Here is a 123,361-nt window from a genome sequence, read left to right as displayed (position 1 = left end):
TGAGGACCTTGATTTGAAGGAGCGTAATATCAAGCAGTGTCGTAGGAAGATTTGTGATGGTCATTACACTGCTGCAGTTCGAGTTCTTTCTTCTTCAGGCGTTGCTCCTTATAATGACGCCACTCTCGCGGATTTACAGTCTAAACACCCTACTTCTCCAGCTCCATCCTTGCCTGATATACCTGTTGATGGCCTTCATCTCGTGACTACTTCTGCTGTTGTTTTGGACCGGATTAAGAGTTTTCCACGTGGCACATCATGTGGTAGGGACGGTTTACGTGCTCAGCACCTAGTAGATTGCTTAAGTGGTGCTGCTGTGACTGTATCAGATGAGTTAGTTGACTTTATTTCAGGGGTGGTTAATCTCTTTCTAGCTGGAAAGTGTCCTATGGAACTAGGAGAGTATATTGCTAGTGCTCCTCTTACACCACTTGTAAAGCATGGTGGTGGTATTCGTCCTATAGTTGTGGGTACTATTTGGCGACGTCTAGTTTCGAAGGTGGGTGCTGTTATGGTTGGCCAGTCTTTAGGAAGTTACTTTGATGGTCTTCAATTTTGCGTTGGGGTTTCTTCAGGTGGTGAGACAATTCTTCATGCTGTGAATCGATTGATTGAGGACCGTGGTTCTGATGTTGGTCTTACTATGTTGTTGGTGGATTTTCAAAACGCCTTCAATCTTGTAGATCGTACGGTCATGTTGTGGGAAATTCATCGTCGTTGTCCGGGCATTTCAGGATGGGTTGAATTTTGCTATTCTAATCCAGCCAGATTGTATTATGGGGACCAATCCTTATGGTCGTGTCAGGGAGTGCAGCAGGGTGATCCCCTTGGTCCTCTACTTTTTTCTTTGGTTTTATAGCCCCTGATTTGTAAAATCAGAGGTGCTTTTGACTTATGTCTTCAGGAGTGGTATTTGGACGACAACACTATTATTGGTGACACTTTTATGGTGGGGAAGGTCCTGGAGTTGATTATGGAGGAAGGACCTCGTTTTGGGTTACATCTAAATGTCGAAAAAACTGAAGTTTTCTGGCCTTCAGAGGACCCTCGAAGCAGACTTGTGGGTGTATTTCCACCTAATATTGCTCGATCTTCACATGTTGTTAAGTTGCTTGGTGGTACCGTTAGTTCTGATCCCGGTTTTGGAGCTGACCTTGTGATGCAGACGGTGACCAAGACCGTTGCTCTAATGGATAGGGTTGCTAAACTCGATGATCCCCAGTGTGAGTTGTTGTTGTTGAGGGCATGTACCGGAGTTTCTAAACTCTACTTTGCTTTGCGTAATTGTCCTCCTAGTACTTTTGAGGTGGCTCAGCGCACTTTCGACGAGGCTCTTCGATCTTCCTTGGAGCGTATCATTACTGCTTCGAGGCCTGGGTTTGGCGATTGGCAGTGGCGCCTTGCCACCTTACCATTTTTGTTTGGCGGACTTGGTGTTTATTCTGCAAGCGATGTTCGTCATTATGCTTTTCTTGCCTCTCGGTTACAGTCTGCTGGGTTGCAGACAAAGCTTCTACGGCATGCTGGTGTTGTTGGCCTTGGTCGAGCTTTCGCGAATGTGTTGCTTTGTATAATGGAATGGTTGAGTTTGACATTTTGAGTAAACCTAGTGAGGTCGCTGCCCCTAAACTCATGAAGAAATTGGCAGATATATACTTCACAAAGGTTACCGCTTCTGCAGAATCTACTTTCTCTTTATCTCCTCGACAATCAGCATTGTGGAAATCGCAACAGGGAGATCACACCTCCGCTTGGCTTCGGGTGGTTCCTATTTCAGGATTGGGTCAGACGATGAACGCAAAAACTTACCGATGTGTGTTATGCTAGCGATTGGGTGTTCCATTGTTCTTTGTCTCGACGTCGTGCTCTGCTTGTTCAAGGGTTTTCACAGGGGATATTTTCGGTGATCATGCGGTATCGTGTGCTAGTATGGTGGGTATTAAACATCGACATAATGTTGTTCGGGATACCCTTGTTGATGTTTGTTATCGACAGGGATTTTCAGCGAGAAAAGGGGTTGACATTGGGTTGTTTGGAGGGAACGACGGACGGGGCTCTCAGACCTGCAGATGTGCCACTTTATTCATGGGATCGTGGTCGTGATGTTTACGTTGATTTGACAGGGTCTTCTCCATTGACACAGTCTGGGCTATCTGTCTTTGTACCTGGACGGGTTATGACTGATGCGGCTCAACGGAAGTGGGTCAAATATGAGTCTAGTTGTCGAGCAATTGGATATGGATTCCTTCCCTTCTCTTTTTCTTCAACTCGGGGAATTAGACAAGGACGATGTTGCGTTGCTAAAGCGGTTTCAGAAGTTCTCGACAACTCAGGGCATTGGGGCTCGTGCTGCAGGTCATATTTTTACTAGGATAGGCTTTTCTATAGCTAGAGGAGTGGGGCCCAGATCGACTTCCCACTAATTTTCTGTAGGTTATATAACTTTTTTAGTTATTGAGATATAATAATAATAATAATAATAATAATAATAATAATAATAATAATAATAATAATAATAATAATAATAATAATCCTAGTGAGGTCGCTGCCCCTAAACTCATGAAAAAATTGGCAAATATATATTTCACAAAGGTTACCGCATCTGCAGAATCCATCTTCTCTTTATCTCCTCATCAATCAGCATTGTGGAAATCGCAGTAGGGAGATCACACCTTTGCTTGGCTTCGGGCAGTTCTTATTTTAGGGTTAGTGACAGGGTAAAGTCGTATCCCCTAATCAAAAGTATTACCTAAGTCCTCTAACTACAGTAGATAGGGAAGTAGGGTCGAATCCATAGGGAAACTGGTCTTTCTATTCCTAATTAATTAATTATAATCTAAATTATTAAGGTAACCAATTTGTTGTTTTTAATATGAAACTATACTACGGAGATTGAGTTTAGGGAGAAAATCAATAATAAGAAGGCCTGGGGTCACAGGTTCACCAATAATTAATAATCCGGGATAAAACATAACAATCAATAATTAACATTGCACAAATAAAATGATTAACAGGCTCTCGCAATTTATTAACCAACATAGATCTAACAGGCTCTCGCAATTTACTAGATCTAAGTTCCTATTGAAAATAGCCTTTAATACTAAATTAACATCTGCTCGATTCATCAATTCAATATTGCTAAACATTCACAATCAAATTACATCTGCTCGATTCATAATCTAATTGCAAAGAATTAAAACAATTCAATAAGAAATTATCATGCAATATCAATAATCAATAATAACAAATTATCCCTTCATATTAATTATGGATCCCCATAAACCCTAGAATTAAACTACTCACACATAATTAAATCTAAAACATGCAAAGTAATAAAGTAAGCCGTAAGGAATTGAAAGGAAGAAATTACTATAGCTAGAGAAGTGGGGGCCCATATTGTATCTCGGCTTTCCACTAATTTTTTGTAGGTTGTATGACTTTATCTGTTTTTGAGATTTAATAATAATAATAATAATTAGATATCTAATAGATGGTCAAAGTTTTTTCCATTGGACCTCATACATGGAAATTAAGTGAGTAAAGCATAAAAGAATTAGACAATAAATAAATGAGTAACATGTTAGTGATTATATACATAACTTGATTTGCTATAAAACTGATACGGAGACACGGAGTAGTACATTATTTGATGTTTAACTTAGTGGAAATTATGGACCATGAGTAGCGGAATTTTTAGATAGCATTTACTTCGTATGTGATTTTTCATGGCATACATAAGAATTCATGATCTACCTCTATTTTTTTGTTATTTGTGATTTTTCATGGCATACATAAGAATTCATGATCTACCTCTATTTTTTTGTTATTTGCAATAAAGAGATATTATTTGTGAAACATATAAGATTTCTTTGTTACTATAATAAAATAATGGATGTAGTATCTATTTTTCTTATGTATTTGAAATATCGGATTTACATCTGTATAAGTGTTTGGGAGGAGATTCTTTACATATGCATAGTTAAAAAGAAATAGTAGTATGAAGTATTTCGTTCTTAATAGGAACTCATCAATTCATTTGATGTATCATGTAGTCATGTAAAAGTATGTGTTAACATATACTCCGTATATAATAACATGAACTGAACCCAAACCAAAACCACATGAACCGATCTACTAAAAATGACTCGACTAGAATTGACGTGACTTGAATGGCCGAACCTAATAACACGGATGAACTGATTGCCCCCTCTTAGAAGTACTAGTAGCAATTTCCGTAATTTAAAAGAGTTAAGGAAAAATCCTTTGCTCCATGCCATGCATGCACATATTTGTCAAATATTAGAAGATTTGGAACAGCTTTTTATTACGCGGGCTGCCTCTATTTGACTGAGGTGAAGGATGACACTTGCGGGTAGATTGCAATTGGATAACTAATTGAACGACTAGAAATTATTAGCAATGCCAAAGTCTAACAAAGATTCAATTACAAAGCTAGTATCACACGCAAGTAAGTTAAAAACTAAAGCATGTATCTTTTATCTCTATATATTACGTATATAATTAAATATTAATAAAAATTTATTAAACAGTTAATATTATTAAACTTTATATTAATATAATAATATTTATTTAAAAACATGTATATGAAACTAATTATTTTTGAAATATTACTCAAATTCTATAGTTAAATTGAGTGTATAAATAATGAAAAAAATCAAAGTGTATCAATTATTGTGAAATGAATGGATTAATACATCGCATTCATTCAAAGCTAGTATCACACAAGAGTAAGTTACAAACTAAAGTATGAAACTTTTTCCTCGGACAACTTGAGTAGCAAATGATGTCATGACTCCCAACTATGAGGAAAAAAAAATCTTTGAAGGAACTCCTCAATTTCACATGAAATTTTGTTGTATGATCGATAGTCAATATTTTGCATGTGTAGTCAACCCACTTGTTGTCACACTCATGGGAATCATCCTTTTCTCTTACGTAGTAGTAATCGTGCTTGTACAAAGGAAAGTAAGAAATTTCTCGTGCTCTATTCCTTTTCCAAACTCATTTAGGTTGACTAAGGGTGTATTCTGATTTACCGAATTAAACTGATTGGAGCCAAACTGAACTAAGCTAATTGGAGCTAAACTGAACTGAGTTGAAATGAATTATTTATGAGAGAAGGAAGTTAGGAACTGAATTAAACTAAACTAATTAAAGCTAAACTGAACTGAAATTAAGATGAAGAGAACAAGCCCTAATAAGCAAAAAAAATGTTACTAGTATTATTTTATTCAATGGATAACAACTTAGTCTTAAATTTATACTTGTAGATTACTACCTTGGTTCCTAAAAAATTTACTTTGTATTTTTCGTTTGTTTTCGTTCTGTATTCTACTATTATTTTGCTTTGTTTTCACTTTTAGTTTTGTTAGTTCTCTTTGTCAAAAAAAAGAAGTAATAATCTACTATTATTGGACGTATAGAATACATCTATACACGTTCTGTATTTCTTATAGTACTTTTTTTGTTTGGGCTTACTTCCCTATATGTGTGTACACACGTAATGTATTGGACAATGACGTAATTAACTTTGGGTTAGAATCTTGCCCCAGGTACCTTTAAAGTTCATTTAGCATCAAAACTGATGCTCAACTGCTCAAGCACAGAAGATAATGCTTGAAAGGGCAGAAGAATTTCTAAACCACCTGCAAGTCGTCATGTTTTGTGTGTCATATTCTTATTGTAAGATGCTGAAAGTCAAATGTATGGTGGTCATTGAATCACATAAGGAGAAGCTAACACAATTTCCGTGGTTTGGGATGCAGATGGGATGAGCTATATAATTCATTTGGCTGTGCCATATGCACCAAGGAAAGCTTAAGAAGCAGACCATCAGGCTGCTATGAGCTTATGCATTGCCTTCTGTTGTTGGTACTGTGTTTACGGGTTTATCTGTATGCTGCGTTCAAGGACTGGCGTGGGAAAAAACATGTAGATATGCTGTCCAAAAGTCAATCCGGATCTCCTCTTCGGGTCTTGAATACTCGGTCCAAACCTCGGTATTCCAAATACCGAGCCCTTAATCACCGGCTCGATGGCTCTAGCCGGCCTTGGGCTTCAACGACGGTCATGCTCCTCCAATGCTCGTAGTTGCTTCATAAAATCCCGGGAAAATGCTCCAAAGGTGTAATTCCAAAACGCATATTAGTAACAAAAGTGGCTCTAAAGAGCCAAAAACACTACTAATTATGATCAAGGGACAGGGGTAAAATACTATATAAAATGGACATATCAAACTCCCCCAAGCCAAACCTTTGCTTGTCCCTAAGCAAAGAGCTCCTCAATGAACAATAAAACATGCCTCACCCCAATATAAAAATCAAGCACAAACGATTCAAGGCAAATCAGGTGAACATGCTTCAAAATCAACCAATCTTATTCACCTAATCACCCTTCCTCCCCAACAATTGTCAAGTAGAGCAAACCACAAGAGCATATAGAATTCAAGACTAGTGCTCACACACTCAACTCTCATATATGTGGCGAGTAAAAGATGTACTCGATCGCTCTCCGTCCCAACCCCTTTATGTGAACAATGCCCTCCCAAACTCACTCACTCGTGTGTTTAAAAAGACATACACTCAACCTATTAGTCGACTCGGAATATATCAAGTCATAACTTGCATTGATAAACAACACTTTCACATTTACACAACTCTATGCACAAGGTCGGAAGGTCTTTAAAGCTTGTAATGTAAGGCTAGGGTAAAGGGTAGGATAAATTTAGGGAAATATGTGAGAGAAAAGCTATGTATTAAGGGAGCCAAATCCTAATAAACCCATGATCAAAAATAATGATCATACACATCTCCAACATAACCAACTCCAACAACAATCCACCAAATATACTCCAAACAATATAAACAATCCCAACTCTTACAATATCACTCATAAAAATATGATAAAATGGAACTAGAGGGAATAACAAACTTTGAACTCAAACTTGAAATATTTTCATTGAAACTCAACTTTTTTTTTCTTTTCTTTTGATCAACCTTCACTTAGAACATTTGAACATTAAACACTTTTTTTTCTTTTTGCACTTTTTTTTCTCTCTTTTTTTTTTTTTTTAGAAGTTCACTTTCTTTTTTTTTCAACATATTTCTCACTTTTTTTTTCTTGAACTTCTTTTTTTTTTCATCACACTTTTATTTTTCCAAGGATATTCAACTTTTAAACTCATCAAAACAAAAATATGATCAAGAACAAAATACTTCTCAAACCCACCCAAATTGTGCAAATAATGTGCACACGACAAACTCCCTCACCTCACTCACTAATAGCTCCCCCAAGCCAAGCTTGGGACTAGTAACCAATGGGGCAAACATGGCTTGTAATGTGGCTAAAAACAATAAAAAGTCAAGGCAACAACATGGGTAGCAAGAAGGGAACAAATGTATCTAAATAAATCTGAAGGCTACCTAAAAGAACAAATGCCTTCATCATCCACATGTGCATAATATTGAGTCATGAAACACTACTCATAGTTGCAAACCAATACTCAAATTCATTGACATACCAGGAACTAACACACATTCCTAACCAAATCAACTAGTCAAGCACTATATTCACAAGTAGTTGGACAAAATTGACGCAAGTTTAGGAATCCAAGGGATTAAACTTCAAATCATGATCAACAAATCCACAATGCTCAAAATCAAATACCAAGAATCAAAACAATTTTTCTCAAGTATGGGGCACAAGGAAGCATGATTTACAATTCATTGGTTCGTATTTTTTTTTGATTTTTTTGATTTTTCAATTTTTTTTTTGTGTTTTTCATATAAGGAAAGCAATAAAACTAAACTAGAAAGTGTAGACACCCATTTGTGTCTCCCCAAAACCAAACCCAGTGATGAATGCCTTTCACGTTGTGTTATTATCGAATTAGGTGAAAGAGGTTTGAAAGTCGAGTGATGCGGTTTAGTTTTAATAAAATTCTTTTCTCTCTGTTTTTGAAAATGATTTTATTTGAAAATAGTCGAACCAGTTTACGTTTGGTCCATGATTAGGGTCCAATAATAGTGTAGTTGAATGGGGCTTGAAAAGATCTTTCCAACGATATATTATAAGATCGATTCCGATGAATATTGAGGAAGTTATGGCCAAAATACTAAACTGGGCCTGGTTAATTATTTTTAAATGCGGCCCAATGATCTAGAGGAGGGCCCAATGTTAATTATTATTCCTAAAATTATTAGGATTAATTATAGTTTTCTAGAAGTTTCTAGAAGGTTCTTTTTAATTCTAATATTATTAGATTTAATAATTAATTATCTTTTAATAGATTTTTATTTGGAATAAAATATCGTTTTGTTATCTTAAAAAATATATTTTATCTTCTGTATGGATTCCGTAGATCAAGTTGATTAAAGATCGGATTCCGCGTGAAGAAAAACGCGCTAATACAGGTTGTCGCCAAACGACAAGTCTGTCGCCGCGCGACAGACCCTGTCGCCTCGCGACAGGTCGCCTCACGACAGAGTTAATTCTTGGCGACAGCGTGGAGTTTTATTCCTTATCAAATTCTATATTTTTCCGGATTATTTTCATTATAAATAGCGTCTGAATCCCTGTTTTCAAAGATCATTCACAATTATCAACATTCACAATCATCAACTCTTTCTTAATTCTCTCTATTTTCTCTCTAAGCAATATAGCTTAATTCTTTCTTTCTCTCTTTCTAAACTAGCTTTTTACAAACAATATTCCGCATTCACAAGACTTAGAGTCTCTTAGCCAAGTTCGAAGTTGCCTTCGCCCTAGACGTGAAAGGTTGATATTTTCTGAGGGTTTGGTCCAAAACTAGTCAAAACTTTATTTAATTTGATTTGATTTAGTTCTTTAATTATTCTTTATAAATTTTCATTGAAGTTTACTAACTTGTGTATTTTGTTATTAGAAAGAGGTACGAGGCTTCAAAGTATGTAATCTTATTACTCTCTTTCAATATAGAAAGCAAGTTTATTATTGTTTTATGATTCCTAGTATCATGTTAGGATGTTATTTTATGCTTTCTAGTATCTTGTTAGGATGTTATTTAATGCTTTCTAGTATCATGTTTAGGATGCCTTTACTCTTTCTAATATCATGTTAGTACCATGTTAGGTTTAAAGCTTTGATCTTTATTGTTTAGCGACATGCTAGGATTGGTTATTAATCTTGTTAGTATCATGCCTAGGATCTTGTTATTATTAAGCTTTATTATATCATGTTATTATCATCGTTGTTATTGTTTATTGTTTATTATGTTGCTTGATATTATTTATGTTTTATTGTTATTGCTTGATCACGCCTTTTATGCAGGTTTAAAGGGAATTTGTACTTGAAATCACGCTTAATAAGATAATTATTAATTTGGTTTAGGCTAATGTGATTTTAATTCAAGTGATCGCCAATAATAGTATTATTTGTGCATTAATATTCAACCAACATAGATAAGCAGGGTAGGTTTAATATAATGTTTGTATGTTATTCGAAAAGCGCACATGAATACGAGTAGAACAAAGTAGAGGCCTATTTTTATAGGGCGGGTCCTTTCTTTTGTAGATTGGATTCGTACCCTCATCCCCGGACCCTGTTTGGTTCAAGACCTTATGGAGTAGTTGATGGTCCTTTTGGATTGTCTTTTGGGTTTACAAGTTCCTAAAACTTGTTGGCGACTCTTTTTGCTCTTTGTCTTTCCCTTTGGAACGCCACCGTACTTTAGTGTATGATCACAGTGGGGTTCAAATTTGGGGTTATCGTAATGCTTGAAATATTCCCTACAGTTTTTGGCGACTCCGCTGGGGAGGATTTCTATTTATATTCCTGAAATTTATTTAATTTTGGCAATTATTTAGAATGAGCGGATGAGACTCGAAAAATTCTAAGTATTTCATGTGCGTGATTTGATTAACATTATTGTCATATGCATTAAAAGGTCCTCATGGGAGCACCCCATGAGTCAATCCATTGGAATTTTACACGTAGGAAATTTGAGAAATATCTTTCATGACTAGAATCGAAAAGATGATGCGAAATCTGGAAAATTCGAAGAACACAGAAACTTGCCAAGGCATGTAGGAACTAGCGTCTAGAAAACAGGGCTTGTCGCCCGTAAAAAGTTTCTGTCGCCTCGCTTTTTTGCGGCGACAGTCCCTGTAGTCTGGCGCCAAGTTCTTCCAATACCGAGCCAGGGGTCTTCCTTCTTGCTTTGACCATTTCTAGTGTTGTGGGCTCGATTTTGCTTATTGATTGAGTCATTTTCTCACTTTTCTGAACCCATATGTGTTCTACATATGGATATAACCCTCTGGGGGTTCCTGCTTCACCTGCCCAATGGAATATTCCACTATCATGTGCAAAGTTCAGATTTGGGTACGTGTAATGTTTGTGAATCCACCAAACCATGGAGTCGAGTCCGATTTCATCACGCACTCGCGGAATCCTGTCCATTCGCTCCAACCCTCCCGGTAGGCTTGTGTGCAATGCATATGGATTCTTAACCATGGACCTTTTTGACTTAACCCATATCCTCGACCTTCAGAGAACTAGAGCCATGGTTAGGTTGCAAACTCATCTTGTGACTATGTGAACTACTTGTGCACCCTTGCTTGTATTTATTATATATGTGCTAACCGTTTGTTTGACTTGTGATTAAGACTAAATAAATTGACTAATGACTAAAAGGACTTTGTCTAATTAATTAATTAATTTTGAATTAGTTAAAGGCTAATAAATTAATCAATTTGACTTAATATGACTTTAGGCATGTCCATTTAGAGTAAAATTACTGGAAACAGTCCAGATTAATGTTCCAGCAATGGCGCAGGAATTTGGACTGTGGCGCTGCAGTTTAGCGTCTGTCGCCTGGCGACAATTTTGTCGTTTGGCGACAGGCTCTAAACTGTGGCGACAGTCCTTTTGTTTTAGCGACAGTCCAGTTCTTTTGCTCGAGTCATCACGACGAGTCTAATTAACAGTCTACTAATCGGATTAATCAGTTTGTTAATGGTTCAAACCATGTTTAAGTCTTTAATTGAGTTAAGGCACTTAAAGTCCCATGGTCATACACTAGTAGTCAAAGCATGTCACTCACATACACATAAAGCACACACATAACATGTTTGTCACATTATGACCATGTCTAGAGAGTCTTGAATGCGTGTTTTCTGTCATTTTTTTTAGGGGGGTAAGTCGGATATTAATCCTCCAATATATTAATCCTCCAATTTTTAATTTCCCTTAAAATATATACCCCATTTTTTCACTTTTTCTTTTGAACATAAAGTCAAGTCAATTAGAGTCGAGTATTAAAACAAATATGGTTTAAATTACAGCGCGTGGTCAAGAAAGGAAGGGCGTTTAATCAAGGACAACACTTTTGTTCAAGTCTTACTTTTTGACAAACCAGTCGGTAGGAAAAGGAAAGCTAAGAAGGCAATGGCTAGTCAAGAAGAACTTAATGAAGTCAAAGGACAGGTAGCCAACTTGGCTGAAATGTTGCAAAACCTATCGCTGCAAATAAGTAATCCTGAAAAACAAAAACAAATGGACCTAATCCAGGAAAGCTTGGGCAAATTGTCCAGCGACTTTAGATTTCAAGAGATTAGCTCCCAAGGGGTCTCGGTGGATAAGGACCTTCTCCCACAAAAGTTCAATCCTAATGACATCCCTAAGTTCAAGGCTATGGACAATCCTTATTTTCATTTAAGAGCTTTTGAAACTGTAATGAGTATTAAGGGGATAGATAGAAAAGAATTTCATTCTGTATTTTCATTATCCTTAGAAGATGTATGTCAACAGTGGTACTTTTCACTTGATAAAGAAAAAACCTCTAGTTGGGAACCCATTGTGAGTGCTTTCATTGAAAGGTATAAATGCAATATACAAGTTGAAACCGATCATAGAGAATTAGAAATGCTAAAACAAAAAGAAAATGAAGGTTTCACCTCCTTCTTTAATAAATGGAGGGAAACTACTGCAAAAATGGTTGAAGTGCCTAGTGAAAAAGAATCCGTTAGGATGTTCATTAAGAATCTCCAAGAAAAATACTCTAAGCACCTTAAGTACCAAAGCAACTTAAACACTTTCAAAGCTGTATATGATATTAGAATTAATATTGAAGATGACCTTGCTAAACAAAAAGTTGCTAATAACAATTCAAGTAGTGGCTGGAAAAATAAGAAGAACGACAATCCTTCTTCATCCAAATCTACCCACTCAAATAATGTTAGCACTTTTCCTCTAAATGAAGTTTTGGCAATGAATAATAATCAAGCACAAAAGAAACCATTTAGGAAGAATTATACTCCTATTGGTATGAGTTATGACACCGCATTTGATCGCTTACATGCAAAAGGTCTTATAACTCCTATTGGACCATTTGGGGACCCACCTGTTGAAAGGAGAACGGCTAGCTGGAACCCAAATGCACATTGCAAATATCACCAAGGTAGGGGTCATCCTACAGAAAATTGTTGGAGACTAAAGGAAGCCATTCAAGACTTGATCGATAGTAACACACTCCCATTGCCTCCTGCAAGTAAAAAACCAAGTATCAATACCGCACCGCTGTCGGATTCCTTAGCTATTTCCGATGAAGAAAACCAAGAGGATCCATCTAGCCTCATAGAGCCTATCGAGACCATTGAAGAAGAAATCTTTGAAGATGCTCTCGAATTCCATGGCCAGGAACTTGCAACCAAGCAAGAAGTAGTGGCATTGACATTAATATTGACAGAATTGAAAAAGTTGATCTCACAAACCTTTGAGGCTATAAAAGAGAAAAATGAGTTACTTAAAAATAGACCCCCACCTAAACAAAAGAAACCTTTTTCTCTCCAAGTAATTGACACTCCCAAAAAGAATAATAGAAAGTATACTCCAATTGGGACGTCATACACAAACATGTTCAAAATGCTCTTCGAGAATGGAAAAGTTCAACTTCTCGAACCAAGACCATTTGAATCACTGAAAAGAATAGACAAATATTATTGTTCATATCATCAATCAGGGGGACATACAATAGAACAATGCTTCAAGTTTAAGGACTTGGTTCAACGTTTGATTGATGAGAAGAAATTAGTTCAACTTCCACAAGATGCCATGATTAATCGAGTATGGGACAGTGACGATGAAGATGTTTACCTTAAAGACATTGAAGAAACTCCTTTATCAACAATATACCCAGTAAGTGACATTTGGGACGAGGAAGATTCACCCATAGATGTCCTCACTAGGTCCGGGAGAATACAACCTCCCATTTCAACACAACCTATACCTTCTATTCAGCAAATTCCCGTGCCTATTATAGAAGACAACGATGTTGTAAAACAGTTAAAAAAGACTAAAGTGGAAATGAATGTATGGAAACTTTTAGCCACATCTCGGGAACATAGAGTTGCAGTCATGGATGCGTTGGCTAAAGTAGGCATACATTCGGACACTACTCCTGAGGGACTCGCTAACTTCCTCACGAGTGATCTTCCAAGTCCAATCAATTTAGTCACTTTTTCGGATAAAGATCTACCACCGGAAGGTGACAAACACAATAAAGCTCTAAACCTCACAGTCATATGCAAAAGAATGAATGTCCCTATGACTCTTGTGGATAACGGTTCAGCAATTAATGTGTGCCCACTCAGAACCGCAAGGATGTTGGGAATAAGAGATGAGGATTTATCCCCATCAACTCAAGGCATAAGAGCTTATGATAACTCACGTCGTCAAGCACTAGGGACAATTACCATGAATATAACAGCAGGTGCAATTGAGCATGCCACTACATTTCAAGTAGTAGATATCAAGGCATCTTTTAACTTGCTATTGGGACGCCCTTGGCTTCATGATTTAAAGGCCGTCCCTTCATCTCTTCATCAACAAGTAAAGGCCATAGTTGGAGGCATTCCAATTACCATTGATGCTTCATCTATAGAATCAAAACAGTAGAAAATCCACTAATTAATGTGGAACATGATGAAAATGATGAAGATTTGTGGGGCTTTAGCGAAGAGGTCTCCTTAATAGAGGAAGATGAAAGGACCCCTCTTCATTACGACCTCCACTCAAACATGACAACGAATGCTATCCTAAGAAAGCAAGGACACTTTCCTGGAATGACTCTAGGAAAGAAGAAAGGAATAGCCAAACACATGGGCTTACCTGGCCTCCCTAAATTGGATACTTTCGGACTTGGTTTTGAACCAACTCGCGAAGACCTTAAGTGGGCCCAGGAAAAATCAAGAGCACGAAGAAATGCCCGCACGCAAAAAAAGGAGATACCCATGGATCAATATCCTCTCACTTTAAATGGACAATTTATAAGAGAAGGAGAAGACTATCCTTGTCATGAATTCCCCGAACCCTTCGTTGTAAATGGTATAAGACAACCTGGGTTCGAAATCTTTGTGGATTGTTGCTTCCTAGACGAGATCCCAGCTCCAATTTATAAGGAGAAAACACCTCCTTGTTTCGACTTTAATGTCATGGGACTCCTCTTTGGAAGAGAAAAGAATGAATCAAGATACACGGAGGATGATTCTTCACTTATCCAAGCGGTTCTCCAAAGTGAAAGTTTTGACCCCTCCGAATTTATCACTCCAATAAAAGATCAAGAGCGTGGATGGCGCAAGACGGTGAAGGTAACCACTATAAATGGAAAGAAGATTTCAATGACTACAGGACAAGGACCAATGTTCGAAGAATCGTCTGAGTCAGAGTCTTCCCCTATCGAGTCTTCTAAGTCTTTAGTTGTAGCACCCTTATCTTCTATTTCTACTCCTAGGATAGTTAGCAATCAAGTCCCGACGGACATTTCTTTATTTGATGTAATGATTTCTGAATTTAATAATATGTCTTCTTCCTCGTATTCTTCTTGTTCTTCTTTATCTAAAGATGACGAGCATTGCTTAACTAATGATGAAAATGATAAAGAAATAATTAAAGAAATGGAAACACTTGAAAATAAGACACCGGTAATTGAGGATACAGAAACGATTGATATCTCAAAAGATCCAACCATTAAAAGAGAAGTTAAAATCGGGCTAACACTAAACAAAGAAGAAAGAACCGATTTAATTAATCTACTTAAAGAATTTATCGATGTATTCGCTTGGTCATACGAAGATATGCCAGGCATTAATAGAGAAATAGCTCAACACACAATACCATTAATTCCAGGAATGAAACCTGTAAAACAAAAGTTACGTTGAATGAAACCCGACGTGGCTCTTAAAATAAAAGAAGAAGTACAAAAACAAATGACTGCAGGTTTTATCAGGGTATCCAAATACCCCGAATGGGTCGCCAATGTTGTCCCGGTTCCGAAAAAAGATGGTAGAGTTCGAATGTGTGTCGACTATCGAGATTTAAATAAGGCAAGTCCAAAGGACGATTTCCCTTTACCACACATCGATATTTTGGTAGATAACACAGCAAATCATGCACTTCTCTCATTTATGGACGGGTACGCAGGATACAATCAAATCCTCATGGCCGAAGAAGATATGGAAAAGACAACATTCATAACACCTTGGGGTACTTATTGCTACACGGTAATGTCATTCGGGTTAAAAAACGCGGGTGCTACTTACCAACGAGCAGCAACTGCCCTACTCCATGATATGATGCATAAAGAAGTGGAGGTCTATGTGGATGACATGATTGTAAAATCAAAAGACCGCCAAGGACACCCAATAGCCTTAAAAAAGTTCTTTGAAAGACTAAGAAAATACAACATGAGATTAAACCCCTCCAAATGTGCTTTTGGAGTTACCTCAGGGAAACTCTTGGGATACGTCATAAGCTCTAGAGGAATAGAGATAGATCCCACCAAAATTAAAGCAATCATGTCCACGCCACCGCCCAAAACCGAAAAGCAAATTCGGGGATTTATTGGCCGGTTGCAATACATAAGTAGGTTCATATCCAAGTTAACCACGATACGCGAACCAATATTCAAGAAGCTTAAGAAAAATGTACCAATCATATGGGACGATGAGTGCCAAAAAGCCTTTGAAAAGATCAAAGCCTATCTCTCGAATCCTCCCGTTTTAGCTCCAGCACTCCCTGGAATACCCTTAAGACTATACTTAACCATCACAAAGGAAACAATGGGAGCTATGCTTGCACAAGAGGTAGAAAACAAAGAAAATGCTATTTATTACCTCAGTAAGAAGATGCTCGAGTATGAAACACGCTACACACCATTAGAAAAGCTGTGCCTCGCGCTGGTGTGGGCCACAACTAAATTAAGACATTACATGCTCGTGCATACCGTTTACGTAGTCTCACGAATGGACCCCCTTAAATACCTATTCGAAAGATCTACACTTAACGGGCGAATCTCAAGATGGATAGTAAATTTGGCCCAGTTCGATATAAGGTTTATGCCTCAAAAGGCGATTAAAGGATCAGTAGTCTCGGATTTCCTAGCAGATTTCCCAATAGAAAATTCAGCACCCTTAGAAGAGAATGAATTCCCAGATGAAAGTTTAATGATGACAGAGGATGATACATGGACTCTATATTTTGATGGAGCCTCAAACCAAAAGGGATGCGGCGTAGGAGTCTTGTTAGTATCACCTAAAGAAGAACATGTCCCTATATCCATTAAATTGGATTTCGACGTCCCAACAACGCAGCCGAATATGAAGCATGTATGGTAGGCCTCGAAACCGCTTTAGCCTTAGGCGTAAAGAAACTCCGGATATTTGGAGACTCCTCCCTAATTATTAATCAGATCTCCAAAAGATGGAAGGTTAGGAGTGAAAGCTTAGCTCCTTACCAAACATATTTGGAAACTCTCACCGATCAATTAGAAAAAGTGGAATACACTTACCTACCTAGAGAGGAAAACCAATTCGCCGATGCCTTGGCAAGACTAGCCTCAATGGTCAGAATACCTAAGGAAATTGAGCAAATGCCTTTAACCATAGAAAAAAGGCATAAACCAGCATATATTCAAGCTATAGAAGATGATGAAGTGATCCAAGAAGAAGAACCTGAAGAAGAACCATGGTTCATAGATATATTAAACTATGTCACCAAAGGAGAATATCCTCTACATGCTGACAAAAGAGCGAAAAGAGCATTAAGACTTTTAGCTTCCCAGTTTGTACTCATAGGAAATGAACTACACAAAAAGGTACCTAAGGGTCGAGCTCTATTATGTGTAGACAAAAAGGATGCCCAAAGAGCTATGAGAGTAGTCCATGAAGGTATATGTGGAACACATGTTAATGGCAAAATGCTAGTCCAAAAGATAATGCGAGAAGGATATTACTGGACTACCATGAATAGAGATTGTCATCAATATGTAAAAAGATGCCCAAAATGCCAAATTTACGCAAACTTGCAACATATCCCACCTTCTCTCCTCTACACCTACACTTCACCATGGCCTTTCTCTACATGGGGAATAGACATAATTGGAAATATTACACCTCCCGGAACAGGAGGTCATGAATACATCTTAGTTGCAATAGATTACTTCACAAAGTGGGTGGAAGCACAATCATATGCCAAGCTCACTGCCAAACATGTAGCACTCTTTATCGAAAGAAACATAATTTGTCGATATGGAGTCCCACATGAAATGATAAGTGTTAATGGAACTCACTTTCAAGCCGAATGTGAAGAATTGCTACAAAAATATGGAATTCAACATCACCATTCTTCACCTTATAGACCTCAAGCAAATGGAGCAGTTGAGGCCGCTAATAAAAATTTGAAAACGATCATCGAAAAAATGACTGAAAATTATAAAGATTGGCCTGACAAACTTCACTTCGCACTGTGGGGTTATCGCACGTCAATCCGAACATCGACAGGAAATACGCCATTCAACTTAATATATGGAATGGATGCCGTACAACCTGTAGAGTTAGAAATACCTTCTCTACGCATTGCGTTAGAAAGTAAACTCGATGAAGTCGAATGGACTAGAGCACGATATGAAGAGCTAATCCTACTCGATGAAAAGCGACTAGAAGCTCTACATCATACTCAATGTTATCAAACCCGCATGGCTAGACATTTCAATAAAAAGGTCAAGACTAGAAATATCAAGGTTGGGGACTTGGTATTAAAAGCATTAAGAAAAAATGTTTTAGATCCAAGAGGCAAATTCAGGCCTAATTGGTCCGGACCATATATTGTAAAAACAATCATGTCATGAGGCGCGGCTAAATTAACTAATATGGATGGAAATGAATTTTCAAACATGACAAACCTTGACCAACTTAAGAAATACTACCCATAAGTACTTGAGTAAAATACTCAAAAGAGCTACGTTTGGCCTGATTCCTTAAGCAAAGGATACGTAGGCAACCCAGACAGGGTGCAGCCGCTTTAATCTTTTCAGATTCTGTATCCCCGAAGTGAAAAACGCATGTCTGCAAAGTCTCAAAACAGGCGCCAGACGCTAGCCTCTGTCGCCAGACGACAACTTTGTCGCCAGGCGACAGAGCCCAATAGTCAGCGACAGTGAATCAGATAGCAGCGCCAGTTTTCTGCGAGTGTCTAGACCAGTTTCGCATGTTCTGGAAATTTATTCGACTTCCGTACTCGAATTAATTCTCCGAAAAATAAATGTTGTAATTGTAAAAGCTGGAATTTTATTAATTAATAAAGAAAGTACATTATTGATAAAATAAAAGCTGAAAAATTAACTACAACAAATTAACTTTGTCTAATAAATCAAAGGAAAAGCAATGCTCTAATCTTTTTTCTCTTTCTTGATTCTTTTCCAATTTGTGTCTTCATTCCCTTCCTCTTGATCCATAACCTTTGCTAGGAGACAACCATTAGAAGACCTACACTCTATCTTAGTATAGATGGTTTCTCCCTCCGCTAGAACTCCATGTTTCTTCTCTACCCAAGCTTCCCTCTTTGTAGAGTCAACTTTTCTTTTTCCTTGATTTTTCTTAGCACTTTTCTTTCCTGGCATAATAGGAGTTTTGAATTCAATCCTTCCCCCTAGAAGTTCTTTAGCAGGGACCTTTTTGTCGCCTAGACGATTCTTCACATTGGTCTTCTCAATTTTGACTTGAAATTTTTGGAATCTTCCATCAAGCCATTGTTTCACTTTATTTGACAAACAAGGTGGCTCCTTGTGGGTAATCACCTCCCATAAGGGCCTACCCCTCCAGTATCCGTCAAAACGCTCAATCTCTTGTGACACAGGAAATTCATAAGGACGGCGGAGATCTCCTATAGGGATAGTTTGTGCAAGACCATATTGTCTCATAACTCTACAAGGAAAATAAAAGGTTAATCTCGACAAGCTCGGGAGACGACAATATGTTTGGTTACTGCAACCAACCATTGCCTTAATCCTCCACCAAGGAACAATCCAGCTTATGGTAAAGTCACCGGCAGCAAACACCTTGCTCCACTCACGGCGACCTATTTTCAAAAATCGTTTCTTTCGCCGGACTATGCAATTTGGAACATATGTGTGTATATCGTCAGGAGGATTAATAAGCTTTAACCTCTCCATGAGCCATATCTGTAAAATATGTATTTGATTAGTATTACAGTGAAAAATAATATTCTTTAATTCTTGGAAAATTAAAAATAGCATTATTTTATACCTGTAATAAAATTGGAGAACCTCGAAAAGGTGCTCTCGGATTCTTTCTTAATGCATCTAACCATAACATAGTCTCTCCAACGATTAGCGGCATTGGATTTCTCCCAGATTCAACTTGTTCTATAACAGATATAATCATTGATTGGCCTTCATTATCATTACCACTAACTAAGAGCAATTGGTTAAACAAGCAATAAAGAAAAGCCCTTCTCTTATAGACACGGAAATCGGGATTAGGATTACCATAAAAATAATGTGCAAATTCCGTCAAATCAACTATATTCCCATGCACTATATGTTTTAAAGCCGTACCCCTCAAATCAAAGAAGCATTCAAAATCTTTATAATAATATTCATTGATTCTAGGCATTACCGCAGGACCTGTGGAATAATAACCTATAATGGCTCCAAATTCTTCTGGTAAAGGACATATTTCATCATGGAAAAATCTAAAACAACTTTTCTGCTTTTTGAATGGGTATCCCTGAAAGGAAGGCCTGAGTATCAATATCCCAATAGTCTATGGCAGAATAAATAAAATCAATGTCAAGACTCATCCCCTTGATTCCAAACATACCCCCCATATGACAAATATCTAATGCTTTTTTATCCTTAGCAGTTAGATGACGACACCATTCATCCATGTATCCACAAAAAGTTCTTTTAGCTAAAGGCATGATTTCTAGTTAATTAGCTAATTAATAAACTGGTTAAATTATGCAGTAAACGGATGATTCGGGGGCTATTTATAACTTTTTATTTTGGCAGACTTCAAATCCTGTAGGAATCAGGAAAGTGCGTTTGTCGCCAGGCGACAAATTCGTCGCGTGGCGACAACGTCTGTCGCGTGGCGACAGACCCTGTCGCGTGGCGACAGACCCTGTCGCGTGGCGACGAGATGAATTATGCGGCACCAGTCTATTTCTTTGCAGCGACACCTATTACGCGTAGGAAACCGTGTTTTTACGTACTTGATTTCGACTTTGACTTGACATACTGTTCTATTCCTATTCATACACCCCTATTATCATTATTATTATTATTATCACTATTATTATTATTATTATTATTATTATTATTATCATATATCATATTAAGCTTAATTTATTTTAGGCTTATCATTTTTCTTCCTTCATTTTTCTTTTTTATTTCTTTTTTTGGGGGAGAGAGTCGGTACCCTCCACTAATATTAAAAATGACGGAAATTTCGCGCAAAAATTACACTTTCTCACACACTCATATGCACAACACATTTGTTACATAATAATAAATCTGGCAAATAAAATGTTAATAAATAATAAAGTGCATATATATACAAGTGTCTAATACATGAGTCATATGAATAAGATAGACAAAGTCCTACAAAAGTCAAAAATAAATAAACACAGGTACAGCTATGGCGCCGGAGGTCGCAAGTCGCGAGGGATGCCGAATGTATCGAAAAATGTCCTACTCCGTGGAGTATGTCCATCATCGTCCCCTGAACCACCAGGCGGCGCGAACTGCAACTCAGGGCCAGGCCACCTAACCTCACCCTGAAACCCGACAGAAAGAGGCCGAGGCTGCAAAGGCTGCTGCGACGACGAGCCAAACTCAAACGTCCCACCATCCATCCCGCCTCGAACGGTCGGCCCGGTCGGAACCTCCTCAGGTGATGACGCCGAGTCCTCTACCGCTGCGGCCTCCGAACGACCACCCCGGCCACCTGAAGTAGTCCGGCGACGCCTCGAGTCGGACCTAGTAGCCTCTCTCCTAGGCTCGGGTCTCGACCGAGTGCGTGGAGAAGGAATAGGCTGCCCCTGCAAAGGTAAATCAAAGTTAGCAAGAGCAAGGAAAAAATAAAGTAAAAAATGATGAAAGTAAAAAACAATACCTCCTCAGCATCGTTGCTACGACAGGTAGCCCGGTTCCACAACCACACAAGCTGGCTGCGAAAGGCGCCTATGCATCTAGCCATAGCCGTCACCACCTCGCGAGAAAACTGTCAAAATAACTAAGTCAATAACAATCACGAAGCAAATATAAAGATGATATATGAGAAACCACTTACTCGAGTCTGGTGACGAGGAATAGACCGCTCCACGAACTGCTCTCCCTCCGGAGCTGGCGGAATAAGCTCCTCAATCAGCCCATATGTGCCCTGGTAACGTATGGACATCCTGGGAGGGATGAACTCCCTAGGGCCAGCCTGTTAAGAATGAAAAGATTAGAAAGATACTTGGGGGCTACCTAAAGGAAGATAAACTAAATAAATGAAAGCATACCGCTGCCTCCTCTGAAAGGACAGGAGCCGGCGCTAGCAACGGCAGCAGGTCCTCCTCGTAGCTCTGCTCAAGGAGAACGTAGGACCTCCAAGGAGTACCCCGAGTAGGTCCACCAGCACGATCCCGCTGCGAGGCATCGTGGAACATATGCCTAGGTGGAGGAGCGGGAACAACAAAAGTATCTGAGGAGTGCTGGATGGCTACCCTCTCCCCTAGGTAGACCACCGCGTCGTACGTCCCCAGAAAGTAACGACGCTCAGCTGTATACTGCGCCGCCAGCGCAGAGATAGGGAAAGCAGCCCAAGGTCGATAGACCGGGCTAGGCTCCTGAAAACATTACTAAGTAAGATACTGACACCAAAAGACGATAAAAGAAAAGTATGAATTGAAGAAACCAACCGTGAGAATCATCTCTCGAAGGCGTAGCACCTCAGGCGGACCTCTGCGGCCTCCCCAACTGGCAGCGATAGGGAGCACGCGAGGAGAAGGTCTCGCAGGTGCAAGAGAAGGAAAATACTCGTAGAACTAGATCTATACGGAACAAATGAAAATTAGCAAAGATTGTGCTTCTAAATTTAGAGTTAAAACCTCAAAAAGGAAAGGAGATGTACCTCTACGACCCTCCAGAAACTGGAAAGGGCTATCTCTCCAGACAAGGCCTTGTGACGACAGGTGTGCCGCAAGCCCAGTAGAAAATCCGCATAGGCCATGCTGGCCCAGTCATATGCCCCGACCAACTGGAGGTCGTGAACAGCAGACAGGTAGTGTTATTATTGAATTAGGTGAAAGAGGTTTGAAAGTCGAGTGATGCGGTTTAGTTTTAATAAAATTCTTTTCTCTCTGTTTTTGAAAATGATTTTATTTGAAAATAGTCGAACCAGTTTACGTTTGGTCCATGATTAGGGTCCAATAATAGTGTAGTTGGATGGGGCTTGAAAAGATCTTTCCAACGATATATTATAAGATCGATTCCGATGAATATTGAGGAAGTTATGGCCAAAATACTAAACTGGGCCTGGTTAATTATTTTTAAATGCGGCCCAATGATCTAGAGTAGGGCCCAATGTTAATTATTATTCCAAAAATTATTAGGATTAATTATAGTTTTCTAGAAGTTTCTAGAAGGTTCTTTTTAATTCTAATATTATTAGATTTAATAATTAATTATCTTTTAATAGATTTTTATTTGGAATAAAATATCGTTTTGTTATCTTAAAAAATATATTTTATCTTCTGTATGGATTCCGTAGATCAAGTTGATTAAAGATCGGATTTCGCGTGAAGAAAAACGCGCTAATACAGGTTGTCGCCAAACGACAAGTCTGTCGCCGCGCGATAGACCCTGTCGCCTCGCGACAGACATTGTCGTGTCGCGACAGAGTTAATTCCTGGCGACAGCGTGGAGTTTTATTCCTTATCAAATTCTATGTTTTTCCGGATTATTTTCATTATAAATAGCGTCCGAATCCCTGTTTTCAAAGATCATTCACAATTATCAACATTCACAATCATCAACTCTTTCTTAATTCTCTCTATTTTCTCTCTAAGCAATATAGCTTAATTCTTTCTTTCTCTCTTTCTAAACTAGCTTTTTTCAAACAATATTCCGCATTCACAAGACTTAGAGTCTCTTAGCCAAGTTCGAAGTTGCCTTCGCCCTAGACGTGAAAGGTTGATATTTTCTGAGGGTTTGGTCCAAAACTAGTCAAAACTTTATTTAATTTGATTTGATTTAGTTCTTTAATTATTCTTTATTGATTTTCATTGAAGTTTACCAAATTGTGTATTTTGTTATTAGAAAGAGGTACGAGGCTTCAAAGTATGTAATCTTATTACTCTCTTTCAATATAGAAAGCATGTTTATTATTGTTTTATGATTCCTAGTATCATGTTAGGATGTTATTTTATGCTTTCTAGTATCTTGTTAGGATGTTATTTAATGCTTTCTAGTATCATGTTTAGGATGCCTTTACTCTTTCTAATATCATGTTAGTACCATGTTAGGTTTAAAGCTTTGATCTTTATTGTTTAGCGACATGCTAGGATTGGTTATTAATCTTGTTAGTATCATGTCTAGGATCTTGTTATTATTAAGCTTTATTATATCATGTTATTATCATCGTTGTTATTGTTTATTGTTTATTATGTTGCTTGATATTATTTATGTTTTATTGTTATTTCTTGATCACGCCTTTTAAAAGGTTTAAAGGGAATTTGTATTTGAAATCACGCTTAATAAGATAATTATTAATTTGGTTTAGGCTAATGTGATTTTAATTCAAGTGATCGCCAATAATAGTATTATTTGTGCATTAATATTCAACCAACATAGATAAGCAGGGTAGGTTTAATATAATGTTTGTATGTTATTCGAAAAGCGCACATGAATACGAGTAGAACAAAGTAGAGGCCTATTTTTATAGGGCGGGTCCTTTCTTTTGTAGATTGGATTCGTACCCTCATCCCCGGACCCTGTTTGGTTCAAGACCTTATGGAGTAGTTGATGGTCCTTTTGGATTGTCTTTTGGGTTTACAAGTTCCTAAAACTTGTTGGCGACTCTTTTTGCTCTTTGTCTTTCCCTTTGGAACGCCACCGTACTTTAGTGTATGATCACAGTGGGGTTCAAGTTTGGGGTTATCGTAATGCTTGAAATATTCCCTACAGAAAGCAAATAAAAACTACACTAGAAAGCAAATAAATAGAGAGAAAGGAAAGAGAGTTACCAAGCGAAAGATTACCCCCCCAAGCCAAATCAAGCAATGCCCTCATTGACTTGGGAGTGTAACCTACTCCTCATCCTCATCCATCGTCGAATAGCCGCTACCACCATGGCTAGGACCGGCCCCTCCATGGCTCGAACCACCACCACCATAACCCGAACCACTTGCAAAATAGTTAGGGTCCACATTCCCCCCAAGCCCACCAAAAGGAGCATCGGTCCCATATTCATGGACCGATGAATAGTCCACATAGGTACCGTAGGCACTTGGGTTCGTGTATCCCCCTTGGGGATATTGAAACCAATCGGGAACAAGTGATTCGGGGGGAATAGCCCCCCGACGGGCATAATCATCATACATAGGGTATAAACCCCGCCCTAAGTTCCTCTCCACCACCCCAACCCTAGCATCTAGGGCTCCTACCCTAGTGTCCAAGTTCCTAACCATACCCTCCATCCTCCCTTGCCCATCTCTATCCGGTCCAATTGGCTTCTAAAAGCCGAAAAGTCATATGGGGCGTTAGGGTCGATGTTGTAGTTGGTTGAGGAAGTGGGAATGTTATGTGTGTAGTGTTGGGCTGATGGTTGGTGGAAATGTTGTGGTGGTGAGGGAGGTGCTTGGTGGTGTGGTTGGGCCTCTCCTTGGTCTCCTAATTCAAAGGTATAGGAGGGAAGACCCTTCTCAAATTTGGTTATGGCTGGGTTAGGTAAGGTGAAAGCATTGTCCCTTCTACCCGACTCCCTATGAATCACCCACCAAGTCTCACCCCCTATCACATTTATCTAATTAAGCCCTCCTAAGTAGGGTGCTTCCATTAAGGTTGGGCCGGCTACCTTACCATCACCGCTAGGGGTCCAACCTAGGTGTTTGACCGCTACCCTCCACAAAAGTGACGAAATTTTTTTTGCTTTTTTGCATTTTCGAGTTGCACGAGCACAATCACAATACAAAGCACACACAAATCATGTACATTGAGTCATGAGTCAACACTCTGCACACACGAGTCATACACAGCGAGTCATCAATGTATTAATTAATATTAAAGCTTAATCTTGACTGAACCATTTGGGTCACACCCAATCAAGTAACCGATCCAGTACGACGAATTAATCTGAAGTAATTAATGAGTCATAAGAGTACTATCAACATAGACGTCGGATATCTTATTAGGTGTGATTTCAAGTACAAATTCCCTTAAAACCTGGATAAAAGGCATAATCAAGCAATAACAATAATATACAATCAAGCAATAACAATAATATACAATCAAGCAACATAATATCAATTATAATCTCAATCAGCATAATAAGGAAGGCACAAGCGTACCTTGGACCCATAAGGTCACACACGGTTCCCATGACAAGCCTAGAGAAGACACTCCCTGAGACGGATGCAACCGAAGCATTACCAATATCCCTCTTAGTAAGGTCAAGGTTGTCCCTAATGATAGGAACCAAGGGTGCTAAATATCCCTTGAACTCTACTTGGGAGAAAGGCATGAACGAGGTTTATGAGTTTGCCTAAAACTCATTGGCGACTCCTTACTAGTAACTTACCTAAGAGACTATGAGTAATGAACCATTGATTTCAACTCACCAAGAACTCAGCGGTCTTCGACAATGTCCCGAAGTAGAGTGGAGATTGTCTATAGCGGCGAGGCACAGCAGTGGCGAGGTATTGCCACAACCCTGAAGATGGCGAGAACTGCCACAACCCTGAAGATGGCGAGGACTTGGTCGAGCTACATCTACTTGTTCCGGTTCTACGACGACACCATTTACCAATTTAGTTTGTTCTACTTTGGTTTCTTTGGAGATGTTTCTTTGGAATTGTTTCATTGTCAATAAGATGTATAACTCGTATTCCCTCCACTGGCAAGATTATGCATCCAAGTATTTCCAAAGGTTCCCAAAGGACTTTGGGAGTCATAAATAGAGCCCGAAACCATTTAATTCATCATGTCTTAAGGGCCTTGAGAGTCGTAAATACAATAAGCATGTCATCAACATAAAGTAGCAAAATGATAAAATCATTGTCAGAAAATTTCTTCAAGAAGACACAATGATCACAAGAAGTCTTCTTGTAGCCTTGCTCCACCATAAAACAATATTTTCAACCATTATTTCATAAACTCCAAGTCCGGAGAAATAGAGCAAGTATTAAAATACCGAGGAAATAAGTGAGGAGGCCCCAGAGAACCCTCTAGAGAATTCTAGAAGACTATAATTAATTCTAATAACTTTAGGAATAATAATTAACATTGGGTCCTCCCCTAGATCATTGGGCCGCATGTAAAATAATCAGGTAAAGAGCATGATCTTATTTTTATTTTTTGATTTTCCAATTAAGGATTTGTTTATTTAGTTGATTTTTACTTATCTAAACGCTTGTTATCTTAATTTGAGTTTATTATAATAAGCCCTTTTAGTAACTCAAAATGCAAATTCCCTCCTAACAACCAAACAAATTTATAGAATTCCTAAAAAATTGAATGTAAGAATTTAATTATGATGAAATACAAATTTTTTATGAGAAATAAATTCCTCGTATTAAAGATAATTTTCAACATAAAATGTGAGTTGGAGCGAAATCTCATCCATTTCTACACAATCTTCTTTCAACAATGATGACGAGGGTCTATCAAAGGGAAAAATTTAAGGCTTATCTCGACCCGGCTGCTACCTCCATCTTTTGCAAGGCTAGGAATGTTTGGATGGTCCCTAGGGACAATGGTAGGATAGAAGAGGATGAGATGGAGGAGGATGTAAATTTTGTTGAGAAAGCCGGGTTTGAGGGAGTCAATGAGGAGGAGGAGACTTTAAATGGACAATTCATAAGAGAGGGAGAAGACTACCGATGTTACGAATTCCCAGAACCACTAGTCAAGAATGGGATACGACAACCTGGGTTCAAAATCTTCTTAGATTGCAACTTTCTAGACAGGAGCATTTGACTTTTAATCGTTAAAACATATCCACATCATATGGGTGTAATTATCGACAAATAATAGAAAATATCTCTTATTTTGTATAGAAGGATTTCTAGTAGGGCCAAATATATCTTAATGTACTAATTCATGAGATGTGAGTTACTAACCCACCAAAATAAATTGGGACCCTAGACCTACCCGATTCGGCCGCATTGGCCACCCTTTGGAAGTGTTGGGCCATCCTATGAACTATGTTTAACTTGTCACTCCTAGGGATCATGTAAGACCCTAATAGTTCTAGTTCATCCCTCCTCACATTTGCGGGTTCATGCCTCCCAAAGATGGTGAGGCCAACAAATCGTTGCCAAAGTTTTGGCACGGGATGTTGAATCCAAGTGCCCTTGGCATGTTGGAGGTTCAAGTTAGGATTCCCCGTTAAAGCATGGTAGACAAAGGTGATGTTGTCTTGGGGTAGTTCAATCGGTCTATCCGATTTCAAGTCAAACAATTTTCCAAAATCTTTCAAAGACAATCTAATATCATTATTAAACAAACGAAATTGAACATGAGAGATTAAGGAATTTGATTTTATGACATTAAAACTAGAAATAAATTCTAAAGTCAAATAATCATAAGTATCATAGTGTAATTTGAACAAACCACTCATGCCAATTCCTTTAAATAGTTTTTCAACATGCTTATCAATTCCTAGTCTAGAGAGTGTGGGGTGATGAATAAAACGGGTAGGAATTACCTGTCGTGAGATGAGGTTGAGCATCCGTTGCTTTTGCTCTTGGGTGGTGATGACCACCCTCTCCCACCCCGGAATTTGCAGCTCCGGGTCAACACTAGGTCTTTCTTTTTTCTTCAAATTTTTCTAAGTCTTTTTACCTGTCAAATTCATACCTGTACAACAACACTTATAAATGGTAAAATATCACTCTCCTCACCTCTCTAAAATAAAAATAAAAATAAGAGAAAAGGAAACTAGTCTAGAAAGCAAGAGATACGGGTTGCCTCCCGCAAAGCGCTGGTTTATCTAGGTCCCGCACGACCCTCTTACCACCCTTGAGCTCATTTTGGAAGTAGAGTTAGGAGAGTCTCCTCCACATCTCTAATGGTAGCACCTTCATGATACACTTTAAACCTTTGGCCATTTACCATGAACTCTTCACCCTTGTCATTCACCAACTCCACCGAACCAAACTTGTTCACCTTTGTGACAGTGAAGGGACCGGACCACCTAGATTTCAACTTTCCTGGAAAAATCTTTAATCTAGAGTTAAAGAGGAGAACCTTATCACCCGGTGCAAACTCTTTTGGTAGGATCCTCTTGTCATGCCACTTCTTGGTCTTCTCCTTGTAGATCCGTGCACTATCATATGCCGACAATCTAAACTCATCCAACTCATTGAGTTGGAGAAGTCTCTTCTTACCCGCGGCCTTAGAATCCATATTAAGCTCTTTGATCGCCCAAAAATCTTTGTACTCCAACTCTACGGGAAGATGACATGCCTTGCCATAAACTAGTCTATAAGGTGAAGTACCAATCGGTGTCTTAAATGTTGTTCGGTATGCCCAGAGTGTGTCATCAAGCTTCATACTCCAATCCTTCCTAGACTTGGCTACAACCTTCTCTAAGATCGCCTTGATTTCCCTATTAGAGACCTCAACTTGACCACTAGTTTGGGGATGGTAACTAAGCCCGGTTCTATGATACACACCATACTTCCTAAGTAGGTTATCCAATTGTCTCTCATGGAAGTGGGTACCCCCATCACTAATAATAGCTTGTGGAACACCAAACCTGGGAAATATGATCTTCTTAAATAACTTGATGACTACCTTAGAATCATTTGTTGGTGAGGCTATGGCTTCTACCCACTTGGACACATAATCTACGGCTACAAGTATGTAACAATTCCCATTGGAAGATGGGAACGGCCCCATATAATCGATACCCCAAACATCAAATATTTCAATTTCAAGAATCCCAGTTTGGGGCATCTCATGCCTCCGCTAAATGTTTCCAGTCCTCTGGCAAGAGTCACAAGCCTGCACAAAAGTGTTAGCATCTTTAAACATGGTAGGCCAAAAGAAGCCTGACTCATTAATCTTAGCCACCGTTTTAGTGGGGCCATGATGTCCACCATAGGGTGAAGTGTGACAGCTTGTAAGAACGCCGTGAACCTCCCATTTGGGAACACACCTGCGAAATAATCCATCTGCACACTCACGAAACAAAAAAGGATCATCCCAAAAATAATGTTTAACATCAGAAAGGAATTTCTTTTTCTGTTGGTAAGACAAGTCACGAGGTAGAGTACCACATACTAAATAATTAGCAAAATCCGCATACCAAGGGTGATGCTCTACTACTGCATACAGGTTGTCATCAGGGAACGAATCATCTATAGGAAGAGAATCCTTACCCTCATCATACCTGATACGTGACAAGTGGTCTGCCACTACGTTCTCTGCTCCCTTTTTATCTTTTATCTCGATATTGAAATCTTGGATCAAAAGAACCCACCGGAGTAGCCTTGGCTTGGATTTCGCCTTAGCTATTAGATATTTCAAAGATGCATGGTCAGTAAAAACAATGACTTTAGAACCAACAAGATATGATCTAAATTTTTCTAAAGCATATATAACAGCAAGAAACTCCTTTTCCGTGGTGGCATAGTTGACTTGGGCCTCATCTAAAGTTTTGCTTGCATAATAAATAGCATGCAAAACTTTATCCTTCCTTTGTCCAAGCACGGCTCCTAGAGCAAAGTCACTTGCATCACACATGATTTCGAATGGAAGGTTCCAATCTGGTGCACATATGATGGGTGCCAATATCAAAGCCTGCTTAATCCTGTCAAAAGCCTCAAGACACTCGTCAGTAAAAACAAAAGGGGCATCCTTAAGCAAAAGCTGAGTTAGTGGTTTAGCAATTTTAGAAAAATCTTTGATAAAACGGCGATAAAACCTCGCATGACCCAAGAAACTCCTAACTCCCTTAACATTAACTGGGGGAGGTAATTGCTCAATCACTGAAATCTTAGCTTTGTCTACCTGTATGCCCTTATTAGATACAATGTGACCAAGGACTACTCCCTCTGTCACCATAAAGTGACATTTCTCCCAATTTAAAACCAAGTTGCATTCTTCACATATTTTCAGGATTTTAGCAAGGTTAATTAAGCATGCATCAAATGAAGAACCATAAACACTAAAATCATCCATAAAGACTTCCATGATAGACTCTATGAACTCAGTTTAAATACTCATCATGCAACGTTGAAAAGTAGCAGGTGCATTACATAAACCAAAAGGCATTCTACGGTATGCAAAAGTGCCATAAGGGCATGTAAATGTAGTCTTTTCCTGATCGTCAGGGTGGATCGGGATTTGGAAAAATCCCGAATACCCATCCAAATAGCAAAAGAACTTATGATTTGCTAACCTCTCAAGCATTTGATCAATAAAGGGAAGAGGGAAGTGGTCCTTTTTAGTGGCGATATTTAATTTACGATACTCTATGCACATACGCCACCCTGTAACAGTTCTAGTGGGAATTAATTCGTTTTTATCATTTTTAACAACATTCATCCCACCCTTCTTAGGAACCACCTGTACAGGACTTACCCATTTGGAGTCAGAAATAGGATATATAATACCTGCATCAAGTAATTTCATAACCTCTTTCTTAACTACCTCTTGCATATTAGGATTCAACCTCCTCTGGGGTTGAATACAGGGTTTGTAGTTGTCCTCTAAGTGTATCCTGTGCATACAAAAATCAGGGCTTATACCCTTGAGATCATCAATACTGTACCCTATTGCCCTTTTATGGGTTCTTAGAACCTCTAGAAGTTGGGAAGTTTGTGGGTCATCCAGTGCAGTACTAATGATCACAGGGTACAATTCCTGCTCATCAAGAAAAACATATTTTAAATGAGAAGGGAGAGGTTTTAGTTCAGGTTTCTTCACCTCTACAGGTTTTGATTCCTGAACCAAATTTACTACCTTCACACAATCATTAGCATCAAATTCCTTGGTGGCAAGAGCTCTTTCTATGTCATCCACCTCCTTGCTCCATATGCTCATGTCACCTGCAGACAAATTTCCACAAAGAATTTCCTCCAAGGGGTCCCTTGCAAGAACCTGTGGTAAGCTTTCCTCACGAATATCATCCATTACATCAAGCACATCAATTAAATAACAATTTTCTTCAAGCATGGGACCTTTTAAAACCTTCCCTAAGTTAAAAGTGATATTATCATCGCCAACAGAAAGGGTTAGTTTACCATTTTTGACATCAATAATGGCTCCTGCAGTATGGAGAAAAGGTCTACCTAATATAATGGGAATTTGCGTATCCTCAGCCATGTCTAAAACAACAAAATGAACAGGGATACAAAATTTACCAACTCTAACAGGTACATCCTCTAAAATACCTAAGGGGTATTTAACAGAACGATCTGCCATTTGCAAAGTTATATTAGTAACTTTTAAATCAACCATATTTAATTTAGAACATACAGACGATGGCATCACACTAACAGAAGCACCTAGATCACATAATGCTTTATCAATGAAGACATTTCCAATATGACAAGGGATAGAAAAACTACCGGGATCCTTTAATTTAGGAGGGGATTTATTTTGTAAAAGTGCACTACATTCCTCAGTGAATGCTACAGTTTCTACTTCATTAAAGGCCCTTTTCCTAGTCAAAATATCTTTCATGAATTTAGCATATGCAGGAACCTGAGTAATAAGTTCTGTGAAGGAACTGTTACCTGCAAATTTTTTACTACCTCCAAAAACTTACCAAACTGCTTATCCAACTTAGTCTTCAAGTGACGGTTGGGGAATGGTAGCTTGATAACTGGTGGTGCTTCCCTACTCTTCTCATGGGGTGCATCCTTCCCTGAGGTTATACCCTGCAATGAATCATCAGAAATATTAGTATTAACAATTTTACCCTGGAGCCCTACAGGGGCATTTGGTACAACGGAATCAGGATTAGCAATATCAATTAAATCAGGTTCATCCTCTTTGGGCATTTGGGGCCATCGTAGTGTAAACCACTCCTTAGGGTAATTGCATTCTCATGTTCCGTAGGTTGAATTCCCTGCGCTGGTAGGGCTCCCTGCTGACGAGATTGAAGGGTAGAGGACAATTGGGCAATTTGGGTGTCCATGACTTTATTATGGGCTATAATAGAGTCAATTTGTTGGTCTCTACTCTCCATATGCTTTTGCATACTGGTCAGCATTGCTCTAATTTCTGACAAAGCAGGGTCAGAAGATGTAGTAGGGGTTTGTGCTGGGGCTTTCTGGTTAGCATGAGGGTGGTAATATTTCTGCTGTGGAGGGGGTGCTTGTTGTGGTTGTTGTGGAGGTGGAGGATTTTGAACATTGGTGCTACGATAAGATAGGTAGGGATGGTTCCGGTAGCCAGGATTGTAGGTGTTGGAGTATGGGTTATTTTGCTTGTAAGTTTGGAAAGCATTAATTTGCTCCATTGAACTCCTGCAATCTCGTTCATAATGACCTACACTTCCACAATTTTCACAGAAAGCATCGTTAGCATTGTTAGTAACAGCAGAAACATTAGCAACAGAATTAGGAATATTAGTACTAAGATTATCTAATTTCTGACAAATAGATGTAAGCTGGGCTTGCATAAGGGTTACTGAATCAACATGGTGCTTGCCCTTATTTGCATAACCTCTAGTATTCCCATATTGGGAATTGTGTATTGCCATATCTTCGATAACCTGACCTGCATCATCAACATTAAGATTCATAAATCTACCGCTAGCTGCGGAGTCTAAAATTGTCCTTGATGCATTCCCTAATCCATTGTAGAAAGCTTGAATTAACTACCACTTTGCCAAGTTATGGTGGGGACACTCCCTCTGCAGATCCTTGAATCTTTCCCAAGCCTCATATAATGCTTCATCTGGCTCCTGGGCAAAGTTTTGAATGGCGCTTCTCTGTAAAGCTGTTTTCTCTGCAGGGTAATATTTATTATAAAAATTCAAAGCAAGTGTCTCCCAGTTAGTAATACCAAGTGTAGCTCTATTCAAACCATTAAACCACAATTTAGCTTTTCCACATAAAGAAAAAGGAAAAAGAATCTCCCTGATTTGGTCCTGCGTTACCCCATTCTGCCTAATAGTGTTGCAGTATTGACAGAAATCCGCAATGTGAAGATTAGGATCTTCACCCTTAGCTCCACTGAACTGCTTCCTTTCTATCATCGTTATAAACTGGGGCTTGATCTCAAACTGGACTCCCTAGAGATCAGGTGTAGGAGAAAGATGTGGAAAATCCGTCAGGGACAGCTGCGAATAATCACTGAGCTTGCGCGGTGGAGGTGGTGGTGGTGTACCCATCTCTAGTTCTAAATCAGAAGAATGCTCCGAATCACTAGAATTAGGTAATGGATTTCTAGGAATATCGTTACTCCCAGAACCTGCCAGGATCTGCCTATAAAGGTTCTTCTGTCTATGAAACGAGCGCTCGATCTCAGGATCGAATGGAATGTAACCTGATCTGGAACACCTGGGCATAAACAAAGAACTAAAAAGACAGATATTAGAACTACCTCAAAGAACTAATGTCCTTTGAGGCAAAAAGAAAATAATCTAGACTACAAAAACAATTAGAAATAAAAATAAAACCGTTTCCCCGGCAACGGCGCCAAATTTTGACAGGGTAAAGTCGTATCCCCTAATCAAAAGTATTACCTAAGTCCTCTAACTACAGTAGATAGGGAAGTAGGGTCGAATCCACAGGGAAACTGGTCTTTCTATTCCTAATTAATTAATTATAATCTAAATTATTAAGGTAACCAATTTGTTGTTTTTAATATGAAACTATACTACGGAGATTGAGTTTAGGGAGAAAATCAATAATAAGAAGGCCTGGGGTCACAGGTTCACCAATAATTAATAATCCGGGATAAAACATAACAATCAATAATTAACATTGCACAAATAACATGATTAACAGGCTCTCGCAATTTATTAACCAACATAGATCTAACAGGCTCTCGCAATTTACTAGATTTAAGTTCCTATTGAAAATAGCCTTTAATACTAAATTAACATCTGCTCGATTCATCAATTCAATATTGCTAAACATTCACAATCAAATTACATCTGCTCGATTCATAATCTAATTGCAAAGAATTAAAACAATTCAATAAGAAATTATCATGCAATATCAATAATCAATAATAACAAATTATCCCGTCATATTAATTATGGATCCCCATAAACCCTAGAATTAAACTACTCACACATAATTAAATCTAAAACATGCAAAGTAATAAAGTAAGCCGTAAGGAATTGAAAGGAAGAAATTACTGAAATTAATTGAAATAGAAATCGTACCAAGACGGCGGAATTACAAAGTAGTCGAGAACAAGAGTAAGGTAGAGAGAAAAGTCTAGAGAGAGAAAGTCTTAAGTAGAGAGAGAAAGTAAAAGGAAAGATTAAGTCATAAAATTACAATCCTAAACGTACTTAAACGAAAATAATTAACGATCCTAATTAGAAACTAAGTGCCTCAACATCTCAGCTCCTCAGAAACACGCGCCCGATCGGGCTAAGGGCCGCCCGATCGGGTGCGCCTTTATGCTCGTGCTCCTTGCTGCGCACCTCGCCCGATCGTGCTAGACCTCGCACGATCGGGCGCGCCTAGCACACGAGGCTTGGTGCCTTGCCTTGCCTTGCCCGATCGGGGCTATGCTTGCCCGATCGGGCCCTTGTGGCTCCTCGAGATTTTGGACTTGCGATTGGGCTCGACTCCTCGGCCCAATCCGGATCTCCTATTCGGGTCTTGAATACTCGGTCCAAACCTCGGTATTCCAAATACCGAGCCCTTAATCACCGGCTCGATGGCTCTAGCCGGCCTTAGGCTTCAACGACGGTCATGCTCCTCCAATGCTCGTAGTTGCTTCATAAAATCCCAAGAAAATGCTCCAAAGGTGCAATTCCCTACAAAACTCAACCAAAACTACGAAAACACTAGAAAACGCATATTAGTAACAAAAGTGGCTCTAAAGAGCCAAAAACACTACTAATTATGACCAAGGGACAGGGGTAAAATACTATATAAAATGGACATATCAGTTAGGTCAGACGATGAACGCAAAGACTTACCGATGTGTGTTGTGCTACCGCTTGGGTGTTCCTTTATTCTCTGTTTCGATGCCATGCACTGCTTGTTCAAGGGTTTTCATTGGGGATATTTTCGTTGATTACGCGGTGTCGTGTGCTAGTATGGTTGGTATTATAAATCGGCATAATGTTGTTCGGGATACTCTTGTTGATGTTTGTTATCGATCTGGGATTTTAGCTAGAAAGGAGATTGACATTGGGTTGTCTGGAGGGAACGACGGGGCCCTTAGACCTGCAGATGTGTTACTGTATTCCTTGGATCATGGTCGTGATGTCTGTGTTGATTTAACAGGGTCTTCTCCTTTGACACAATCGGGGCTATCTGACTTTCTTCCTGGGTGGGCTGTGATTGATGCAGCTCATCGGAAATGGGTCAAGTATGAATCTAGTTGTCGAGCAATTGAATATGGATTCCTTCCCTTCTCCTTTTCTTCACTTGGGGAATTAGACAGGGAGGCTGTTGCGTTGCTGAAGCGGGTTCAAACGTTCACGACGACTCAGGACATTGGGGCTCGTGTTGCTGCTCATATTTTTACTAGGATAGGCTTTTCTATAGCTAGAGGAGTGGGGGCCCAGATTGTATCTCGGCTTTCCACTAATTTTTTGTAGGTTGTATGACTTTATCTGTTTTTGAGATTTAATAATAATAATAATAATTAGATATCTAATAGATGGTCAAAGTTTTTTCCATTGGACCTCATACATGGAAATTAAGTGAGTAAAGCATAAAAGAATTAGACAATAAATAAATGAGTAACATGTTAGTGATCATATACATAACTTGATTTGCTATAAAACTGATACGGAGACACGGAGTAGTACATTATTTGATGTTTAACTTAGTGGAAATTATGGACCATGAGTAGCGGAATTTTTAGATAGCATTTACTTCGTATGTGATTTTTCATGGCATACATAAGAATTCATGATCTACCTCTATTTTTTTGTTATTTGTGATTTTTCATGGCATACATAAGAATTCATGATCTACCTCTATTTTTTTGTTATTTGCAATAAAGAGATATTATTTGTGAAACATATAAAATTTGTTTGTTACTATAATTAAATAATGGATGTAGTATCTATTTTTCTTATGTATTTGAAATATCGGATTTACATCTGTATAAGTGTTTGGGAGGAGATTCTTTACATATGCATAGTTAAAAAGAAATAGTAGTATGAAGTATTTCATTCTTAATAGGAACTCATCAATTCATTTGATGTATCATGTAGTCATGTACAAGTATGTGTTAACATATACTCCGTATATAATAACATGAACTGAACCCAAACCAAATCCACATGAACCGATCTACTAAAAATGACTCGACTAGAATTGACGTGACTTGAATGGCCGAACCTAATAACACGGATGAACTGATTGCCCCCTCTTAGAAGTACTAGTAGCAATTTCCGTAATTTAAAAGAGTTAAGGAAAAATCCTTTGCTCCATGCCATGCATGCACATATTTGTCAAATATTAGAAGATTTGGAACAGCTTTTTATTACGCGGGCTGCCTCTATTTGACTGAGGTGAAGGATGACACTTGCGGGTAGATTGCAATTGGATAACTAATTGAACGACTAGAAATTATTAGCAATGCCAAAGTCTAACAAAGATTCAATTACAAAGCTAGTATCACACGCAAGTAAGTTAAAAACTAAAGCATGTATCTTTTATCTCTATATATTACGTATATAATTAAATATTAATAAAAATTTATTAAACAGTTAATATTATTAAACTTTATATTAATATAATAATATTTATTTAAAAACATGTATATGAAACTAATTATTTTTGAAATATTACTCAAATTCTATAGTTAAATTGAGTGTATAAATAATGAAAAAAATCAAAGTGTATCAATTATTGTGAAATGAATGGATTAATACATCGCATTCATTCAAAGCTAGTATCACACGAGAGTAAGTTACAAACTAAAGTATGAAACTTTTTCCTCGGACAACTTGAGTAGCAAATGATGTCATGGGAAAAAAAATCTTTGAAGGAACTCCTCAATTTCACATGAAATTTTGTTGTATGATCGATAGTCAATATTTTGCATGTGTAGTCAACCCACTTGTTGTCACACTCATGGGAATCATCCTTTTCTCTTACGTAGTAGTAATCGTGCTTGTACAAAGGAAAGTAAGAAATTTCTCGTGCTCTATTCCTTTTCCAAACTCATTTAGGTTGACTAAGGGTGTATTCTGATTTATCGAATTAAACTGATTGGAGCCAAACTGAACTAAGCTAATTGGAGCTAAACTGAACTGAGTTGAAATGAATTATTTATGAGAGAAGGAAGTTAGGAACTGAATTAAACTAAACTAACTAAAGCTAAACTGAACTGAAATTAAGATGAAGAGAACAAGCCCTAATAAGCAAAAAAAATGTTACTAGTATTATTTTATTCAATGGATAACAACTTAGTCTTAAATTTGTACTTGTAGATTACTACCTTGGTTCCTAAAAAATTTACTTTGTATTTTTCATTTGTTTTCGTTCTGTATTCTACTATTATTTTGCTTTGTTTTCACTTTTAGTTTTGTTAGTTCTCTTTGTCAAAAAAAAGAAGTAATAATCTACTATTATTGGACGTATAGAATACATCTATACACGTTCTGTATTTCTTATACACGTATAGAAGATAATGCTTGAAAGGGCAGAAGAATTTCTAAACCACCTGCAAGTCGTCATGTTTTGTGTGTCATATTCTTAATGTAAGATGCTGAAAGTCAAATGTATGGTGGTCATTGAATCACATAAGGAGAAGCTAACACAATTGCCGTGGTTTGGGATGCAGATGGGATGAGCTATATAATTCATTTGGCTGTGCAATATGCACCAAGGAAAGCTTAAGAAGCAGACCATCAGGCTGCTATGAGCTTATGCATTGCCTTCTGTTGTTGGTACTGTGTTTACGGGTTTATCTGTATGCTGCGTTCAAGGACTGGCGTGGGAAAAAACATGTAGATATGCTGTCCAAAAGTCAATCCGGATCTCCTCTTCGGGTCTTGAATACTCGGTCCAAACCTCGGTATTCCAAATACCGAGCCCTTAATCACCGGCTCGATGGCTCTAGCCGGCCTTGGGCTTCAACGACGGTCATGCTCCTCCAATGCTCGTAGTTGCTTCATAAAATCCCGGGAAAATGCTCCAAAGGTGTAATTCCAAAACGCATATTAGTAACAAAAGTGGCTCTAAAGAGCCAAAAACACTACTAATTATGATCAAGGGACAGGGGTAAAATACTATATAAAATGGACATATCAAACTCCCCCAAGCCAAACCTTTGCTTGTCCCTAAGCAAAGAGCTCCTCAATGAACAATAAAACATGCCTCACCCCAGTATAAAAATCAAGCACAAACGATTCAAGGCAAATCAGGTGAACATGCTTCAAAATCAACCAATCTTATTCATCTAATCACCCTTCCTCCCCAACAATTGTCAAGTAGAGCAAACCACAAGAGCATATAGAATTCAAGACTAGTGCTCACACACTCAACTCTCATATATGTGGCGAGTAAAAGATGTACTCGATCGCTCTCCGTCCCAACCCCTTTATGTGAACAATGCCCTCCCAAACTCACTCACTCGTGTGTTTAAAAAGACATACACTCAACCTATTAGTCGACTCGGAATATATCAAGTCATAACTTGCATTGATAAACAACACTTTCACATTTACACAACTCTATGCACAAGGTCGGAAGGTCTTTAAAGCTTGTAATGTAAGGCTAGGGTAAAGGGTAGGATAAATTTAGGGAAATATGTGAGAGAAAAGCTATGCATTAAGGGAGCCAAATCCTAATAAACCCATGATCAAAAATAATGATCATACACATCTCCAACATAACCAACTCCAACAACAATCCACCAAATATACTCCAAACAATATAAACAATCCCAACTCTTACAATATCACTCATAAAAATATGATAAAATGGAACTAGAGTGAATAACAAACTTTGAACTCAAACTTGAAATATTTTCATTGAAACTCAACTTTTTTTTTTCTTTTCTTTTGATCAACCTTCACTTAGAACATTTGAACATTAAACACTTTTTTTTCTTTTTGCACTTTTTTTCTCTTTTTTTTTTTTTTTTTAGAAGTTCACTTTCTTTTTTTTTCAACATATTTCTCACTTTTTTTTTCTTAAACTTCTTTTTTTTTCATCACACTTTTATTTTTCCAAGGATATTCAACTTTTAAACTCATCAAAACAAAAATATGATCAAGAACAAAATACTTCTCAAACCCACCCAAATTGTGCAAATAATATGCACACTACAAACTCCCTCACCTCACTCACTAATAGCTCCCCCAAGCCAAGCTTGGGACTAGTAACCAATGGGGAAAACATGGCTTGTAATGTGGCTAAAAACAATAAAAAGTCAAGGCAACAACATGGGTAGCAAGAAGGGAACAAATGTATCTAAATAAATCTGAAGGCTACCTAAAAGAACAAATGCCTTCATCCTCCACATGTGCATAATATTGAGTCATGAAACACTACTCATAGTTGCAAACCAATACTCAAATTCATTGACATACCAGGAACTAACACACATTCCTAACCAAATCAACTAGTCAAGCACTATATTCACAAGTAGTTGGACAAAATTGACGCAAGTTTAGGAATCCAAGTGATTAAACTTCAAATCATGATCAACAAATCCACAATGCTCAAAATCAAATACCAAGAATCAAAACAATTTTTCTCAAGTATGGGGCACAAGGAAGCATGATTTACAATTCATTGGTTCGTATTTTTTTTTGATTTTTTTGATTTTTCAATTTTTTTTTTGTGTTTTTCATATAAGGAAAGCAATAAAACTAAACTAGAAAGTGTAGACACCCATTTGTGTCTCCCCAAAACCAAACCCAGTGATGAATGCCTTTCACGTTGTGTTATTATCGAATTAGGTGAAAGAGGTTTGAAAGTCGAGTGATGCGGTTTAGTTTTAATAAAATTCTTTTCTCTCTGTTTTTGAAAATGATTTTATTTGAAAATAGTCGAACCAGTTTACGTTTGGTCCATGATTAGGGTCCAATAATAGTGTAGTTGGATGGGGTTTGAAAAGATCTTTCCAACGATATATTATAAGATCGATTCCGATGAATATTGAGGAAGTTATGGCCAAAATACTAAACTGGGCCTGGTTAATTATTTTTAAATGCGGCCCAATGATCTAGAGGAGGGCCCAATGTTAATTATTATTCCTAAAATTATTAGGATTAATTATAGTTTTCTAGAAAGTTTCTAGAAGGTTCTTTTTAATTCTAATATTATTAGATTTAATAATTAATTATCTTTTAATAGATTTTTATTTGGAATAAAATATCGTTATGTTATCTTAAAAAATATATTTTATCTTCTGTATGGATTCCGTAGATCAAGTTGATTAAAGATCGGATTCCGCGTGAAGAAAAACGCGCTAATACAGGTTGTCGCCAAACGACAAGTCTGTCGCCGCGCGACAGACCCTGTCGCCTCGCGACAGGTCGCCTCACGACAGAGTTAATTCTTGGCGACAGCGTGGAGTTTTATTCCTTATCAAATTCTATATTTTTCCGGATTATTTTCATTATAAATAGCGTCTGAATCCCTGTTTTCAAAGATCATTCACAATTATCAACATTCACAATCATCAACTCTTTCTTAATTATCTCTATTTTCTCTCTAAGCAATATAGCTTAATTCTTTCTTTCTCTCTTTCTAAACTAGCTTTTTTCAAACAATATTCCGCATTCACAAGACTTAGAGTCTCTTAGCCAAGTTCGAAGTTGCCTTCGCCCTAGACGTGAAAGGTTGATATTTTCTGAGGGTTTGGTCCAAAACTAGTCAAAACTTTATTTAATTTGATTTGATTTAGTTCTTTAATTATTCTTTATTGATTTTCATTGAGGTTTACTAACTTGTGTATTTTGTTATTAGAAAGAGGTACGAGGCTTCAAAGTATGTAATCTTATTACTCTCTTTCAATATAGAAAGCATGTTTATTATTGTTTTATGATTCCTAGTATCATGTTAGGATGTTATTTTATGCTTTCTAGTATCTTGTTAGGATGTTATTTAATGCTTTCTAGTATCATGTTTAGGATGCCTTTACTCTTTCTAATATCATGTTAATACCATGTTAGGTTTAAAGCTTTGATCTTTATTGTTTAGCGACATGCTAGGATTGGTTATTAATCTTGTTAGTATCATGCCTAGGATCTTGTTATTATTAAGCTTTATTATATCATGTTATTATCATTGTTGTTATTGTTTATTGTTTATTATGTTGCTTGATATTATTTATGTTTTATTGTTATTGCTTGATCAAGCCTTTTAAAAGGTTTAAAGGGAATTTGTATTTGAAATCACGCTTAATAAGATAATTATTAATTTGGTTTAGGCTAATGTGATTTTAATTCAAGTGATCGCCAATAATAGTATTATTTGTGCATTAATATTCAACCAACATAGATAAGCAGGGTAGGTTTAATATAATGTTTGTATGTTATTCGAAAAGCGCACATGAATACGAGTAGAACAAAGTAGAGGCCTATTTTTATAGGGCGGGTCCTTTCTTTTGTAGATTGGATTCGTACCCTCATCCCCGGACCCTGTTTGGTTCAAGACCTTATGGAGTAGTTGATGGTACTTTTGGATTGTCTTTTGGGTTTACAAGTTCCTAAAACTTGTTGGCGACTCTTTTTGCTCTTTGTCTTTCCCTTTGGAACCACTTACTCGAGTCTGGTGACGAGGAATAGACCGCTCCACGAACTGCTCTCCCTCCGGAGCTGGCGGAATAAGCTCCTCAATCGGCCCATATGTGCCCTGGTAACGTATGGACATCCTCGGAGGGATGAACTCCCTAGGGCCAGCCTGTTAAGAATGAAAAGATTAGAAAGATACTTGGGGGCTACCTAAAGGAAGATAAACTAAATAAATGAAAGCATACCGCTGCCTCCTCTGAAAGGACAGGAGCCGGCGCTAGCAACGGCAGCAGGTCCTCCTCGTAGCTCTGCTCAAGGAGAACGTAGGACCTCCAAGGAGTACCCCGAGTAGGTCCACCAGCACGATCCCGCTGTGAGGCATCGTGGAACATATGCCTAGGTGGAGGAGCGGGACAACAAAAGTATCTGAGGAGTGCTGGATGGCTACCCTCTCCCCTAGGTAGACCACCGCGTCGTACGTCCCCAGAAAGTAACGACGCTCAGCTGTATACTGCGCCGCCAGCGCAGAGATAGGGAAAGCAGCCCAAGGTCGATAGACCGGGCTAGGCTCCTGAAAACATTACTAAGTAAGATACTGACACCAAAAGACGATAAAAGAAAAGTATAAATTGAAGAAACCAACCGTGAGAATCATCTCTCGAAGGCGCAGCACCTCAGGCGGACCTCTGCGGCCTCCCCAACTGGCAGCGATAGGGAGCACGCGAGGAGAAGGTCTCGCAGGTGCAAGAGAAGGAAAATACTCGTAGAACCAGATCTATACGGAACAAATGAAAATTAGCAAAGATTGTGCTTCTAAATTTAGAGTTAAAACCTCAAAAAGGAAAGGAGATGTACCTCTACGACCCTCCAGAAACTGGAAAGGGCTATCTCTCCAGACAAGGCCTTGTGACGACAGGTGCGCCGCAAGCCCAGTAGAAAATCCGCATAGGCCATGCTGGCCCAGTCATATGCCCCGACCAACTGGAGGTCGTGAACAGCAGACAGGTAGTATAGTAGTACTCTACTACCTTGGTCAGGGGAAAACGTCCCTGATAACAAGATCAGTATGAAGATGTGCACCCGCTGCTCTCGAGTGGTAGCAGCATCCTCAAAAGCTGCAGCCAGCGTGCCGCGACGAATACATCGGGAACTCAGCTGTCCCGACTGAGCCTCAGCCTGGGCTCGAACAACGATCGGCCCCAATAGCTCCTGAACCTCCGGCGAATAGACAGTAACACCGGCATCGAAAGGCAGAGGAATAGACTGAAACTCTAGCCCCGTAATGAGGCTGAAGTCAGCTGGAGTGACTGTCATCTCACCCCAGGGAAAATGAAAGGTGTTGGTGGTGTCCCAAAAGAACTCCACCAAAGCTCGGACGACGAGGTTACCCCCATCGTATGAAAACATGGCCCGGGTGGCCTGCAGTAAAGGAGTCAACCCACATGACTCCCAAAGACGACGAAGACCCTCATCGCGATTGATGAAGTTGTCGTACAGAGAAATGATGGTGGAATTACCCGAGCCATGGCTACGGGTCCTCCCACTCGCAAGACCTCGTCGGATCCGCTCCGACAAATGATGAACCGGCGCATGAAACAGGGTGCGCTCGTCCCAATCCGGCATGAGACCCAGCCTGGAAGTAGAAGGCACGTCCTCGCCCTCGCTGGTGGGCTCGTCCTCTCGACGCGTGTCCCTCGATCGAGAACCGGACCGATGAACGGATCGTATTAACCAACCAAAGTTACCACGTCGTCTAGCCATGCTAAAGTATGTAAAAGTAATTAAGTTTAAGGCTTTACAGTATCTAAGGTTCGCCTAGGCCGCATGATACTATGTTCGCAAAACAAAAAAAAAAACAGAGTACGTAGTACTAAAGCAGAGCAAAATTTCAAATAAGCATGGAAATGTTCTTTCAGCCAATAAACAATTTCTTGCAAACATATGATGGATATTGTGACAAATTGTACAAGTAAAAGCAGTAAAAATGCAAAGAACGATCCACATTGTTATTCACGACCTCAAGAGGTCCAACAATGGTGAATCCTTCGTTTCTTCACCAAATTGAGTCAAACAAGTCTCAAAATACTCCCAAGGTAATGTACAAGCATAATTAAACAAATTCAAGGCATAAAATTCAACAAACAAAGCAAATTAAGCAAGAACATTTTCGAATTTTTCGAAAATTCGCGAACAACAATGCATAATTCGTCAAAAACCGAGTAGAGTTTGAGCAAAACTTACATGGATCGGGAAAATAGATGAGAAAAGCTTTGATTTGCAACAAGTTTGAGCGAATTTGGTTAAGAAATGAGCGAGAACGAGTGATTTGAAGTTTTTGCGAAAGTTTGAGAAGCAGAGCAGCGAAATAGAAATGAAGAAGAAGACGGGTTTAAAACCCCGATTCTGTCGCCAAATAACAGAATTGTCGCGAGGCGACAGACTCTGTTGCGCGGCGACAGATGCAAAGGCTCGCGACAGGCATCTCTGGCCAGCGCTGGAGCGGCGACAGAGTGCTGGGCCCCTCCTTATGGTTTTGTGGGTCTAATTTAGTAATTTGGGTTCCTTGGTACGCCAGTTAGCCCCTTTAAGCAAATTGACATGATTTAGTCAGCTTGATTGCAATGCACTGAGTGATCGACTTGATGAAAGATCGTCTCACTTAGCATAAAGCGCCTAAGTATTGGCTCATAATAAGGCACCGAAATATTGGTTCAACAAATAAGGCACCGAAATATTGGTTCAACAGGCACCGAAATATTGGTTCAATTGAGGCACCAAAGTAATGGTTCACAAAGGCAAAAGCACCAAAGTACTGGCACAAATATACAAAAGCGATGATAACAATATATTAAGGGTCAATAAGTAGAATGATTCTTTGGCGATGTCCCAACATAAAGAGGAGTTGTCTAGTGGCGAAGCACGGCCGTGGCGAGGTAGTGTCACAAAATTTGGAGATGGCAAAGCAAGGTCAACTTCGATGGTCCCTCAAGGTAAAGAAGAGATTGTCTATAGCGGCGACGTACTGTCGTGGCGACGTACGGCCACAGCTGAAGATGACGACATACAGTTATTTTCGACGATGTTCCCGAAATACTGTGGAGGATTGTGACCAAGAATATTGAAGACGACGACATATGGTTATCTTCAACGATGGCGTTCACGAGGCACTGTGGGTGTTGTCACAAACAACAAATGAAGCAACAGCAAACGGTTACGTTCAGAGACGTGTGCTCGACGGTGCAAGATACGCGTTTCTTAACTCTTATATCTGTTTTAACTAATGATTAGTTTGCAGGTATCGGCGTTATAAGAATGATTTGGAATCGAAGAACGTTTTGAATCATTCTCCGTCCCTATCAATACTTTGACTTTCGTTTTCGAAACTTAAGTTTCTTCAAACTCAGTCAATGTGGGGGCTTCTGTAGACACCCATTTGTGTCTCCCCAAAACCAAACCCAGTGATGAATGCCTTTCACGTTGTGTTATTATCGAATTAGGTGAAAGAGGTTTGAAAGTCGAGTGATGCGGTTTAGTTTTAATAAAATTCTTTTCTCTCTGTTTTTGAAAATGATTTTATTTGAAAATAGTCGAACCAGTTTACGTTTGGTCCATGATTAGGGTCCAATAATAGTGTAGTTGGATGGGGCTTGAAAAGATCTTTCCAACGATATATTATAAGATCGATTCCGATGAATATTGAGGAAGTTATGGCCAAAATACTAAACTAGGCCTGGTTAATTATTTTTAAATGCGGCCCAATGATCTAGAGGAGGGCCCAATGTTAATTATTATTCCTAAAATTATTAGGATTAATTATAGTTTTCTAGAAGTTTCTAGAAGGTTCTTTTTAATTCTAATATTATTAGATTTAATAATTAATTATCTTTTAATAGATTTTTATTTGGAATAAAATATCGTTTTGTTATCTTAAAAAATATATTTTATCTTCTGTACGGATTCCGTATATCAAGTTGATTAAAGATCGGATTCCGCGTGAAGAAAAACGCGCTAATACAGGTTGTCGCCAAACGACAAGTCTGTCGCCACGCGACAGACCCTGTCGCCTCGCGACAGACATTGTCGTGTCGCGACAGAGTTAATTCCTGGCGACAGCGTGGAGTTTTATTCCTTATCAAATTCTATGTTTTTCCGGATTATTTTCATTATAAATAGCGTCCGAATCCCTGTTTTCAAAGATCATTCACAATTATCAACATTCACAATCATCAACTCTTTCTTAATTCTCTCTATTTTCTCTCTAAGCAATATAGCTTAATTCTTTCTTTCTCTCTTTCTAAACTAGCTTTTTTCAAACAATATTCCGCATTCACAAGACTTAGAGTCTCTTAGCCAAGTTCGAAGTTGCCTTCGCCCTAGACGTGAAAGGTTGATATTTTCTGAGGGTTTGGTCCAAAACTAGTCAAAACTTTATTTAATTTGATTTGATTTAGTTCTTTAATTATTCTTTATTGATTTTCATTGAAGTTTACTAACTTGTGTATTTTGTTATTAGAAAGAGGTACGAGGCTTCAAAGTATGTAATCTTATTACTCTCTTTCAATATAGAAAGCATGTTTAATATTGTTTTATGATTCCTAGTATCATGTTAGGATGTTATTTTATGCTTTCTAGTATCTTGTTAGGATGTTATTTAATGCTTTCTAGTATCATGTTTAGGATGCCTTTACTCTTTCTAATATCATGTTAGTACCATGTTAGGTTTAAAGCTTTGATCTTTATTGTTTAGCGACATGCTAGGATTGGTTATTAATCTTGTTAGTATCATGCCTAGGATCTTGTTATTATTAAGCTTTATTATATCATGTTATTATCATCGTTGTTATTGTTTATTGTTTATTATGTTGCTTGATATTATTTATGTTTTATTGTTATTGCTTGATCACGCCTTTTAAAAGGTTTAAAGGGAATTTGTATTTGAAATCACGCTTAATAAGAAAATTATTAATTTGGTTTAGGCTAATGTGATTTTAATTCAAGTGATCGCCAATAATAGTATTATTTGTGCATTAATATTCAACCAACATAGATAAGCAGGGTAGGTTTAATATAATGTTTGTATGTTATTCGAAAAGCGCACATGAATACGAGTAGAACAAAGTAGAGGCCTATTTTTATAGGGCGGGTCCTTTCTTTTGTAGATTGGATTCGTACCCTCATCCCCGGACCTTGTTTGGTTCAAGACCTTATGGAGTAGTTGATGGTCCTTTTGGATTGTCTTTTGGGTTTACAAGTTCCTAAAACTTGTTGGCGACTCTTTTTGCTCTTTGTCTTTCCCTTTGGAACGCCACCGTACTTTAGTGTATGATCACAGTGGGGTTCAAGTTTGGGGTTATCGTAATGCTTGAAATATTCCCTACAGAAAGCAAATAAAAACTACACTAGAAAGCAAATAAATAGAGAGAAAGGAAAGAGAGTTACCAAGCGAAAGATTACCCCCCCAAGCCAAATCAAGCAATGCCCTCATTGACTTGGGAGTGTAACCTACTCCTCATCCTCATCCATCGTCGAATAGCCGCTACCACCATGGCTAGGACCGGCCCCTCCATGGCTCGAACCACCACCACCATAACCCGAACCACTTGCAAAATAGTTAGGGTCCACATTCCCCCCAAGCCCACCAAAAGGAGCATCAGTCCCATATTCATGGACCGATGAATAGTCCACATAGGTACCGTAGGCACTTGGGTTCGTGTATCCCCCTTGGGGATATTGAAACCAATCGGGAACAAGTGATTCGGGGGGAATAGCCCCCCGACGGGCATAATCATCATACATAGGGTAAGGTGAAAGCATTGTCCCTTCTACCCGACTCCCTATGAATCACCCACCAAGTCTCACCCCCTATCACATTTATCTAATTAAGCCCTCCTAAGTAGGGTGCTTCCATTAAGGTTGGGCCGGCTACCTTACCATCACCGCTAGGGGTCCAACCTAGGTGTTTGACCGCTATGTGAGTTACTAACCCACCAAAATAAATTGGGACCCTAGACCTACCTGATTCGGCTGCATTGGCCACCCTTTGGAAGTGTTGGGCCATCCTATGAACTATGTTTAACTTGTCACTCCTAGGGATCATGTAAGACCCTAATAGTTCTAGTTCATCCCTCCTCACATTTGCGGGTTCATGCCTCCCAAAGATGGTGAGGCCAACAAATCGTTGCCAAAGTTTTGGCACGGGATGTTGAATCCAAGTGCCCTTGGCATGTTGGAGGTTCAAGTTAGGATTCCCCGTTAAAGCATGGTAGACAAAGGTGATGTTGTCTTGGGGTAGTTCAATCGGTCTATCCGATTTCAAGTCAAACAATTTTCCAAAATCTTTCAAAGACAATCTAATATCATTATTAAACAAACGAAATTGAACATGAGAGATTAAGGCATTTGATTTTATGACATTAAAACTAGAAATAAATTCTAAAGTCAAATAATCATAAGTATCATAGTGTAATTTGAACAAACCACTCATGCCAATTCCTTTAAATAGTTTTTCAACATGCTTATCAATTCCTAGTCTAGAGAGTGTGGGGTGATGAATAAAACGGGTAGGAATTACCTGTCGTGAGATGAGGTTGAGCATCCGTTGCTTTTGCTTTTGGGTGGTGATGACCACCCTCTCCCACCCTGGAATTTGCAGCTCCGGGTCAACACAAGGTCTTTCTTTTTTCTTCAAATTTTTCTAAGTCTTTTTACCTGTCAAATTCATACCTGTACAACAACACTTATAAATGGTAAAATATCACTCTCCTCACCTCTCTAAAATAAAAATAAAAATAAGAGAAAAGGAAACTAGTCTAGAAAGCAAGAGATACGGGTTGCCTCCCGCAAAGCGCTGGTTTATCTAGGTCCCGCACGACCCTCTTACCACCCTTGAGCTCATTTTGGAAGTAGAGTTAGGAGAGTCTCCTCCACATCTCTAATGGTAGCACCTTCATGATACACTTTCAACCTTTGGCCATTTACCATGAACTCTTTACCCTTGTCATTCACCAACTCCACCGAACCAAACTTGTTCACCTTTGTGACAGTGAAGGGACCGGACCACCTAGATTTCAACTTTCCTGGAAAAATCTTTAATCTAGAGTTAAAGAGGAGAACCTTATCACCCGGTGCAAACTCTTTTGGTAGGATCCTCTTGTCATGCCACTTCTTGGTCTTCTCCTTGTAGATCCGTGCACTATCATATGCCGACAATCTAAACTCATCCAACTCATTGAGTTGGAGAAGTCTCTTCTTACCCGCGGCCTTAGAATCCATATTAAGCTCTTTGATCGCCCAAAATTCTTTGTACTCCAACTCTACGGGAAGATGACATGCCTTGCCATAAACTAGTCTATAAGGTGAAGTACCAATCGGTGTCTTAAATGTTGTTCGGTATGCCCAGAGTGTGTCATCAAGCTTCATACTCCAATCCTTCCTAGACTTGGCTACAACCTTCTCTAAGATCGCCTTGATTTCCCTATTAGAGACCTCAACTTGACCACTAGTTTGGGGATGGTAACTAAGCCCGGTTCTATGATACACACCATACTTCCTAAGTAGGTTATCCAATTGTCTCTCATGGAAGTGGGTACCCCCATCACTAATAATAGCTCGTGGAACACCAAACCTGGGAAATATGATCTTCTTAAATAACTTGATGACTACCTTAGAATCATTTGTTGGTGAGGCTATGGCTTCTACCCACTTGGACACATAATCTACGGCTACAAGTATGTAACAATTCCCATTGGAAGATGGGAACGGCCCCATATAATCGATACCCCAAACATCAAATATTTCAACTTCAAGAATCCCAGTTTGGGGCATCTCATGCCTCCGCGAAATGTTGTCAGTCCTCTGGCAAGAGTCACAAGCCTGCACAAAAGTGTTAGCATCTTTAAACATGGTAGGCCAAAAGAAGCCTGACTCATTAATCTTAGCCACCGTTTTAGTGGGGCCATGATGTCCACCATAGGGTGAAGTGTGACAGCTTGTAAGAACGCCGTGAACCTCCCATTCGGGAACACACCTGCGAAATAATCCATCTGCACACTCACGAAACAAAAAAGGATCATCCCAAAAATAATGTTTAACATCAGAAAGGAATTTCTTTTTCTGTTGGTAAGACAAGTCAGGAGGTAGAGTACCACACACTAAATAATTAGCAAAATCCGCATACCAAGGGTGATGCTCTACTACTGCATACAGGTTGTCATCAGGGAACGAATCATCTATAGGAAGAGAATCCTTACCCTCATCATACCTGATATGTGACAAGTGGTCTGCCACTACGTTCTCTGCTCCCTTTTTATCTTTTATCTCGATATTGAAATCTTGGATCAAAAGAACCCACCGGAGTAGCCTTGGCTTGGATTTCGCCTTAGCTATTAGATATTTCAAAGATGCATGGTCAGTAAAAACAATGACTTTAGAACCAACAAGATATGATCTAAATTTTTCTAAAGCATATATAACAGCAAGAAACTCCTTTTCCGTGGTGGCATAGTTGACTTGGGCCTCATCTAAAGTTTTGCTTGCATAATAAATAGCATGCAAAACTTTATCCTTCCTTTGTCCAAGCACGGCTCCTAGAGCAAAGTCACTTGCATCACACATGATTTCGAATGGAAGGTTCCAATCGGGTGCACATATGATGGGTGCCGATATCAAAGCCTGCTTAATCCTGTCAAAAGCCTCAAGACACTCGTCAGTAAAAACAAAAGGGGCATCCTTAAGCAAAAGCTGAGTTAGTGGTTTAGCAATTTTAGAAAAATCTTTGATAAAACGGCGATAAAACCTCGCATGACCCAAGAAACTCCTAATTCCCTTAACATTAACTGGGGGAGGTAATTGCTCAATCACTGAAATCTTAGCTTTGTCTACCTGTATGCCCTTATTAGATACAATGTGACCAAGGACTACTCCCTTTGTCACCATAAAGTGACACTTCTCCCAATTTAAAACCAAGTTGCATTCTTCACATATTTTCAGGATTTTAGCAAGGTTAATTAAGCATGCATCAAATGAAGAACCATAAACACTAAAATCATCCATAAAGACTTCCATGATAGACTCTATGAACTCAGTTTAAATACTCATCATGCAACGTTGAAAAGTAGCAGGTGCATTACATAAACCAAAAGGCATTCTACGGTATGCAAAAGTGCCATAAGGGCATGTAAATGTAGTCTTTTCCTGATCGTCAGGGTGGATCAGGATTTGGAAAAATCCCGAATACCCATCCAAATAGCAAAAGAACTTATGATTTGCTAACCTCTCAAGCATTTGATCAATAAAGGGAAGAGGGAAGTGGTCCTTTTTAGTGGCGATATTTAATCTACGATAATCAATGCACATACGCAACCCTGTATCAGTTCTAGTGGGAATTAATTCGTTTTTATCATTTTTAACAACATTCATCCCACCCTTCTTAGGAACCACCTGTACAGGACTTACCCATTTGGAGTCAGAAATAGGATATATAATACCTGCATCAAGTAATTTCATAACCTCTTTCTTAACTACCTCTTGCATATTAGGATTCAACCTCCTCCGGGGTTGAATACAGGGTTTGTAGTTGTCCTCTAAGTGTATCCTGTGCATACAAAAATCAGGGCTTATACCCTTGAGATCATCAATACTGTACCCTATTGCCCTTTTATGGGTTCTTAGAACCTCTAGAAGTTGGGAAGTTTGTGGGTCATCCAGTGCAGTACTAATGATCACAGGGTACAATTCCTGCTCATCAAGAAAAACATATTTTAAATGAGAAGGGAGAGGTTTTAGTTCAGGTTTCTTCACCTCTACAGGTTTTGATTCCTGAACCAAATTTACTACCTTCACACAATCATTAGCATCAAATTCCTTGGTGGCAAGAGCTCTTTCTATGTCATCCACCTCCTTGCTCCATATGCTCATGTCACCTGCAGACAAATTTCCACAAAGAATTTCCTCGAAAGGGTCCCTTGCAAGAACCTGTGGTAAGCTTTCCTCACGAATATCATCCATTACATCAAGCACATCAATTAAATAACAATTTTCTTCAAGCATGGGACCTTTTAAAACCTTCCCTAAGTTAAAAGTGATATTATCATCGCCAACAGAAAGGGTTAGTTTACCATTTTTGACATCAATAATGGCTCCTGCAGTATGGAGAAAAGGTCTACCTAATATAATGGAAGTTTGCGTATCCTCAGCCATGTCTAAAACAACAAATCAACAGGGATAAAAAATTTACCAACTCTAACAGGTACATCCTCTAAAATACCTAAGGGGTATTTAACAGAACGATCTGCCATTTGCAAAGTTATATTAGTAACTTTTAAATCACCCATATTTAATTTAGAACATACAGACGATGGCATCACACTAACAGAAGCACCTAGATCACATAATGCTTTATCAATGAAGACATTTCCAATATGACAAGGGATAGAAAAACTACCGGGATCCTTTAATTTAGGAGGGGATTTATTTTGTAAAAGTGCACTACATTCCTCAGTGAATGCTACAGTTTCTACTTCATTAAAGGCCCTTTTCCTAGTCAAAATATCTTTCATGAATTTAGCATATGCAGGAACCTGAGTAATAAGTTCTGTGAAAGGAACTGTTACCTGCAAATTTTTTACTACCTCCAAAAACTTACCAAACTGCTTATCCAACTTAGTCTTCAAGTGACGGTTAGGGAATGGTAGCTTGATAACTGGTGGTGCTTCCCTACTCTTCTCCTGGGGTGCATCCTTCCCTGAGGTTATACCCTGCAATGAATCATCAGAAATATTAGTATTAACAATTTTACCCTGGAGCCCTACAGGGGCATTTGGTACAACGGAATCAGGATTAGCAATATCAATTAAATCAGGTTCATCCTCTTTGGGCATTTGGGGCCAATCGTAGTGTGAACCACTCCTTAGGGTAATTGCATTCGCATGTTCCGTAGGTTGAATTCCCTGCGCTGGTAGGGCTCCCTGCTGACGAGATTGAAGGGTAGAGGACAATTGGGCAATTTGGGTGTCCATGACTTTATTATGGGTTATAATAGAGTCAATTTGTTGGTCTCTACTCTCCATATGCTTTTGCATACTGGTCAGCATTGCTCTAATTTCTGACAAAGCAGGGTCAAAAGATGTAGTAGGGGTTTGTGCTGGGGCTTTCTGGTTAGCATGAGGGTGGTAATATTTCTGCTGTGGAGGGGGTGCTTGTTGTGGTTGTTGTGGAGGTGGAGGATTTTGAACATTGGTGCTACGATAAGATAGGTAGGGATGGTTCCGGTAGCCAGGATTGTAGGTGTTGGAGTATGGGTTATTTTGCTTGTAAGTTTGGAAAGCATTAACTTGCTCCATTGAACTCCTGCAATCTTGTTCATAATGACCTACACTTCCACAATTTTCACAGAAAGCATCGTTAGCATTGTTAGTAACAGCAGAAACATTAGCAACAGAATTAGGAATATTAGTACTAAGATTATCTAATTTCTGACAAATAGATGTAAGCTGGGCTTGCATAAGGGTTACTGAATCAACATGGTGCTTGCCCTTATTTGCATAACCTCTAGTATTCCCATATTGAGAATTGTGTATTGCCATATCTTCGATAACCTGACCTGCATCATCAACATTAAGATTCATAAATCTACCGCTAGCTGCGGAGTCTAAAATTGTCCTTGATGCATTCCCTAATCCATTGTAGAAAGCTTGAATTAACTACCACTTTGCCAAGTTATGGTGGGGACACTCCCTCTGCAGATCCTTGAATCTTTCCCAAGCCTCATATAATGCTTCATCTGGCTCCTGGGCAAAGTTTTGAATGGCGCTTCTCAGTAAAGCTGTTTTCTCTGTAGGGTAATATTTATTATAAAAATTCAAAGCAAGTGTCTCCCAGTTAGTAATACCAAGTGTAGCTCTATTCAAACCATTAAACCACAATTTAGCTTTTCCACATAAAGAAAAAGGAAAAAGAATCTCCCTGATTTGGTCCTGCGTTACCCCATTCCGCCTAATAGTGTTGCAGTATTGACAGAAATCCGCAATGTGAAGATTAGGATCTTCACCCTTAGCTCCACTGAACTGCTTCCTTTCTATCATCGTTATAAACTGGGGCTTGATCTCAAACTGGACTCCCTAGAGATCAGGTGTAGGAGAAAGATGTGGAAAATCCGTCAGGGACAGCTGCGAATAATCACTGAGCTTGCGCGGTGGAGGTGGTGGTGGTGTACCCATCTCTAGTTCTAAATCAGAAGAATGCTCCGAATCACTAGAATTAGGTAATGGATTTCTAGGAATATCGTTACTCCCAGAACCTGCCAGGATCTGCCTATAAAGATTCTTCTGTGTATGAAACGAGTGCTCGATCTCAGGATCGAATGGAATGTAACCTGATCTGGAACACCTGGGCATAAACAAAGAACTAAAAAGACAGATATTAGAACTACCTCAAAGAACTAATGTCCTTTGAGGCAAAAAGAAAATAATCTAGACTACAAAAACAATTAGAAATAAAAATAAAACCGTTTCCCCGGCAACGGCGCCAAATTTTGACAGGGTAAAGTCGTATCCCCTAATCAAAAGTATTACCTAAGTCCTCTAACTACAGTAGATAGGGAAGTAGGGTTGAATCCACAGGAAAACTGGTCTTTCTACTCCTAATTAATTAATTATAATCTAAATTATTAAGGTAACCAATTTATTGTTTTTAATATGAAACTATACTACGGAGATTGAGTTTAGGGAGAAAATCAATAATAAGAAGGCCTGGGGTCACAGGTTCACCAATAATTAATAATCCGGGATAAAACATAACAATCAATAATTAACATTGCACAAATAACATGATTAACAGGCTCTCGCAATTTATTAACCAACATAGATCTAACAGGCTCTCGCAATTTACTAGATCTAAGTTCCTATTGAAAATAGCCTTTAATACTAAATTAACATCTGCTCGATTCATCAATTCAATATTGCTAAACATTCACAATCAAATTACATCTGCTCGATTCATAATCTAATTGCAAAGAATTAAAACAATTCAATAAGAAATTATCATGCAATATCAATAATCAATAATAACAAATTATCCCTTCATATTAATTATGGATCCCCATAAACCCTAGAATTAAACTACTCACATATAATTAAATCTAAAACATGCAAAGTAATAAAGTAAGCCGTAAGGAATTGAAAGGAAGAAATTACTGAAATTAATTGAAATATAAATCGTACCAAGACGGCGGAATTACAAAGTAGTCGAGAACAAGAGTAAGGTAGAGAGAAAAGTCTAGAGAGAGAAAGTCTTAAGTAGAGAGAGAAAGTAAAAGGAAAGATTAAGTCATAAAATTACAATCCTAAACGTACTTAAACGAAAATAATTAACGATCCTAATTAGAAACTAAGTGCCTCAACATCTCAGCTCCTCAGAAACACGCGCCCGATCGGGCTAAGGGCCGCCCGATCGGGTGCGCCTTTATGCTCGTGCTCCTTGCTGCGCACCTCGCCCGATCGTGCTAGGCCTCGCACGATCGGGCGCGCCTAGCACACGAGGCTTGGTGCCTTGCCTTGCCTTGCCCGATCGGGGCTATGCTTGCCCGATCGGGCCCTTGTGGCTCCTCGAGATTTTGGACTTGCGATTGGGCTCGACTCCTCGGCCCAATCCGGATCTCCTATTCGGGTCTTGAATACTCGGTCCAAACCTCGGTATTCCAAATACCGAGCCCTTAATCACCGGCTCGATGGCTCTAGCCGACCTTGGGCTTCAACGACGGTCATGCTCCTCCAATGCTCGTAGTTGCTTCATAAAATCCCAAGAAAATGCTCCAAAGGTGCAATTCCCTACAAAACTCAACCAAAACTACGAAAACACTAGAAAACGCATATTAGTAACAAAAGTGGCTCTAAAGAGCCAAAAACACTACTGATTATGACCAAGGGACAGGGGTAAAATACTATATAAAATGGACATATCAGTTAGGTCAGACGATGAACGCAAAGACTTACCGATGTGTGTTGTGCTACCGCTTGGGTGTTCCTTTATTCTCTGTTTCGACGCCGTGCACTGCTTGTTCAAGGGTTTTCATTGGGGATATTTTCGTTGATTACGCGGTGTCGTGTGCTAGTATGGTTGGTATTATAAATCGGCATAATGTTGTTCGGGATACTCTTGTTGATGTTTGTTATCGATCTGGGATTTTAGCTAGAAAGGAGATTGACATTGGGTTGTCTGGAGGGAACGACGGGGCCCTTAGACCTGCAGATGTGTTACTGTATTCCTAGGATCATGGTCGTGATGTCTGTGTTGATTTAATAGGGTCTTCTCCTTTGACACAATCGGGGCTATCTGACTTTCTTCCGGGGTGGGCTTTGATTGATGCAGCTCATCGGAAATGGGTCAAGTATGAATCTAGTTGTCGAGCAATTGAATATGGATTCCTTCCCTTCTCCTTTTCTTCACTTGGGGAATTAGACAGGGAGGCTGTTGCGTTGCTGAAACGGGTTCAAACGTTCTCGACGACTCAGGACATTGGGGCTCGTGTTGCTGCTCATATTTTTACTAGGATAGGTTTTTCTATAACTAGAGGAGTGGGGGCCCAGATTGTATCTCGGCTTTCCACTAATTTTTTGTAGGTTGTATGACTTTATCTGTTTTTGAGATTTAATAATAATAATAATAATTAGATATCTAATAGATGGTCAAAGTTTTTTCCATTGGACCTCATACATGGAAATTAAGTGAGTAAAGCATAAAAGAATTAGACAATAAATAAATGAGTAACATGTTAGTGATTATATACATAACTTGATTTGCTATAAAACTGATACGGAGACACGGAGTAGTACATTATTTGATGTTTAACTTAGTGGAAATTATGGACCATGAGTAGCGGAATTTTTAGATAGCATTTACTTCGTATGTGATTTTTCATGGCATACATAAGAATTCATGATCTACCTCTATTTTTTTGTTATTTGCAATAAAGAGATATTATTTGTAAAACATATAAAATTTCTTTGTTACTATAATAAAATAATGGATGTAGTATCTATTTTTCTTATGTATTTGAAATATCGGATTTACATCTGTATAAGTGTTTGGGAGGAGATTCTTTACATATGCATAGTTAAAAAGAAATAGTAGTATGAAGTATTTCGTTCTTAATAGGAACTCATCAATTCATTTGATGTATCATGTAGTCATGTACAAGTATGTGTTAACATATACTCCGTATATAATAACATGAACTGAACCCAAACCAAAACCACATGAACCGATCTACTAAAAATGACTCGACTAGAATTGACGTGACTTGAATGGCCGAACCTAATAACACGGATGAACTGATTGCCCCCTCTTAGAAGTACTAGTAGCAATTTCCGTAATTTAAAAGAGTTAAGGAAAAATCCTTTGCTCCATGCCATGCATGCACATATTTGTCAAATATTAGAAGATTTGGAACAGCTTTTTATTACGCGGGCTGCCTCTATTTGACTGAGGTGAAGGATGACACTTGCGGGTAGATTGCAATTGGATAACTAATTGAACGACTAGAAATTATTAGCAATGCCAAAGTCTAACAAAGATTCAATTACAAAGCTAGTATCACACGCAAGTAAGTTAAAAACTAAAGCATGTATCTTTTATCTCTATATATTACGTATATAATTAAATATTAATAAAAATTTATTAAACAGTTAATATTATTAAACTTTATATTAATATAATAATATTTATTTAAAAACATGTATATGAAACTAATTATTTTTGAAATATTACTCAAATTTTATAGTTAAATTGAGTGTATAAATAATGAAAAAAATCAAAGTGTATCAATTATTGTGAAATGAATGGATTAATACATCGCATTCATTCAAAGCTAGTATCACACGAGAGTAAGTTACAAACTAAAGTATGAAACTTTTTCCTCGGACAACTTGAGTAGCAAATGATGTCATGACTCCCAACTATGAGGAAAAAAAATCTTTGAAGGAACTCCTCAATTTCACATGAAATTTTGTTGTATGATCGATAGTCAATATTTTGCATGTGTAGTCAACCCACTTGTTGTCACACTCATGGGAATCATCCTTTTCTCTTACGTAGTAGTAATCGTGCTTGTACAAAGGAAAGTAAGAAATTTCTCGTGCTCTATTCCTTTTCCAAACTCATTTAGGTTGACTAAGGGTGTATTCTGATTTACCGAATTAAACTGATTGGAGCCAAACTGAACTAAGCTAATTGGAGCTAAACTGAACTGAGTTGAAATGAATTATTTATGAGAGAAGGAAGTTAGGAACTGAATTAAACTAAACTAACTAAAGCTAAACTGAACTGAAATTAAGATGAAGAGAACAAGCCCTAATAAGCAAAAAAAATGTTACTAGTATTATTTTATTCAATGGATAACAACTTAGTCTTAAATTTATACTTGTAGATTACTACCTTGGTTCCTAAAAAATTTACTTTGTATTTTTCATTTGTTTTCGTTCTGTATTCTACTATTATTTTGCTTTGTTTTCACTTTTAGTTTTGTTAGTTCTCTTTGTCAAAAAAAAGAAGTAATAATCTACTATTATTGGACGTATAGAATACATCTATACACGTTCTGTATTTCTTATAGTACTTTTTTTTGTTTGGGCTTACTTCCCTATATGTGTGTACACACGTAATGTATTGGACAATGACGTAATTAACTTTGGGTTAGAATCTTGCCCCAGGTACCTTTAAAGTTCATTTAGCATCAAAACTGATGCTCAACTGCTCAAGCACAGAAGATAATGCTTGAAAGGGCAGAAGAATTTCTAAACCACCTGCAAGTCGTCATGTTTTGTGTGTCATATTCTTAATGTAAGATGCTGAAAGTCAAATGTATGGTGGTCATTGAATCACATAAGGAGAAGCTAACACAATTGCCGTGGTTTGGGATGCAGATGGGATGAGCTATATAATTCATTTGGCTGTGCCATATGCACCAAGGAAAGCTGAAGAAGCAGACCATCAGGCTGCTATGAGCTTATGCATTGCCTTCTGTTGTTGGTACTGTGTTTACGGGTTTATCTGTATGCTGCGTTCAAGGACTGGCGTGGGAAAAAACATGTAGATATGCTGTCCAAAAGTCAATCCGGATCTCCTCTTCGGGTCTTGAATACTCGGTCCAAACCTCGGTATTCCAAATACCGAGCCCTTAATCACCGGCTCGATGGCTCTAGCCGGCCTTGGGCTTCAACGACGGTCATGCTCCTCCAATGCTCGTAGTTGCTTCATAAAATCCCGGGAAAATGCTCCAAAGGTGTAATTCCAAAACGCATATTAGTAACAAAAGTGGCTCTAAAGAGCCAAAAACACTACTAATTATGATCAAGGGACAGGGGTAAAATACTATATAAAATGGACATATCAAACTCCCCCAAGCCAAACCTTTGCTTGTCCCTAAGCAAAGAGCTCCTCAATGAACAATAAAACATGCCTCACCCCAATATAAAAATCAAGCACAAACGATTCAAGGCAAATCAGGTGAACATGCTTCAAAATCAACCAATCTTATTCACCTAATCACCCTTCCTCCCCAACAATTGTCAAGTAGAGCAAACCACAAGAGCATATAGAATTCAAGACTAGTGCTCACACACTCAACTCTCATATATGTGGCGAGTAAAAGATGTACTCGATCGCTCTCCGTCCCAACCCCTTTATGTGAACAATGCCCTCCCAAACTCACTCACTCGTGTGTTTAAAAAGACATACACTCAACCTATTAGTCAACTCGGAATATATCAAGTCATAACTTGCATTGATAAACAACACTTTCACATTTACACAACTCTATGCACAAGGTCGGAAGGTCTTTAAAGCTTGTAATGTAAGCCTAGGGTAAAGGGTAGGATAAATTTAGGGAAATATGTGAGAGAAAAGCTATGCATTAAGGGAGCCAAATCCTAACAAACCCATGATCAAAAATAATGATCATACACATCTCCAACATAACCAACTCCAACAACAATCCACCAAATATACTCCAAACAATATAAACAATCCCAACTCTTACAATATCACTCATAAAAATATGATAAAATGGAACTAGAGTGAATAACAAATTTTGAACTCAAACTTGAAATATTTTCATTGAAACTCAACTTTTTTTTTCTTTTCTTTTGATCAACCTTCACTTAGAACATTTGAACATTAAACACTTTTTTTTCTTTTTGCACTTTTTTTTCTCTCTTTTTTTTTTTTTTTAGAAGTTCACTTTCTTTTTTTTTTCAACATATTTCTCACTTTTTTTTTCTTGAACTTCTTTTTTTTTTCATCACACTTTTATTTTTCCAAGGATATTCAACTTTTAAACTCATCAAAACAAAAATATAATCAAGAACAAAATACTTCTCAAACCCACCCAAATTGTGCAAATAATGTGCACACTACAAACTCCCTCACCTCACTCACTAATAGCTCCCCCAAGCCAAGCTTGGGACTAGTAACCAATGGGGCAAACATGGCTTGTAATGTGGCTAAAAAAAATAAAAAGTCAAGGCAACAACATGGGTAGCAAGAAGGGAACAAATGTATCTAAATAAATCTGAAGGCTACCTAAAAGAACAAATGCCTTCATCCTCCACATGTGCATAATATTGAGTCATGAAACACTACTCATAGTTGCAAACCAATACTCAAATTCATTGACATACCAGGAACTAACACACATTCCTAACCAAATCAACTAGTCAAGCACTATATTCACAAGTAGTTGGACAAAATTGACGCAAGTTTAGGAATCCAAGTGATTAAACTTCAAATCATGATCAACAAATCCACAATGCTCAAAATCAAATACCAAGAATCAAAACAATTTTTCTCAAGTATGGGGCACAAGGAAGCATGATTTACAATTCATTGGTTCGTATTTTTTTTTTTTGATTTTTTTGATTTTTCAATTTTTTTTTGTGTTTTTCATATAAGGAAAGCAATAAAACTAAACTAGAAAGTGTAGACACCCATTTTTGTCTCCCCAAAACCAAACCCAGTGATGAATGCCTTTCACGTTGTGTTATTATCGAATTAGGTGAAAGAGGTTTGAAAGTCGAGTGATGCGGTTTAGTTTTAATAAAATTCTTTTCTCTCTGTTTTTGAAAATGATTTTATTTGAAAATAGTCGAACCAGTTTACGTTTGGTCCATGATTAGGGTCCAATAATAGTGTAGTTGGATGGGGTTTGAAAAGATCTTTCCAACGATATATTATAAGATCGATTCCGATGAATATTGAGGAAGTTATGGCCAAAATACTAAACTGGGCCTGGTTAATTATTTTTAAATGCGGCCCAATGATCTAGAGGAAGGCCCAATGTTAATTATTATTCCTAAAATTATTAGGATTAATTATAGTATTCTAGAAGTTTCTAGAAGGTTCTTTTTAATTCTAATATTATTAGATTTAATAATTAATTATCTTTTAATAGATTTTTATTTGGAATAAAATATCGTTTTGTTATCTTAAAAAATATATTTTATCTTCTGTACGGATTCCGTAGATCAAGTTGATTAAAGATCAGATTCCGCGTGAAGAAAAACGCGCTAATACAGGTTGTCGCCAAACGACAAGTCTGTCGCCGCGCGACAGACCCTGTCGCCTCGCGACAGACATTGTCGTGTCGCGACAGAGTTAATTCCTGGCGACAGCGTGGAGTTTTATTCCTTATCAAATTCTATGTTTTTCCGGATTATTTTCATTATAAATAGCGTCCGAATCCCTGTTTTCAAAGATCATTCACAATTATCAACATTCACAATCATCAACTCTTTCTTAATTCTCTCTATTTTCTCTCTAAGCAATATAGCTTAATTCTTTCTTTCTCTCTTTCTAAACTAGCTTTTTTCAAACAATATTCCGCATTCACAAGACTTAGAGTCTCTTAGCCAAGTTCGAAGTTGCCTTCGCCCTAGACGTGAAAGGTTGATATTTTCTGAGGGTTTGGTCCAAAACTAGTCAAAACTTTATTTAATTTGATTTGATTTAGTTCTTTAATTATTCTTTATTGATTTTCATTGAAGTTTACTAACTTGTGTATTTTGTTATTAGAAAGAGGTACGAGGCTTCAAAGTATGTAATCTTATTACTCTCTTTCAATATAGAAAGCATGTTTATTATTGTTTTATGATTCCTAGTATCATGTTAGGATGTTATTTTATGCTTTCTAGTATCTTGTTAGGATGTTATTTAATGCTTTCTAGTATCATGTTTAGGATGCCTTTACTCTTTCTAATATCATGTTAGTACCATGTTAGGTTTAAAGCTTTGATCTTTATTGTTTAGCGACATGCTAGGATTGGTTATTAATCTTGTTAGTATCATGCCTAGGATCTTGTTATTATTAAGCTTTATTATATCATGTTATTATCATCGTTGTTATTGTTTATTGTTTATTATGTTGCTTGATATTATTTATGTTTTATTGTTATTGCTTGATCACGCCTTTTATGCAGGTTTAAAGGGAATTTGTACTTGAAATCACGCTTAATAAGATAATTATTAATTTGGTTTAGGCTAATGTGATTTTAATTCAAGTGATCGCCAATAATAGTATTATTTGTGCATTAATATTCAACCAACATAGATAAGCAGGGTAGGTTTAATATAATGTTTTTATGTTATTCGAAAAGCGCACATGAATACGAGTAGAACAAAGTAGAGGCCTATTTTTATAGGGCGGGTCCTTTCTTTTGTAGATTGGATTCGTACCCTCATCCCCGGAACCTGTTTGGTTCAAGACCTTATGGAGTAGTTGATGGTCCTTTTGGATTGTCTTTTGGGTTTACAAGTCCCTAAAACTTGTTGGCGACTCTTTTTGCTCTTTGTCTTTCCCTTTGGAATGCCACCGTACTTTAGTGTATGATCACAGTGGGGTTCAAGTTTGGGGTTATCGTAATGCTTGAAATATTCCCTACAGTTTTTGGCGACTCCGCTGGGGAGGATTTCTATTTATATTCCTGAAATTTATTTAATTTTGGCAATTATTTAGAATGAGCGGATGAGACTCGAAAAATTCTAAGTATTTCATGTGCGTGATTTGAATAACATTATTGTCATATGCATTAAAAGGTCCTCATGGGAGCACCCCATGAGTCAATCCATTGGAGTTTTACACGTAGGAAATTTGAGAAATATCTTTCATGACTAGAATCGAAAAGATGATGCGAAATCTGGAAAATTCGAAGAACACAGAAACTTGCCAAGGCATGTAGGAACTAGCGTCTAGAAAACAGGGCTTGTCGCCCGTAAAAAGTTTCTGTCGCCTGGCGACAGTTCTGTCGCCTTGCTTTTTTGCGGCGACAGTCCCTGTAGTCTGGCGCCAAGTTCTTCCAATACCGAGCCAGGGGTCTGCCTTCTTGCTTTGACCATTTCTAGTGTTGTTGGCTCGATTTTGCTTATTGATTGAGTCATTTTCTCACTTTTCTGAACCCATATGTGTTCTACATATGGATATAACCCTCTGGGGGTTCCTGCTTCACCTGCCCAATGGAATATTCCACTATCATGTGCAAAGTTCAGATTTGGGTACGTGTAATGTTTGTGAATCCACCAAACCATGGAGTCGAGTCCGATTTCATCACGCACTCGCGGAATCCTGTCCATTCGCTCCAACCCTCCCGGTAGGCTTGTGTGCAATGCATATGGATTCTTAACCATGGACCTTTATGACTTAACCCATATCCTCGACCTTCAGAGAACTAGAGCCATGGTTAGGTTGCAAACTCATCTTGTGACTATGTGAACTACTTGTGCACCCTTGCTTGTATTTATTATATAAAGGTCGCCTTGTTGGATCTGGATCCACCATGAGCTGTCAAATTATGAGCAAATCATCATACATTGTTACAGATAATCACTTCATTTTCAATTAACACAAAATTGATAAAAGTGCCTAACGATCAAATCTATCTCCAATTGTCTCTTTCTAGGAATTTAGAATTGTTGGGTTTTATTCAAGTTTCCTGCAAGTGCAGGTTATCCACTAAAAGTAAAATGAGTTGAGCTCAAGGTGATCAGCACTATTAGCATGATACTTCGTATATATATTTTGTTTGATTGATGAGGGAGGAAAAATGGAGAAGGAAAGTTAAAAAGTGCACTTAAAGTTGAGAGATTATACCTTGATCAAGTTTTGTAACTGCAGTGAATTGCTAGGAAGCAGCGGTTGTTTCCCCTCTCTCAAAAGCTGATGCATTGCATCTGGCAATGATGAACCTCGCAAAAGCTCATAGATAGAAACCCCCAGTGAAAATATATCAACTTTATCAAGATGATCATACTTCTCGTTCAAAATCTCTTGAGGCATATAGCGTGCATCACCTTCTTCAATGGGAAGACTATTATCTAGTAGTGTGGCACAACCAAAGTCACCAAGCTTATAGCCACCATTTTTAACATAAATGTTTTCTGGCTTTACATCTAAATGAGCAATTCCTCCTGCATGTATGTATTGCAATGCTCTGGCAATCTGCAAACATAAGTTTTAGGAATGTGGAACTACAAGGAATAATCTTACTAGAACACCAACAAGCCACCAAAAGAACATACAAAGATCAGTTGAAAAAGAAAACAAAATAACGCCCAAAGCCAAAAATAGAAGAAAAACAAGGTATATGGTAAATAAAAACTAAATCAATGCAATGAGATAAAATTCATTTTATCCAGCTTAATAATGAAAATTGCACCGAAATTTCAGTTCAAAGAGGCAATCATGTCAGGTTGGATAGCTCATCAATTTAACCTTAGAACAACATGGCAACATTGTCGAGGCAAAAGTCAGAAGAAAAGGCTACCTGTAAAAAAACCTCCAAAACTTCTTCCTCAGTAAGCGAGCAAGATGTATTATAACTGGAAAGACTATTGTCACAAAGCTCCATTTGTATATACAGTTGCTCATTTTCAAACCAGGAAGTGTGATAAGCAACTATATTTTCGTGAAATCCTGCACCAAGTGAAATCATCTTTCAGACCATTTATCAAAGTCAACAATAAAAATATTGCTAGCATCTTTGAGACAGGTCTCATTTGACAAACCTAGAGCAGCCAGTGCTTGAACTTCCATCAAAGCTTTCCGCCTGCAGTAGACAATTCAAAAAAGCAGTTGCCAGTTAATAAGGATTGACAATCCGATGAGTGAAAATGAATTACTTCAGATTCTAATGAAAAGTGAATATACCTCTCTGTGTCTAGGCACAATTGCTTAGTGCTACGTTTTACAGCATAGAGGCAACCATCAATTCTCTTCAAGACTTTATATACATGACTGAAGTTTCCATTTCCAATTTGCTGAGAACAAGGAAAATATTTAGTATTATTTAAAGCTTACTTTTATTTGCAATTCCGTATTTGCATAATATCTGGCAACTGCTGACAATACCTCTATTTCTTGGAAGTCGGTACAGTAGCGTGACATGCTTTCAGCACCAGCAGACGCAGAGAGATAACCTAAGCAAAATTGTACAAAATTTATTCTCACTATCTCATAAAATAAGCACCATATAACCAAGAGAACTTCCACACATCAAAAGATTTTCAAAAAAAAACTAGTGAGTAAACCTTAAGAGACTAAAAAGGACCTATAAAGTGGAAAGTAGAAGTAGCTAGAGAGTCAACATAAGGAAAAACCTGAACACTTTGTTCTCCAACTTCCAAATGGATCCACATCCATTTCCACGGCATCCTTTATATAAGGGTTCTTTATACAGGGAGGTGGCATAACACGGCAGCGTAAAGCAATAGCTGACTTCGGGACATAATTAGGACCATTGTCCAATGCAGTAGCTGCGGTTTTTCCTGTCTTGTTTTCATTCACATAATTTGCATCATTTGCAAGTTCCACTGCCTGTTGATGATCCAACATAGAAGCTGGAGATTTTACAAAGCTGCCATCTGTTGAGATTATGAAAAATTCAGTGATGAAGGTATTAAAAAATTTATTGAGTTTGCAAGTAAAAAGTTAGTAAAGAACTAAAGATGCTATATAGAGTAAACAGATAAAATGAAATCAAACAAACTAAATAAATGGACCATTCAAAACTACAAAAAGGAAAACAAATGAACCATACATTTCTTTTGAAAACCATTAGAAACCCAAATTGACCAGGATAGTTTCACATTTTTATAAACCAAATCGACAGCCAAAGTTGTGAAATGAGAGAAGTACATATAATGACCACATTATATCACTAGTTTGAAACAAAAAGTATATGGAAGCAGGAAGCAGATCTTTTCAAAACACATGGGTAGAGAGTCAAGCAGCAGTCCCCATTCCTAGCAATCAAAACACGAATATCCAATAATAAATTGGTCGGGCAATTGTTACAAGTTTACAACTATATATTGGATTCCAACATTGATGGATAAATATCTAGGACATGCATTCTGCCCATTCAACAACCAAGACTTCAAAAGAAGCCCCATCAAGAACACTTCTAACAATAACATCGATAAGTACAGAGAAGGAATCCAACAACGCATTAAATACATCAATATCTTGCAAAGCCCTCAACTATATTGGCAAGTATGGTCTAGAGATGACTACGACACTAACATAACGAGCTAGAGAGCATGATTAGAAACTTTATCATGAACTACTATCAAGCTAAGAGAACGACCTTAATCAAATGACATAGACATAATTTATTACCAAATTTAGAAAGAAAAATAAAAAAAAGTCCAATGTAATGCTATAAGCTTGCAGAGAACGCAATCACCTTCCTTTAATCTTCTACTCTTGACAGTCTTCAACTTCTCCGGTGAAGCCGGACATGAAATATGTTCCTGCCAATAGAATTAAAATGCCCAATTCTCCATCACACCAAGACAAACCAAGACAAAGATAAAACTAAAAAAACCAACCTTGAAAGTATCAGTACTCACCTTATTGGCATCAAAATCAACAAATAAATTCTGACATTCCGGAGTAATGTAATCAGGTGTGCTGCAAACAATTTCCCCAAAAACAAAATTACTTGAAAACCCCAATTACCAATTTCAATCAACAAAGCAAAAATCACTCCTATCAAGTAAACCCTAACCTAATTAAACCAATACCCAAATCAAAATCAACAATCAAACAACCCAATATAACCTCAAAAACCCATTAAAAACACAATTATCATAGAACACAACCCAATTAATCAATTAATTAAAGATATTAACTTTAATTAAAAATCATCAATAAAATCAGAATACGAGCTGTACCAGAAAAAATCCTGACTAAGAATTTCGGTAGAACCAAAATCGGAGGCATCGGCAGCGGTGGAAGCGAGCTTAGAAGAATCAGATTGAAGATTGTTGTTAGAAGAAGCGTGAATTTGAGGGTGTTGTATAAGAGGAGGACGAGAGAGTAGAGATTCAAGAGGTCTAGTGAGAGAAAGTTTGGGTTGTTTTCTCTCTCTAACTGGGTTTCTCCTTTGACCTCTCTTCTTCATTTCTGGTAATGGAGAATGAGAGGAGTGAAAATGGAAGAGAAGGGTTTTTTGGTTTTGGTGAAAATACTCAAAATAAATGAAAATCAATTCGAATTTGCGCGGGGTGTGAGGGACTGTCAGTGACTCAGTGGTCACTTGATTGTTGAGAACTTGAGATGGAGTGAGCTTTTTCTGATTTTTGTCGTTTTAGTGGGAAATTTTTTATTTTTTTTTAAAAAGATTTTAGTGAGAACTAGGTTAAATCTCGTGTAATGGGTGTTGAATTTTTTTTTTTAAGAAATGTTGACTAATTATAATAACAATATAATAAATAAAAAATGGTTTAAAAAATAAAAAATTAATTTATCAGGTATTAAAAATTAAAACGGATGAAATATATTAAAAAAATAAAAGCATGTAAATGTCTCCTTAGATATTTTAGGAAGTGTACTTTAGATTTTATAAAAATAAAAGTCATAATCTAGTAGCAAATTTTATTTTTATATAACAATGGCTGTGTTTGGTAAACAGTTTATTTGAGCAAAATTAGCTTATTGGACCTATATTAGCTTATTGACTATTAAATAAGCTAATTCAAGATGTTTGGTGGGAAGCTTATTTGAAGAACTTATTCCACTAAATAAGCTCTTTTTGAAAAGGAGCTTTTTCAATTAGTTTATTCATTAATTATTGTGAAATGACACTTATACCCTCATTTAATTTAAAATCCTACCTAAAATACCTACCCCACAATTAGCTTATTGGTCATTTCACATACTCAATCACCTTTAAGCTATCAGCTATTTACCAAACACTTTTATACAATCAACTAATAAAATAAGTTAGTCAAATCAGTTAATACAATCAGCTAGTCAAAATCAGCTAACATAATCAGTTTCAACTTTCAGCTTTAAGCTATTCACCAAACACGGCCAATGATTTTTTTGAAAAAAGTAAATTTGGCGGAAAATTTTATAATAATACATTGCCAAGCGTTCTCTTAGATTCGCTTTTAGTAGTATATAATAGACTAGATCAGTATGAAGTACTATTTAGATGGTATAAATTGATTAATCAGGTATTAAAACACATGAAATATATTAAAATAACAAAAGCATGTAAGTGTCCCCTTAGATATTTTAGGAAGTGTACTTTAGATTTTATAAACAAAATAAAAGTCATAATCTAGGGCTCGTATGGCATTGTTGTGGTTTTTTGTTTTTTGGTTTTTTGTTTTTCAAAATCATATGATACATGTCATAAAATGAATCAAAAATTATTAAAACTTATTAAAAAACATGATTATTTTGAAAACTGACGATAGAAAAGTGGAAACACCTTTTTCTTGTTTCCTGTTTTTGGTTTTTTGTTTTCAAAAAAACAGAAAACCAAAAACAATGCCAAACAAGCCCCTAGATGCAAACTTTTTTTTTATATAACAATTAGGTTAGGTCTCGTGCCATGCACGGTAACTTTTAATAACTGTTTTTTAACTAATATTATATTCAACTATAAAAAATTAAATCTGACTAAGTTATTAATTTGTAAAATAAATTTATTATGAAAATCTATTATTAGCAAAATAGATATTTTAAAATGCGTATTATGTATATTTATATATATTTCACCAACAATTTACATTGTTTTCTTCTTGTTAACCAAATGAAAATATTAACAATATCTAACCAGTAAATAGATTTCTTTTTTGCACACTGTTATTCAATCGTTCTCTCTTATGTGTGTTGTATTTTTTTTTTCTCAATAATCAACAGATATTTTTTCATATATTTCTTAGCAAGCTTTTCATACATGATTAAATACAATTTTATTTTATTTTTATTTTTTTTGATAAAAATTTTTGTTTTATTAATGGTAAAGTTGTATGTAACTCTACATATGTCATAAATTTTGTTAAGAAGTTTATGGTATCAGTATATATTTGAAAAGATACATTAAATCTTTTCTAGTTTTTTTTTTTTTTTTTGTAATCTTTTATTTATGTACTCCATATAAGATATATTTCCTATATAGTTATTAAAAAAAAAAACACTAAGAGACATACCAAAAACTGACACGTGTCGTTGTTGGTGTGTCTTTTAGTATATAGTTATTGATTGATTGATTATTGATGATTTTTTTTTAAAAAAAAAGTTATTGATGATTTTTTTTAAAAAGTAATCTTGGGGGGAAATTTTATAATAATACATAGTCAAGCGTCTTCTTATATTCATTTTTAGTAGTACTAGGGTGGTCTACGCGCGCGATGCGCTGAAAGGGCTAGATCTTGCAGAGAAGTTGTATTGGCGTATATTTACACCTTTGGTTTGGCTTGTAGACCTAATGGTTTTAATACGTACTACAAGTATTTAATTTATGTGCCTATGTGGTAGCTTTGTAGAAATATAAGAAAACCACCAAAAAAAAAAATTATGACAATTATTTTTTAAAACCCTCAAAAGTTTGATAGTGTTATTTCAAAATTATTATTAAATAATATTTAATTTATTTACATCCGATCCCTTCATAATTTAAGCGGCAATTGTTAGTTTAGAACTCTTAATTGATTTGCATGTTTCAATAATATCTAGTGTGTTTTTCTTCAAATTAAATGAATTTTTTGTGAGTTTTGGTCATACGGAGTAATAATATGTGAAATGTTTGTTGCAGCTAAATAATGTAAGTTCATCACTTAGTTGTAATTTTCTTCTTAAATTCTCTCCATAATTAATTAATACCAGTTTTTTTTTTCCTATCATCAATTTCCCTTGATTTTAGAATTTTTAAGTTCTTTATACCTCTTGATAACATCTGCTCAAATATCACTATTTAATATGAATCTCATTCACATACATTGTTTATGTGCCATCAAACAATGTACATTTCAAAAAAAAAAAAAAAAAAAAAAAATCTTAACAATAGTTGCAATTAAAGGACGACAAAATTGTAAATAAGAAGAGCAACCACGAAGGAGTAAAAATAGACAGTCTCTTTGTAATAAACAATCTTTTCGTACATACAATTTTTTTTATTTTTAAATAATAATAATAACATATGAGGTATAAAGCAATAGAATTTTTTTAATGATGATAGATTTAATGAAAAAAAACATTAAATATATTAATGAGAGTAAATATATTAATGAGGGTAAAAAAGTAAATACACATTTTTGTATACATCTTTATACATATTTTTGAGGGTATAGTTGGTAGAATACTATTACTAAGACTCTAAGAGTTATCTTCTACTTTTTATAAGGTAGGGATGTAATAGACTAGATCAATACAAAGTACTATTTAGATGGGTTATTCCCTCAATCCCTCTTACTTGGAGGAAAGCCCATTTATAATAAGATGGGTTAGCATTTTAATCATATGAACAAATGCATGCTTGGACCCATGTAAAGTTGGTTTTCTTTAATGAGAGCAAAATAAAGTTAATGGGGGATTGTGTACAGTACTAGGGGTGAGCAAACCGGGTACCCGGTCAAAATTTTAGGATCTAGACCCGAAATTGGTTGGGATCGGGTCCTAAAATTTGAAACCGGTACAACCGGGTCTCAAAATTTAGGAATTGGAATTGGTTCCACAAGGTACCGGTTCCGGATTCGGATATCCACTTATATACATAAAGCATTAAAATATAATACAAATCATAACATTTTTTTTGGTTTATTTTCACTTTTAGCGTTTAATAATTATATTTTCATATACGCATTAAACTATTTTATTTATGTTAAATATTAATATTAATTTTTTTATTTTACAAATTAGTTACATTCAACATATTTTTGTTTTTTTCAAATATATTTAGTTTAATATATGTTGGGTAACCGGATGCCTAACCGATTCCGGTTCCAAAAAATTGAGAATTGGAATTGGAACCGCTTGCAACCAAAACCTTAAATTATTATCCGGAATCGGAACCATCGGGTCCAATTCCAATTTCGAACCCACCGATCCCGGTTCCAATTTCGGGTACCAGGAATTTTTGCTCACCTTTAGTATACACAGCAAGCCAAACACACTCACAAACACAAAGGGGAGGCATGGAAGGAGAAAGAGGGTTATCCATAGAAGATGTCCGAATTTTCCATCTAATCGACACTTTAACGGAAGTCGATCAATACCAAATTTAGACAAAACGTTCTTGCCATCTCATGCTACATATTTAATATTAGATTATCATTTTGTTCTCCAAATGTTGGTTATACGTTTTCAGTCATAATCGATCTGTTCCTAGTTGAATTTATCCACTTGTTAGTGATGTATATGGAGAACGGTTTGTTCCAGACATGTTTGATTCGGTAGAGTGTCTAACATTGTTTATTAGAGAAGGATTATTTGGTGTACCATTAATTATTTAGATTAGTGAAAGGGCTTGGTGTTTGCTTATGGAAACTGTAATTTTTCTGGATTGCGTTCCCACCTACATTTTGGTGTGCTTTATTTATTGCATTTGGGAGATTTAGAATAGCTTATTGGTGTGTATTTTGTGTTTGATCGAGGTTGTTAGTGACTTTTCCCATTCTACAAAACATTAGGAAATAAGACCATTATTCTTCGACTTACAATTGTGCGTGTGCTTCTTTCCCAATAAACTGATGTTAGAGTACGTCGAGGTTCTATTGTTATATTTTTGTGTTGTTGCATAATGGATGAAAAGGTTGTACATGAAGTGATTTAATTGGATCATACTTCCTTCGTTTTTTTATAGTTGCAATAGTTTGACTTTTACATTCATGAGCTCCACTTTGACTAGCGTTGATGATTTATAGCTATGCAAAGATATAGTCATTTAAGATCTTGTTAGATTTGTACCGATTTATACTATTTTAATATCAAATGTTTATAATTTTTACATATTGGTAATTAAAGATATTAACGATTGAAATTCTGCATCAACAAATGTGAAAAGAGAAGTGTTGCAACTATAAAGAAACAGAGGAAGTAATAATTACTCTATATGGAAAACAAGAAAAAAAGATCATTTAGTACATAAAGAATTTGCGCGAGCCACGCAAATTCTTTATGAGGCTAGATCAAGTGTCAAGGATGCTGCTGCTTGGAAGTTGCTTAATTGAAATGTTGTTTGTTTGATTAGGCAGTTCATTGATCAAAGTGTTTTTAGCATATAGCAAGTGACACTAGTGCTTTGGAAGAAGTTCAAGTCTAAAAATTTTATGAGTGCCAAAGATAATTTCATAAAACTTTGTTCACCACAGAGAATTTTATTAAACTAAAGAGTACCAAAGAGAATTTCCCAGAATGTAAAGCTAGAAGTCATGGAATGTGGAAAGTAAGACATTGTATAAGGGGGCGGGTCTGAGATGGTCTGGAATTAGGCATCCTTACATTAGTATGTTCGGGTTAATGCGGATTTAGAGAGTATGTGTTAGTTGAGATAACACTACAAGAGGGGGTGAATGTATGTGAGTTTCTATTGACTACTTTTGCGGAATTAATACTGAATATAAAGGAACTTAGCAATGCACACAAGATTTTACGAGGAAACCTTCCAGGACCCAACTGGAAGTAAAACCTCAACCCTCTAAGGGATTTCAATCACCAAATCTCTTCACTATAATAGGGCAAACTCTCCTAGTTACAACCTATTATAATCAGACCTTTACTCACAAGTTCTAGACTGAACTTGCTACACAATAGAACCCTATTCTACCCACCCTAAGTCCCTGACTTAGATTCACTCCGTACTCCCTGAGTACTTTCTCGCTCGACTTCAATCTTGAAGCCTACAATATGTATGCTAAAAGCTAATCACTCAACCAAACCAAAACAATACAAACACTTGACTTCTAATATGTGATAGGAAAGCTACACATGGAATTCGAAAGTAATATGACAAAGTTTAGAATTAGTAGACTTACACTTTTAGAGCTCTCTTCAGATTCTTCACGCATAAACTCACCAATTGTGTAAATCATGAATTGTACTTTATATACCAGATACATTTGTATGTAAAGTAGGGTTTTCAAAAGATAGAATTATAAACTGTCGTTTCCATAATCACACGTTTGCAAATAAATCATTTTGTAAAGAAAATCTTTTTAGAAAACTTAACAAAGATAAAATTATGAACAGGTAATGATTTGTAAAACTAGATTCTATAAAATATAATCACTTCATCTGCTCACTGAAGTTAGGATTACGGAAAGTAGGACATCACTTTTAGCCCTATCTCTTGCTATTCTTCCATTTAAGAGAGAAAATCTGGTTTGCTAGCTTGGCCGAGAAGATCTTTTCTGTTATCTTACCTTTCTTATTCATTTGTTTTGCTCTTTCCTTAAGCTTCTAATAAGTGACTACATACCTCCTGCTCCTGATCTCTTGATTTATCATGCCAGTTGTAAGGCTTGAAAAGAAATGGCTTGGTTGACTCCTTATCAAGCAACCTATCTATGTTCACCTATCGACCTACTAATGTAATGGAAGACAAAGGGACTGGAACGAAAGCCTTAATAAAAGAAAAGCAATCTTGAGAGGCAGAAACCCGTATAATAGGCTAGGAGTGCTAAAAAACTCTATTGAGAAATGTACACCACCACTTTTGTCTTGTCTCTCTTTAGGGATAAGAAAGCAAATAGAATAATCCAGGAAAATATTTTCATAAATTAAAACTTATCTTTTATAAACTTTCCATTTTTAAGACTTGCCAAGCTATGCCATGCTTCTAATAGATTTCATGCATAAACTAACCTAACATACTTACAACAATCCTTAAAAAGATAAACTTAACATAAACTCATATTCTAGCTAGATTGTTTTGTCAATTGTTGTAGGTTAAGAATACCTAGGCTTCACGTAGTCCAGGATTAAGATCCCGGTGTCCTTCAATCTCCAGCTCCTTGCTGGAACTTCGCAAGCCAAGTTCTCATAGAACTTGTTGTCTTCAATGCTAACCAAGTCAAGCTACTCGACTTGTTGTCAAGGTCTTGTTAGCTAGAAAGCTTCTTTTCATGTTCCTATTAAGGAACTTAGTTAGTTCCACTGAGGAACTCTTCTTCTATTCTCTTTAAATTTCCTCAGAGTCTCCTTGAGTCTTCATAGTCAGGTTACTCTTCCACTTCCAAAGTCTACTTCACGTGTTCTAATTACAATACTTAGAGAATTCGCATTAGTTGAAGTTTGCTTATTCTCATCATCATCAAAACTTAAAGCTTCAAAAGTATGACATTATGTAAAGGTCCTAAAGGGGATGCCATGGGTGAGCTTTGAGTATAAAATAGCCAAGTCCGGAACACGACACAAGTTATGCTGATCGACTACCATTGTAAGTTCCTCAATCGAAACCTTGTTATCGAGCTCATAATAGTAAGTCTTCCTATAAGCATAATTCCATGTGAACATGGTGATCATTAGTACCTAAGAAAATGCTATTGGAAGATATCCTCCATGAGCAAACTTGGAGAGCACCTTGCATTGCTCAAGTAAACCAACTCGACAAACGGACTTAGAGGTGCTTAGGTTAAAATCTGAGGTTGTCGCAGGAAAAACCGTGGGCAACTCAAGGAGTTGCGTTGGCCTGGCGCACGCAACCTACAAGGATGCGTGTGACCCCCAGCGCAAACTCTAGTGGTGCGCTCGCGAAAGATTCAGAATTTCATAAAAATACTAAATCCAATCTTACCATAAAGCCACACACAAGACAATTAGTTGCGCTAACATCAGCAGCGCAACTCAATCACTTGCGTGCAACAGCCGCGCGAGCGACCTTTCGAGATGTGTTCGCCACCTGCTGTGGAAAAATGTTCAAAACCCTATATGCATCCATTCCCTAGAAATAGTGGTTCAATACAAAGCTTTGAACACACATAAATTAACCTGAAAGCCAGTAGAAACTTTGTGAGCTTATGCACTAGTCATTCCCCTTGTCCTAAACACTCGCCCTTTTAATTGTTTGTTCTTACGGTGGAGGCTCCCGAATAAGGAGTCCATAAGTGTTCTAAACGAAGATCTAGCAAGGAAAAGTGGTAGATTCCCGAGCACTTAGATGAATCAGTTTTTCTTTTATTGTATAAACAACTTTTAATCAACTAATTAGTGTTGTTTGATCACCTTAAACGAATCTTAATTAATTAATTCACCTAGTGTTAATTGCGTTAATTAAAGACTAGAATTGATTAATTAATTGATTGTTTTATCACCTAAATCAACGCGAATCTTGTTTATTTTTGTTCTTTCACGAATTTGAATAAATAAGAATAACGACATTTGTAATGTAATTCCTACGTGATTAACGTGTGTAAATAAAATTAACTAACTTAGTTTTAGGTATCACGTTGCATATATTGTTTGGTAATGAAATTGTGGAAAAAGAAGAGCTTGCACTAGGGCTAGAATAGCGATTCCTCCCTAAAAGGAACATTATTTTAGTACCCTCGCTCCCAAACTCATTTCTGGTATAAGTAGACCAATTTGGGCAAGAGTAAACTTATAATTCATGCTAAATATTCCTTGAACTCTACTTGGGAGAAAGGCATGAACGAGGAAAACTCATTGGCGACTCCTTATTAGCTTCTTGCAAAAAAACGTTGTGATATAATCAATTTTAATTCAAGGTCCCCAAAACAGTCAGGAATTCAAATACTAACACACCTTAAAAAAGGGTAAAGTCCTAATCTTTTAAAGGGCCATGGGCATAGAGGAGAAGGATCCCCTACAATGGGCACACCCTTCTCACAGTATACAACTGCAGTTTCACTTGCCAGACTTCTTACTGTTTCACTTGTGATAAGAGATGATGTTTTTACACCTTGTCAGGTGATATTACTTTTTTTCTTTATTTTTTTTTGTGTTTTTTCGGTACCATTATTTTTTTTAAAAAAAAACTAATAAAGGTTTTTAATTGACATGAATGTAATAGTAGTTTTATCTGCTACGGGTTTGAACTAATAAAGGTCTTCAATTGACATGAATTTAATAGCAGTTTTATCTGCTACGTGAAATATATATATATATATATATATATATATATATATATATATATATATATATATATATATATATATAATTATTTATATATATAATTATTTATATATATAATTATACACACACGGATACTCCCTTTTGTTTTATGAATGTTAGTGCTACATTGTACGTATTTGTAGGGAAAATGTAAAATTGTTTCGTGAAATGATTCTATTTACTTCTCCATAATTATAATTATTTCTCTTGCTTTTTCAAAAAAAAAAAAATAATAATTTCTCTTGTAAAAATGGTGGTTTGGATGTCAGTTACCATCTTAATTTTCCTTTTCATGATGCAATAGGTGTGGGACTGATAAAGTCAGATATCTTTTCGCTTTTTTAGCATTTGGTTTATATTAAATGGTGCTATTGTCATCTACAATGTCATCAAATACAATCCATCAATCATTTGGGTTGTGAATCCATGGGAATTCATACAATACTTCATGAGGAATGACATAGATGGTTGGTCCTCTTTTGGTGGTATTATCCTCTGCATTACTTGTAATTTCCTCTATTTTCCTTTGACTTTTTTTCGAATCGTATATGTAATGTGTAAATGACTAATGCACTAATCTAGTCGTGGTTTTAAAAGAAATTTTTTGAAGTATTAGCTTTTTATTTATAATTAATAATTAGTAATTAATAATTAATTACTAATAACTAATAATTAGTAATTAATACTTATTAATTAATTATTACTCCGTATTTATCAATAATTAATAATTTTTAATCGTTAGTAATTTGTATTAGTAATTAATAATTAAAATTAGTAAATAAGTAATTAGTAATAATAATACTGATAATAAATGAATATATAAGAACACATAATAATATTATTTAACGTCATTTTGCATAATTACATCCATTAGCTATCAGCTGATTTTATCAAACAAATTTACGTACAACAAATAGTCAAACAGTCACACAAATAGCTAATATTAAAAACTACTCAAACAAGCCAAGTTAAACATTATACTTTGACCGGCACATAGTTTCAGACAATTTAATTAACTTAAATAAAATAAGAGGTTAGTGGGGTAGTTAGTGTATTAAATAATTATTAAAGAAAGATAATGGGGTTAATATTTTACCGTAAAGTAATGAATGAAAGAGGAAAGAAATAATAAATAATGTATTAGTGGGTTTGGGTGGGGAACCTGAGAGAAAAAGATATACAGTAATATTTAAATGAAACTTTTTGCCTAAAAAGAAGGTGTAACACTTATTAATTAAAACACGGCAGGAATTAGTAACTGTAACACTTATTAAAACACGAAGTGAGTACAATTACTAAAAACACAAAAACAAAGATAAAAAAAAGAAAAAAAAAGAGGAATTTGCCATATGGGGGATTTTTCATTGTGGCCGGGTGTAGACACCTAAAAATATCCCCAAAACCAAAACCGATGATGAAAAATTTTTTACCGCCATTATTGGTCGGGTTGAGTATTTAATCTTGGGAGTGCTTAAATCCATATTCAATCCCAATACATTTCATAAACCAACCCAAACCCTGGCCCATTTTGCTAAACTATAACTTAATTTTCACTTTTCGTGTCTACATCACAAAACTGAGAGAAACTGATTTTTTGGCCCTATAATATTGATCCAAACATTATTTGGTTATATAGGCCTTTAAATAAGATTTCTAACGATACATCATAAGCTCAATTCCGATTTAAAATGAAGAAGATATGAGCAAAACACTAAACTCGGCCCAAAACTGACACCCTTTCACTAAAACAGTCATATTTTAAAATCTACATAAGATTTTGACCTGATTCTAATTGTGTAGGAAAGTATACTTGATAAGCTTTCCAACGATATATTATATGCTTTATTTCGAGTTACCGGTCAAAAGTTATCATAGTTTTAAAAACGTGTAAAAATAGGAATTTACCGCGTCAAGGCAAAACGCCACGGCGCGGCATATGCTAATGTGTCATAGTGCTTTGTACCGTGTCACGGTACTTTGCACCGTGTTGCGGTACACATACCATGACACGGTGTTTTTCACATGTTTTCTCTATGCTTAATGAATCTGGACGTTTTTTAGGCAAAACTGTACACCGTGTCATGGTGCGCAATACTGTGTCACGGTACACACGCCGTGACGCAGTGCTTAATTAGGGTTTTTCCGCGGCGCTTATCACTTCTAGGGTTTCGTGGAACCCCCTGCTCATTTCCTCTATAAACACCCTACTGATTTCTTCAGTTCGGGGCTCAAAAATATTCTCTCTTCCTCTCTTACACACCAACAATCATTCTCTCTTCTCTCTTCTCTCTCTTAGCCTAATACTAGCCTTCCCTATTCTCTCTTCGTACATCCCTTAAGCACTCCAAGGATTCCATACTTGACCCGAGGTTCCATCCTTAAACCAAGGTGTGAAAGGTAAAATTGACTGAGGGTTTGGACCAAATCAACTCTACTTTTTGGTTTATATATTTATTGAAGTTACTAACAATTTATTCATGATGTAGCAATTCAAGGAAACGCGGAAAGTAAGTAATTTATTCACTTAATTACTCTTATTTTTATTCTTATTGCTAGTATCATGATTAGGGTTATTATAATTTGATTTGACTAACGATATTATTGTTAAATTGCTTCCAATATTAATGTTGATTTTATTATATTTTTTAATTGATCACCATATTGCATGTTAAAGGAAATATGTAATTGAATATCGCGACTAATAAGATAATTTGGACAACCGGTTTAGGTTCCTTTTTAATCTTGTTGTTTAATCAAGTGGTCACAATATTTTAGAATTATGTGTTGCATTAATATTCAACCAATTTAGCCTAATAATAGTTTGGAGCAAATCGAATATTTGTTTGCATGCCTTTGAGATCGCAAGATCACTTTTCAAAATAAGAATCGAGTAGAGGCCAATACGGGCGAATGTGACTCCATGACTCACTTCGTACCATCATCCCTGATCCTCCTTTCGTGGTTCCGAACCATATGGAGTTAGTACTTTCATGGATCATGAATGGAGTGTAATCATCACGGGTCGATCGTTGTTGCCTTTCGTTGTCCCTTATTCGTGGTTGCCTTAAATAATCTGTGACTTTAAAAACTTGTTGACGGCTCCCTACTTTATTTGTCCCTAATCGTACATGTCAATTCCCATTTCCTATGAGTGTTAAATATATTCACAACATGTTTTACGTAGGGGCGCTTCGAACGACGCCTACACTGGGGTTACTCAAGTTACTCGGTCAGGGATTACTCGAGTTATTCCTGATTAAGTAATCCCTGACCGAATAATCTCTCGAGTAATCCCTGATCGAGTAATCCCCTGACCGAATCCGTTAAATAACCCTTGATCGAAGCTCTCAAGTAAACCCCTAAAGTAATATGTTATGGGACCTTTCGGCAACTCCAGTTTGAATCTTTGAGTACTTGCGCAAACTGAAAACATGAAAATAATGTGTTGAAAAGAGCATAGACATTCGACCCAAATTCATCATTGCAACAAGCAACCGCAAAATTCCACCAAATCAGGGTTCTCAGATTTTCAATGTGGCGACACAATTCATTTTCGGTAATATTGTTCGTCTCATATCATTATTATTTTTTCTTTGAATTTGCACTGAATTACTTGTGAAAACCTTGAAATTTATTGTTTTTCAGTTTGATAATTCATTTTTATTTTTTAGGAGATTCCTGATTCTGATCAAAGTATTTCTGGTAAGTCAGCTTTAAAAATTATATTTGAATGAAAATATCAAACTAATATAGAGTACAATTTTCGAATTATTTCTACCATTTATTGAATTATTTACAGACGATGATGAAGAAGAAGAACAAGGTCGTAAATGGTCGGAAAACTACGTTCCCTTAGCCGGAACGTCGGATTGTAAGAAGGTAACATTATTTCTAAGTTGTTAATGTTGTTGATTGTGGTTTTTGAGTAGATTATTTGCTGTTGTATGAGATTACACTTGTTAAGATATAGTTCTTGAGTATTGACATGAATTTTACTATAACAATGTGCTAGTGAATGTCTTGCGAATATGAATTCGAGTAATTGAAAAATAATGTAAAGGTAGAAGTTGTGGAATGTGGAAAGTAAGACATTGTATAGAGGGGCGGGTCTAAGATGGTCTGGAATTTGGTAACCTTACTCTCGTGTGTTTGGGATATTGCGGATGTAGAAAGTAAGACATTGTGTTAAGGGCGACGAATTTCTTTTTACTCTTTAGTATCTTGTTGAAGAAAAAGAACTTTAGTCATTTTGGTGTTATGACTATGAAAACATTCCGTAGCTTGATGGACATGTATTTTTGGTCGCTAAAGTTTGTGAGAAAAGCATTTGAAATGGTGGTTAAATTTTAACACAATTTACCAAATGCTTTTTCTATATAGCAAGGAATGTCATTATGATTTTACTAGTGCTGTCACACACTCACACATGGGGAATATGTCTAATGAAAGACAAGATTCGCTGAGAATCAGTGATTAGTTTTGAGAACGAGACATCTGGTAATATAGCTGATTGTGCATTACAGAAAATGGAGTTAATAATTACTTACTTTTGTACACTAGGATGATGCCTTATGCACGTATATGGTATATCGATATATGTGAATCAGAACTGTGGAGTAAAAAAAAAAAAAGCTCCTTGTGCATGATGGAGAACATGCCAATTTAATGATTATTAAGAGATTTTAATTTTGTATAAGGGTTCTTTCCCAAAAAAAAAAAAAAAAAGCTATAAGGGTATGAGTCAAGTTTTGCAGTCAACATAATCAGTGGTTATATATTCTGAAAAACTGCATATACTTTTTCTGTTTCAGAAAAGCCTGGGAGTTGCATCACAACTTGAGTTACTCAAAGGTATTCTCAGACGTTGCCTTGACTTCTTTCTACTAGTATTTCTGATGTACCTTTGTTCTTAAGTGTGTTGATTTTTGTGTTTATAGCTGTGCCAGTCCATTTGCATGGCTGTAATTTTCTTCAACTTGTGATCGTGAAGCTCTTGTTTGTTCCTGGAAGTTGTATTGATAATTACCTCTTTAGACCTTTTGCAGAAAAAAGAAAACATTGAATTCTCTCTGTTATGGATTTTGACCAAATATTCATTACATATTGTTCGTACACTTGTTTAGCAGACTGGTGATGATTGTGAATTACCTAAATTATTCTGTTGATTAGTTCTCCTATTTTACGAACACTATACAACCTTCTTTTGGGAAGTAAGGGAAATTATATTCTCAATTCATCCATCCCATTACAACACCGACAAATTTCTGAAGTAGGCCTTGTTTTGAGCTTGGCTAGGACTAGGTTGCCTTCCAATCTATCTCATAAATATATGTGATTTCTTTTCCTTTTGTTTGTGTATGCGGTAATGATAGCGAAAAAACTTGGTAGAATTTCCTTTTTGCTGGTAGGTAGTGGTGGGGGGCGAGGGATAGAGGCATGAGTTGAACTTGCAACCAGTTATGATATTCTCTTTTGAGTTCTGTGTTCGTGGTGTTGCAAATGCAGATGGAATGTAATATTTTATATGCTGAATCCTTACCCTGTAATCATCTTACATTTATGCTAGGTATAGCTATTAATCCATTAATTCTGATGTTTATAGAACTAGTGTCTCTTGTACAGGTTTACGCCAGGTAAATTTGAAATTATGAACGACCAACGATAAAGCTACTCTGTTTTCTTAGTTTAAAGGCAATCCATCAAGTGTACAGGCTTCCTCCATGGACTCGATGACCTAATGAATGGGTTCCTGCCTTCCTGGTGTTTATTGCTTGAGATGATCGTCACTGTGTAACTTTACGCAGTTATGGAGACCTTAGAGCTAAAATATTCCATAGGGTCCACACCCTGCAAAACAAGGAGTTGCCAGAAGTTGAATATATTTGTGGAAGGCAGCTGAACATTTATCTGAATGAACTTGTTTCTCAGCTATTAAATTGTGTATACATGGATATTAAAAATGCTGTGCTGTACATAACAAAGTCTATTCTATCAGAGGGATTCAGGCTTCTTGTCTGAAGATGAGGTGGAAGCACCAGATTTTTATAAGAGGAACCTTGATTGCGAGAATAATGTTGAATGTGACTCAATCATCATTAAAGCTGGTGGTTCGACTTGTGATCCAATTGAGAGAATCTCTAGTGTTAAGGTATTTGGTACACTGTTGCTTAAAATTTTTGTTGTGATGCGTTTTGACAAGTGATAATATGCTAATATAATGTCTCTGCTGAGTTACCCTGGCACTATCTACTGTTGATCTTTCAATGGCACCTATCAACTTATTGAGACATACTTTTGACTTGCTTTTTCTGTCAGAAAGGAAGGAATATTTTTTCCAAATCCATCAATGAAGGGAATAATGTATCTGAGATGCTCGATCTTTATACCAAAGGAAATGTAAAACAATTTGAGCCCTGCACATCTTCTGAGGTTGACAAAGAGGCGAGAAGAATGGATCAACTAAGTGAAAGGGCCAGATGGTCTACATGCCATCCGTTCAATTCAAAAAACAAGAATCGTGGTAAGGGTAGTATCTTGTACATAATCATGCTCCTTTTTCTTTTCTGCAGATGCTTGGTGCGCTTTCATTTATGTGGTTAATGAGACACCTTTATTTTCGCATGGTTCAATGCATTGATTAGCCAGCACTCAGCAGGCAGTTACTTCAGTTCAGCGTTTTGCTCTAATTTTATGTTGCTAAGCAATGTTAATCTCAAAAACATCTGGAGAACTTTTTTTTTTGACTGGCTATCTAATTGAATTATGCAAAAATTAAGTATTTAGGAGGATCCTGATCAAGATAGTGTGAAGGAGGTTGATGACAGAAATAACAGTGTGATGCAAGGAGATGAAATCAGAGAAAATTAGCAGGGAAAGCAACTGATCATTCTCATTGTTCTTAGCTGAGTGCAGGAAGCAGAAATATATACAATAGGACAAAGCTTAGCTTTTTACATAAGGACAAAAACAGCAAGGAAAAATAACAGTAAAGATTCCCTAATGAGAATGATACAGACCCCCTAACAACCTAGCTCAGCTGGCAGAAAAATCAGTTATAACAAACTTGATTCTCTTGACAGAATTACTAAGATGACCCTGCCTGCCTTAATACCCCCCTTCAAGCTGAGTGCTTGGATGAACAAGCACCAAGCTTGTGCAGTAAGTGCTGGTGTTGCTGAACTGAGAGACCCTTTGTGAGGATGTCTGCTATCTGATCTTGAGAAGACACATAAGAAGTGACAAGATCACCAGATTTCACCATGTCTCTAACATAGTGACAATCAATTTCCACATGTTTTGTTCTTTCATGAAGAACAGGATTAGTAGCAATAGAGATTGCAGCCTGATTATCACATTTAAGGAGAGTAGGACCTAGATGAGTGAGACCCAAGTCCTTGAGAAGAGCCTTCAGCCAAGTAACCTCACATGCTGTCAAGGCCATTGCCCTGTATTCTGCTTCAGCAGAGGATTTAGCAACCACAGGCTGCTTTTTTGCCTTCCAAGAGACAGGTGACTTGCCTAAGAGAACACAATAACCAGTTGTTGACCTTCTAGAGGTAGGGCAACTGGCCCAATCACTGTCACAATATGCTGTGAGCTCAGCAGCTGAGTGAGAAGCAAGAAGTATCCCTTGAGATGTTGTTCCAGCCAAGTATCTAAGCAGTCTCTTAGCTGCTTGCATGTGTGTAGAGGTAGGAGAGTGCATAAACTGTCTGAGCAGCTGGACAGTGAATGATATATCAGGTCTAGTAATAGTAAGATAAATTAGCTTGCCTAATAATTGCTGATAGATCACAGGATCATGAAATTCAAGGGCATTATCAGATCTGAGATACTTTATTTTGAGATCAAAATGTGTCTTAGCATAGTTAGAAAACTCCTTGAGTTTAGTGAGAGACTCAGATTTCTGCTGCAAAAGATAGATCCAAGTTGACCTTGTGTAATCATCAACAATTGTCAAAAAATATCTGTATTTCCCCCTAGTACAGACTCTGTATGTACCCCAGATATCCATATGTATCAGTTCAAATGGATAGGATGCTCTAGAAGAGCTCAAATCATATGGCAATTTAGCAAATTTAGCCATGGGACAAGTAACACAAATCTGAGATTTGTCAGAGATGAACTGCTGTATACAATCAATATGTTTGAGCTTGCCTAAAGAGGCATGACCAAGTCTATGATGCCAAATTGCAAAAGACACATTGTCAGATGCAGAACTAGCTGCCATACAAGGTGAAGTGACAACAGGACTATTAGTGGCAAGAATAGAAGAAAAAGAAGGAGAAAGATAGTATAAGCCATTCTTAGCCTTTCCTATCCGTTTAATTTTTTTGGTAGCAATGTCCTTGATAACACAGTGAGTATCACTAAAAACAACCTCACACTGAGATTCTTTCATCAGTTTGTGAACAGAAAGAAGATTGTGCCTAAAATTAGGCACAACCAAGACATTCTGCAAATATAGAGAGTTTGGGAGCTCTACAGTGCCAATATGAGAGACTTGAGAGGTAGCACCTGTAGGAAGATTTATAGTGAGAATTTGCTGACATTTCCTGGGATTAGTCACAAATTATAGAGAAGAGGTCATGTGGTCTGAAGCACCAGAATCAATGATCCAGTCATCTGAGTGCAATGCTGCTGAGTTACAGGACACCATGCCTGAGAACTGGTGTCAAGTTCTTCATCAGTATCACAGTTCTTTATAGGAAGAGAGCTATGCCTTAGCAGCTGCTCAAATTGATGTTGAGTGAGTGTGACATTGCCTGAGTTACTAGTTGCTGCAGATGAAATGGTCTGAGCTACAGCAGCCAATTTTGGAGAAGGTTTGCTCCATTTTTGATCCTGAAATCCAGATCTAGATTGATACTGCCATGTATTGGACTGAGTATTGGACTTAGATTTATGATGCCAACTAGGATATCCAATAACCTTCCCGCATCTGTCAGGTGTGAGGTGTGTGGCCCCTGACACCACAAACAGAACACCCAGCAGATCTGCTATCACCTGGATTTTTCGACTGAAAAGCCATGTTTCCAGGGTTTCTGAGAATACCAGCAGAGACTGTATTTCTGCTATACATAGCTGAAATATCTAGGTCTGGTGTAGGAGAGAGCAACACTTCTCTCTGACTTTCTTCTTGTTGCAGCAATGAACAAGCAGATTCAACAGTTGGCAAAGGAATTAACATAAGCAATTGACTCCTCATTGCTCCAAAATGATCATCTAAACCATTTAAAAACTGAAATAGCTTTTGTTCTTCCTGATATTTTGATATAGCACTCAACAAAGATCTAATCTCAGCATTAGACTCAGTAACCACAGGCAAGGAATTCATAGCATCTATTTCTTCCCACAAGCTAGACATATTAGTGAAATATGCATTAATAGAATTACCATTCTGTTTTAGACTGTATAAATCCTTATTCAACTTGTATTTTCTGGAGCCATTAGAAATAGAAAAACGCTTCTCAAGTTGAATCCAAGTTTCTCTTGCAGTATTAACAAACAACACAGATTTTTTAATAGTATCAGATAAACAGGCATGTATCCAAGAGATTACCATGGAGTTACAGGTATCCCACTGCTCTGCCTTCACTGGATCTGCTGAATAGGAAGACCTGAGCACTGTGCCATTGACAAACCCAAGCTTCTTCTTTGCTGAAAGAGCAATCTCCATAGATCTTCTCCAGGATCTATAATCTGAAGATCCAGTGAGCTTATCCACACTGATGGAGTAAGAACCATCATTAGGGTGGAGATACAAAATATTACCAGTATCAGCTGCCATAGATAAGAGAGAAAGAAAGAGGAGAGAACAGAAAGAGAAATACAAGAGAGAAGAAGTAAAAAGAAGAAAGAATACAGAACAGAAGATTCAAGAAAAATAAGCAGCTGGGAAAAGATACAAATGAGAAGGATATGCCACTGCTATTACAATCCCGATGTTGCATCACCGCTCTGATACCATGATGACAGAAATAACAGTGTGATGCAAGGAGATGAAATCAGAGGAAATTAGCAGGGAAAGCAACTGATCATTCTCATTGTTCTTAGCTGAGTGCAGGAAGCAGAAATATATACAATAGGACAAAGCTTAGCTTTTTACATAAGGACAAAAACAGCAAGGAAAAATAACAGTAAAGATTCCCTAATGAGAATGATACAGACCCCCTAACAACCTAGCTCAGCTGGCAGAAAAATCAGTTATAACAAACTTGATTCTCTTGACAGAATTACTAAGATGACCCTGCCTGCCTTAATAGAGGTAGTCACCTAAAGATGAGTGATTTAGATTTGATTGTTGTGATACTCATAAATGACAAAGATATTGACTTATGTTTGGTTCAAAATCAAGTTTGGCTGGTTCAAATGGAGGAGCATGCAGAATACTATGTGATTGTAACATGTCTCTGTAGGTGAAGAAAAGTTGTGGCACTGTTGTCCAAACAATTTTGCTATATGGGTTGTATTGTTGTAATGCTAATCTATTTAAATATATTTCTTATTGAAGATGAATACGGAGGTATGTAAATTGACATGGCTTTGTGGTGATTGAAAGTGTTAGAATATGTGATGAAGATATTTGTAGTAGGGTCAAAGAGGCATCATATGTGGGATAATTGACTACAATGGTAAATACTGAATGCCAACAATAAGGAGCACCAGCTTGAAGACTGAAGAGTTGAGATTATGGAGATACTATAAATGGGGTAAATCAAGGATAAATTGAAAAAAAAAAAAAAAAAAAAAAAAAAAGAAAAGAGAGAGAGAGAAAGAATAAACCTGAAGATGAAAATGAAAGCAAAGTTAGAGAGCATGCTAGGTTCGCATTTTTGATTTATCATCTTGTAATGCAGATGTCCATCTTCCTGCATTTGTCATCCTATGTTAAATGCAAAACTTAGAGACTGGTCTTCCTGATTGTTTTACCTTGTCATTGTAGCCTGTGTTAACCTCATAAGAAATTGATTGAGTCAGTCTAGCCTGTGATATGCAATAAGCTCTGCACGTTGTACTTGAAGGTCTTGAACTGCAAGAGTTTAATTTGACCTGGTGCAGGTGGAAGATGTAAAATCAAGAAAAAATCTTCATCTTTACAGCCACAAAAACAAGTAGATTTGTGGTCTGTTTGGAAAGATAAGAATCTGAATTCATCCAGTGATGATGAGTTGCTTGATAAAGCTGAGCCCAGTGAATATCAGCCTATTGATAAGATTAGTCCCATACTCCTTGGAGGTAGTGATGCTGGGACATCAAGTCTTGCATTGCCATTGGAAGCAGCTATAGATCATGATAATCATAGACGTTCCATGGCTGAACTTTTGGACAACCTCCAGGGAAAAACCAGCAATCCAATCTTGAAGCCTAAAAAGGTTACATATTATAATCCCCTCTGATTGCTCTATCTCAAGTCAGTCTGATAAACCATCTGCTACAGGGTAGTAGGAGAAAAGGAAGAGGAAAGCGCGCTGTTATTAGAAGCATGACTTTGCCTAACAAGGATTTAGTAAGTGATGAAGACCCTTGTGAGGTTATGCATAGTGGATCTTCAACAGACAATGAGGTATCTTTATGTAGTTGCTGATTATAATATGTTTTCTATAGACCATTAAGATAACTTTCTGCTGTTAAAATAAGATCTTCATTCATTGTTTAGGACAATACTCAAAATTTAGCACTTGCTTTAGTAGAATCCGGAAGGAAATCAATGGCGGACAAATTCCAGGAAGCCTTTGATTGTGCTTCAGTGGTAGATAAAAGACCTTCCTTCACAGCACTGAAACAATCTAGGTGAGTGTTGAAAACAGGTGAATCTTGATATACTCCTTCCATGGAAGGTTTTTATTCCAACCTGCTCCCTGAGCTTTTGTGTGTATGTGTTTGAGTGGTGCAGTACTGGTCTCTTTGAAAGATTGCAGCATATAATGCAACAGCAGAAGGAACAAGATGCTGATTTCTTGAAGAAGGTGCAGACTGAAGTTTGGCCTAAAGGTGATAGAAATATACTGTAGAATAGTACTCAAATTTATGAGTTTTTTTGTTGAACAATTTTTGTGTGGTCTTTGTCCTATGTAATTGTAGTAACTAGTAAGTAACAAATTGGAGTAATTACAATTATTTTTGCGATTTAGTGTTCCTTTGCCCAGAAACCTGGCTCAGTTTTTCCTGTTTTACTCCATTCAGATGAAGCAAGGTGCATTGATGTGAAGATATTATCAAGATCCTTTGATGCCAAACTTAGTGTTTGCAGTTGCTCACTAATTGAAAATGAAGAGGTTATTTCTGATTATGGTCTTTGTACTTTTTTAGTCACTTCTCCCCCCCCCCCCCCTTTGTAGAAATTCCTTGTGTATTTCCATCTTCTCTTCCAATTTTGCGCTTTGACTATGAATTTTGTTGTGTTGGGAAGGACTGTTCAATGGTTGTAGACTTGTAATTTATATGCATTGGATGTCAAATGAACTGGCAGCCTAATCATATTTTTTTTGCTAAAATTTTTGCAGAGTTCACTTCAGAACCCTCAACTGGAAAATTTTGGGAAGATTTGGACCATCATCTTTAATTCGAGGGTTTGTGGTGATGTCAACCTGGAAGTAGGGAACTTAATCCGTATCTATCCACCTTGGTAAGTATTCATGTCATTTTCCTTGCAAAAATATTGCTTGTAGTCTGGTGCTGTATAATTTTATATGTAGTGGTAGCTTCACTACACGTTTTCTTTTAGATGGAATATTAAGATGTTTTTTTTGCTGTAGTATTAAGTATTCATGGCAATTGGCTGTTACTTTTATAGGTCCATCATGCATTATGTGTTGGACTATAGGGCCCACAATCACAACTGCCAATTCGAGTTTCCTAAGTTAGTTGACAGTGTGGGCCCTACATATAACTTAAAGTAATCTACCCAAGAACACACGGTTACTCGAGATATTGTGGATCTGTGAGAAATATTAAAGGCCTCTAGTGTGGTTTCCTTATAACTCTAGTTAGGCTCGAAGTGACAAGCTCAAAGCTCACATTGTGTGGCTTTGCTTCTGAAGTTGGATTATTAAAGTGTTCTCTAGAGGGAATGGTGTTGCAACGTAGAAAGGCGCTTGGCCATGCTATAAAGAAGTTTCTTAGTCCGCGCTAATGAATGCATAAATGCACACTAATGAACTGTACTGTGTATGTGACTTTGATTAGATCCCGTTATGAACGTAAATGATGAAGTACAATTTATTGACAGGAAAGAGGTACAGGTCCTAAAGGGTGGAGAGATCATAATTCTGACCTTGTACTTTTCCCAAATCCATACTTGATTCACAATGTTCTATCTCGAATATATTCATTTTGAAGAAGATATCAGATTCAAGACACAACATCAGATGATGTTTATATGCCATCAAATGTTCCCCTAGTGGAGTGAATGTCACAACTCCTTGGTAATCAAGCTATTTTGATCTTGTCCTCTTCTTAGCCCTTTGGTTTCTCAATGTGTTTTGAATTGTATTAGAACAAGTAGATTCTCTTTTGTAGGGTTATGAAAAAAATTTACCTGTTGTAGAATACAAATATTGTACATATATATGTTTTCATTAAATATACTTTGAACCATCATTATCTACATCGTCTCATTTTACAATATATATGTTTTCATTAAATATACTTTGAATCATCATTATCTACATCATCTCATTTTACAATATTTTGGATTCATAAGAAGTAATAGAAGAAAAAGACTCACCAAGTTAAGCTTGACTAGTGGAAAAAAATTGCGCCTTTTTACCATGAGATTAGGGTTCAATCTTTATTAAGGGTACGTTGATATTTAAAGAACCCCTTACCTTTTCCTCTAACTTTGAAAGTGTCTATCTTGTTAAATTGAGCCGGGTTAACTTGTGTGCGTTTCTAGTGTGTTATGACATTTTTTCTTACTTCAAAGTTATGTTATTCAGACTCTTTATTTCACATCAAGTACTTGTGTCGGACCCTTGTCATTTGGACACTTTATTTTTAGTTCAAAATCATGCAATTTTTTCACAGAATAGCCGAGTTGGACACTTGAACACGTACCCGTATCGGACATAAATATTGAGTCCAAATAACATAGCTTAAAAGGCACCCATGAAAGTTTATGTAATGCATTTAGCCTATAAATTAACCACTGTCCACTAAATATTTTTTTTTATGATTTTATATCCTTCTTACTTGTATTTGAGAAAGAATCTCCACACCTGTTTTGGGCTGTCATGATGATTACTGAGTATAATCTTTAAAGATAGAATAATGATATGCTTGTTAATATCATACCCTTTTTTAATTTGGTCCAAAATATCCTACACTTTTTGTACTTCCAAAAGTTCCAACCTACGGAGTACAATTTATCCAGAAATTCTTTTAATTTTTTTTGTACCTACTTTTAGTTTTTTCAATTTTTAATTTCTTATATTCTTCTTTTTTGGGTCCATAGTTTGGGTGGGGATATTTTTGCCATTAATTAATTAGAAGCAACTAGGCAATTTGCATGTCTTCTCTGTAAATAAAGATGACTTTACTTTGAATTTTCTTGTGACCCACCATTTCCAAAAAGATAATGACTTAATATTTGTTTTATTTATTTAATGTATTTATTTCACCAAGAAAGAAGCTTTCAAAACTTCTACGCGTCATAAACGAGTACGCCCGTTATAATATTCTATCTATTAATACTCCTTACGCCTGCATTATAACGTTTCGTGTATTTCATCGATATTATCTGATCTCCTAACTTTCAGAAAGTCAACAACTTTGTTCATCTATCTATTATTTCTCTATCTGTTTATATCAAATTTGTTCATCTTTGCATTTGCAGAAGATTATAGGAAAAAAAATGGTTTACAAAACCTTGGAAATCACTCTGATTTCTGCAAAAGATCTCAAGAATGTTAATCTTATAGGTAAGATGGATCCTTATGTTGTGGTTCACCTATCTGATGATCCAAAAAACAAGCAAAAAACCCCGGTGCATCAAGATGGTGGCACGAACCCGGCTTGGAATTATACGATGAGGTTTACTATCGATGATGCTGTTGCTGCGAAGCCTGGTAAATATGTTGTATTTACCTTGAAGCATGAGCATACCTTTGGTGCTGATAAAGATTTAGGGGAAGTTCTTGTACCTTTGAAAGAGTTGTTAGATGGTGTTAAGGATCCTAGTGGTTCTCAGCTTGTAACTTATCAGGTTAAGAGGGTTTCGTCGCAGAAGGCGCAAGGGGAGCTTAAGTTGTCATACAAATTTGTTGATGTTAACAATATGGGTTCTTATGGTAAAGGGGAGTATAAACCTGCGCAGTCATGCAGCAGCAGTTCGAGTTCTGCTGCTGCCGCGCCATATCCTCCACCTGGAGGGTACGGTGGAGGGTATGGCGATGTATACCCACCACCACATCATGCAGGAGGGTACCCTCCTGCGCATTCGCAGGCACCACCTCCTGCAGCAGGAATCCCATATGCTGCAGCTGGTGCACCAGGAGGGTATCCTCCGCAGCAGTACCCTCCACAGCAGTCCCATGGAACTGGGGTTCCATACTCTGCTGCACCACAGGGGTATCCTCAGTATGGAGGATACCCTCCTCCGCCTAATGCCGGGTATGGTTACCCTCCATCTGGAGGGTATCCTCCACCTGGTGGGTACCCTGCTTATCCTCCTGCAGGTGGGTATGCGCAAAAACCACAGAAGCCAAAGAAGAGTGGTGGGATGGGAATGGGATTGGGAGCTGGTCTATTAGGAGGAGCTATTGGTGGACTTGTTCTTGGAGAAATGATGGATGATGCTTTTGATGTTGATTGTGATTTCTGATTGCGATTCGGTTTTTGATTGCTCGTTTGCTGATCTATCTTATGGTCTAGTTTCATTTTGGTTTTTTTTTTTTTTTTTTTCTAAGGTTTTATCTAATTATGTCTTTATTGTAAATGAATTGGCTTGCTAATTGATTCAGGCTTTGATAGAATTAGTTAGTCTGTTTACCAGATTTATGTATCTTAATTTCCTTGATTATTTTTTAAGACTTGTTTTATTTCTTAGAATCATCGCTATCATCATCTTAATCACAGGTTCCATTGTTCAAGTTTGAATTGCAGAACTTCCTCTGTTTATTTTATCACAGCCTGTTGTAAACAGCTAAATTTTGCATGATTAGATGAATTTGGACGGAATTTAATGCGAGATAGTATTTACTTAACAAGTTGTGAAAACAAAAAAAAAGGCAGATTGATAGATTTCAGAATTTTAATTTATCTATTATCCTTAGATTGAAATGAGGCATTCAACTTTGTTGTTCTGATTCAATCTGAGTTTAATTCGGCATATAATCGCTACAATTTGAAATTCGTATAGCCTCTTATAATGCAGTCAGTGGATCTTGTGTACAAAATTTGTGTTCTTGACCAAAACAATGTGCAAACTGTCTTCATTGTGAGAACATAAGGTCTTCTGCTGCCATTTTTCAATGGTAGTGTTTCCTAAGTAATGCTATTAGTCTTTTCTTGCTTCGTGTCTCAGTTTGTTCTTACTGCAGTGTTCTCTTTGGATGTTGCAGACTCAACTAGCAGTACCTCGAGCTTACCTTATTCGACGGTTACTCGTGGCTTAATTCTCCTATTAGTGAATTGAACGTTCCTTACGCTTCATCTTCTGCCTTTGCGAACATTATGATCTCAATATCTTCAGCTTATTAAGCAAGTTAGCCACTCATATTGTGATCCATCCTTTCTTCTATTTGAAACTGATCCATCCACAACTGGTCCACAATATTAGCTTCAGCAAAAGTTGCAAAACTAACTGAAAACGAGTGTTTTTCGCATTAGATTCCTCTGAATCTGAAGAAAAAATCAACTGGTCTAGAATCTACTTTGTCCTGATAAGCAATTTAGCATTTTAAATACAGAACATTCTCTGTTACTCCATATTATACTCTAGATGTAGATAAGATTTTGGCTAAATTATTGAAGGTTTGTTATGATATTGGATCAAGTACCCTTTGATTGTTTCGGCCCCTTTTGTGCAAATTTTATCCTACACCTCCTTGTAGGTAAAGCTGTCTACACCCCCTTTCCATCATATCTCCCTACACTTCACCTCACTACATCCTTTCGTCAACAATCAAATTTATGTCATTTTAAACTGCTTATAATTTTTTTTCCTTTATTTTTTTTACTTTTCTTTTTTTGTTACATATGATTTTATTTCTTTCTCTTTTAATTAATTTTTCCATTTTCTCTCTCCTAACATTTTTTTCTCCTAATTTCTCTGATGTTATCGTCATTATTAATCAACTTTTTTTCCTTTTTTTTTTTTCATTTCAATTCTTTTAATTGTGTTGCTTTAATAGATAATACTTTGATTTTCGATTTTGATTATGATTATGAAGTTGTGTTTCCATCTAAAATTGGAATTGTAGTTTCAATTGTTCATCAATGTGAGTTATTATGTTCTTATCTTTGATTTTTTATGATTTTTTTTCTTTAGTTTTTAATCTCTGCTTCATGATTTTAATCCTAATCGCAGTAATTACAATTTACAATCAAAATGCAATTTTGTTGTTATGTTGTGGTGGCAGCAATGAAGGCGAGATAACATAGGTTTTTGTGGTAGGGGTGGTGGTCAATATTTTATGGCAGCGGCGGTGGTCGATATTTTGTGGTAGCGGTGATTGATTCTTTTGGTTGGAGTTGAGGTTGGGTTAAAGGAGACAAATGCAAATGATTGAGAAGGAGAAAGAAAATGGTAAAGAATGAAGTTTAAACCACCATTGATAAAGCTTGGTTTTGATTTTAATGAGAAGTGTATAATTTTTAAATTTTTTTATAAACAGTATACACGTATAATTTTATAATTGAATATATAATATTTTAAAAATGAACATATTTATTTAATAGTTGTAAATGAACATACAATTATTTATAATTGAACATATAATATTTCCAAAATGAACATATTTATTTAATAGTTGTAAATGAACATACAATTACTTATACTTGAACATTTAATTAAGAAGCATTATTATAGATGAAAAATGTATAAAATTTATAATTTTTGTACTTGTTATTGAAAATTTTTGAAGGTAGCACACACTCCTTATTGTAATTATAAGAATCATTTCCATGACAACTACAATATAGCACACACTCTTATTGAAATTCCTTATTAAATTTGTAAAAATAACTACTTCAAGATATAATTGGGTGCTTTAATTAATAGTATAAAAATGAACTTTTAAGTATATGTACATGTTCATTTTAAAATTAATGCATTTACTTGTTAAAGATGAAATAATCATGAATAAGAAAGAAAATGAACATTTATCCATGTGTAAATTAACATTTATATATAATAAAAATTAATTTATCTTTTGAAATTAATAAGCATATAACATGTATACTATGTAAGGGGGGGGGGGTTTTGATTTATGTTAATTATTATTTTACATATTCAATAGTTAAGATGTGTAATAACTAATAATATACAATAAAAGCAATATCGGATCCAACATATCACTTGATGAAGATATTCATCTTATTGCTAAGTTGTTGGTTTTTTTTTTTTTTTTTTTTTTTTTTTTTTTGCATTTATAAATATAAACTTCTCGATCATTCAAATTTGAAGAATTCAAGCTCGTGTTATTGGTTCATATTGCTTGGTGACTCCATGCCTTCTCGATTTCTTTATTTTTGTCGTCTTACTTTTTTCCTTGTCATTGTGTGGTTTAACTCATTATATCCACGATTATTTGTTTAACTAACAGACAAAAAAAAATATAAATTACTTTATTAGATTTGAGCAAGAATAAGTGTTAGAATAAACCAATTTTCATATGAATATGAACATGGATGAGTATAACAACTAACATGATCGATATGGAAATGAACATCTATCAATATAATTGAACATGTGTTAATATATAAATGAATTGAACATATATTAATGTAGAAATGACTATCTATTAATATGAAAATGAACAACTATTAATACATAAATGAACATATTTACGTAATTGAATTTGGAAATGAATATCTATTAATATATAATTGAACATTTATTAGTTTGAAAATGACCATGAAAGATAACGATCAATGAACATGAAATATACACTGAATAATTAAACTCTTGAATCTATTAATGTTTGATTTACCATATATCCATATAAGTAAAAACATGTATTGAAATTCAAAATTGAAATGAACATGAATATTTGAAGAGAATGACTAAAATATGAATATTTATCAAAATTCTAATAATCGTATATTTATATGTGAAATTGTGAATGATCATATACTTGTATATGATTGAATATCTACCAAAATAAATATGAACATTCATCAAAATAATATTCCAATCTAAACTATGAAAAAGGACGAATATTATTACATAAATGACTATGTACTAATATATAAATGAACATGCATATTAATCATTTATTAAAATGTGAATGACGTTATACTAATATATAAATGAACATTTAACAAAATGAAAATGACAATGAACATTCATAAAAAAAAAAAAAAAAAAAAAAAAAAAAAACTACGAACTTTAATCTTTGTTTTTCTTCTCTGAAACGGTTTCCTTCACTTTGTAAACAAAACTGAAGAATGTACTGATATAATTTACTAGTTTTTCAATGAAAATTACTAAGATTATCTTATAATACTTACATTGATATACATTTTTCATGGTTGATGTTTCGATTACATTTTCGAAATACATCGTAACAAAAAAATTAGTAAAACCTAGGGTTTATACTCTTTTTCATTCCAAATTTAAACAAAATAACTTATTTTTTCATATTTCATGCCTTGTTTTATTGAATTTCATAGTGCTTGAAGATTTTTTTTGTGATAATTTAAAAACAATTTTGCAATTAAAGCTTCTGATGTGAGAGAAACTTGCAGAGAAATGGGGTGTGGAGAGAGAAAATGTAAAAAAGGGTGAGGACAGATAAAATGAGGTTAGTGGGGGGGGGGGGTGTGGATAGTACTCTAAACGACGTGTTTAGAGGGGGTGTAGGGTGTACTACCTACACTAGGGTCTAGTGTTCACTAATTAACCCTTTTGGGCCTCCTATTGATCAAGTCCAATAAGACTTGAACTAAAGATTGATAACCCCAATAATAGAACTCGGCCCATGTAATATATCGTATTTTTATACGTATTTTAATTAAAATAAGTATTTTGAGAAGTATTTAATTAAATTGAAATGTTTTATTTAAAGTATTTTAATTATTTATTTTAATAAGTTTGGAAATATTTTATAAAAGGAAAGTTTATTTAATTAATTATTTTAATTAAGTTGGAATTTAATTTAAGGAAAGTTTTATTTTAGTAAAGTTTTATTAGGGATGGGATTAGAAAAATTAAAAGAGGAAAGTTTAAGGAGAAGAGTTTCTAGAGAAGAGGTATAAATATTCAACACGTGAGGCAAATCAAACTTTGCCCAGAGTGGAGAAAACCCAAGGTAACTTCTCTCCCTTTTCTCTTTATTTTTCTTTCTTTTTTTCTTTCTCTTTTTCCCTTCCCCTTTTTTTTCGGCTCCCCCTTCACCACCATCGGCCGACCACCAGCAGTGGTGGCCGCCAGCAGCCAGCAGCGCCAGCCGCCGGCAGCAGCCTGGTGGCTGTCAGCTACCATGGTTTTCGAAAAAAAAATTGAATCTTTATGTTTAAAAACCAATTTATTCCTAAATCTAACTGTTAATTATGAGTTTTGAGATTTGATTTTTGATGTTTGGTTATGAGTATTATGTTAATTAATTTTCAGATTACTTTTTTAATTAAAAAGCCCCAATTTTTGAAACCCTAGATTCTTGATTTATAAATTATTGAAGGATTATGATATATAATGGTATAAACCTTTGATTAAAGTGTTTTAAGGCTAAATTACAGCAAGTTTTCATAAAATATAATGCTGGAAATTTTGGTAGAGCATTAAAAATCAAGTTTTTTTAAGGAATTTTAATTACCCATTAATTGGGATTAAAGTATGGTGTTTTGAATATAATTTCAGCTTATTTTAATTAAATTATGAGGGGTTTAATAATAGTATATATTGCTGAAAATTTGTGTAGAGAGGATTTTAATACTCTTCTATGATTTTAAATTGTAGGAGATTTCGAAGTGAGTGATTTTTATTAATTGTGGCAATATTAAGATCGTATTCAAGGTACGTTCGCGTACTTAGCATAATTTTATTGATGTAGTAGCATACTAAGTGTATTTAATTGATTACAAGTAGTATCATGCTAGATTTGGAATGGAATTTATGGTTTGGTTGTTATTGGTGATTGGATTATGAAGCATGATTTATTTGTGATGGACTATTGGATGGAAAATAATAGTTTGGAATATTATTTATGAACCACATATTTATTTGTGGCATGTTAGAAAGTATGTTTAATTAAACTAAATGTTTAATTTGGTTTAAGTATTGAAAAGGAATTTTATTATGGATCACATAATTTTTATTGATGTTGTACGCATGAGGAAAGAGCTATATAAGTGTCTATGTACTCGAGGAATAAATTGTATGTTGGTGCCTTAGTGCACTTAAGGTGTTTTCAACACCGAGGGATAGGATTTGTGGCGCTTTATGCGTTTAAGGTGTCATTGGCACCGAGGTAGAATTAAAAAGGGTTCAACATTTAATATTATGTGGTCACTAATTATTCAAGAATTAAATTGGTATATTTGATTGATTGAATAATTATTGTTGATTGAATGATTATGGTTTGAGAGTCATCACCAAGTTTAATAATCTGCAAATAACGTAAAGTGAAAGAGATTACGCACCAAAACTCTTAGAACGTATATACCTTGAGTATGAACATATGGGGGGAGTTATGGGGTTTTATATTTAATCATAACTTCTAGTGGAGTACAGGACGCTATACATTCTTTTTATTATTATTATGCACAGGAATTTCGTCACTTACGATTGGTTTTTGATGCTGGCACGGTTAGCTCCCGTGTTAGTAACCTCAATTTATTTCGGGGAGGTTAGGGGGAAACCCGTTTGATGCGTAGTCAACGCTAAATAAATTATGCAGTGTCTAGTGAGAACTTTTATTGATTGTTGTATGCTTGAAAAACAGGTGCAACGAGGTAAGTTGTGTATTGGTAGGGAATTGTATGCTAGTGTGTTAATTACGCTTATGTACTCAGCTTTGCTGATTGTGTGTTTGTTGGCCTTGTCTTTATCTTGGCCCTATGATGACCCATTTTTAATGGAGAGTAGTGGAAATAGGTAGAGATAAGCTTTTCAGGTGATGAAGCATATTCATGAATGGACATGAGTGAAGAGCGAATCATGCTATTTTCTATAAGTATATGATGTGTTTATTGCTTTAATCATTTATGATATTAATATTATGCATGACTAACGAAAAGGTTTTGATTTTGGTTTGGTTTTAATAAGGGCCTATAATGGTTCCAAGTTGTAGGTTGATTTTATTTTACTTCGTTTGATTTCGGTTTGACTTTACTTTTGTTGATTGACTTTTCAAGTTGACTTGTTTTGAATGGTTTTGAAATTAGTCTTCCGCTATGTGTCTTTGATAGTTGCCTTAGTCGTTTTCACGGTGGCGGTAATGTCTTAGATATTCCTATTTAAAGTTTTAAATAGGGCAAAATAGGTATTTTAAAAGAAAGGAATTTCTAGGGTGTTACAGCCCATGAGGGTCATGGCCCAACAAGGCAACAACCTTTACAATCTAAAAAAATATTATTTCATCCGACCTTAAATAATTATTTCGTATAATCTGATAATTCCCCAACTAATTGTCCTATTGCTGTTATGGGCGTAATTCCCACGACACAAAGTGAAGTTCGAAGGATTGTCCTATTACCAAGATGGTCGCGTGTTAGACGAATCTTCGTGTTCAAGGTTGAATTAGATGGAAAATGTCAAGGAGACTAATGTCCATGTCCAAGCAGCAACAAATGTCAATGACGCATCTTATTGACGACACATCTTAGTGACGGACGTCAATACTTGACACCCGATGAACTCCAGTGACCTCTGTCGACCTTCAGTGGCCTCCGACGACCTCCAGTCACCTCTAACGCGACACTGTTAGATGAAATCAGAAGATGACGCACGACGCTGACGCCCACGCCCAACGTCCAAACAGGATGCGTCTCGTAGTGTGACGCAAGAATGCTGCGGAACAAGTCATGGTTGTTATTAGTGGTTCCTATAAATAAGGAGGGCATTTTCTACCATCCTTTAACCAGTCAAGGAGGTTCTTATCATGAATATGAAGCCTAAACAAGTCTACATTCATCAAGGGACCAAGTCTTGAAGTCAACCAACTACTTCCTAGAATCAAGGAAGTCACCATTATCTTCCTCAACCAATGTTTTACCACTTAAAGGCCTATAAAAGTGGAGCAATGACCAGCCATAAAGGCAGATCATACACAACTTATTCCAAGCATAAAACACCACAAATGAATACATCAAAAGATACATCATGAGGCTCTGTTTGACGATCTAAACGACGACATGTCTCATCCGATTGTTCTACAAGTGTCAATGATGGACCCAGTGTTTATATATCTTCTCAATAGCATTAATGTATACTTATCTCTTGTTTTTATATGCTTCTTTACTATCTACGGCCTTAGTCGCCCGAATAATCATTGTATTTGTATCAATAATGGCTATAACGCTCGTATCGTAGTGAATTGGTGGACTAGTAGCCACCCGCGGTTTTTACCCACCTTCATTGGGGTTTTCTGCGTCACCATATCGTATCTATCTTCTTTTTACTTCTATCATTTACATCTTGCAATCTCTTTTGATCTAGTTATTGGCATCCCAACCAAAGGTCGTCTCTTTAGCGATTTTTTGCATTAACAATTGCCTTGGTGGAAAATTTCACTTACCTAACTCTTTCAAGCCATTTGATGTGGGCTCTAACCATTATCTCACTCTACTATCATGCTCTTTCGGTATTTTCCCAAATAGTATGTGAAACATTATATTTATCCTTAAATGTTGTACCAAAGATCTCTCTGACATTTTTCAAAATGGAAAAAAATTGAAAAAAAATAATCTCACCTTTGCGTGACCTACTACTCAAAACAAGCTAATCTTTGCGTAATATTGGGATGAACCAACCTTTGCCCCTATTTTCTCAAAACAAGCATTTTCACTTTTACCTATATCCTCTTAATCAGATGCTATGCTTCTTGAACAACTTCTAGGGAGCTTCTTCTTTAGATTTCTTTTTGGAGACTGCTTTCTCGGGTTTCCTACAGAGAGTTTCTTTCGGAGTGTATGCGTAGACGTCCCATTGGTCTTTTTCTTTGAGTGATGAGATCTCTCAACAGAGGGTCCATTGGTCTTTCTACAACAATCATGATGGTTAATAGAATATCAACCTTTTCGTATTGCTCTCATTCTTGTAACCCATTGATGAAGGTGAACAACCAATCCTTCTCATACATGTCTTGAATATACAACATGATCTCCAAGTATTCCTTCACATAGTCGCAAATCGAGCCCTTTTGGTGGGTTTTTCTTAATTATATTCGAGCAACAATTCAATGCCCCCGGGGTAAATTTAAACTCTAAGCTCCTTCTATGATTACGCCCATATATATATATATATTTTCAACTTTCTTTCTTCGATGCAATCGTGCTTAGTGTGTGCCACCACATCTTAGCATTATTCGACAAGTACATGATCCTAGTATCCACTTTTAAATCACCACTCAATTGATGATGAATTCGAAAGTATTGCTCTATGTCGAAGAGGAAGCTTTCCATGTCTTTTGTGTCTCTGACACCGTACCACTATAGTTGCGAGTTTGGGAGGTTTGATCTTTATTGCAACAACACCACCATCTTTGTCCACATCGCATTAAGGTCGCATGTATGTTAATGTCTTTGGATCGCCTGACAAAGCATGTCTCTTTCTTGCACTAATTCGTTGACCATTCTCGTGACTCATCAATTTGCTTTTATTGCTTGATCATCACCTGCTTGACTGGGCCTATTGTTCAGACTAGCCTTTAAGCCAACATATTCTTTCTTTGCTTGTTTCCATATCTGAGTAGTGCTTACTAGGATGCTCGCATGTGTCTTAGTTGACGACTATGAAGAGGTTCAATTTTCAACTTTGATACCAACGATCTGAGTGTTCAGATATTAGATCGTACAACATACTATTTCCTTCTAGCAAGTCTTGTGCGAAAATAAGGCTTGTGAGCACAAAGCAACACAAGCAGACGTTTAAATCTTAAGGGTTGCGACACTCCTGTCATTCGGCGACATAGTGCGGCTAATTAGGACTGGTGAGTTGTGACTGCCAAGCTAGTTAGGGTACTCACAAGTGAGACAAGATCACGAGTTCTTGCGTATAGTAAGCTTCGGGTGCTAGAGTAAGTGATGACACAATACCTACGAAGGCCTAACAATACACAAGCATAAAAGTGATGCAAAACTTGATACTAAGTAAAAAGCTTTTGGATTTTCATAAATCATTTACTCCCTGCATAAAGAGCTTTGTTTTGGATTTACATTGTTTTTCATTGTTTCACATAATCTAGAGGTGATAAAAAGAAAAACTGGGTCGGGCCGAGCCTTAACATCATATCTCGTGGCCAAACTCACAAAAAGTACCGAACTTGCCAAACTAAAGCGGACTTTTTCGGGTTGGGTTTGAGTTTTTAATTAAAAATGTGTTTTTAAGCTTGTCCAAACCCACCCTATTTTCGGCTTGGATCGAGCCGATGTTGATCAGCTCTTACATAATCGTGATAATGGAATCTAATGCTTGAACTAGAAAAGACATAGTTGTATAAAACATTGGAAAGAGGTGGATTCTATCACTTAGACTACATAAGCAGCCAAAGCAGGCAATTAGCTGAACAGTAAATCACAACGAACACAGTCTCAAATCCCAAACCACCACTACCCGTCCAAAAATAAAATAATTTATATTCCAATATGCAAATTAACAATGGAGCAATTATAAATTGCGTGTTCACAACTTACCATTTTCCTTAACACCCAATCAAAGAATCCAATCCTAATGTCACTATCCTTAATCCCTATCTTATAGGAGTAAATCACTAATCTCCTTAACAAAGCATTAAGAATTTATCAAAACAATAAACTTCCTAAGTCCTAACTACCTTCTCTCCCAAATTCACTCAATTCTACCACTCTTCTTCTACTACATCTATAAAATCACCCAAAAAAAAAAAAGTCATCATAAAAAAAATAAAATAAAAATTGAAGCTTTCATCAATGGCGACCGTTTCAGCTTGGCCAAACAATCCAAACCCTAAGCCTAATTCTCCATCTTCTTCCCCATCTTCATTCCTCCCAGTTGATCCAAGCCTCCCACCACCACCTTCATCGCCGGCGACTTCCATGTCGGAGCAATCTGATCACCTTTACTTCGATTCCAATCCCGAAGAATCTGATTCTCTCTCTCCTCCTTCTACTCTTCCCCCAATTCGAACTTCTCTATCGGAAAACCCTAACCCTAATCCCAATTCCCCAAATTCGCTTTCATCTTCTCAGCCTCTTGCTCTTCTTCATGTTTCGTTTAATCAAGATTATGGGTGTTTTTCATCTGGGACTGATCGAGGGTTTCGAATCTATAATTGTGATCCTTTTAGGGAAATTTTTCGAAGGGATTTTGATCGAGGTGGGGGTATTGGGAAGGTGGAAATGTTGTATCGATGTAATATTCTTGCTTTAGTTGGTGGAGGACCTGACCCTCAGTACCCTGTTAATAAGGTTATGATTTGGGATGATCATCAAAGCAGGTGTATTGGGGAATTGTCGTTTCGGTCGGAAGTTCGCGGTGTTCGGCTTCGTCGTGATCGAATTGTGGTTGTTTTGGAGCAGAAGGTGTTTGTTTATAATTTTGCTGATTTGAAGTTATTGCATCAGATTGAGACTAGTGCTAATCCAAAGGGGCTGTGTGAGGTTTCGCAATCGGCAGGGAAGTTGGTGTTAGTCTGTCCTGGATTGAGGAAGGGGCAAATTCGGGTTGAGCATTATGCTTCTAGAAAGACTAAGTTTATTATGGCTCATGATTCTAGGATTGCTTGCTTTTCCTTAACTCAAGATGGAGGTCTTTTGGCTACCGCGAGCTCGAAGGGGACGCTTGTGAGGATCTTTAATACTTTTGATGGTACATTGCTGCAGGAGGTAACTTTTAATTCGAGTTTTGTTTTTCGCTTGAGAAATAATTTATATTTGATTTGATTCAAATGACATTGCTTTTTGGTCTTTCTTTCTTATAGATAAATATATGTATTCATGTGTTTCATAGCTAATTTGTTTCAGAAGTATACAGCTATACACAGTTACAGAATTTTGAGATATCAAGTATGCCTGTGTCTTGTGATGCCGGATAGTGATATTTATTGTTTGTAATCGCGAGATTGTATGGAACTTTTGATGATGATAGGGCTATAAACATTATGAGATTGTGTTTAGTTGATGCCTGACATCTCTTATGAAGTTGCTTCATTTGTTGAGAGTCTAGGTTGAAGAGAGTGGAATTGTAGTGTAGTTGAAAGCCAAAGAGGCAGAATGCAAATTTTAGGTGCCTAGGTGAAGAAATTTCTTTTTATCTTTCACATTGTGGGGGTAAAGTGATAGCTGGCATGTTTGTAGTTGATAAAAATGGGTAACAGTTAACTAGTGAATGCCTTAATGGTCACTTGAGCGTCGCAAGCTTTATGTTGTGTTTGGTTTGCTGTCGGCTTGAGAAACGGTAAATAGCTTGAAGAATGCAACAATGGTTATTATAGCTCATCAAGGACGTCATTGATTTTAATCACGAATTATGTGATCACTACAAATTTTAGAGGTAATTTAAATGCAAACAAATAAATGCATAAGTTATTGGGAGCTGCAACCACTGAAACTTGGTTGCCACAGTTGTCAGCATCTGATAACCACATATGCAGCAATATATGAGTATCTGTAGCATATTCTTTGCGTCCACTAAACTATCGGACGAAGAACTTGAAGTATTATTCATTACCACTAGTTATGTTTGTTTGTAAATAATCTATATTGAAGGAAGATTATCTGATTAAAACCCAAATGGCACTGACAATATAAAGCTGATCTTAAACAGCAAATCATTTTAAAACTGGGCTATGAAGGATTTTGCTTTGCTTTCACTTGGTTCCCACACTATGGCATAATGTTGATCATGATTTATCAATTGATTGTAAAGCATCTTTTGCACTGGAGATCCACACAACAAGTTGAGCAATGTGGGATGAGGGACTGGTTTTAGACCAGCACTCTCTTAATTGGCATAGTGGTCAATTGTTAATATTTTGGGGCAAAACCTTAGCTGCTAATGGTGTTAGCAGTCTTACCTATAAACAGTGCAAAAATATGCCATTTAATTTCATATTTGCCACTGATAAACAATTAATGTTAATCAAGGAGATAAACTAGTATTTTCTCACTATAGGAGCACCTGTGATTCCTATCATTGAAAAAAAATTGCTTTAATAGGAACCAGCATTGAGAAAAGCATTCTTCTCATAATCATTACTTTGGGATTGGTTTAGCATCTGTTTTACTATGTCACTGTACTCCCTCCCTCCCCCCCACCCCCCTGATTCTTAAATATTTTGTTTGTGTTTTATAGCATGTGAACTTATTTATTTGTGCAATAAGATTGGAAATCTGTGGTTTCACACTGCTTCAAATATCATTTAGGCTTCATTGTGAACTAATGGCATTAGGCTATTAGTAAGTTGATGATTGTATGTACAACGTGCTTAACAATGTTTATATATACTTGGTTTTTGTATTACGGTGGACTGCTTCTACTTTTCTCTTTTTTGCTGATTATAATTAATGTTGATGTGGGTTGTATACTTGTATTGCATGATTACTTTAATGTACTAAGGCTCCATACATTTGAACCTGCTTAACTCTGTCTATTGCAGCCCCTATTTGATTTTTAATATTTTGTAGCTTTCATTAATGAGTTTTTTTTCTCAATGGCATACAAGATTGCCAATGAATCTTACATATCAGATTTATTGGGTACTGTAGGTAAGAAGAGGTGCAGATAGAGCAGAGATATACAGCTTGGCCTTCTCTACCACTGCTCAGTGGTTAGCTGTTTCAAGCGACAAGGGTACTGTTCATGTCTTCAGCTTGAAGGTTAATTCTGGTTCCCCAGGCACTGAAAATCCAAATCCTGCTCCTGAAAGCAATGCTGCTGGTGCACCTGCTGGCTCATCTCTTTCTTTTATTAAAGGTCAGTCAGTCACTGCTTGCAATTTATATCATTACCTATGTCTCCTGTTCTGTGTTAAATATCAGCATCTTGTATAATTTTCCCAGAGTTGTCTAAATCACACCCGACCCGACCCAATCGGACCCGATCCGTAACCAACCCGAAAAATATCCGATTTAGATTTGGACTTGCGTGGACACAATAATTTAGCATAAATCAACTTTAAAAATTGACCTGACTCGACCCAACGTCATCAAACCTGATCCGATCATTCGAATTGATACCTCTAAATTTTCCTCTGTGATTCAATGTCACTTAGATTTACAAGTACGGAAAGTTTTTTATTTTATTTTATTTATTTATTTCACAAAATGGATTTTCAGTGGCGAAAATCAAATACTTCGTATCAGACAAGTATTTCTCATTGCTTATTGACTTTATTTCTTAAGTTGATTATTAGAATTACATGTAGCGAAAGAGGGATTTTCTTGTACTAAGGGGTTTGTTCATCTGTTAAATGTAACATGTCCTACTGTTCTTTTAGTGAGCTCAATGAGTTACATAGCCTAACGAAGGATATTGGAAACATGGACACAGTTGTCTGTATGATAGGCGTGTCGCGTACCTAACAAAAATAAACCTAACTAGACCACTACTATGTAGACGGGCAAGCAAGGGTTAGATCCCAAGAGACTATGGTTCAACTAATTAAATAGACTCAAATAACTAGTAAGCAAGTAACCATATCAAATAATCTATCTATCTATAATTATACTAAAACAGAGTACACTCAACCTAAAATTGACACATGGCCCTCTTACAATGAATTTTTTCCCGCCTAATTACATAATGCTACTTATGGTAATTCGCAGTATATATTAATATGCAATCTAAAGGAATCATTTTAGTTACTAATAATCACTAATCGATCTCCTTAAATTGACAATAAAGACTATCTTATATAACTAAATGTGGTAGTGTACTTCCTCCGTTTTTTAATACTTGCAACACTTCCCTAAAATGGAAATGTCACAATACTTGCAACACACTATAAATGGAAAGTTTTTTTGGAAAAAGTTGTACTATTTCTTTTTTTTAAAAGCACACTTTTCTTAAATTGTATTACAAAAAACCACTCACCTCATTTTAAATTGTATTACATCATATGAACCCCACTTTTCTTAAATAGCATGAAAAAGTGTGTATTGCAACCATTAAAAAGCGGAGGAAGTATATATAGTAAAAATATTTTATATCATATAAAATGGTATCATAGAATTTAGTTAACAAAATAAGGCATTTAATTGAGCTGTATATAAATTATAAAGATTCCAAATAGTGATCTTATTAAATTAGTAAATAATGTATATGCTATCATATATAACTAAATGTAAATGAGTATTATTGTGTGATCAATTTGCCAACTTTTGATTTTAGTAAATTTTTACAGAGTATTCATTATTTGATTCGTCTAATATATATATATATATATATTTTTTTTTTTTCCCAATTTTAGATTTGAATTTAACAGTAATAATATTCATGAAATTAATACATATGCATGCCAAAATGGTACTTCGAAATGCTAATGTAAAAGATTCATCTATATGAGGTAGAATATATGAGTCTTAATATATAGTTAGATTAATTAGTCCTACATAATAATAAACAAAAGTTCCATTAATTTTAAGATTAATTTTTTTTTTTTAAAAAAAAAAAAATCAAATGATAAATAGAAGTATTATTATACAATCACTCATATTTATAGTGTAGCTTATGACATAGAATACAAAATAAAGATAAATTATCTTAAATAAATGATGAATACAATATATATACTAGCTACTAGCTAGGATATACACTTGTATACTTCTTTCTGCCAACTTAGGTTGTTATATTTTTATTTTTTTTTAATAAAAATGAAGATTCAAATGATAAATAGAACCACTATATGATCATTAAAATTATATTATAGCTTTTGACATACATTAATGGCTAGCTTTTTTTTTGACACTAAACGGCTAGCTAATTGAGGTAAGGTGAAATATTCAATTGCAGCCGAAATGTATTTATAATAATATACTTTAATCTATAATACTGAAAATATTACGATTATTAAATCACTATATAACATTTCAATATAATTGTCAAAGATCACAAGATAATGTAATAAAGAATAATAAACAAAAAATATAAATTGGAAGGATATAAGAGAATATTTAGGATAATAGATGAATTTGTTAATATGATTTCCCTGATTTTAAAATATCTTATACAATATATATGATTAAAATAGTGTAGTATTTCCTCATATGATCATATCCATATTATACACTTCGTATCATTCTATATTTGTGAGTGTAGCCTCTATGTCTACAAGTTTACCCTCTAATTCTACTTATCCAAATATAATATCCAATTACAAAAAAACCAAACTGAGCTACTCACTATAATGCAAATGCAAAGCCACATAAAAATCATCACCCACAATCAAGGGTGTAAATAAATATAGAAATCTTACATTTGAAAAAATAAATGTTTGAATTACCGGTAATAATGAAAATCATGTGATGGATTTAATCCAGAATTTAGTGGCCGGTTATGCATTTCTTTGACCACAATATTTGTGATAATGGTGATTTTCTTGCTACTTCCGTATGCATGATAGAATTGAGGAAGATAAATTTACTTATGTGGTTCTCATAATTCCGGTGGAAGCTAACTATGTTTTTGCTAAAGGTTTTCCTTTGTCTTTAGATCTAGGATTTAAAATTATCTTAGGGGTAACATAAGTACCTGATTCAAAATTTTGTGCTTACATTATGGGACAAAAAGAGAGTTTTATTATGTTGATTAAACCAACAGTAACATAAGGGTAATATTAGGGTTGACAATGAGTTGGATTTGGGTCGGGTCTAGAGTCGGATTTTTGGAGGTGGATCCATATCTGACCCAGATCCGCCTCTGGGTTTAAATAAATCAGTCCCATACCTAGATATACTGGGTTTAGCGGGTCTTAGGTCTAATACGGTCCAAAAGAATGGATCTAATTAAGGGTAATATTAGGGATGACAATGGGTCGGGTCGGGTCGGGTCGGGTCTGAGAAAACCCAGAGTCGGATTTTTGGAGGTGGATCCATATCTGACCCAGCGATCCCTGGGTCTAAATAAATCAGTCTGGGTTTAGCGGGTCTTAGGTCTAAAACGGGTCCAAAATGGATCTAATTATGACTTTTTAATCAGTTAATTATTCTTTTTATATATTATAACTATCCTATTACTTGTGTGACTATACATATAGATATATTTAATAATCTTGTTGCATAGTGTATATCAAAATAAACTTTATATAAAAAAAAGATAACATTAAAAAAATATACTACTAACACATACGACAATCAACTTGATGAGAGTAGGAGCTATTAGGAGTCGTTTGACTTGGAGCCCTTTGAGAAGTGGCGGCTATAGTTTAGAGTTAGGTTCTTCAGGTTTTTCTTTCATCTGATTTTTTAGATTAGATAACTTATGATTTATGTAATTTTTTATATTAGAAAAAAATATGTACAGATCTGAGTCGGGTATTAGGTCTAAACTTTTCAGACCCAGACCCATATCTCTTTGATTCATATCCTACCCAAATTCATTTCGAACCCATACCCTAAAATTTGGGTTGGGTCTAATCGGGTATAGGTCGGATCCTAGACCCATTGCCATCCCTAGGTAATATATGAGATAGATGAATGGGCATGACTTGCATGAGTCATTCTTATCTCAAAGGTAAAGTATGTTAAGGCAATAAACCCTTTTATATCTCTAAATTTTAATTTCAACATTGAATTAAAATTATGATACACAATACCATTATACACATTATTGTAAACGAGTAATCAAATAATGTAAAAAATATCATTATTATGCATTAAGCTAACTTTGGTTTCAATCTTGTGAGATTTAATATTTGAACTATTAAAACCGTGCAATTGCACGGGTACTATACTAGTTGAGAATTAATAACTAAATATCAAGAACGACGATTAAACTAAATAATATGATAAATCAAATACTAAATACATCCAAGATCAAGCATTACCATGAATATAATCAGTGCAATAATAATTCTACCACCAATATATAAATCAGTTAAAAAGAGGAGAAGTAATCCCTAGATAATACCAAAGGTCTCACTCGAGTTATCAATGGCTTCTCCAATCACAATCATACCTATTCTCATGGAATCATGTAAATTAGAGACGTTAAGCTCATTACTCTAACATCCTAATCATTCATTCAACTATTCTCATGATGAGTTTCAAACCCTTAATTAATCTATTCAATTCCGTTAAAATCCAACTCTCGTTGCGATTATAACAAAGGAATAATAACAATACTAATTATCACTAATCTAGTATTGACATAAGCATAATCAATTAAGCATGTCAATTGGGATTATTATTGGAGAATTTAAAGATTTAATTCATGCATCAATCATATTCGGATTCCTTAAGATCCGGATTTAAGAGACTACTCACACATATAAACGGAAGCAAAAACAATATTCAATGAAGAAAACATGATTAATAAGTAAATAAAAGTAAAGGAAGAAGAAAAGATGAATACCAATTACTTGAATGAAGAAAAGTACAAATTGTTGATGAACAAAGATAAAAAACTTGAAAGTGCAAATTAATCTAGATCTAGAGAGAATATTAGGGTTCTAATGAAAGTTTTTAAAGCTGGAAAATAATAACTAAGTTACTTAATCGGGGTTTACAAGAGGTATTTATATTCCTTGAAATAATAAATCTCGACAAAGTAGGAAAAATAGGTCGCCGACACATTGCCCGGGCAGCTAGGGCAATGCTGCCCGGTCGGGCGCGCATAGCATTCTCACATCTTACGCCTCTTCTAAAGTCTTCAAGGATCGTACTTCGTGTGCCCGGGCAATGTTGCCGGTCGGGCGCGCAAGACACTCCACGATTGCTGACGTTTAAAGCTTATAACAACACAAATCCTCATCACCCTGGCTGTCAGGGCAATGCTGCCTTGCTAAGGCGATGGGAGAAGGATACTTCGTAGTAATACTTTGCTAATCTCTTCTCCTTTCGTCGCCCTGGCTGCCAGGGTGGACATGGGATACTACTCCTTCACCGTAACGAACTCTTGTGACCATCCAAATTAGTCTCATTCATCCTGAAATACATCAAAAACAACGAAACTACCCATAAAAGCATAATATGATTACAACCAAACCAAACCAAGCTAAAATAAGCTAGGAACAACTAATCTAGACTCGAAAACTACCTAAATGGACTCTAAAAACACGCACAATATACGACTTGTCAATACTTTGTTTACAAACATTTACCCAATCCTATGTCGTCCCTGGCCCTTGTGTCTTCCTCTTAATTACTTTCCATTCACATTCCCTCTATTGCAAAGAATTGTGCCCCATAGCTTAATAAGGATTTTGGATAGTATAGAATATAATAAACAATTTGTTTTAACTTATTAACTTTTTAGGATATCTGTGTAAATTTTTTTATAGGTGGCTGTTACTTGCATTGAATAACTTATTAACTTTTTACCCCCCCCCCTCTTTTCATTTGTAAATTTTTCTTCTGTGTGTTTCCTGACGCAAGAATATCCACTTGTTCAATTACATCTGTTCTTTAATTAAAATGCTTAAAACCAACTATTTGGTTAGAAAAAAATTGTGGTATAATATTGTTCTTTGTTTCTTTAGGGCATCAATTTCATGGACAAAACAGCCTTGGCTGTGCAAACTTTTTATTGCCTTAAAATTGTTTTAAGGCCTCTGTACCAATCAAGCTGATGGTGCTGATACTTGCATTGAATCTGATTTTGTTGGCTGTGCTGCTCCTGTGTTCTCTTGATTTAAATCTGGTGTGCAGTGATGATAATATATATATTATATATATTTTTTTTAATCTTGGAAGATTTAGAATATTGCACATTTGGTGTTCATATGAAATTAGGTTGATACTCATAGATAATGCTAGATAGTACTTGTAAGTGCATTGTTCTTGCTAGTTTGGAGAATCAAGCTAAGGCTGATATATCATTGATTTCTAAGTAATTTATAAGGCTGATAGTTCTCATTTTCTTGACTTTTTGGTATTGAGTACGTTAGAGGAGTTTAAAAATAGCTACTTTTGTCATTCCTTTTGTCAATAGCTTAACCCGTTAAGCTGTTACTGTACTTGGCTTTATGTAGCCTCTTTTTTTTTTTTGCTGTCAGTTACTGTCTTGTGACCATAGATTGATGGAAGTGTAACTTGGTTTTTGGAAAATGTATTACTAATAATATTATATTTGTTTCTATTACCTGCTGGCCTGAGTTATTTTCGTTGTGCAGGAGTATTGCCTAGGTATTTCAATTCAGAATGGTCAGTTGCTCAATTTCGTTTAGTTGAAGGGAATCAGTATATCGTTGCATTTGGGCATCAGAAGAATACAGTGGTAATTCTTGGCATGGATGGCAGGTCAGTAACCAAATAGATAGCACATCTAGGGTTTTTATTATTTCTTTTGATGGTATAAAGTATATACAGCTCTTTAAATTTCATGTTATGCTTAGAATTTATATTGTCGAGTGTTGCTGAGTTCATCATAATTAGACATTTCTACTACTGCAATGCTGATGATGCTGTGGATGTTGGTTTATTTCCCTCCTCCCCTAATGGGAACTAAGATTTCAGCTGAAAGCCATTATATTGCAGCCCTTGGCTGTAACAGGGACCACTTTTTTTTATCAAGTCCTTTCCATTTTTTAGCTTTTGAAGGGTGCACACTGAGCTACTGCGGTGCTAGAGAGCCCGGAGGCTGCAGCATAAAAGATCCATAATTTTTAATGCTGATTTTTTCAACTTCAGAAGTACCCCTGTTTTTTTTTTCATTTTTTTGAGTATGAGCAATCAAAATTACTACTATCATACAAGATTTAATTGTGTACCTTGTGTTTCAACATGCTGTTACACCCCTAGTATAGTGGGTGGCCAAGATTAATTAATTCATAAAAGCGAAATGTTGTAAATAACCCACTGCGGCCCAAGCTTGGCCTTGGCCATGGCCAATATGCCTAGGTTTTTTTTATCTGTTTTGCAACTCTGCCTTTCCACATTGCTGACTTCCTACCTGCCTGGATTTTTCCTGGTGATTGGGCAAAGCTACAATACAGCTTTTGCCATCTTGATTAAATGCTCAGCTTGGATATATTGGCCCTGGTGGTTGTATAGAACTGTTTTTTTTCTTCCGTATGAGTTTAAACATGGAAAATTTTCTATCTCCTTGTGCTTCCAACACTATTGACCCTCCAAAGCACTATGGGTCATAATTTAAACCCACACTGACATGAAAACCAACCAAGAAGTCTTCTTTTGGTTCAAATATCCACTGATCTTCGCAATGGAAGTCTGAATTTTTAAGTAAGCCCTGTGGAGGTGCCTGCACAACTGAAGTGGAGAATATACATCTGTAATTAAAATTCAATGTACCGTCAATCCCAGGATCAACATATGTTATAAAGTCACTTGCATTCTTGCATATATTTCAGTTATAAAATATGTTACTGGTGGTATACCTCAGCAGTTAGCATACCTTTTTCAATCATTGAATGTTTCATTGACCATTGTTAATCTACCTGTATTTTGAGTGTCAAATTCTCAAAGTTATTGTTGAGATTCGATATGTTTTTTTTTTTTTTTTTTTTTTGGGTAAATTCATGATACAAGAATCCAGTAGCAAGACTCCCAATTCCAATCATCATCTTGGGACATCTTATTCTTAAACTTTCTCCTCTTCAGACTTGTGACATGTCTATCAATATTGAATTCACCCGTTTCTGCGTTGTAGCATTCAAACCTTGCAAATCCCTCTCCTTCGTTTCTAGTTGCCTTTTTGTTTCTCTTTTGAAAAGATTTTATGGTGCCTTTTTTTTCTTCCTCCCCTTCAATTGAATACTAGAGAACTTTTTTGTGAGCATGTTTTGTGCATAAGGTAATTTTTATTATTGTATTATGGGCAATACAAGTTTTGTGACGACTGACAGTTTTGTTCGTAATGCAGCTTCTACCGTTGCAAATTTGATCCTGCAAAGGGTGGAGAGATGACCCAACTGGAATATAACAACTTTCTGAAGCCAGAGGAACCCTTCTAACAGAAGCACAGGAAATAAAAAGAATGTAGCATTTCTAGCATTCCCACTCCCCTTCAATGTATATTTTTATAATTTTTGTTTAACCATTTCGGTTACCTCTGTATCTATTAAGCTTTCAGAGGTATGCACTGCGCATGTTTATGTTGTAAATATTGGCTTTTTACTTATATGGATCGCTGTAATTGGATGCTCTTTAACTGATAAGATGTAATATGTGAAGCTGCTTACTTACAGACCCTTCCTCGCACATGTTTTTTTATAATGTTGTTTTAATACTTCCTATATTTAAGGGCATGTTCACTTCAGCTTAATTTCAGTTTAGTTCAGTTCAGCTCCAATCAATTCAGTTCAGTTTAGCTCCTAATTTCCTTCTCTCATAAAATATTCAGTTCAGCTTCAATCAATTCAGTTCAGTTCAGCTTCAATCAATTCAGTTCAGTTCAGCTTAGTTCAGTAAATATGAACAGACCCTAAGTTTACTTGTAATGTTTCAACTTTACACTATTTACCCACTATGCTGATTATCTTTAATGTTTTACATTTATCTAAAAATAGTTACGTGAGATCTAGCTAGAATCGCCTTAAATATACTGTTCAAATATAAACTTTTTACCTTATTTAAAGTTTTGATGGTTGAAATTATGATTAGTAAGTGTGAAAACTGAATACGATAGCAAAATAACATTACTACTACGTCGGTGGCCTGGTGGGTTTATACAGAAACTGATCATTACAGTGTTTAGACCACAAAATCAGCACACCTCTATTACCATTTCCTAGGTCAACGCTTAATGTGTAGACTATAGATTCCCTGGGTTTCTTGTGGTTGTTACCCTGTATTTTTTTTGGTCTAATATTGTATGGAGTATTATTCCTAATTTATTTTTATTGAACTTTATTTATTTTTAATTAAATTTTATTAAATTCTATATTTTTTAATTTCGTATATAATTCTCACTGAATTTAGCTTATTTTTACATAACAATTTGTGAAATGGGGAGTAATATTTTGTTAGATTTGAACCTATTTAGACTAATTTTACTCAACCAATCACATATTTGTAGGACAAAAATATAATTTTGATGTTGCTACATGTGAACGGCAAAGCTGTAAGTAGAGCATAATTATCTAATTATTTGCATTGCTTAAGATACTTGCAGCTCATTGTCAGTTTCAGAGTTGGGCTCAGAATCTGATCATCTTGTTTGGGGGACCACTTATACTGTACCAATTGCTAACCATGGAATTCAATCTCATTTAGAGCTATACATAAAATAACATATTCTTCAATTCATTATAATTTTCAAAAACTATTTTATCAAATCATCTATTCAATAATGTATGGTTTGTCTGAACACAAAGTGTATATACTAGTTAGCTTTTCAAAGAAAAATGTATGCAAAATGTAGGCCTTTAGCCTAATACTTTATCTATTATACATTTATACGCATAATCAATCCAGAATTATAAGTTAATTCAGGTGTATCGAATGTAATCGGTACAAATATTGTGTTTATTACTCCTCTCAAAATGAGAAGAATGTAATTAGTGTCGAGGGTATGATATACGTATATAAGTACTCATATTTCACTAAATTACGATCATGTGAAATATTCGAAAATTAAAACACTCACCCTTAACGGATTATGTTAGTAGTATACTTTACAAACCCCATAACTAAAATTATTTAGAACTAATAATTTTCCCTTAATTTGATCATCAAACCTAAAGAGTCTTTCCAGTTATGTACCTGCTCCAATAGATTCCTTATAACCTAATTAACATCAACAAGCAAGAGATGTAATGCAAATATTCTCCAAATTTTCTTGTAGAATAAGAATAATTCAAGTATATAATATTCTACTCATATTTATATTTTAAAAATGTAGTTTTCTATAGACTCCAACTACTGCATTTCTTGAGATGCTCCACCCTGTATTTAATTAATATAATGGCCTAATTAATTAAGTCATAATAACCAAACAAAGTGGCCATTTCTAACGGGTAACATTGACCCAATCATATTGATAAATGTGTAAAAGGATCCTCCATTCTTTTATTCGGATCTAGTACATAATACAGACAGATTTGAAGATTGTTCACTGAAATTTGTGTTCTGACTTGACCTGGTCATACATATGACTCATGCATTTTTAACTATATGAAGAAATTTTCCTCAAAAAAAAAAAAAAAAAAAAAAGAAGAAATATATATATATATATATATATATATATATATATATATATATATATATATATATATATATATATGAAGAAAGTTTTAAAATTTTAATGCCAAGAAAATAAAATTTTAACCAAAAATGTACTTCCTCTATTTCTTTTTAGTTGACACATTTTTTTAGTCACGTTTGCCAATGCACAAATTTAACCCTTAATATCTTTTAAGTATCGATAAGAATAAAATATAAAAAGTTGGTATTTTGAAACTATATATCGTCACGAATTTAACAAGATTCCACATGACTATATTTTTCATTACGTATAAATCACAAAACATGGTTAAATGCAAGTGTGTGAATAGCGATAAAATCAAAATATGTCAACTAAAAAAAACGGAGGTAGTAAACTATATTAAAAACAAAGTAATAAGAAAGGTCAAATTATATAGACTTTGAATCCCAATATCTATATAATGTGAATTACAAGCCCTAAGCAATCTTATTGTTTTAAAATGTATGGATTAAGGAAACCTAATCAATGTGGGTGATCCATTAATTATAAGCCTAAGAAAGACTATTTGGCGAAAATTTGACAGCTAACTGAGTATTTAATTGCCATTATTTTTCAATATTTCAGTAGTATTGGACCACCTATATTTGAATTAATATTTCATATTTTTTTTGGTAGGTAAGATGAAAGTTTTTATTAGGATAAATCTCCTGTCGTGTAAACTTGATCCGTAATAGCGGGCTATACACTTGGAGAGTGAGAGGTAAGGTCAGGGCCGTCCCAATCATTACGGAGGCCATGTGCAATTAAAATATGACGAGGCAATTCTTTTAATTCATTGTTTCAAAATGAAAATTTTAAACAAAAATAAAATGCTTAATTTTTTAAAAAAAATATTAATTGGTGTAGGAAAAATTCACAAGAGAATATGATACAATGTATATAAATGCAATTTGATCCCACGTCTTATATAATGTACCACATCTCCACCCTTATACTTTAACTAAATACACTTCATCACACGAATTTACAATATTTAAATGTACAAATTTCTTTCTAAAATAAACTTTAATATTAGTTGAATACACACAATTAAGTTTTTTGCCAACAATTTTTATTTATCATATTACTAGATTAATACAGAATATTTGTCGAATTAAAAAAAAAAAAAACAAATATATACAGCAACAATGAGCATATAAAAATTGTCGCTATATAACGTGAAAGGAAAACTGGAAAAAGTGAATGCCAAAAATTAAAAAAATTAATAAAAAAATCTGTAAAACCTCCAGTAACAATAACAAGTGCACAACCACTTAGCTAAACAAGCTTAAATAAAATTAGAGTACAATAAAAAGTATATAAGCATTTATAACTAATTGGGGCCACATCAGATTTTGGGCCCTGTGCAGCCGCTCAGGCTGCACATGGAAAGGGCCGGCCCTGCGTAAGGTACAGGGATTCGCTCCTTTCAGAGCATTCTTAGTGGGGATTGAATCACTAACTTTAAAAAGCTAGACTAAAACTTAACTTAGTTATCGTGTTATATTTAAAAAAAATTGCTTCATCTTATTTAGATCACTTTTTCATTGAGTATTCATTATAATTTCTTCATATGATGTATACAAAATTCGATCTTTCATTTACATACGTCCAATATGTTGGCAAATCTAATTTCGGCCGTAGCTTGTTTTCTTCCTAGCTAGTATCTAAATAAATGTTTATATTTTATACTTTTATTGTCATCTACATCAAATTAGTAGACATTATATATTGTGCTCCACAAACTTAATCACATGGTAATTTTTAATTTCATTGAATTCATCCATTAATAATTAATTATTGTATAAATGTGAGGGCAGTTGGACCGAATCTAGGTATAATTATTGTAGGATGGTAGTTCTAGAAGTTTAGTTTATTCTTCATCTCTAGACTCTAGGCGGTAGGCAGTGCATAGATGAGAACAATTGACTGATTGATTGATTGTGTGCAATCGAATTATTGTGCATTTTCAAAGATACTGATTTTGTAACTTTGACCATATCCTTCCTTAGTCAACAATAAGTGCCTAATTAGTTTGAATGCGGTGAAAATGTGAAACCTGCAATCCCATATCCCCAATACATTTATGTCAAATTCTTTTAGGGTTGATTCATATGAAACCTACTTTGAGAGGACTTCAAACCGAGTTTAATCCTCAATCGTGTAAGTAGTCTTCCCTAAATTATATAAACAGACAATTTAACGTATATTCAAAGTCATTTCTAGTGTTACAAAAATTCACCCTGTAATTACATAAAATAAGACAATCTAAAAGCTATATCGAATCATTATTATTTGATGAAAGTGTTGTTACGTGCAAAAAAGTAAGTAGCTTCTTATTTATTTGTTCATAACTACTACTCCTTTTGGTAGGAATATTGCTCCTTTTGGAAGCAATACTAGCCATTTCTTCCTAGCAAATTCCAAGGACCAATTGCAAACAAAGATAATCAGCAAAAATATAGCGAGAACAACCCAAAACTAAGTAATAACAAGAACAACACATGAAAGTGACAGAACGATGAAAGTCTCAAAAAGAAATTATATGGAATAATAAAATAATTTCATTAATAATAACTGTACTCTTTTATCAAGTGAATACCATCAAACCATTTTTAGTTAATTGGATACTCAAACTAGTATATTACCAAATTGAATCAATACCACACACTTACACCGCCACTCATAATTATATGTAGTGTCCTAAATTAATTAATAAGCATTATACCCTTCTAACAGTCAGACCCTATGTTTGAATTATTGTTGCTAAGGTGTGCAATCTACCAACCTAAACAAGGTTTATTATTATCTTTTTAAAGGAGCGCTAGGTTATTTGGGAATTTTCTAATTAAAAACAATTATTTATACGTATGGTGCTTGTTCTGTGTGGCTGGCGTATTCGAGGTTACTTATTAAGGGTTTACTCAATTGTTCAAGGGTCACTTAGTCGGTTTGCGCGTTTTTTGTGTGAGAGTAACCTCTGTCCGACCGAGTAACACCTGAATAAGTAACCTCTTAACGAGTAACCCCTGACTGACTAAGTAACCCAAGTATAAGTAATCCCGACCACATATAAAAATTTACGTTATTTATATAAATAGAACACTAGAACACTATATTAATGCTAATCCGTACAAAAGCATTATAATGTATTCGTGATTTGGTTTTCTACGATATTATTCTCATCATCCATACGTACTTTACCAGCTAAACTAATTGACATCCACGATTCTAATTATAACTCTTATAAGTAACTCTTTACTATTAGATACACACAATCAAAACCATATATACTACTACCATTATAGTCTCTCACTTTCTTATACACTCTCTTTTACTCTCTCTTCTCTCTTTGGCAATAATAATGGGTGTGAAGGTGTATGGGCTCCCAATATCAACATGCACAGCTACAGTTTTGACTTGTTTGCATGAAAAAGAAGTTGAATTTGAGCTTCTTCCTGTTGATCTCTTTGTTGCTGAGCATAAACAACCTCCTTTCCTCTCTAAAAATGTAAATCTTTCTTCTTCTATCTATCTTTTATATTTTTCACATATCTATATTTATATTATAAATATTACAATATATTGATATTTTTTAGTTTTCATTTACTAGCATTATAACTATCTAGAAATGCTTTTCAAAAAAAAAAAAAAAAAAAAAAAAAACTACCTAGAAATAATGTTAAGTTCATTATTACTATTATAAAAGATTTTAATATTTTTATTTGAAATAACTTTTTAATTTGTGTTTATACACTTTATTTGCAGCCATTTGGGCAGATCCCAGTACTTGAAGATGATGATCTCACTTTGTTCGGTAAGTTTTACAAATAAAGTACTCTATTTTAAATAAATTGTTTTGAAATTATGAAAATTATTTATCTAAATATGCTCTTTCTCAAGAGTCAAGAAAATAATTAGAGGAGTCAAATAGTTTCCACATAAGTGAGTATTAATTTATTGAAAATCTTTATTCAATCTCTATTTATACGTGAGTACAGTATTGGCTTTAGTTTTCATTTCTTATACAATACTCTGTACGGATACAAAGAAGTTTCTTAATTAACTTTAAAAAAACACAATTATTAGAGATATAAGAATAAGAAATGATTTGATAACCCAACTATATATGATACTACTAGTTAATATGTGTAATAGAACATTGAGAACACATAGATAGCCTTTTCCATTTCATTGCTTTTGTTTCTCTAGGTTTTTATATTTGAGTATACGTTGTAAATCATGATGATTAATTAAGTCCCTTTTCACTTCAACTTATATATTTTCAAGTAATTCATGAAAAATAAGTTAGAACAATTAAGTTCTTATCAGAATTTAGAAAAAATAAGTTTTGATAAAGGTTAATAAAGGTTATATAAGTTCAAATTACAACTGAATTAAGTTCTAATAAGATTTAATAAACTTATATAAGTTAGACAATTAGTTTATATACCCTAAACGTCTAATATTTCTACTTTTTTTTTTTTTTTTTTTTTTTTCATAAACGCTTGGTTTGATCTATTCTTAATCTGAATCCCAAATTAAACTTCTTGTTTCCATTGTCACATCCTAGAATCTCGAGCAATCTCATCATACATAGCAGAGAAATACAAGGACAACGCAACAACAGATCTCCTAAGACAAGGAGACCTAAAAGAAGCAGCAATAGTTAAAGTATGGATGGAAGTTGAAGCACATCAATACAACCCATCAATTCAACCCATCATATACCAATACTTTGTGGCTCCAATTCAAGGAAAAACTCCTGATCAAACAATCATCGACGATAATCTTGATAAACTTGGTAAACTACTTGACATCTACGACGAAAGGCTAAGGACTACCAAGTACTTAGCTGGGGATTACTACACCTTAGCTGATCTTCATCATCTTCCTTACACTCATTATTTCATGACTACTCCTTATGCTACGTTAATTGATAGTCGCCCTAATGTTAAGGCTTGGTGGGAGGATATTTCTTCTAGACCAGCTTCTAAGAAAGTTTCGGAAAATATGAAATATGGGGAGAATTAAATTAATTAGTTATAATACAAAGTTTGGGGATAATTTTATTATTGCTATGAACAATTTATTTATACTTGTTTGAGTGATTAAAGTTGAGATGATCAAATGATTGTTGATTTATTGCAAAATTTTATTTAAAATGTTACCTTTTTCTTAGATAGTTTATAGTTTAATGTTGTTATTAATTAATTGTATTTTTCTTTGATGGTTTAAATAAAATTTTATACCTAGATTGCATTGGTTGAATGATTTTTTATACCATAGTTTAATTTTTCACTAGTTTGTGACCCTGGGTTTGCCTCAGGTGGAATAATTTCATTTTTATATTAGACATTTTAAAAGACTTATTAATTTATTTAATGTGGATAAATTAGAATACAAGGGAAACAATAATTTATTTTGGATTTTTTTTTTTTTTTTTTTGGTTTTTATTCTACATTCTAATATATACATAAATGTATTTATATATAAATTTGGATTAATAGAGCATGGATTAATTTTAGCTGAGATGTAATACATTTTGTTTTGGTAATAGAGCATAAATTTGTATGCATTTTTAATTAAGATCATTGGATGATGATGTGGTATGATGCTAAAGGCTGTTGAAGGATGATTTGACGCTATACCTGTGTAAGAAAGGATACACGTGGTACATATACAATCTTATGAACGCTTTTTAATATTTAGTTTAGATTTAGATATTTTATTAGTATTGTTAACCTTTGATGTACCCATTTGCTTTTTTAATTTGGATTTTAAACATGCCTCTATACTCATCATCAATATATTTGTTTTTGTATTATAAATTTTTTTAAAGGTTACGTTTGAAGGCTATATATTGTAACGATTTTAGCAAGACCCTATCTATGTTAATCCATTGCATGTTGGTAAATAATTGTGGTTAGACTTTACACTCTTTAACCACAAGTACATTAAATAGGTAACATCATTCAAAAATGAAGGGAATACATCTTATACCATACTTCAATTTGTATCAAACTAACAAACTGTGACATAATGGATTGTATTTCATTTCAATATTGCACAAGATTGCAATTCAATTGTGACATTGCGTTTACCCAATTAATAATTCAAAAGAGATCATAAGCAAATATGGAGTATTAAAGATGATAGAATAGATTAATACAAATTTAATCCAATAACTTCTCAATTCGATTATTTTTATTATTAGTATTTTTATCATAAGGATTAGTGTACAAATAAGATCCTCACATCTAAGAAGCAGATGAGGTGAACTAAATGTAGCTTAAGCACATTTAAACTTTGTGCTAAATTTGAGCTTAGTGTCGTTTAGTTAGGGAACGTGGGCTAATTTATTGAGTTGGGCTTGGCTTAAGTGAAGAAAATAATTATTTTAATAATGGGTTATAGGATATGGGCCAATTAAGAAGATTGGGTAGTCGGGGTAAATGTTTTTTTTTCTCCTTTCCCAACTCATTCTCAAAGTTAGACAATGAAGCAATTTGAGTAATTAATAATCAATTTTGTTGTTGTTGTTGTTGTCAATCCAAAATCTCTCACAAGTCAACCTAGTTTGGGTTAGCAAGTTATGTTCTTTAAAAGTGGAAGCGAAGAGTAAGAGAATTCCCACCACAAAATTTCTCTAATGAAGTTTGATCCCATAGATACAATTAAACTTTTCCTTACCAAGACTTGTTTGGTATAATCAAACTTTAATTGGGTGATATGATTAAGGTGTTTCTTCTATCTACTCATCTTGATTTCAAAAGGTGTTTTTGGTTAACATAAAAACAATCGTGATAATATACAAATTACCATGGCTGAATCAGATCAGAAACTGGAAATTTAAACTTTAAGAACGGAATACCAGATCGA

The 123,361-nt window shown here is 35.9% G+C and overlaps 5 protein-coding genes and 1 non-coding gene across 6 annotated transcripts; 5 read left to right on the top strand and 1 right to left on the bottom strand.

Annotated features, from left to right (window-relative positions):
• Positions 1-25,702: 25,702 nt before the first annotated feature.
• LOC145570988 (wee1-like protein kinase) lies at positions 25,703-67,858 on the bottom strand. Its single transcript, XM_081630098.1, has 12 exons — positions 67,629-67,858; positions 67,305-67,365; positions 67,139-67,205; positions 66,051-66,314; positions 65,803-65,870; positions 65,602-65,711; positions 65,460-65,500; positions 65,219-65,367; positions 64,546-64,893; positions 64,173-64,236; positions 26,179-26,270; positions 25,703-25,783 (listed from the first exon to the last, which is right to left on the bottom strand). Exons 1-12 carry the CDS (start codon positions 67,856-67,858, stop codon positions 25,703-25,705), a joined length of 1,575 nt encoding a protein of 524 aa, XP_081486224.1.
• On the top strand, positions 54,126-54,232 carry LOC145573565 (small nucleolar RNA R71). Its single transcript, XR_014097551.1, has one exon. It is a non-coding gene; the product is annotated as a small nucleolar RNA R71 (small nucleolar RNA).
• A 12,347-nt stretch (positions 67,859-80,205) lies between the features above and the next one.
• LOC145572150 (uncharacterized) lies at positions 80,206-90,320 on the top strand. The gene is made up of 14 exons (XM_081631171.1): positions 80,206-80,374; positions 80,490-80,520; positions 80,618-80,697; positions 81,630-81,669; positions 82,441-82,451; positions 82,814-82,966; positions 83,134-83,338; positions 87,880-88,193; positions 88,259-88,384; positions 88,478-88,611; positions 88,715-88,812; positions 89,005-89,096; positions 89,325-89,446; positions 90,050-90,320. Exons 1-14 carry the CDS (start codon positions 80,351-80,353, stop codon positions 90,120-90,122), a joined length of 1,503 nt encoding a protein of 500 aa, XP_081487297.1. The 5' UTR covers positions 80,206-80,350; the 3' UTR covers positions 90,123-90,320.
• Positions 90,321-91,471: 1,151 nt separating this feature from the next.
• Positions 91,472-92,916, top strand: LOC145572149 (uncharacterized). Its single transcript, XM_081631170.1, has one exon. It carries the CDS (start codon positions 91,673-91,675, stop codon positions 92,639-92,641), a length of 969 nt encoding a protein of 322 aa, XP_081487296.1. The 5' UTR covers positions 91,472-91,672; the 3' UTR covers positions 92,642-92,916.
• A 9,986-nt stretch (positions 92,917-102,902) lies between these two features.
• Positions 102,903-114,497, top strand: LOC145570424 (autophagy-related protein 18a-like). The gene is made up of 4 exons (XM_081629498.1): positions 102,903-104,004; positions 105,886-106,093; positions 112,449-112,575; positions 114,158-114,497. Exons 1-4 carry the CDS (start codon positions 103,090-103,092, stop codon positions 114,246-114,248), a joined length of 1,341 nt encoding a protein of 446 aa, XP_081485624.1. The 5' UTR covers positions 102,903-103,089; the 3' UTR covers positions 114,249-114,497.
• Positions 114,498-119,786: 5,289 nt separating this feature from the next.
• LOC145572148 (glutathione S-transferase F13-like) lies at positions 119,787-121,554 on the top strand. Its single transcript, XM_081631169.1, has 3 exons — positions 119,787-119,990; positions 120,248-120,296; positions 121,053-121,554. The coding sequence occupies exons 1-3, from the start codon at positions 119,844-119,846 to the stop codon at positions 121,511-121,513; spliced, it is 657 nt and encodes a 218-aa protein (XP_081487295.1). The 5' UTR covers positions 119,787-119,843; the 3' UTR covers positions 121,514-121,554.
• The last annotated feature ends 1,807 nt before the right edge of the window (positions 121,555-123,361 follow it).

The sequence above is a fragment of the Chenopodium album genome, chromosome 12, assembly GCF_948465745.1.
Source record: "Chenopodium album chromosome 12, dcCheAlbu1.1, whole genome shotgun sequence".
In the NCBI taxonomy this organism is placed as follows: domain Eukaryota; kingdom Viridiplantae; phylum Streptophyta; class Magnoliopsida; order Caryophyllales; family Amaranthaceae; genus Chenopodium; species Chenopodium album.
Note: the sequence above shows the minus strand (reverse complement) of the source record. Positions and strands in the feature narration are given on the sequence as shown.

Coding starts and splice junctions, on each gene's coding strand:
- LOC145572150 (XM_081631171.1), top strand. CDS start 80,351: ATGTGGCGACACAATTCATTTTCG. Junction 80,521..80,617: donor TTCTGATCAAAGTATTTCTG/GTAAGTCAGCTT, acceptor AATTATTTACAG/ACGATGATGAAGAAGAAGAA. Junction 88,385..88,477: donor GATCTTCAACAGACAATGAG/GTATCTTTATGT, acceptor TTCATTGTTTAG/GACAATACTCAAAATTTAGC.
- LOC145570424 (XM_081629498.1), top strand. CDS start 103,090: ATGGCGACCGTTTCAGCTTGGCCAAACAATCCAAACCCTAAGCCTAAT. Junction 104,005..105,885: donor ATGGTACATTGCTGCAGGAG/GTAACTTTTAAT, acceptor TGGGTACTGTAG/GTAAGAAGAGGTGCAGATAG. Junction 112,576..114,157: donor ATTCTTGGCATGGATGGCAG/GTCAGTAACCAA, acceptor TTCGTAATGCAG/CTTCTACCGTTGCAAATTTG.
- LOC145572149 (XM_081631170.1), top strand. CDS start 91,673: ATGGTTTACAAAACCTTGGAAATCACTCTGATTTCTGCAAAAGATCTC.
- LOC145572148 (XM_081631169.1), top strand. CDS start 119,844: ATGGGTGTGAAGGTGTATGGGCTCCCAATATCAACATGCACAGCTACA. Junction 119,991..120,247: donor CTCCTTTCCTCTCTAAAAAT/GTAAATCTTTCT, acceptor CTTTATTTGCAG/CCATTTGGGCAGATCCCAGT. Junction 120,297..121,052: donor TGATGATCTCACTTTGTTCG/GTAAGTTTTACA, acceptor GTCACATCCTAG/AATCTCGAGCAATCTCATCA.
- LOC145570988 (XM_081630098.1), bottom strand. CDS start 67,858: ATGAAGAAGAGAGGTCAAAGGAGAAACCCAGTTAGAGAGAGAAAACAA. Junction 26,271..64,172: donor ATACAAGCAAGGGTGCACAA/GTAGTTCACATA, acceptor CGCCATCTTCAG/GGTTGTGGCAATACCTCGCC. Junction 25,784..26,178: donor CGAAGACCGCTGAGTTCTTG/GTGAGTTGAAAT, acceptor CCTTTTATCCAG/GTTTTAAGGGAATTTGTACT.